Source organism: Homo sapiens, chromosome 1 (genome assembly GCF_000001405.40).
Source record: "Homo sapiens chromosome 1, GRCh38.p14 Primary Assembly".
In the NCBI taxonomy this organism is placed as follows: Eukaryota; Metazoa; Chordata; class Mammalia; order Primates; family Hominidae; genus Homo; species Homo sapiens.
In genome coordinates this window covers 56,221,801-56,349,291 of record NC_000001.11, presented here as the reverse complement: position 1 = coordinate 56,349,291, position 127,491 = coordinate 56,221,801, and the positions used below count along the sequence as shown (strand labels likewise).

General features: G+C 40.3%; 1 long non-coding RNA gene across 1 annotated transcript, besides 1 other annotated feature; it reads left to right on the top strand.

The window, feature by feature from the left end:
* Positions 16,820-16,879: an enhancer, noted in NCBI's record as "active region_1076". NCBI's record gives its function as "activates an Ori minimal core promoter by ATAC-STARR-seq in GM12878 lymphoblastoid cells {active_cell/tissue: GM12878}" and the evidence as "EXISTENCE:reporter gene assay evidence [ECO:0000049][PMID:35858748]".
* LOC124904186 (uncharacterized) lies at positions 16,976-115,800 on the top strand. Its single transcript, XR_007066107.1, has 4 exons — positions 16,976-30,906; positions 95,399-95,639; positions 100,092-100,262; positions 112,858-115,800. It is a non-coding gene; the product is annotated as an uncharacterized LOC124904186 (long non-coding RNA).
* The last annotated feature ends 11,691 nt before the right edge of the window (positions 115,801-127,491 follow it).

The window sequence follows — 127,491 nt, the reverse complement described above, 5'->3', positions numbered from 1 at the left end:
ATCAATCACGCTAGCAGGATTTTTATCAAGATTGACAAGCTGATTTTAAAGTACCTATAGAAATGCAAAGGACTTAGAATAGATTCATATTTTTTAAAAAAGGTGAGCAAAGCTGGAACATGTTACTCAATTATATATATATTTTTTCTAGATTCATGGGGTACATATGCAGGTTTGTACATGGGCATATTGTGTGATGCTGAGGTTAGTAGTAAACATGGTACCTGATAGGTAGTTTTTCAACCCTTGCCTTCCTCCTTTTCTCCCTCCTTTCAGAATACCCGATAGTTATTGTTCCCATATTTGTGTCCGTGTATACCCAATGTTTAGCTCCTACTTGTAAGTGAGAACATGTGGTATTTAGTTTTCTGTTTCTTCGTTAATATGCTTAGAATAATGGCCTCCAGCTCCATTCACATTGCTGCAAAAGACATGATTTTATTCTTTTTTATGGCTGCATAATATTTCACAGTGTATATATACCACATTTTAAAAAATTCAAATCTCTATTGATGAATACCTGGGTTGATTTCATGTCTTTGCTATTATGAATAGTGTTGTCTGTAATAAACATATGAATGCAGGTGCCTTTTTGGTAGACAATTTATTTCATTTGTGTATATACCCAATAATGGGATTGCTGGGGTGAATGGTAGTTATATATATATATATATATATATATATATATATATATATATATATATATTTTTTTTTTTTTTTTTTTTTTTTTTTTTTTTTTCCAAGATGGAGTCTCGCTCTGTCGCCCAGGCTGGAGTGCAGTGGTGCAGTCTCAGCTCACTGCAAGCTCCGCCTCCCGGGTTCATGCCATTCTCCTGCCTCAGCCTCCCTAGTAGCTGGGACTCCAGGTACCCACCACCATGCCCAGCTAATTTTTTGTATTTTTAGTACAGACAGAGTTTCACCATGTTAGCCAGGATGATCTCAATCTCCTGACCTCATGATCCTCCCACCTTGGCCTCCCAAAGTGCTAGGATTACAGGCATGAACCACCACGCCCGGCCGGTAGTAGTTCTATTTTTAGTTCTTTGAAAAATCTCCAAACTGCCCTCCATAGCAGCTGAACTAATTTGCATTCCCATCAACAGTGTATAACTTTTCCTTTCCTCTTCAACCTCACCAACATATGTTACTTTTTGGCTTTTTAATAATAGCCATTCTGTCTGGTGTGAGATGGTATCTCATTGTGGTTTTAATTTGCATCTTTCTGATGATCAGTTATGTTGAACATTTTTTCATGTGTTTTCTGTCCACTTGTATATCTTCTTTTGAGAAGTGTCTGTTCACTTTGCCCACCTTTTAATGGTGTTATTTGTTTTTTTCTTGTTGATTTGTTTAAGTTCCCTATAGATTCTGGATACTAGACCTTCGTCAGATGCACAGTTTGCGAATATTTTCTTTCATTCTGTAGGCTGTCTGTTTACTCTGTTGATAGTTTCTTTGGCTGTGCAGAAGCTCTCTCATTTAATTAGATCCCAATTGTGATTTTTTTTTTGTTGCAATTGATTTTGAGGACTTGGTCATAAATTTCTTGGCCTAGGCCAATCTCTAGAAGAGTATTTCCTATGTTTTCTTCTAGGATTTTTATAATTTGAAGTCTTACATTTAAGCCTTTAATCCAGCTTGAGTTAATTTTTGTATGTGGTAAGAGGTGGGATGGGGGTGGGGGTCCAGTTTCATTCTTCTGCATATGGTTAGCCATTTTTCCCAGCACTATTTATTTAATAGGATATCCTTTCCCTACTGTTTATTTTTGTTGACTTTGTTGGCGATCAGTTGGTTGTAAGTGTGCAGCTTTATTTCAGGAGTCTATGCTGTTCCATTGGTCTATGTGTCTTTTTTTTTTCTTTCTTTCTTTCTTTTTTTTTTTTTTTAACCACTACCATGCTGTTTTGGTTACTGTAGTCTTGTAGTATAGTTTGAGTCAGATAATGTGATGCTTCTGGCTTTATTATTTTTGCTTAGGATTGATTTAGCTATTCAGGCTCTTTTTTGATTCCATATAAATTTTAGAATAGTTTCCTTCTAGTTCTGTGAAAAATGATGAAAATTTTATAAAATAGCATTAAATCTATAGACTGCTTTGGGCAGTATAAACATCTTAATGGTATTAATTCCTCCAATCCCTGAGCATGGAATGCTTTTTTATTTGTTTGTGTCATCTATGATTTCTTTCAGTAGTGTTTTTTAGTTCCTCTTTTAGAGATCTTTCACCTCCTTGGTTACATGTATTACTAACTATTTTATTTTATCTTTGTGTGACTATTGCAAATGGCATTGTGGTTTTGATTTGACTCTCAGCTTGAATGTTATTGGTGTATAGAAATGCTACCAATTTTTGCATATTAATTTTGTATCCCAAGTATTTGGTGAAGTTGTTTATCAGGTGTAGGAGTCTTGGCAGAATCTTTAGAGTTTTCTAGGTATATAATCATATCATCAGTGAAGAGGGATAATTTGACCTCCTCTTTTCCTATTTGGATGTCTTTTATTTATTTCTCTTGCCTGATTCCTCTAGCTAGGACTTCCAGTACTATGTTGAATAGGAGTGCTGAGACTAGACATCCTTGTCTTGCTCCAATTCTTAAGGGGAATGTGTCCAACTTTTGCCAATTTGGTATGATGTTGGCTGTGGGTTTGTCATAGATGGCTTTCATTATTTTGACATATATTCCTTTGATGCCTAGTTTACTGAGGGTTTTTTTTAAATCATAAAGGGATATTGGATTTTATCAAATGCTTTTCTTCTGTATCAATGGAGATTATCATATATATCGCTTTTGTTTTTAATTATTTTTAAGTGGTAAATCACATGTATTGATTTGTATATGTTGAACCACCCTTGCATCCCAGAAATAAAGCCCCCTTGATTATGGTGAATCAACTTTTTTATGTGCTTCTGGATTTGATTTGCCAGTATTTTGTTGAGGATTTTTGCATCTATCTTCATGAGGGATATTGGCCTGTAGTTTTCTTTTATTGTGTCTTTGCCAGGTTTTGGTATCAGGATGATACTGGTTTTGTAGAATGAATCAGGGAGGAGCCCTTTCTCCTTGATTTTTTGGAATAGTTTCAGTAGAATTGATATGAGCTCTTCTTTATATGTCTGATAGAATTCAGCTGTGAATCCATCTGGTCCAGGGTTTTTTTGGACAGTAGCTTTTTTTTTTTTTACATTATGATGAAGATTCAATTTCATTACTCATTATTGGTATGTTCAGGATTTCTGTTTCTTCCTGTTTTAAACTGGGGAGATCCTGTGTTTCCAGGAACTTACCCATTTCCTCTAGATTTTCTACTTTGTATGCATAGAAATGTTCATACTAGTCTCTTTCAAAAATTCAACTTTTCATTGTGTTGATTCTTCATATAGTATTTAGGGTCTCAATTTCATTTAGTTCTGCTCTGATTTTAGTTATTTCTTTTCTTCTGCTAGCTTTGGGATTAGTTTGCTCTTATTTTTCTAGTTCCTTTAGGTATGAGGTTGGGTTGTTAATTTGAAATCTTTCTATCTTCTTGATGTATGTGTTTAGCAATATAAACTCTCCTCTTAACATTGCTTTTTCTACATGCCAGCAGTTTTGATAAATGGTGTCTCTATTTTCATTTGCTTCAAATAAGTTTTTTATTTCTGCTTTAATTTTATTGTTTTAGCCAAAAGCCATTCAGGAGAAGTTGTTTAGTTTCCATGTATTTTTGTGGGTTTGAGGGTTCCCCTTGGTATTGATTTCTATTTTTACTCCACCATGGTCCAAGAAATGCTTGCTTTTTTTTTTTTAATTTATTGAAACTTGCTTTATGACCAAACATGTGGCCAGTATTGGAGTATGTTCTATGTGTAGATAAGAAGAATGTATATTCTGTGGTTGTTGGGTGGAGTATTCTGTATTCTAGTAGATCTAATTGGTCAAGTGTCAAATTTAAGTCTAGAATTTCTTTTTTAGTTTTCTGCCTTGATGATCTAATATTGTCAGTGGGGTGTTGAAGCTCCCTACTATTATTATGTGACTGCCAAAGTCTTTTCTTAGGTCTAGAAGTAATTGTTTTATACATAGGCATGCTTTAATGTTGTGTGTTTATATATTTAGGATAGGTAAGTCTTCTTGTTGAATTAAACCCTTTGTGATTATTTAATAATAAAAATAAAATTGTTTGTCTTTTTTTGCTGTTGTTCATTTAAAGTTCATTTTATCTGATACAAGAAGAGTGACCTCTACTCTATTTCTGTTTTCCATTTGTATGATAGATCTTTCTCCATCCCTTTACTTTGAGCTCACAGGTGTTGCTATGTGTGAGATGGGTCTCTTGAAGACAGAAGAATGGATCTTGTTTTTTTTTTTTTGTTTTTTTTTAAGGTAATTGTCCACTCTATGTCTTTTAAGTGGAATATTTAGGCCACTTATGTTCAAGTTTAATATTGTTATGTGAGGTTTTGTAATGTTGTTAGCTAGTTGCTTTGCATTCTTGATTCTGTAGTTGCTTTATAGGATCTGTGGGTTGTACACTTGCATGTGCTTTTATGGTAGAAAGTATTGTTCTTTTGTTTCCATGTTTACAACTCCCATAAGCATCTCTTTTAGGGCCAGTCTGATGGTGATGAATTCCCTTAGTGATTGCTTGTCTGAGAAACAGTATTTTTCCTTAGTTTATGAAGTTTAGTTTGGTGAGATATGAAATTCTTGGCTGGCATCTCTTTTCTTTAAGAATGCTAAAATGGGCCCTCACTTCCTTCTGGCTTGTAAGGTCTCCAGTGAGAAGTCTGCTGTTAGTCTGATGGGTTTCTTTTTATAGGTAATGTGACCCTTTTTTTCTAGCTGCCTTTAAGATTTCTTCTTTCATATTGTCCTTGGATAATCTGATAACTGTGTGCCCTCGGGATGGTCATACTGTATAGTATCTCATAGGAGTTCTTCAGATTTCTTGTATCTTCATGTCGACCTCTTTAGCAAGGTTGGAGAAATTTTCCTGAATTATGTCTTTGAATATGTCTTCCAAGTTACTTACTTTCTCTTATTCTCTCTCAAGCATGCCAATAAGTCACAGCTTTGGTCACTTAACATAATCCTATATTTCTTGAAGGCTTTGTTCATTTTTAAAAATTATTATTATATGTTTATTTCTGATTGGGTCGATTTGAAGGACAGGCCTTTGAGCTCTGAAATTCTGGTTGCTTTAGTCTGTTATTAAGGCTTACAACTGTATTTAAAAATTTCTGTAGTAAATTTTTCAATTCCAGAAGTTCTGTTTGGTTCTTTCTTAATACAGCTATGTCATCTTTCAAATCTTGGATCTGTTTTTTGGCTTCTTTGTGTTGGATTTCAGCTTCCTTTTGGATCTTGTTTTCTTCATTATCCATATTCTGAATTCTATATCCGTCATTCCAGACGTTTTATTCTGGTTAGGATCCATTGCTTGGGAGCTACTGAGATCCTTTGGAGGCAATGACACACTCTGCCTTTTTGTATTGTTAAAGTTCTTGTGCTAGTTTCTTCTCATTTGAGAAAGCTGACACTTTTTAAAAATTTGATATTGTTTGGATGGGTCTTCTTTATTTTATTTTATTTATTTATTTTTTCATTTATGGCAGTATGGCTGTGGTATATATTTGCAAGATTGATTGGCTTCATTTATGGGTGATTTCAAGGTACCAATGCTCTGCACAGGTTCCTTAGTTGCAAATAAGTTGCAGTGGCTTTCTCTAATGCATACCCTCCCCCAGGTATGCGTTTGCCTTCAGTGGGGGTGGAGCCACTGGAGAAGCCCGAGAAGCAGTCTCCTTCAGCCTACACTCCCCAGGCCCTGACAGGAAGAGCCAATGCCAAGTCAGCAACAGTGTACTGAGGAGGGGGCTGGGATATGAGATATGACCCCTCTCCACATCTGCTCCTGGGCTTTGGTGGTGCTGCCTTCAGTAGCTGATGCCATGCTCACCTTTTCTTTGACCTAAGGAGGGCTTTGGTAGACTGTGTTCCCCTGTCCTTAGGGGCAGACTGCACTGAGGGTTGGATCTCCAGTGGAGTGGGGCCCCTCCTTCTTCTCAGAGCTGCTGGGGCCCTGTCCCTCAAAAGAGCTAGGGAGAAGGCTGAGGCCCCCAGCAATGACACCCACAGATGGGTTCCAGGTCATAAAGATGTCCCTGGCTGCAAGTCTTACTGCCCAGGAAAAACTCAGCTTCAGCAACTCTCCTCTTGCTCCAGTCCTGTGATGGGAGAGGACTTAATTTCAACAGCTACTGCTGGGCCACTCTCCACATTCCCTGCTAAATTCTGGCTATGGGGGCCTTTCCACCATTCCAGAGCAAGTTCTTCAATCTCTGGCCCAAGACTAAAATGTCTGTTGTGGCTGCTGCTGCCAGGTGGCCAAACAATATCTCTAAATTCTCAAAAGAGTGCCATATGTGGGCTTGTGACTGGAAAGAGTGGGACCCTTCTCAGGTGGAAACAGCATGGGCAAGAAACTGTGTGGAGTGTGATCTGTTAAAGTCTCAGTCTCACAGCAGCTTCTAGCAGGATGTTGGGCATTGTCCTATGTATGCATAGGAGAACTTGGCTTCCCTGTCCCTCCTTGGCTGGGTGGTGGTTGCAGCCATATCAGCCTAAACTCAGGCCAAGGGCTGTTCTCAAAGTAGTACCATGAGCCTGGGACTGGAGAGGGTGGGGCACCACACAGACAAGCAATGTGAACAAGAAGCTGTGGGGAGTGTGTTCCATTAATGTCTCATCCTCAACAGCAGGTCACAGCAGGGTGGCAGGGACCCTCCAAGGATTGTGTGGAAGTGCCTGTTCTCTTCTCTCTCTCCTTGGAGAAACACAGTGGCTGCAGCCATGTCTGTAGATCATTGGTATGTGGGGACTCTCCAAATGGCACCTGGCTGAGGCTGCCCTAGGCTTGAATACCTGTGGAATTTTGTGTGGGTTCTCTTTCTGAAGCAATGTCCCTGTGCAGTCTTTAGGTAGCTCCATATGTCGGAAACAAAGGCCTCTTGGGTTTAGGGTCTCTCCCAGAGTTCTGGGGATTCCTCTTTTACTGTTTTCCTGTGTCCAGGAATACATATCTACATGGTAGAATAATCCAATCTGGGTGGTTAGTGTATCCATCACTTCATGCATTTATCATTTCTTTGTGGTGAGAATATTCAAAAGCCTCTCTTCTAGCTATTTAATAATATACAATATTTTACTGTTAACCATATTCACCCTACTGTGCAATGGAACACCAGAATTTATTCATCCTACCTAATTGTAACTTTGTGCCCACTTACCAACCTCTCCCTATCCTCCCCGCCCCTCACCACTCCCCATCCTCTGGTAACTACTGTTCTACTCTGCTCCTATGATATCAACTTTTTTTTTTTTTTAACATTCCACATATGAGTGAGATTATGCAGTATTTGTCTTTCTGTGTCTAGATCATTTCACTTAACATGATGTCCTTGAGGTTCATAAGTGTTGTTGCAAATGACTGGATCTTATTATTTTTTATGGCTGAATAGTATTCCATTGGGTATATATATCACATTTTCTTTTTTGTTTTTTTTTGAGACAGAGTTTTGCTCTTGCCCGGGCTGGAGTGCAATGGCGCGATCTCGGCTCACCGCAACCTCCATCTCCCAGGTTCAAGTGATTCTCCTGCCTCAGCCTTCCCAAGTAGCTGGGATTACAGGCATGTGCCACCAAGCCTGGCTAATTTGTATTTTTAGTAGAGACAGGGTTTCTCCATGTGGGTGAGGCTGGTCTCGAACTCCTGACCTCAGGTGATCCGCCTACCTCGGCCTCCCAAAGTGGTGGGATTACAGGCGTGAGCCACCATGCCCAGCCCACATTTTCTTTATCCATTCATTTGTTGTTAGACACTTAGGTTGATTCCATATCTTAGCTATTGTGAATAGTGTTGCTTATAGACATGGTAGTGCAGGTATGTCTTTGACACACTGATTTGATTTCCTTTGGATATATACCCTTGACACACTGATTTGATTTCCTTTGGATATACACCCAGCAATGGGATTACTGGATCATATGGTAGTTCTATTTTTAATTTTTGAGGTAATCTCTATACTGTTTTCTGTAATGACTGTATTAGCCTGTATTAGCCTGTAACTCTATCTCTGTTTTCTGTAATGACTGTATTAGCCTACACTCCCACCAACAGTATCCTTTTTCTCCACATCCTTGCCAACACTTGTTTTCTTTTGTCTTTTTGGTAATAGCCATTCTAATTAGAGTGAGGTGGTATCTCACTGTGGTTTTGGTTTGCATTTTCCTGATTATTAGTGATAAGCATATTTTGTATACCTTTTGGCCATTTGTATGTCTTTTTTGAGAAATACCTATTGAAGACTTTTGTCTATTTCTTAATTGGGTTGTTTTTGGGTCTTTTTGCTATTGAGTTTAAATTTCTTGTCAAACTAGGCTTGGGTGCACAAGGGTACAGTCAGCCTGGCAGCTGTGGTGCTGTCTCTCTGGGGAGGCAGGGCTACCACTAAGCTGGATGTTGGGCCAGGTGGGTGTGCATGGGTGCATGATGCTGGATAGCCCAGTGGTGGTCTGTCAAGAAAGGCAAGGCTGCTGCTGACCAGCTGTTGTGCCATTGTGGTGTTGCAGGGCTAGGTGGCCCTGTGGCAGTCTTTCCCGAGGGTGAGGGTGATGGCTGGACTGGCATTCTAGCTAGTCATGGGCACACATGGACTGGGTGGGCTGCCTGCCTGTGGTGTGGGTGTGGGCAGGCAACAATGCTAGGTGGCTGTGTGTTGGCTTTTCCGCTGTGCAGGTCTGCCTTGTCCCTGGGGTGGTGGTGTGCTGCATCAGTTTAGACACCAGGGTCTTGGTCATTATATCTGGCCTAGGCTCTAGGCAGCCAGCAGTCAACCATGTGAATGTGATGGAATGACAGTGGGGCCTCAGGGATGGAGACAGTCAGTTGCTACTAATCCCCAGGGAAGGACTGATGCTAGTAGTGGTTCCAGTTTCAAGATGGTGCCAAGCTGTTTGTGGCAGCTTAGCTCACAGGGTGGGAGATGCTCAAGGCAGGCTCCTACTATGATGCAAGGCTGCTGCTTGAACTCCTGGCTACTCTCCAGATGGAATTCAGTGCCTGCAAGGACTGGAGGACTCTCCTGTAGTAAGGTTGGATGGCGTTGGTAGTGACAATGAAGACTACTGGGGATCTCCAGCTTACCATTTCCCTGTAAGAAGTCCCCTTAACCCTGAGCCTATCCCAGTGGAGGAGGCAGTGTGGGCAGAGGCAGAACGCCTTGCTCCCCTCTCCGTGACGCTGTCCTGGGTTTCCTGTGCTCCACAGTGATATCAACTTTCCCCTGGTGCTCTCCAGCATGCTTTCTCAGTCACTCCGGTGACTAAGAAAGCATGAAATATAGTTGTTTATTTGTTTTGGTCTTGTGAAGGGGACGAGCACCAGGTAACCCTAATTAGCTATCTTGCTGAAGTCTCTGTTCTCTATCTTGCTGAAGTCTCTGTTCTCCTTTCAATCAATTGATTTTTTATAAAGGTGCTAAGGTAATTCAATGGGAGAAAAGATAGTTTTTTCAATAAATGGTGTTGAAAAAATTTTTCCTCATGTATTACCTATATGAGGAAAAATTCACCTTGCTCTTTTCATTATACCATACATAATAACTAACTGAAATGGATAAAAACCTAAAGGTAAAACCTAAAACTACAAAACTTCTAGAAGAAAGGAGAATATTTTTTCAATAGGATTGGCAATGGTTTCTCAGGAAACAAAAAGCATGACACTTAAAAGGAGAAATTAGGCCAAGTGCAGTGACTCACGCCTATAATCTCAATACTTTGGGAGGCTGAGGCAGGAGAATCACTTGAGATGAGGAGTTCCAGACCAGCCTGGGCAACATAGGGAGACCCTGTCTCTACAAAAAAATTTAAAAAATCAGTTGGGCATGGTGGCAAGTACCTGTGATCCCAGCTACCAAGGAAGCTGAGGTGGGAGTATCACTTGAGCTTGGGAGGTCAAGGCCACAGTGAGCCATGATTGCACAACTGCACTCCAGCCTGGGTGACAGAGCAAGACTCCATCTCAAAAAATAAAAATAAAAAAGGAGAATTTAATTTCACTAAAACACTCAAAAACACTTAAGAGTATCTCCAAAAACACTGTTAAGAAATGAAAAGGCAAGCCATAGACTAAGAGAAAATTATTACAAAACATATATTTAACAGAGGCCTTGTAACCAGAACAAAGAACTTGTGCAATTCAATAATATTATTACCAATTTAATAAAAAAGGTGAGCAAAAGATTAGAGAAGATTTTTCATAAAACAAGGTGTACAAATGAGTAATAAGCACAGGAAAGGGTGGTCTGCTTCGGAATCACTTTTCACATCATCCTTCATGTGTTATTCCAAGATTTCTTTGCAAGTCCTCCCAAGTTTTCTAGTCTCTACCACAGTGTCTTGCAAAAACACAACATGAGTAAAGCAGTATCATGTGAGTGTTGAGCTATAGTCATGGATCTTACCTATTCAGTCAGTAAAAATTTTTTTCTCATGTAGTTGTTAAAACAGACAAACTCATTAGTAATTAGGAAAACGTAAAACAACAATTAGATACCACAACACACCAATTGGAATGATTGTAATTCAAAAGATTGATGATGCCTAATGTTTGTAAGGAAGTGGGGCACTGGAACTGTTGTCTATTAGTGGCTGGAATGTAAAATGGAACGCCCATGTTGAAAAACAATTTGACAGTTTCTTGTAATGTTAAACATATGTTGCCAACTAGGCAGTTCCACTCCTGAGTATTTACCTAAAAAAAAATGAAATCAGGAGGCTGAGGTGGGTGGATCACCTGAGGTCAAGAGTTCGAGACCAGCCTGACCAACATGGTAAAACCTCATCTCTACTAAATACAAAAAATTAGCTGGGCAGGTTGATGCATGCCTGTAATCCCAGCTACTTGGGAGGCTAAGGCAGGAGAATCACTTGAACCCAGGAGGCGGAGATTGCAGTGAGCTGAGATTGCACCATTGCACTCCAGTCCGGGCAACAAGAGTGAAACTTGATCTCGGGGAAAAAAAAAAAAAAAGAGAAAAGAAATCATAGCTCAAAGACTTGTATACAAATGTTCATAACGTCTCTATTCATAATACCCCAAACCTAGAAACAATCCGAATATCCATCAACAGATGAATGCATAAACAAATTTTGGTAAATTCATACAATGAAATACTAGTTAGCAATAAAAAGTAAGGGACTATTGAGGTATTCAACTCAACATGGAAGAATCTAAAAATCATGCTAAGCAAAAGATAATGTACACAAAGGACACATACCGTATTATTCCATTGATAGGGACAGAAGGAACATCGGTGGTCACATGGCATGTGGGAGTGGGGCACGTGCAGGGAACAGGGTAGGAAAGTTCCTCATCTTGAGGGCCTGGATTACAAGGGAAACTTGGAAAGGGCACAGGCCAACTGTTTGGGATTATGGAAATATTTTATACCTTGGTTGTGGTGATGGTTTTATGAGTTAATACATTTGTCAAAATTCATCAAATTGTGTTATTCAAATGGGTGTTTCATTGTATATAAATATCTCAGTGAAGTTGATTTTTTTTTTAAAGGTCAGAGTCTAGACTCCAGGGACTTCCATGATGGATATGTGACAAGGCAGATACTGAGAATTAAGTTCTCCTCCTTCCCTTCAGACCAGGTTCCTCTTCTTTCAGGACCCGTATTTTTCCAGGTGAAGGCAAGAGTACCCTAAAATTCTATGTGCCCCCCTGCCAGTACAGGGCTCATTGTAGGTGCTCAAGATGTATTAACAAATCCAGAGTGATGCTGAGAGGCTAGCCATTAGCTCCAATTTTGCTTTTTGGCAACTGTCTCTTGGTTTATTAAATAGCTTTAATTGTTAAAACTTCAAAAATTTCCCCTGTAACAGAATAATTTAACTTAGGATCCATCATGAATATCAATCAATTTTTAGAAGCACATTATGACTAGAGAATAAAACTATCTCAAATCAAAACATTGTGCATTCCTGAGTCTCTGTGTATATAATTATATCCTAAGATAATAAATAATAATCCACTTAGGTCAAGTAATTTAACTCCATGGCTTAAAACCCTTCTGTGGTTTCCTATTGTTTTTGAGATGAAGTCCAAACTCCATGGCCTGGCTCCTTAGATCCTTCATGATCCAACCCTTGCCGTTCTGTTCCATCTCATTACTTGCCACTTCTCTCATCAGGCTTTAAGCTTGTGGTTTTCTATGCACAGCACTCCGTCAGCTCTATTACTACTCCCTGGAATATCTCTTTCTCATTTGTTAACCTGGCAAAGGCATACTTGACTTTTAAGACTTAAGTCACATGAGAGCTCCTTCCAGAAGGCTTTCTGACCTCAACCTCCTACATTCCCACCTCCCTGGATCTGGGATACATAAGGCTTGTTCAGTGCCTCCATATACTCTGTGTCAGGGGTGTTCAATCTTTTTGTTCCCTGGGCCGCATTAGAAGAAGAATTATCTTGGGCCACACATAAAATACACTAACACTAACAATAGCTGATGAGTTAAAAAAATTGCAAAAAGAAATCTCATAATGTTTTAAGAAAGTTTACCAGTTTGTGCGGGGCTGCACTCAAAGCCTTCCTGGGCTACGTGTGGACCGTGGACCATCAACCACAGGTTGGACAAGTTTGCTCTTTATAGACCTTGATTGCTGCATTTCTTTAACCATGTGAAATGATTTCCTTCTAGTCTTTCTTCTTCATCTTGTGCACATGGATTATTCATCTCTGGATTTGCAAAAAGATAGTTATAATGGTATATTACCCAACTCCTGGACTCCTCATTTGAGTCCAAGAGTTGAAGGATGCAGTGAGCTATGAATACTCCGTTGTACTCCAGCTTGGGTGACAGAGTAGGACCCTGCCTCTGAAAAAAAAAAAAAAAAAAGAGTGACAGAACCAGAATTTCAACTCAAAGCTATGCAACTCTAAAGTGTATCAGTTCATGCCCTGCCCATTTTGCCTCTGCTCCAAGAATCAATGGCAAGAGTTGGTTTGGCCCATTGCTCACCAGTTGATACCATGTACATGTGTTTCACTGGTTAAGTTTTGAAGTGAATTGTTTCTCCCAGCAGTCTTGTTAAGTGACCAAGCTAAATTTGAAGTCAAGTGTCTTTGGTGTCATGAGAAGCTCCAGTCCAGCTGGTCTCTGTAAGAGTTCCTCCTAGAACCTCCTCCCAGACTGGTCTACTACAGGAGCCATCAAGCGCATTGGATGGCACCTTAGTGGATACCATTAAATACTTGTTGAATGAGCAGACCCAAGAATTACATACTTTGTAGCTTACAAAAGGAAACCTCTCCCCAAACTATTCTTCAATAGAGTGAAATACTCATCTATACCCTCATCTCGTTTCCAGTATTTCATGTAGAGTCTTGAACAGAGAAGGAATTTAATTAATGTTGGCATCTTTGTTGAAACATACATTTATGATAAGTTGTCTTTAATAATTCTTTTTTTCTTTTAAAGTTAAAAGACTTTAGTTTTAGCTTTGGTTCTGCTATCCTTGTGAACTTAAATAAGCACTTTCACCTTTCTTAGCTTCACTTTCCACATCTAAATAAAGGAAATGATAAAACTTACCACAGAGGACTATTTTGAGAATGAAATGATATATCATCTAGATCAAGAACTGTGGCATTTGAAATGGTCAGGGAGGTCTTTCCTGAAAGGTGATACTCACAATTATTCAGAGATGGTCAAATCTGGAGAGCCTGGGGATGCTGGCTCAGAAAGGCTGCATGAGATATTTAGTCAGTTTTGGGGCTGATGGCTGAAAGATAATCTTGAAAAATCGGAATGGATTGTGGTACAGCAGGGAGAGGCCATAATCTTTTCTCGCCCTCTTTCTTACCTCTGGAGACTTCTATCCACATCTGGCTTAGGTCATCAGGCAAAATTAATGTGTTGGTTTCACCCTGCTGACATCTGTTTCTGTCAGTGCAAGCCCTCAGCAGCTTGGGTGCAAATGAGCACAAGTGTCGGCCCTTTCCCCAGGGAGACCCAAACAATGTGCCTGAATTGGGAAGGAGATTTGGGCATGAGTGAGATACCATTTCATGATGCTGTCTGAAAATATATTGAGTCCACTAAAGGACAAAATTTGGGCAAGTGCTACTTCTGCATTTTATGGCAAGTGTCAAACCTCTTGCCTTGCAAATAGTAGCAAAACAAATCAAAGACAACTGCTTTGGTTCCTTTCTTATTCAAAGTGGAAAAAGTTGGATAAAAGATTATCAGTGATGGTCGGGTGCTGTGGCTCATGCCTGTAATCCCAGCACTTTGGGAAGCTGAGGTGGGCAGATCACCTGAGGTCAGGAGTTTGAGACCAGCCTAGCCAACATGGTAAAACCCATCTCTAAAATACAAAAATTAGCCAGGCATGGTGGCTCATGCCTGTAATCCTAGCTACTCAGGAGGCTGAGGCATGAGAATCACTTGAACCTAGGAGGCAGAGGTTGCAATGAGCTGAGATCACATTGCTGCATTCCAGCCTGGATGAAAGAGTGAGACTCTGTCTCAAAAACAAACAAACAAACAAACAAAAAAACTGTCAATGATAATAACTATCCTGTTACAAATGTACACACCCTTTTTCTCTGAAAGTAGCTATTCATTTTCTCATTTGATCCTCACAGCAAGTCCTGGGGGTAGATAGGGCAGGTATTAACCCTATTTCATAGCTAAGAAAAGAAATACTTAAGTTCACGAGGGTTAAATTCCTATCCAAGGTCACCAGCTAAGAAGTAGGAGATGTGGGTCTTGACCCTAGTCTTCTGATTCCAAATCCTCATTGAGTGACGCAAGCTGTTTTCTCCTCCACGTCTTTGCTCATGTTGTCCCTTCTGCCTGAAACAACTTAAAGCAAAGAAAGAACTTTCTAACAGCCACATTATCCAAAGAAGGAATGAGGTAATGAGCTCCTCATTGCTGGAGAAGGGTAAGCAGAGGGGAAACCAATTGGCAGGGATATTGCAGATGAGATCCAACTATTGAATTGTAGATTGGACCTGACAGTCCTAAAGTCCCTTCCAAACCTGTGATTCAGTATCATTAGCCTAAAAGTACTAAAGCTAGCATATAATCTCTGGACATGGAAGCCAGGCTGAGAGAGCAGAGTGTGGAATATGGATTCTGAACCAGAGGGAACCCTTCAATTCACATAATCTCAGAACATCATAGCCAGAGGGGGCCTTGGCCCAGGTCCCTGGGCCAACTGTCAAACTCCCCTCCCAACAATTACCATTGTGCTAATTAGGACAGCCCCAGCAATCTGAAAAAGAAGAATTTCAAGGACTGTTCTGGCTCTGAATATCTGGAAAAAGGTGCATCTTGGTGGCTCCTGGAGTAGACCAGTCGGGGAGGAAGTTCTAGGAGGGACTCTTACAGAGACCAGCTGGACTAGAGCTTCTCTTGACTCCAAAGACACTTGACCTCAAATTTAGCTTGGTCACTTAACAAGGCTGTTGGGAGAAACAATTCACTTCAAAACTTAACCAGTGAAACACATGTACATGCTATCAACTGGTGAGCAATGGGCCAAACCAACCCCTGCTACTGATTCTTGGAGCAGAGGCAAAAGGGGCAGGGCATGGACTGATACACTTTAGAGTTGCATAGCTTTGAGTTAAAATTCTGGTTCTGTCACTGTTTTTTTTTTTTTTTTTTTTTTTTTTCAGAGACAGGGTCCTTCTCTGTCACCGAAGCTGGAGTGCAATGGCGCATTCATAGCTCACTGCATCCTTCAACTCCTGGACTCAAGTGATCTTCCTGCATCAGCCTCCCAAGTAGCTGGGATTACAGACATCTGCCACCACACCTGGCTCATTTTTTAATTGTTATTTTTTGTAGAGATGGGGCCTTGGTGTTTCTCAGGCTGGTCTCAAATTTCTGGTCTCAACCAATCCTCCTGCCTGGGCCTCCCAAAATGCTGGGATTACAGGTGTGAGCCACTGTGTTCAGCCTCTGTCACTGTCTTGTAAAGTGACTCTGCAAATTAGTCACCTGTCTTTCCCTGTTTTCTTATCTATAATTTGGGAATTATGTAGGCACCCCTCTCAGAGAAATGAGTAAAATAACAGATATATATATATTCACATGGTACAAAATAGGTGTTTAATAAATCCCAATTTGTTGACCAAGTGCCGTGGCTCATGCCTGTAATCCCACCACTTTGGGAGTCCAAAGCAGATAAATCACTTGAGGTCAGGAGTTCAAGACCAGCCTGGCCAACATGACAAAACCCCGTCTCTACTTAAAATACAAAAATTAGCTGGGTGTGATGGTGCATGCCTGTAATCCCAGCTACTCAGGAGGCTGAGGCATGAGAATCTTTGAACCTGAGGGGTGGAGGTTGCAGTGAGCCGAGATCGCACCACTGTGCTCCAGCCTGGGTGACAGTGAGACTCTGTCTCAAAAAAAAAAAAAAAAAAAAGAAAAGAAAAGAAAAAAAAATCCCAATTGGCTGCTACCATCCCAGGTAGTATCAGCGTGTCCAATTACTGAAATATAAATGTTGTATAACATTTAAAGATACATGAAAACACTCGGAAAAAAAAATTTAAGAAATTGCCTACTGTTTTCTTAGATATTTGAGTGAGACCCAAGGGCTAACATTTATTATCCATCATTCAGTACAATTTGAAACAAAACAATGGGAGCCTGTGGGTCATTAATTTGGTTCAAGGGGTTATCGTGCCCAAGTCTAACTCAGTGTTCTTCACAGCTTTGCCCAACACTGGGTTTTCCCCTGCACTCTCCACCCCACGCCCCCTGTCAACATGACTGATGAATTCAATATCCCCCTCTTTCCAGCTGACGAGTCATTGAGCTGACTCCAATCAGCAGGATCCCCTGGTCGCCTGACTCAGGCCTCCCCAGTCAGAGGTAGAGTCTGCGGTGGACAGACAGACAGGTCTGGAGAGGCTGGTAAGTAAGAACTCCCCGAGTGCCTCCGCCAAGAACCGATTTGAAGAGGTTGCCATTCACTCTGTCAGGCTGCGTGTGGGATTCATCAGGACCCAGCCTCGCTTTCTTTCACCCCGCATCAATGTGCCCTAAAGGATTTTTCTTTAAACCTGATTGCTTGGAAGGCATTGTAAGTCCACTGCTTTGTGATTCATCAATCCATGACAGCTCATTATTCCAGAAGCATTTAGGCCCCAAACCAGGAGAGAGGGAAAGGTTTCTTGGTGCCATAACGGGACAAAGGTTCACTGGCTTATTGATTCATGTCACAAATATTTACTCAGCCTGCTATTTAACTATGGAGATGAACTAGGAGGTGGATATTTGCTGGTGGGCCTCACTGTAAAGAAATCCCACTCAACAAAGTAGAGTCCAGAAATTCTGACTTAAGTACTATTAATATTGAACTTCTGAGAAAAGCATTTTACATACATCACCTGACTGACTCTATGATGTCTCTGTATGTAATACAGTATCTTTATTTTACACATGAGAAAACGGAGGCTCACAGGGGCTCAGTGGCTTATTCAAGTTCCATAGCTAGAAGGCAGCAGAAATGGGATTCAACCTGTCTGACTCCAAATCCCATGCACGTAACCATTTTTTACTGCATTACTTGTTCCCACATTTTTTTTTAGTTGTTGATAGGTTAAAAGGAAAACAAAGCTGTTTATGGAAGCATTTGAAAAATATAATGCTCTCAGTTGTAAGAGAATACTGTAGTATTGAGTTATCTGGAATTGCATGGGATGTAACATTCAATGGACAATGGAGCATTTGGTGGCCTGACCTCTCTTCCAAGTTCAGGAGGCCTCTCAAGTTTCAGTCATCAAGGCTCCCCTGGAGCACTGGGATTCTGAACTATTTCCTTATGTACTTCTCCTGGGCTGAGGCTCCTGAGTGTGGCTGAACCTGGTGGCACTCTTCTGCCACATAGAGATGAGGTCAGCCTGGACACTGCCCTGGGGTTTTAATCTAAATAACCACTGGATTAGGCTGCATTCAAGCTGGCAAAAATGTTTATTTCTTATATCTACTTGAAGTAAGCTTCCTTTCCAACAGCCCCCACTAAAAGAGAAGGGATAGAGGGCTTGTCTGTGTTCAGAGAAATCTCTCTTGTATTCATTAGCTGTCGGTAATAGAGGCTGAGTTTTTCAGATCCAAAAGACATGGAGATAGGATATTAAGAGACAATATGGAGTAGCAGAAAATGTATTGAGCTGGGAGTCTTACTCTAGGTCAGAGTCCCTTGTATTCAATACTTCACTCACTGTGTCACTTTGGGCAAGTTGCTTAACTTCTCTGTTTTCATTTTTACATCTATAAAATGGAGATGATAATACTTCTTTATCTTACAGAGTTATTGTGCAGGTCATATATAATAATAATTTTATTCATTCATTCATTCATTCAGTGACTGCTAGAAACTTGATATAATGATGAATAAGACAGTCATAGTCTATGCTCATGAAGCTTACAGTCTAGTGGGAGAGATAGATATAAATCAATCTTGATGGAGAAGTAGTTGTTCAAACAAAAGTTATGAAAAAGTATTATAAGAAAGGAATATAGGGTGCTGTGAGGGCCTATGGCTGAAAGTGTCATTGAAAATGAAACTAGAGGGATGAGTCATAGGTGGTGGAATTAAAGGGGAGAGGAAGGGCATTTTGCTTAAGTAAAGCAGCATGCATGCAGTTGCAATGGAGTTTTGCACAAACCAAGAACGGAGAGAAAGTCAATGTGTAACATGACCATATGGTCCTGTTTTCTGTGGATAGTCCCTTTGTAAACCCAGTGTATTCATTATAGAGCTTTTTTGCATTCCCTAAAGCATCTCTACTGGATGGAGAAATAATAGTCATCTCATTAATGTGGCTGGTGTGTAGTGAGCAAAGTGGGATGTTAGGCTAAACAGGTTCACTTAGATAGATCCAAGCTTTGTAGATCATATTAAGGAGTTTGGTCTTTACTTCAAGAGCAGTAGGCACAAACTGGAGCTTAAAAATTAGATCAGAATACTAGTTAACATTTATTTAGTATTGCTACATGCCTGTATTATGCAATCTGCTTTAGAAGACAGAGGTGCCATTGCAATCTCCACTTTATATACAAGGAAACTGAGCCTTGTACAGATCAAGGGACTTGCCCAGGGCCACATGATGATTAGTGGCGGAGTGCTGATTTAAAGCCAGATGTCATTCCCAAGACTAGGTATTTAATCTCTCTGACACTGACTCCCAGTGTGGAAGCCTTTAGCTATAAATGCATTCTGTTCAAAAGCTACTTCTTTTCTGAGCACTTAGCCAACTTTCATATAGGCATGTTGAAGTAAAGTGAAGCCTTCACAGCAACATCTCCCTACTCTATGAAACAGTAGAACTGAGTGCTAGAACGGACGTCAAAATAGCAGCAATGAAACCCACTGTGGCATCAGTATTTAGGATTCAGGCCCTGGTCCTGCCAGCTGTGACCTGAGTAAAGCCACTTGACTTCTCAGAGTCCATTTGACAACTCTCTAACAGGACAAACCTAGTCCTTTACCAGGAAGAACACACCAAATGTGAAAGGGCCCTGCAAACTGGAAAATGCAATGGTGATAACAACAACCAAACCCAAGAAAAACCTTTGTTAGGAGCTTTCTTCTTACCAAAGGACTGTGTTAAGTGATTTATGGAAATTTTTTTCCATTTACCCTTCAAAATTACCCCACAAAATAGGCACTATTATCATCACCATTTAACACATGTGTAATCTGAGGCCCAGAGAATTAAGTAACTTTTTATTTATTTATTTATTTATTTATTTATTTATTTATTGGAGAGGTGGGGGTCTTGCTATGTTGTTCAGTCTGGTCTTGAACTCCTGGCCTCAAGTAGTCTTCCCACCACAGTACCCCAAAACATTGGGATTATAAGCATGAGCCACTGCGCCTGAAAATAATTAAGTGACTTGTCAAAGGTTACAGGGTTGGTACTAAGAGCCACCAAGCTAGGGTTCTTTGCCATTATATAAGTTATGAAACAGTTTTATGAAAAGTACTATAAGAAAGGAATATAGGGTGATGTGAGGGCCTGTGCCTGAAAGTGTCATTGAAAGTGAAATGGGATGAGTCATAGGTGGTGGAATTAAAGGGGAGAGGAAGGATGTCTTGCTTAAGTAAAGCAGCATGCATGAAGTTGCAAAGGAGTTTTGCACAAACCAAGAATGGAGAGAAGGTCTGTGAAGGTGGTCATATGAACAGGATATAGGCTGTTTTCTGGGGATAGTCCCATTTAAACCCAGAGTCCTTATTAATAGGGCTATTTTGCACTCCCTAAAGCATCTCTACTGGATGGAAAAATAATACAGTCATCTCATTAATGTGGCTGGTGTGTAGTGAGCAAAGTAGAATGTTAGGCTACAAGCTCTGTCCAAAGAGGACAGCATACCACAGATGGCTCTGAACCATTTATCCCGAGAGCTTAAGAGCCCCAAGGATGAGGATGTTCAAGAAGAGAAGTGGAAGGCAGAGAGGCACTGGCTTATGGGAGTCTGTCCAGGAAGAGAAAGTGACCTCAGGTTAAGGCTCACTCACAGGGTGTTGAGGGAGTCCTGAGATGGCCAGGAAGGGCCAGAGAGGAATTGATGATGAGAAGTAAATTTGTTAGGACACAAATGATGGGTTTTGTTTGGAAGATAGATCTCTTTTTTGCTCTGAATAGCATAGTAAATGAGAATATGACTACCATTTTGGTGAGTTCTCAAGTGGATTTTATTGAGGATGGTACAACATTGCTATGTGTTTTCTCTCATCAATCAATCAACAAATGCTGCACAAACCAAGACTCAACTAATGTGATAAGTGCCATATTTTGAGAATTTATTGCCTATCAACTATCATTCCATATTTTTTATACATATTACTCCATTAAACCTTTAAATCAGGCCCTGTTTTACAAATGAAGAAACAGCACAGGAAGTGAAATTCTAAGCCAAAGTTCCCATAGCTGGTGAATGGGTTTGAACCAAAGTTGTTCCACTTCAGAGTTTGCATTCTCAATCACTGGACAAGGTCACCTTCACCGACATATACCAAGTAGAGTGGTCTCAACTCATATTTATAAAGTGCCTGCTCTGTCCTGGGCCCTATGAGTTGCTTTTATATAACTTTATTTAATTTGGCTTTGCCATATAACCCTGGACATGGCACTTAACACTTTTGGTCTATTTCCTCATCTGTAAAACGAGGATAGTAATAGTACTTACCACAGAGGACTGATAAGAGAATTAAGTGAGATAAGTAATGCAAAGCACTTAGTAGAGAGCCTGGCAAGCAGAAAGCACTGGAAAAGTGTTTGCCAAATCAATATTCTGGACAACTGCCTTGTTCTATAGTTGCTTTATCTATTATTCTAATTTTAGCCTGGAGCTGAGAGCCATAAAGAAGGCAGAAGACACTATTTGCTTGCCTCTGGATGACGCAGAAGAGCGACTCTTAGCATCATAGCTACTATTGCTTCTTCTTCCTGATCCCCTGCTGCCTCCTCTTCCTTCTTCTTCATGTACAATAAACTGCACATATTGAAAGCATACAATATGATACGTGTATATACACACCTATGAAACTATCAAAAATAATTAAAATAGGGAGCATATCCATCACTCCCATATGCTTCCCTGTACCCCTTGATGGTCCTCTCCTGTCCTTCTCTACTTGCTTCCTCCAACCTCATTCCCATCCCCATCCACATCCCCGTTTTCATCTCCATTCCCATCCCCATCTACATTTCCACCCCATCCCCATTTGCATCTCCATTTGCATCCCCACTCCCATTCCCATCCCCACTCCCATTCACATCTCCATCCCCATCCCCTTCCCCAGCCTGTCCTCATTTTCACCCCCATCCCTGTCCCCAAATCCATCTCCATCCTCATCCCCATCCCCATCCCCATCTCCATCTTCAGGCAACCATGGATCTGCCTTCTGTTACTGTAGATTATTTTGTATTTCTAGCATTTTACATAAACAAAATCAAACAGTAAATATTCTTTTTAAATTTTGCTCTTTTTAATCAGCATAATTATTTTGAGGTTTACCATGTTATTCTATGTATGAATAGTTCCTTCTTTTTATTGGAATACTATTTCATTATATGGATATACCATATTCACGGATCCATTTACCTGCTGATGAACATTTTAGTTGTGTCTAACTTTTAGGCATTACAAATAAAGCTGTTAGGAACAATAGTGTTTGTATGGACATACGCTTTCAGTTCTCTTAGTTAAATCCCTAGGAGTAGAATGGCTGGGCCACATGACAGAGGTGTGTTTAACTTTACAAAGATGTCAAACTGTTTTCCAAACTGATAGTAACATTTTATGCTTCTCCCAACAATGTATGAGAGCTCTACTTGCTCCATATTTTCTCTGGCACTTGGTATGTTAGTCTTTAAACATTTAGATATTCTAGTAGGTGATTAGCATATCTTACTGTGCTTTCATTTGCATTTTCCTAATGACTAACGATGTTGAGCATCTTTGCATGTGCTTATTTGCCATTCGTATATCTTGTTTTTGGTAGAGTGTTCAAATATAATTTTATTTTTTATTTTTTGAGACAGGGTCTTTCTCTGTCACCCAGGCTAGAGTGCAATGGTGTGGTCATGGCTCACTGCAGCCTCGACGTGGGATCAAGCCATCCTCCCAGTTTCACCTCCCAAGTAGCTGGGACTACAGGCACATGCCACCACGCCGGCTAATTTGTGTATTTTTTGTAGAGGCAAGGTTTTGCCATGTTGCCCGGGCTGGTTCGAATCTTGGGCTGACCCACTTCGGCCTTCCAAAGTGCTGAGATTACAGGTGTGAGCCACCACACCTGGCCTGGTTTGATTTTTTTCATTACTGAGTTTTGAGAATTCTTTATAAATTATGAAAATATTTTCTCCTAGTCTGTGGTTTATTTTTCCATTCTCTAAATGGTCTTCTCACATAACTTAGTGATGATTCATTCTTTTTTTTTTTTGAGTTTTTTCTTCTCTCTATGTTTTGTTTTGGATAATCTGCATATTCACTGTCTTTTTCAGGGTTGGATTTGCCATTAAACCACACAGTTCGTTTTTCAGCTCAGATGTTATAGTTCAATTTGGGTCTTTTTACATCTTTCATGTCTCTACTTAACGTGTTTGACCTTTCCTCTGGCTTCTTGAGCATACAGAATACCCTTTCAATAGCTGTTTTAATGCCCTCGTCTGTTTATTCTGTCATCTGGGTTACTGTCATTTGATTGATTTTTTTTCTCATAATAGATTGAGGTCCCTTCCTCCTGTCTCAGGTAGTTTTCTTTACATGCACATGCTGCTTGTAAAGAAAAATTAAATTGTAGAGAATTTCATCACAAAAAAAGCTGTTATTTGTTTATGTTCTTCCTTGTTGGCAACATTTTATATAGGTTATTCTCATGGCCTAAGATGCAGTATCAACTGAATACTTAAGGGGAACTGAGAGCACATCTCAGGAGTTCCCTCTCTCATTGGCCTTTCTTTCTAGAATACTACCCCTCGAACCCTAGTCGCCTTGGTCTGCCTAGACTATCAGTTTTGTCTCCTCAAATCAGGGTGTCCGCTAGCCTCCATCTGGGTGCCGCATCCTATGCTGTGGCCTAGAAATTCACTCAAGGCTGTAAACTGGGGCAATCATAAGACGTACCTTCTTTTCCTGTTGATATAGTTTGGATGTTTACCCTACCCAAATCTCATATTGAAACGTAATCCCCAGTGTTGGAGGTGAGGCCTGGTGGGACTGATTGGATCTTGGGGGTAGATTTTTCATGGATGGTTTAGCACCGTCCCCTTGATGCTGTCCTCATGATAGTGAGTGAGTTCTCATGAGGTCTGGTCACTTAGAAGTGTGTGGCACCTTCCCCTCCACTCTCTCTCTCGCTCCTCCTCCTGCCAGGTAGTGGGGCTGCTCCCCCTTTGGTTTCCACTGTGACTGGAAGCTTCCCAAGGCCTCCTCAGAAGCAGATGCTGCTATGCTTCCTGTACAGTCTGCAGAATCATGAACCAATTTAACCTCTTTTCATATAAATTACCTAGTCTCAGGTATTTCTTTATATCAGTGCAAGAACAGCCTAATATAGCTGTCTTGCAGGAATCATTGACTTACGTTGCCGAAGTGTCCAATGTCTTGAGAACCATTGTTTTTGTTGTTGTTGTTGTTGTTGTTTGATTTCTCAGTTGTTTCAGGTAGGAGAATAAAGCTGGTCCCTCTTACTCCATTTTGGCCAGAAGTAGATATCCCCATAGTTTCTTTAGGACTCTTTTAGTCCTTTGTCAAACCTCTTATTTTTACAGATTAGGAAACTGAGGAACTATACATCTATTATCTACAGTAGATAATTTGGGATTTAAGGGGCAAAACATGCAATATTTGGTGCTGAGATTGGGGGGTGAATGTCACTAAGGCTGAAGGGGTAGGAAGAAGACAGAGAGTGAAGAATGTTGAATGCCATGTAAGTAGAAGGGATTTTATTTTGTGGTTGTTGAAGGAGGAACTGAGGAAACATTTAAGTCTAGAAACAGCAGAATAAGGCTTAATGGCCTAATTAATATTAACACATCCTTTTTTAAATGCGGTTGAACTGTAGTTACCTCTGATACTAGAAGGGAATTGATAGAGTGAGGAGCTGTGTTTGCTGAGCTCTGGACCATAATCTGATCCTATCTGTGTGACTCTGAGCATATCATTTTATCACTCTTAGGCCTCAGTTTCCATGTCTGTGAAAAATTAATTGATAAAACTGAGGGTCAATGAGGTTGTTTTGAATGTGGTAACAGAACAAGTAAGGAGCAGCACCGAGGCTCCAAATCAGCTCTCAGATAGTTTTCCATGCCTATGATCCTTGAAAGCAGGATTTCATCCAAGAGAGGTAGTAATGACTGGTTGAGGCAAATAGCCACAGGGCCATAAAGATATACATAGTGGTGGTGAAGAAGTCTCCTCTGCCCACCAGCATTCCTTGACCCAGCCGTTATATCCCAACCTGACATGATTTTCTGACAATGAATGTTGAAAGCTGTTGAATGTCAGACACAAAGAGTTACACTTAACCAGCTGTCTGCAAATAAAGAATCAGAGGTCGATTGTGGTGTGCGAAGGTTTATGGTCATATGTTTTAACATAATGTTTTGGGAAAAATTAAATTGTAAAGAACTTCAATACACACACACAAAAGCTTTTATTTGTTTATGTTCTCCCATGTTGGCAAGATTTTGTATAGGCCATTCTCATGGCCTAAGATGCATATCCAGTATCCACAGTATTCCTTATATGTCTGATTGGAGAACACACACTCTTCCTTCAATTCTCAGATCAGTTACTATTAAACTTTTCCTGACTTCCCCAGGCAGATTATATATTTTTTTCCTTTCTTGATTCCTCTGCATTTTGCAAATATTGTCATTTTCATAATTGACTATTTTTTTTTCATTCTGTTTGTCTGTGTCACCCACCAGACTGTGAACTCTATAATGATAGCTATTCCTCATTTGTTCACTGTAGTATCCCTAGAACCTAGGACAATTCCTAGAACTGTTAATGCTCAATAAATATTTTTAGGTAAATGAATGAATGAATGGACATTAGGAATAGAAGGTGAAGTGATATAAGTAAGAGCCCTGCACACGGGCGTTCCCCCTTTCTCATTTGCCTCCCTTGTGCCAGCCTGAGCTTTCATGGGGTATATATGATGTCTTGCTTATTTCTACATATTTACCCTGATAGGTTGTTGCAGAACATGGCAAGGGCTCATCAGATGCTGAATGAACAAACACACTGGACTGCAGCCTTAGTTGCTTTATCTGTTGCATGAAATGGTTGAATTAGATTTCAGTCACTCAACCAGTATCTCCTGAACCTCTACCATGTGTCAAGCACTGAGCCAGGCCGGGGACAGAGGCTCACACCTGTAATCCCAGCACTTTGGAAGGCTGAGGTGGGCGGATCACCTGAGGTCAGGAGTTCGAGACCAGCCTGGCCAACAGGGTGAAACCCCGTCTCTATTAAAAATAAAACATTAGCCGGGCATGGTGGTATGCATCTGTACTTCCAGCTACTCAGAACGCTGAGGCAGGAGAATCACTTGAACCCAGAAGGCGGAGATTACAGTCAGCCGAGATCGTGCCATTGCACTCCAGCCTGGGCAAAAAAGAACGAAACTCTGTCTCAAAACAAAACAAACAAAAAACACCGAGCCTGCATCAATCATGGACAGTGGCATCAAGACTACAGACTAGTAGAATTGAAACAGGGACTATAAAGCAAGGTAAAAAATGAGGGGTCGCATGTTGAGATGAAGCTGAGACTGACAAGGAGTGAATGAGACTTAAACCCAGGCCTTTCCTCTAGAATGGGCAGGTTCTTGGTAGATGGTACAGCTGCAATTATGGAAAAAAAAAAGGTTCGAATATCAACTCCTCTACACCACGCAGCCAGAAGTAACCTTTTTTCATTCAAAATGCTATAGGCCTCTCTCCGAATCCCTTTTAGAATACCAATTCCTTTCTTGGAGGTTGTGATGTTTTATGTGTCAACTTGACCAGACCGGATATTTGAACAGACATTATTCTGGGGGTGTCTGTGAGGGTGTTTCTGGATGAAATTAACTTTAGAATTGGTAGCCTGAGTAAAGTAGATGGCCCTCCCTAAAGCGGACAGAATGCATCCAATCAATTGAAGACCTGAACAGAACAGAAAGGCTGAATGAGGGAATGCCTCCTGCCTGGCACTTGAGCTGAGACACTGATCTTTTCCTGCCTTCAGGCTCCAGCTGAAAAGCTGGCTCTTCAGCTCTTGAGTCGTGAGTTGGCTTTCAGACTGGAACTTACGCCATTCACTCTCCTAGTTCTCAGGCCCTCAGACTCAGACTAGAACCACACTATTGAATTTCCTGGGAATCCAGCTCACTGACTTCAGATCTTGGGGCTTCTTGGCTTTCAAATCATGTGAGCCAATTTCTTATAAGTCTCTTTACACACTCATACACACTGTCTGTCTGTTTATCTATTATCTATCTATCCATCCATCTATCTCCTGTTGGTTTTGTTTCTCTGGAGAACCCAGACTAATATAGGTGGTAAAAAATAAAACAAACAAACAAAAAAAAAAAACTTACCCTTTTTTTTTTTTTTTTTTTGAGACAGAGTCTAGCTCTGTCACCCAGGCTGGAGGGCAGTGGCATGATCTCGGCTCACTGCAAACTCCGCCTCCCGGGTTCATGCCATTCTCCTGCCTCAGCCTCCCAGGTAGCTGGGACTACAGGCACCCGCCACCACGCCCGGCTAATTTTTTGTATTTTTAGTACAGACAGGATTTCACTGTGTTAGCCAGGATGGTCTCGATCTCCTGACCTCGTGATCCACCTGCCTCGGCCTCCCAAAGTGCTGGGATTACAGGCGTGAGCCACCGCACCCAGCAACCTACCCTTTCTTGAGCTAAAACATGACAGGTACTGGGCTAAGTGATTTATAGCCATAACCTTATTTAGTCCACATAACACTCCTCTGAGGGTGGATGTAATTTCTAGCTTATAGATGGAAACTTTGAGGCTCAGAGGAGAGACGCACCATATCCAAGGTCACACAACAAGCAAATGACTATTCAGGTTAAAACCCTGTTTCCTCTAGTTCAATACTCCATGCTATTTCTCCTCTACTCAACCACATCCTTCTGTGCATGTTTTGTTTCTCGATTAGGCAGTAAGTTATCTATGGGCAAAAATTAAGTATAATTATTATTATTTTTTTCTATTTGTTCACTTTTAATTCTTGTGCCGATCATGGTATTTGGCACATGAAGGTGAGGAGGGGGCGGTGGCCGCAGGAATTATTGTATGATCTACTTGGGTCATGGGACTTCTCTGCAGGGAAAGACTTTAGAAACCACCTAACCCTTTCCACCCCTCCCTTTGTTCTTGTTTCTAGACTGATTCCTTTCTTCTCCATGCTGTTAGTAATTAATACATGGCACGTATTCCCCAAGGAATTGCAGGACATCCTGAAGTTTGCACCAAAAGTTTGGGGAGCATACCTCCTCAGGGCACACTTCCACAAGCCCCTTTTGGCACCTTGGTTTTCCTGCCACCTGGGCCTGGAGCCAGATATGCAGTTGGGCTGGAGCAGGGAGTAGAGAGTGTGAGCTAAAGAGCACACAGAGACCCTGACAGGCTCCTGGGGCCCCCAGTGGTTGAACTCTGGTTATAAATAGAAGGAATATGAAGCAGAATGTCTTTTTAATATGCACATGGAATTCATTTATTTAATGAAGAATTTTCCTGGAACAGAGAGCTTGCCGTCAGAGCTGAGCTATTTTTGAGTAGGATGTGAAGGAAAAACTCTGGAGAATTATTTGCTGTTTGGATTTATGCTTTTAAAATGGGTTGTAATAAAAAAGCAAAACTATAGGAACAGAGTTAAGATCAGTGTTTGCCAAGGGTTGGAGGTAGGTGCAAGGGATTGACTGGAAAGAGGTGTGAAGTGACTTTCTGGGGTGATGGCAGCATTCTGTATCTACTGTGGTAGTGGTTACATGGCTGCATATGTTTGTCAAAACGTGTAGAACAGTTCACCTAAAATGTATGAATCTTACTACTATATGTAAATTATGCCTGACTTACAAACAGTGTGTCACCATGTTCTTTCTGAGGGAGAAAAAGGAGTGGGGAATGAATGCTTTCAAACATCTCCTTTGGGTGGGGTTCTTTGTAGCTTCTTTACGTTATTTATTCTATTTAATACCTGCCAAGGACTATGAGATAGAGATTATTATCCACATTTTACAGATGAAACACCTGAGGTTTTGAGAGCTTAAATTAATTGCCCAAGGTCACATATCAGCTTCTAGTGAGAAGTAGGTTTCCAAATTCCACAATGACCTCCCTCCATTACCTGATGTTCATGTAGATGGAGCTTAGAATTAAAGCCTTGAAAATAGAACTGAGTTTTTGCTCCTTGAAAAAATGCTTCAGACAGCTCCATGCTTTCTCTCCAAAATGTTCCCACATTCTATGTTCTTTGACTGTTTCTGGCTGCATCTGGGAAAGGGTCTTAATAAGGTGTTAATGGTCTTTAACAGCTTTATTTAGTGCCCTTAGATCTCCCTTTTTATCAAGCATGCTTGGCTTTGGGTATACTTTGAAATCTTAAAGGGATGGGAAGTCTTCTGTAGGACCTGGTGTCATTCCTGGATCCCATTCCCATGGCTGGCATCATTAATCAATCATGATGCTCTATGAACCCTGACTTGCCCTTGTGATGCTCCGTAACATGGTCCTCTGGGCAGTAATTACTAACAGATTTGAGTTGGCATTCAAGATATCAAAGCCTATTTTGCATACTACCTGTGTTGCTAGGCCTAACCTGGGTACATTTATAAATTGAGGGTGAAATCTTATCTTTTCACTCCTTAGACCTGGAACCCTGATAAGAGTTAATGTCTGGATCTAGAGGCAAAAGTCGAAAGAAAGAACAGGGATTGGAAAATTACAACTGGGTTTAGAGATCAGCTCTGTAACACTTTCCTCTATCTCACCCCAACACTCATTTTCTTCATCTGTAAAATGGGGATAATCATAATAATAGCTATCTAAAGGTGTTGAGGTGAAGCTCATATTGAATGAGATAGCACCCAGAAAACAGAAGCTCATTATCGCTAAGAACTTTCACATGCATTATCTTGTTCAACCTTACAATAAAGTTATGCATAGGAAATTTAAATCTACATTATACAGATATACTTAATTTGTTCATGTCGCACAGTAAAGCTTAAGTTGAGAACTGAACTCAGGCCTGACTCCAAAGCTCATATTGTTAATGACAAGCTACACTGCCTCTTGTTCCAGGCATGGAACAAACAGTATTTGGGATAGTCCCTCCTTTCTTCCAGGTCTGAGAGGATGGGCAAGGACTCAGATCAGGGGCTACCACCACATTAGGCTGGTGCAGGCACTGAAGAGGTGGAAGTAGTCCAGTGTGGCAAGAAAATCTGGGAGTGGTGGTAGGTACAGGTACCAGCACACACCTGTGTTAAGGACCTTATATCTGGAAATGGTTCTTTCAGGGTCCTGCTGGTCTATTTGGTGCCTTTGTATGAATTAGAAAAAAATGCTCCGTTTGGGCAGATGAATCGTATAAGTTTACTCCCTCTGGAAGAACACAGCTCAAAAGAATCAAGGCTGAGTGTTTGGATTCAAAAATTCTTCTGAGCAGAAGAATTAGTACAGTGTGGACTGGATCTCAGCAAGCATTCAGCTCCTCAGCTAATGTGTCTGTGCTGAACATAATTATACAGCAGTACAAAGTGGTCCTGGGTCTTGATGGGATGGAAAGGTGTAGTCTTAAGGAATCTAGGAACAGAAAAAAGATAAATGTCCAGGGAGCAATTTTGTTAGGGAGTTAACACCATTGGCCTGAACCAGAATTGGATCCAGCTCTAAACAATTTCAAAGCCAGTGTGACTGATCATGAGAATCACTTGGGGTGTTGGGGGAGTGCGTCCTGGTAAAAATGCAGATTATCTGCTCCTTCTCCTAAACAATCTAACTCAGTAAGTCTGAGGTGGCCAATTCGAATGATCAGAAAAGTTTAGGAAATACTGCTCTATCTCATGCTTATCACACTGTGCTGTAACTGTCTCTATTAGCAACCCTGGTTACCATCTGGTCGGCTGGACCATGAATGTTTCAAGGGCAAGGCCATGTCTGATTCAATTCCACATCCACAGCACGTAAAGCAACGTCTGGCAGAGCAAAGAACTCACCCATCAATTGAATGACATCATGGCCAATCTACGAGTTCTGGCTTACTTCTCATGCTATTATCACATCTGCCAAGGTAACTAAAACTATGTGTATTCCTTCCTGCCTCCTCACTTCTTCCTATTTCCCTAACCACCATCTATTACTCAACCTAACCCGAAAAAGGACAGGCCTGACACTATGGAAGACGCTTTCAGACTTAAATCTAGAACGTGGCATGTTTCCTGCTATTCACACCTATGTTTGGGTCTGGGCTCCATGATGGTGCATATTTGGGCCTCATTTCTCCCTCTATAAAATGAAACAGTTTTACAACATGATTTCTGAGATCTCTTCCAAGTCTGACATGCTAGAGTCCTCTGACAGGAATCTAGAGTTTCTAGTAAATTCTGTGAGATGTGAAGGCCTTCTTCGAGGCCTCCATATTGGCATCCTTCAGCTTGCTGGTTGGAGCCCAGGTGACGGACAGCTGCAGTCTGGGATTTTCCTGAGGTCGACTTCACTGGTGGGTAGGCTTCGATTACTGGGCATGTTCCAGCAGGCTCAGGGCACCCCTGTGGGCAGGTCAGTAAATACTGGCTGCTTGACGATGTCTTGGATGGGAAGCCAGTTGGATGAGGGATGTGTGCGAAGCCCTGGAAAACGCAGCAGTTCAAAGGCTGTGCTGAGTAGGTTTCCAAATGGACTTACCCTCTCAGACTTTGAATTCCAGCTCCATCGGAAAAACACAAGTGTTTGATTCCAACGGAATGGCTTCTAGTAATAATAATAATAATAAAAAGGGCTTTGATGACTTCTTGGAAATCAGTTTCTATAAAATGGTGTTTTGAGAATTTGAGTGCAAGTCAAGCAGAAACATGGATTGAAATTCTTCCCTTTCATACCCATTCTTTTAAAATATTTTATTTTTAAATATGAAAATAATGTGTGCATATTATTAAAGAATGCAAACACTACAGTAAAGTACAAAATAAAAAGAGCAAGTCTTTCTTCCTCCCTCCCTTCTCATCCTGTCTCATGGGATAATAATTTATTTATTTGTGTGTGTGATTAGTATGTGAGTTAAAATATATATTTTTTAATTTTATTGTGGTAAATATACATAACATAAAATTTACCATTTGCCACTTTTAAGTGTCCAGTTCAGTGGCATTAAGTATATTCACATTATTGTACCTATCACCACATTCATCTCCACAACTTTTTTCGTTTTCCCAAACTGAAACTTTGTATCCATGGGACAAAGCTTCCCATTCATCCCTGGTACTAGCCCCTGGTAGTCAGCACTCTACTTTCTGTCTCTATGAGTTTGACTGTTTTAGGTATGTCAGATAAATGGAATCATATAATATTTGTCTTTTTGTGACTGACTTATTTCACTTACCATAAACAAATTTTGACTATTTTTTATTTAGGTACTAACCTATATTTTCTTTATTTTTGACTATTTTTTTTATTTAGGTACTAAACTATTTTTACCATAACTCTAATTATATGCTTATATCATGTCACTTAACCTCTCAAACTTAAACAGTATTTGTTAATTCCTTGCAACGAAAGATTTAGCATAATTACCTCACATCCAAAATTCCTTTACACTCTTCATCTCTCATGCTATCATTTCTAGATCTTCAAGTAGGTGTTCCTTTCTTCTGAACTCCAGACTCATACCCAACTGCCTGTTTGCTATCTCTACCTGGCAGTCTAATAAACATCTCAAACTTAAAGTGTCCCCAGCTAACTAAATTCATGGTCTTTTGCCTTATCCCACTTACCCTCTCCAATCTGTCTCCATTTTAGTCTTCCCTGCTCAGTGAATGCCACTTCATCTGTGTAGTTGCTCAGCTCTCAAATCTTGTAATCATCTTCCAGTCCTTTTTGTCCTCTTCAAATCTCACATCCAAAGTGATGAAAACTCCTGCTGACTGTGCCTCAAAATATATCCAGACTCTGACCATTTCATACTAACTTGCCCTAGGTTAAATCATCGTCACCTCTCACATGGATTATCGAAATAGTCCAGCTTGTCTTCTGCATCCTCCTTTTCCCTCCTGTAGTCGAATTACAAAATAGTAACCCAAGTGGTTCTTCCAAAATGAAAGTCAGATCATGTCACTCCTCTGCTCAGAATCAGCCAATCACTTTCTATCTCATTCAAATAAAGGTCAAAGTCTTTATAATGGCCCAGGGGGCTCCATACCAGTGATTTTCAAACTTTAATGGGCATAGGATTCAACTAGGGATCTTGTTAAAGTGCAGATTCTGATCCCAAGGGATCTGATGTTGCTGGTTGGAGGACCACACTTGTATTGCAAGACTACACAATCTCCTGCTCAGACCTGCAATTGCAATCCTCCTGCAAAATCCAGCCTTGGGTCTGCCCCCCATTGCTCTCTTCCTCCCTCTTCTTGCTCCAGCCTCGTGGTTCCTTTGTTGCATGCTCCCACCTCAGTCTTTACACTTGCTGTTCTCTCTGCCCAGAACATTTTCCCCCCCAGACATGGGATCTAAGGCTCACTCCCTCCCCTTCTTCAGCTCCTTGTCCAAATATCTGTTTCTCCCATGGCCTTCTCTCATCTCCCTGTTTAAAATGGCAACCCTTCTCTTTATGGCTCTCCCTAGTCCTCATTCCTGCTTATTATTATTTTATTTTTTATAGCAATAGTGTGCAAACTATGACTCATGGGCTGTGGGTCAACTTGAGCCCACTGCTTGCTTTTGTAAGTAAAGTTTTATTAAAACAAAGTCACATACATTTGTTTATATATTGTTTATGACTGCTTTCCTGCTACAGTGGCAAAGTTGTGTGTGACAGAGATGACTTATGGCCTGAAAAATTTAAAATATTTACTATTTATTTGCTTTTTACAGAAAAAGCTTGCTGACCCCTGCTTTGTAGTATTGACCACCATTTGACTTACTATAAATAGATAAGTCAATCATTTATTTGTTTATTGTATGTTTCACCTCGCTAAATTGTAAACTCCACGATTAAAGGGGTTTTGTCTGTTTACTGTTATATTCCTAATACCTAGAAAGATGCCTAGCGTAGTCACTCAGTAAATATTTGTTAAATAAATAATTATTTTTACAAGTTAAAAAATATATATTTAAACTTCTTTTTTTTGTCAGCAGTTTAGACAGCATCAACTGACTTCCCACCAAGTGAGAGGACACTCTTGGACTGCACTTTCTTCCCCTCTCCTTCCACCTTTCTTGACTCCTGATGGCCAACATCATTTTTATATTTTCAGTGTTTATACCAATTACATCCTGTACTATCGTTATTACTAAACCTTAATTGTTTCGCCTATAGGTTGATTCTAAATATTCCAAAGAAGCATATCAAATATTGTAATTGGGCAAGCAATATTTACTACAGAATCTAAGTATGTGATTGAACCCATGGAGAAGAAATGATAACTCTAAGCCATGGGCATAAAGGGCAACATGTCTGTTATCAGGGGTAAATGGATTCGCTTTTCTAACTCTGTCAATTGCTTAAAATCATACATATTTGGGGCATGACTTTTGTATATGCCTTCTAATCTTTCCCAAAGTCCCTAATTAATCTTTTTTTAATTCATAGAAGATATAAATGTCTTCATCAAATATTTAAGATCCTGTGCTTCTCAAACCTATAATGTTTGAAATGGAATTTACTTTCTCCTTTAAGATTTTCACAAAACCTTTAGCTTTTTGTTTTAATTTTGGTGGAATGCTTGTTAGATCTGTTGCATAGCTGTCAACCCTGTCTTTACATTTACTTCTGGATTACTTCCATCGTATCTTGTATCAAGTATGTTTCTCCTTCTTAGCTTCTACTTTCATTTTGCTAGATTATATCCTTAAGTAATTGTTTTTTGAAGTGGAGTTTGGGAGGTAACTCTAGTTGCTCTAACACATTACCACAAATTTAGTGGCTTGAAACAACTCAGATTTATTATCTACAGTTCTGTAGGTTAGACGGCTGATATGCATCCCACTAGGCTAAAATCAAGGTATCCACAGGGATGAGCTCTTGTCTGAAGGCTCTTGGAGTAAGTCTGTTTCCTTGCCTTTTTCAGCTTCTAGAGGTCCACTGGCATCCCTTGGCTTGTGGCCCCTTCCTCCATCTACAACACCAGTAACATTACATGTCCCTGACCATGATTTTGTAGTAACATTTCCCTCTAACCACAGTGTTGAAGGTTTATTGGTTTTTAAAGAAGACGTTGATTCTTTTAATTGACTAATCAAAATGGTATATATTTGTGGTGTATAAAATGATGTATTGAAATATGTGTATACTGTGGAATGGCTAAATCAAGCTAATTAACAAAGGTATTAAAGTATCTTGCTTTTAATGACTCATGTCAAGGTCTTTAATTTGATTGCATCTGCAAAGTTTCTTCTGTAATGAAAGGTAACATATTCACAGTTTTCTGGAAATACAATGTGGATAACTTTATCCGTGGTGGAGGCTAAGAGGAGCCTTGTTTTTTCTACGACCTAACATTTCAGAATCCTCCCAAATACTGGAATTTCTTTAATTAAGCTTCACACTGCTTATAGAATTCTAGGTTCAAAAACATGTCTCCTCAGAACTTTGGAGACACTTGTCCTCTGTCATTTGGGGTCTAGTATTGTTGAAACAAGATCTGAGCGCAGTCTGATTTTTGTCCTTTGTAAGTACATTTACGCTCACATCCTTTGACAGCTTTTAGGACTGTCTCCTTGACATTTTATCAGACTATGACTGGGAGTGGGTTTTTGTTTTGTTTGTTTTTTACATCCATCACATGTCATATTGGAATAGCTCTTTCAACATGAAGAATTGCATCTCCATTTAAGATAAAAAATATTTTCTTCCTGTTTTTTCTTTGATAACATTGGAACTCTCACAGCCTTCACTAATTTCTCCACCTAGTTTTTTCATGTCTGAAACTCTTATTAAAGGAATGCTGATCCTTCTGGATTTATTCTCCATTTAGTTTAAGTTTTAATTTTCTTGTATTTTCCTTCTCCTCACCTTTTGCTGCATGTTCCAAGAGATATTTTTGACTTCATTTTTCAAATTACTAATTTGGTCTTTAACCATAACTAATCTATTACTTAGCACCTCCACTAAATTTCAAAAATGTTGACAAACATAGTTTACATTTCCAAGAACCCTTGACTCCCTCTTTCTCATAGCAACAATAACTTCAAATTTCTCAGAGATTACACATTAAATTTATTTTGAAAATTCTCTTCTGTTTCTTGCTTATTTCTATTCCTCCAGATTCTGTCGTTTGCATTTTCTTAATGTTTGTCTTTTTCTTTCTCATCAGTTTTCCTCAAAGGTGGACCCAGTTGACTTCCTTTTATTTGTGAATCTCTTGCTTGATAGCATACGTAGCTGGCATAGGTTCCCTTTGTAATCCTGCAATCCTGCAGGTTGTTTACCCAAAATGCCTTTTCTCTAGATTGGTGAGCTGATGGTGAGCTCGGTGCAGATGAGTGTGTCTTGCTGAGTGGCAGGCTTGTCTTTATTGTGCATGATGGGGAGCAGGCCAGTTTGCTTGCAGCCCCACAGTGTCCACGCTGAGTTGATCCTTGGGTTGGAGCACTGCAGCACATTTCCCTTCTTCACAGAAGCATCCTTCCTCTCTTTTTTCAGGTCAAGGAAAGGTTGGGGATTTATGCTGAACTCTTCTCTGCCTCCATCCATAGCCCCTGTCCAGACTATGGGCCATCTCCAGCCTAGGCTTGACTCCCTCACCATGGCCCATTCCATAGCCTTCTTGGCTATCCTGTTTTTTCTTCAATAAGATCAGCACACTCATGACCTTCCCTAGCTGACAGCATTCCAGGGATCCATCAGGTGACACAGCGCACACACCACAGTCCTCTGCTTGTGTCTTCCACTGAGTTCTTACGCTCCAGTTTAAGCCTCAGTGATCCCGTTTGCTTTCTGCCCTCCATGGAAACCCGAGTAAATCTCTGTTGTGTGGGTATCATGCTCTTTTTTTTTTGATTAGAACTAATAATGATTTATGTATTCTATTTTGTACAACTTTGTTTAATGGGCTCTTATATGAGTGGGTTGCCTTATCTGCTATCTTGAACCATAAACCTGAAATTCTAAAAGTCTAAACACTATTCAATTTGAAGGAAATAACATGTATCTCCTCCATTAAGGAGTTTTTTTCTCCCCTCCTCTCTACCCAGATTGGTCAAGACCCCTCGTTGGGGCTCCCATGGGAGCATCTTGTGCTTCTGTTTACCATGCCACATCACATTACTATTTGACTCTCTCTGTAGTCGCTGCACATCCAGGTTATAAGGCCTTTGAGTGTAGGTTACATGTTCATCTTTAGATCTCTGGAGCCGCACACATAGTAGATGTGCAATGAATATTTCCAGATTGAATGCATGCACACCTACTCAATAAACATGGGGAATTAAGGGTGGCATCATATAGCTTTAGCTTTCAAGGAATTCAAGGCATATGGAGGAAAACAGACATGACAACAAATAATCTTCAGACAGTGTAAATAGGGCAGGTACAAAGTGTATGGGCCCACAAGCAAGAGAACAGATAACTGTGCCTGGGGTGGGTATAGAGGTCAGTAAAGGCCCAAAGTTATGTTGTTAGTTTTGAAGGGCACATAGGAGCTGTCGAGAGTATTGGGTGTATTAGAGCCTTCCAGAAACAAAAGAGAAATTCAAAGTTAATTATGGCTGGGGTGTAAAGTATAATGGGGGCAGTGGCAGGGGAGGGATCCTAAGAAATAGGAAGGGGATAGAGCATACCAAGAGCATTGGCAGCCCAGGAAACACTTGTCTTTTATCCTGAGTCGAGACACCAGAAGGTTTTAATCAGAGAGTGGCATGCTCATATTGATATAAAGATTTCGACTGCAATATAGAGGATGGACTGGCAGAGTCCCGAAGATTTGGGACTTGAATGCAGTAGTACAGGGTAGATGTGATGAGGGATTGACCAGGGAAGTATGGGCTGGGATGCAGAGAGAGAGACAGATTTAAGTGATGGCAAGAGGCTAGAATGGGCAGGGTTTGGTGGCTGCTTGGTGTCAGGAGTTGCTGGAGAGGAAAGGGGGCAAGCATTCTGAGGGCCCTTCCAGTGCTGGGGTTCCAGGATCAAATGACTACAGAAAGAACATGAGCTATGTTGGTTTTTAGTCAATGTAAAGTGAATGGCAGAAAGGCTGTGGCTGGAGTAATTTATGAGATTCCATCGGGTTGTTTCCATCTTTTCTGAAGCTGCAGATTCTAGCTGAAATGAGAAAAAGGTGCATCTTCAGTTCTGTTTTGACAGCCTGTCTACCCACTTCGTTCCCAGGAGGATGTCCTGGTAACATACATAATATCAGCTTCTTGTCAATTTGGTTTAATTTTTAAAAATTGGATTAGCATCCAACTGAAATGGATGTCAACTGCTTGGAATGCATCTTTGGATCTGAGTGATTTTGATATGAAACAAATGTGATCGCCTAATAAAGGTTTTATTATGCAGAACCATCTTGATGTTTCAGCCACATCCCAAGGTTAACTCTTAAGAACCCAGCAAAGAAAGAAATATATTTCACTGTTTTGCCTTTGTGGATTATACTGTATCATGGTGATTATTTACTGTCCCTAACAATGACAACACCACACAAAAATGTTCATGAAAAGAAAGGGAATAGGTCTTACCATATACTAAGTGCCTTCTGTATGTTAGGCATGTCCACTTATATTATCGCATAGATTCTCATGAGTTAGGAGGCGGGACTCAACACCAGAAGTGTGTCTCAGACACCCAACCAGATTGAGGACTAGCTAAAACAGGGCCAGGGTGGAAGCAGCTTTGCAATCAGACATGCCCACCAGTGTGCCATGTCAATTTGTCTTTGCCATGGCAACACCTGGGAGTCACTGCCTCTCTCCATGGCATGACCCTATGACCCGAAAACTACTACCCCTTCCCTGGAAACATTTGCATAAACTGCCCCTTAATCTGCATGCAATTAAAAGTGGGTATAAATATGACTGCAAAACTGCCCTGAGCTGCTAACCTGTGTCTGTGGGGTAGCCCTGCTCTGCAGGGGCAGTCATGAAGCTGTAACACCACCAGAGATGTAACAGTGCCTCTTCAATAAAGCTGTTTTCTTCTACCTCTGGCTTGCCCTTGAATTCTTCCCTGGGCAAAGCCAAGAACCCTTGTAGGCTAAGCTCCACTTTTGGGCTCGTCTATCCTGCATCACTCACAACCACATTAAAGATAAGTATTATGTCCATCTGATGGATGTGGAAATTAGATCTCATAGGGGTCTCTAAGTTGGTAAATGGAAGAGGGGAATTCAAACTCAGAACCAAGTGATGTATGGAGCACCTATTATAGCCTGACATTATACTCACACTTCTTTATTTAACCCTGAAAGCAATGTAAAATATAAAGGCTTATAGAAGCTAAATAAAAAGAGGCTTAGCAAGATTAAATAACTCCCCCAAGGTCACTCATCAGAGACCTATGCTTTCTTTTTCCCTCTTTATTTGCACACCAAAGATAATTATTCTATACATAAAGGTGTGTTAACAAATACATGGGCAATATTATGTCATTGCTAGGAAAACTCCTTATGATGCTATTCAGATAAAGAGAAAGAAACCTTTTTCAGAAGCAAAAACTTCTGTTTGCTAGAGAGCTATTCACAGAGCCTTTAAAGAGGGGGCCAGGGACGGGGAGTAGGTTGCTCCAGGCCCTGTATTAGACTGCTCCACATGCCACATGTAATTCTAACACCCCAAACAAACCTTTGGGGTGGATGTAATTATTCCTGCTTCCCAGATAGAAAGAAACTGAAGTTCAGAAAGGTTATGTAAAGGTTAAGTAATTTGCCCAAGGTTCCTACCCAGGTCTCTCTGACCCAAAGCCACAGGTTTTCAGGATAGTGCTAACCTACTTTGAGGGCAGTTATTTAGAGAAATGTGAAAAGGAAGAAGGTGATCAGAATGCAAGCTCTGCCATTGGCATTTCATTTGGCCCCTGATGTTTCCCTGGGTAGGTGGTGAATAAATGCCCTTTGATGAAATTTGCAGATGATTCTAAATCAGGCCCTGGGTAAACATGAGCAGCACAGAAAAGCAATACAAATGATCCCAAATGAGGGAGGTTAGAAGTGCAGGCAGGAAATAACATGATGAGACTGATTACCACACGGGAAATTCTGAATTAAAACATCTGGGTAGGCCAATGTGAAACAGGCCACTAACATAAGCACCCTTCAGTAGCTCCAGCTCTGCAGTTGGAAGGGCCTGAGTCAATCCTCTCAAACCCTGTCAGTGCTTTATTAGCTGAGTTTATGTAATATTCTAGATCCTTTGTTTTCATGTCAATCATGTTCATGGGATGTTCACCAGAATTAGATTGTATCTTAATGAACTGCTTTCTTTGCTCATTCATAAGAAGCAACTTCTCATCTGTTCAAGTCTTAGCATGAGATTACAGCAATTTAGTCACATCCTCAGGTTCCACTTCTAATTCTAGTTCTTTTTCTATTTCCACCATATCTGCTATTACTTCCTCTACTGAAGTTTTGAATTCCTCAAATTCATCCATGAGGGTTGGAGTCAATTTCTTCCAAATTCCCATTAATTATTGACCTCTTCCCATGAATTGAAAATGTTCTTTATGGCATCTAGAATGGTGAGTCTTTTCCAGAAGGTTGTCAATTTTCTTTGCCCAGATCCATCAGAAGAATCACCATCAAGGGCAGCGATAACCTTATTAAATGTATTTTTTAAATAATAAGTCTTGAAAGTCAAAATTATTCCTTGATCCTTGGGCTACAGGATAGATGTTGTGTTAGCAGGCACGAAAACAATGTTAATCTTGTTGTACAGCTGTATTGGAGCCCCTGGGTGACTGGGTGTATTGTCAATGAACAGGAATATTTTGAAAGGAATCTTTTTATCTGAGCAGTAGGTCTCAACAGTGAGCTTAAAGTATTCAGTAAACTCTTCTGTGAATAAATTGTGCTGTCATCCAGGCTTTGTTGTTGCATTACTAGAACACAGGTAGAGTAGATTTAGCAGAGTTCTGAAGAGCCCTAGGATTTCCCTAATGGTCAATAAGCATTAGCATTAGGAAACGGTCATGCTCAACATAAGTCACCAGCTGCATTAGCCTCTAACAAGAGAGTCAGCCTGTACTTTGAAGCTTTAGAGCCAGGCATTGACTTCTCCTCTCTAGGTAAGAAATTCCTAGAGGGCATCTTCTTCCAACAGAAGATTGTTTACATTTACTTCTACATTGAAAATCTGTTGTTCAGTATAGCCACCTTCATCAATGATCTTAACTAGATCTTCTGAATTACTTTCTGCAGCTTCCACATCAACATTTGCTGCTTCACCTGGAGACAGCTTCTTTCCTTAAACCTCATGAACCAACCTCTGCTAGCTTCCAACTTTTCTTTTGCAGCTTCTTCACCTCTCTCATATAATTGAAGAGAATTAAGGCTTTGCTCTGGATTAGGCTTGGGCTTAAATGAATGTTGAGGCTGGTTTGATTATCTACCCAAACCACTGGAACTTTCTTCATGTGAGCAGTAAGGCTGTTTCTCTTTCTTATCACCTGTATGTTCACTGGAGTAGCATTTTTAGTTTTCTTTAAGAACTTTTCTTTTGCATTCACAACGTGGCTAACTCTTTGGCACAAGAGACCTAGACTTTGGCCCCATCTTGGTTTTTGACATTCTTACCTCACTAAGCTTAATCATTTCTAGTCTTTGATTTAAAGTGAGAGATGTGATGTGTGACTCTTCTTTTATTTGAACACTTAAGAGGCCATTGTAGAGTTATTAATTGGCCTAATTTTAATATTGTTGCATCTCAAGGAATAGGGAGGCCTGAGGAGAGGGAGAGAGAAGGGAGAATGGCCAGTGGTTGGAGTAGTCATAACATGCACATTTATCAATTAAGTTCACCATCTTGGATGTGGTTCGTGGCACCCCCAAATAACCACAGCAGTAACATCTGATCACAGAGCGTTGATCACAGATCACCATAAAACATATAATAATGTAAATGTTTGAAATATTGTGAGGATTACCAAAATGTGACATGGAGATATAAAGTGAGCACATGCTGTTGGAAAATGGTGCTGATAGATTTGCTTAAGGCAGTGTTGCCACAAACTTTCAATTTGTAAAGAATGTAACATCTGCAAAGTGCACTAAAGCAAAAGTGCAATAAAATGAGGTATGTCTGTAAATCATAATATATGATTCTCCCCTAAACGTTTGAATGTCTTAATTCACTCAATTCTTATAGCAGTACTGTGAGATAGGTACTGTTAAGTTTCAACAGGTACTTGGGGAATGGAATGTTACTAACCTATCAGTAAATCAAATCAAATGTGAAATGTCAAGTAAAAGTAATTTGTAAACTTCAAGCACCATAAAAATATAAGTTAGCATTTTAGTTCTATTTCTCCACTTTGATGTAGGGGGTACACTGCTCAGGCTTATAAAAAAGGGAGGAGAATAATTTATAGAGAATTCACAAACTTTGTCCTTCGTGAATGTGATTTCATTTAATCTTTACTACAGCTATTTGAGGAAGATATAACTAGCCCATTTTATAAATTTGGAAACTGAAGCTCAGGTAAATTAAGTAATTTAGTAGCTTGCTCAATAGCCACCCAACTATGAAGTGGCAAAGTTATGATCCCAACCCAAGTTGGCTGTCTCTAAAGCCCTGGTGCTTCCAGAAATGGCTAGGGAAGAAGAGGAGGCAGGGAAATGGGGAGCAGAAAAATAGGAGGATTCTGATGGGTTTGCAGGGCTCCACAAGTAGGGTTGGATTACAACAGGGATTAAAAATATCAAGGCAGGGAGAGGTGGCTCAAGCCTATCATCCCAGCTCTTTGGGAGGCCAAGGCAGGCAGATCAATTGAGTCCAGGAGTTCCAGACCAGCCTGGCCAACATGGTGAAACCTAAAAATACAAAAATTAGCCAGGTGTGATGGCGGGCACCTGTGATCCCAGCTACTCGGGAGGCTGAGGCAGGAGAATTGCTTGAACCCGGGAGGCAAAGGTTGTAGTGAGCTGAGATTGTGCCACCGCACTCCAGCCTGAGTGACAGAGCAAGACTCCATCTCAAAAAAACAAAACAAAACAAAACAAGACAAAACAAAACTGGAGCATTGTATCTACTCTGCTTTCAGCACTGTCTCAAATGTTTTTCTTATTCTGAGAGTCAGAAGCAGATGTCCTTGAAGTACCTCTGTTCTCAGGGAAAGGCTGATGAGCACTCTGAAGGGAAGAGCAAGGGTTGAGATGTGTGCCTGTGGGCTCTATGAACTGTGAACACAATGATTACTGTGCTTGGGTTTTACTTTTTTTTTTTTTTTTTTTTTTGCCCCCAAGCATCAGCAAGAAAGCATAGTGCAATTGGTGTGAATACTGAACCAGAACTTAGGTGATAGCACCTGGGAACCTTGCTAACTTGCTTTCTGCCCTTTGGCCCTCCCCAGTACCTGCCTCTAGAGGATCTCCTTCTTAACTGAGTAAGAGTGGACTGGACCAGCTGACATGTAAAGGCCCTTCCTGATCTATATCCTATGGTATTAATTTATTGTTTTATATTCTAACTTCCTACATCTTAAAGAGGGTAATTCAGGTCTAACTTTGAAAGAAGAGGTGGCATTCTGGTCTGGTATTTCTGAAGCATACCTTTATTAATGTCACATCTATGCTTAGCTCTCTTGTATGATACTTTTGCAGGTTTCTTACACTATGTGTTTCAGGCCCTGTACTCAATACTTTAAATGCTTATATTATTTAATTAGATGGTATGGGGTGGTAATGAGGGAAGTGGGGGAGAAATGCTTGAAAGGTAGATTCCCTGTTTGCAATCCCAGGTTCACTTAGTACTAACTGTAAACCTTAAACGAGTTACTAACCTCTCTAGGCTTCAGTTTATCCTCTGTAAAAGAGAGTAATAATAGTACCTACCTGATTGAGTTGTTGAGAGCAGTAAATAAGTCTGTTTTAGGAAAGCATGTAGAAGAGTGTCCGGCCCATAGTAAACACTCAACGATACATTATTTTTTAAATAAATTCTTACCAACACTCTCATTTACACATGAGAAAATGGACCTTCAGAAAGTTTAAGAAACTTACTCGAGGTCCTAGAGTAAGCAGATGCTAGGAATAGTGATGGCCGTTTTAGGATATTTTGATTGTATTTCAACCATGGTCTTGGAAGTGCTTATATCGTAACTGACACTCTCTTATCTATGATACTCTACAGGCAGAGATTTCTAAACCGCAAAGCAGGCCAGGCCATTCCCAGATTAAACCCTGAACTGGCTGTTCCTTGTGAAGAGGAAATAAATCTGAGCTCCTTAGTATTACACACAGACTTCTTTTTATTTATTTATTTACTATTTTTAATTTAAATAGGTTTTTGGGAAACAGGTGGTGTTTGTTTACATGAGTCAATTCTTTGGTGGTGATTTCTGTGATTTTGGTGCACCCATTTCCCAAGTGGTGTACCCTGTACCCAATGTGTCAGACTTCTTTCTACCTCCCCAACCTCACTGCAGCACCCCAACCCACCCAGACATCTTTGCTTTCAGGCCTTCACTTAGGACTTTCCCTGTGCTTAGAATGGTGTTTCTCCTTCTGTACTGACCAACTCCTTCTTGGCTTTCAGTTTTCACTTAGATGTTAGTGCTTCTAAGATGCTATAGCCCAAGAATCCCTTCCATTGTCCACTTGGAACCTTCTGTCTCATCACTTCCCCCCGTCTGCTTATTTGTCCTTATAACTTCTTTGCTGAATCCTATTCAGACTGATGTGCCATTTCATTGTGGGATGGATCAGTCTCCAATCTGGAACTTTTGGAAGGTGCCATTCTCATCTCTCTAGGCCATTCCTGCTTACCCAAGGAAGATGAGTGAACAGTCAGCACTCAGTTTATAATACGAGCATGATGAACTGATACATCTCCAGCCAAAAATGGTGGTAAGAAAAATTCTTTTCAGTTCTCTTAGCATGGTGGCCCTATTATGGGTATAATATGATTTCCTTGAAGTCTTGTAAAATTTTGACAGGATCCCCTAAGCTGTTCTTTGGGGAATTTTCTCTAGGACTTTGTTCACAAGGCTGAACCTCAAGGCTCTTAATTATGCCACAGGACAGCAGGGAAGCAGTTGAGGAGAAGAAATTAATGAAAAGGATTCTTATCATAAGCTCCCTCTCTAATTTGGGGAAACAGAAACCTCTGCATGTTTTCTCAATAAGCACTCTATCAGAAGCCTTCTTATCCTGACAGGCTTCACTCTTTCATAAACACAGCAAGAATAACCTCTGGACACTGGCCTGCCATAGTCAAGTATGAAAATGTGAATTCCATGGGTCACTGTTTTTGCAGCCGCCAGATGTGGATGAAAGAGGAAGGGTGTTTTATTGTGTTTTCTCAAGAAACAGAGAAAGGTCTGTCCTGAGATGGGCCTACTTTCCTCCCACACAAGTGGCCACCATGTGGCCAGAGGACAGCTAGCTAATTTGCAAGATTAAGCTTTTCCAAATATTTGGAATTGGTCTATTCTGTCTTCAGCTAATAAAATAGATTTTTGCTCCAAAATGGATTTAGGAAGCAGACAGAAGAGCTCCTAAGGGCTTGTTGGCAAGTTACCTGTTAACAGGTCTGTCAAATGGATACACAATGGGTAGGCTACATGTGGACTGTCTCCAACTTGACCTCTCTAGGATGCCTGCCTTCATGCAGCAGTTCTACCAATGGCAGATGGCATCCAGTGCCAACCGATGCTGAAATGCCCAGGATATAAGCTTCTGTTCTCTGTCATTCACTCATGCTTAAGAAGTGAATACATTGAAACAAGCATACATTAGAAAAACACATGCACAAGTGAGGAATCCACATTAATTGCAAATATCTGACCTAATGATTCATTCATTAGTTTAATATTGGGTGTCTACTATGTGCCAGAGACTTTGCCAGGTATTAGGGGAACAGATGAAATAAGACGTGGCCCCTGCCATAAAGGAGCTTATGGTTTATTTGGGGAGACAGAGTTATAAACATCTATAATATAAAGTGCTATAAGCTGCAAAAGAGCTTTGGAGAAGGAGCCCCAGGGTCTGTCTGGAAGAGGCAGGGGAAGTTTATAGTAGAAGTAGGCCTCGCATTGGGTCTTAAAGAATGAGTAGGCAGTTTCCAGTGGGGAAAGTATGTTCAGGACAGAAGCATAGACCCTTTAGAGAGCATTCTGTGTTTGGAGAATGACAGGTTGTTCATGTGGCTGGATTGTGAAGTGGGAGGGAAGGCAGAGGTGGCTTGGGGGAAGACAAGGGCCAAGTCCTCTGGGCATTAGTCATGCTAATTAATTTATATTTGGCTCTGTAGGCAATGAGGGGACACGGTGGAGCACTGAATCATATTAGTGGAAGAACAACATGGTCATGCTACAGTGTAGAAAGTGGTTTAGAGGTGAGTGGGGCAATAAATATTTAGTCCAGAGAGTGAAGTGCAGCTGCCAACAACTAACTATAATACAGGGTAATGAGCTTTAATACAGCGAGCTGGGGCTCTTCCTTTCGCTCCTCAAATCATTCTCTCCACCCTTCACCATGCTCTGTGCCCCAGGGGGGATGACCTGTATGGACTGTTCCGATGGGCTTCCTATCGCTCTGGGTCTAGTTGGGTTCTGCTCATAGAAGCACAAGAGGGAGATGGAAAGGAGAGAGGAGAGTGAAGTCAAGGTATTTATTCCCTTGGGTGCTTCCCTGAGGTGTTACCTTCGGCTGATTTTGTTCCTTGATGGAAGTCATAGCTTCTCTTAAGGTGGCCCTCTCCGCAAAACTCTTTCCTTCTGCATTCCAGTAACCCCTCCTGTCCTTACTCCTTCAGGTGTAGAGATGTTAAAAGCCTTGCTAGCATTTGAGTATGATGCTATTCCTTGTGGTTTCTCTACATTCTGCACACATCTTCCTAAATCATCCTTTATTAAATCCTGTTTGCATTGTCCAAATTTGAGTAGGTTGTCATTTCATGGTGGGGCCCTGACCACTCTGTACAAAGTGGCACAGGAGTAGGGGGCACAGAAAAGTTAGTTCTGCCTGGAGCAGGGAAGAAGGGATCAAGAAGAAGAAGAGGCGGCACTGGAGCTCTGTACTGCAAGATGAGATGGAGTTTCCTAGGCATCAAAAGTATGAAAGGCATCCTGGACTGAAGGAACAGTAAATAAGTGAATGGCAGAGTGAAGGAACAGGGCATTTGTAGGGAGCAGCGACTGAGAGGAGAGGAGGGGCCTGACAAGGGAGGTGAGGTACTACAGGAGATGAAGGGGCAAAGATGAAGTTGAGTCAGAGTGGAAGAGCTTTGAATGCCAGCTTAGGAGTTTGTGCTTTCTTCCAGAGGAAAAGGGGCAAGAATGGTGACCACACTGGGAAATGAGTCATATGAGGAGTGATAGGGGATATGTGCGTGTTTATCTTGGAGAAAAGACTTGGGAGTATGATCGTTGTCTTCAAATATGTGGAGGATCTGGATAACGATATGGCACTATGTATCATGAGTTCATAGTTTTTGGCCTGGGAATTCTATGTCTAGGAATTTAGCTGAAGGAAATAATCCGAAATGCAGACAAAACCTTCTGGCCAAAACCATCCATTGCTGCATTATTTATAATAACCAAGAATTGGAAACAACCTAAATGCCCAGTGACAAAAGAGTTGTTAAATTAATATGGCAGGTCTTTGCAATAGAATATTATGTGGTTGTTAACACAGAATATACAAAAAGTTTAAAGGTGCAGGAACATGCTTTTAATACGTTAAGTGAAAAAATAGGATATAAAATGTCTATATAAAATGATTCAATAATATATAACAATAATATGAACTAAACAAAGATGTCAAAATCTTATTCATAGCTATTGCTGTTGATGACATTGTGGGTGACCAATATTCTCAGGCTGTTCCAAAGATCATTTGTAAATAGGAGTTGGGAGCTCGTAATATCATTAAGATAAGTATACAACTTCCCAAGTGAAAATCATTGAATGGGACCCCTACCATTTAAACATATATTTTATGCTGTTTGTTTATCACCATCATCACCACCACCATTGAATTTATTGAATGGGTACCATCTATTAGGCATCTACTATTTTTTCCTACAGTGTATGTCTCTTTATCCTTTTGACTTTGTAAAGTTTTATTTTTACTTGCATTTATGAGACAAGAAAACCAAAGCTCAGAGAGGTCAAGCAGCTTGTCCAAGATTATTCTACAAGTAAATTTCATAGTTGAGATTTGAACCCAGGACATGTGACTCCAAATTATGAGGCTATACTGCCAGTGCATTACTTTTGTATACTCACATCATTGTCTCCAGTCATATGTCACCGGCTAGAAGTTTTTCACAATAATGAACTCCAGAGGTCAAAATGGTACATCTTCTTGGTAATACCTTATAGATGCTGACTGCATTTTAAGTAGGTGACTCAAGTGGGACAAAGTCCTAGGAGCAGGAGAAAGATTCATAGAAAATGCAGTAATAACTTGTTTAAGAAAAGTGATAAATAATATTGATGAGCTCTTATCATGTGTCAAGCAATATTCTAAGTTTTTTTACATTAACTTTTATAGCACTCTATAAGCTTAGTACTATTACAGTCTTCATTTTACATATGAGGACACTGTGCTTAAATAGTTTGTCCAAGATGACACAGCTAGACAACATATACAGCTCACTACGCTTTCTACCATGCAATACTGCCTCTGGATACTTGTGTAATGAAGTAAAAAAGGAATTTTTAATCTTAATGGCTAGACCCAGAATTTTTTTTTTTTTTTTTTTTTTTTTTTTTTGAGGCAGAGTCTCACGCTCTCTCAGGCTGGAGTGCAGTGGTGCGATCTCGGCTTACTGCAACCTTCACCTCCCAAGTTCAAGCGATTCTCCTGCCTCAGCCTCCTGAGTAGTGGGGATTACAGGCACGTGCCACCAAGCCCAGCCTTATCTTTCTTTATTAAAATACGTCGATAGGCCGGGAGTGGTGGCTCACACCTGTAATCCCAGCACTTTGGGAGGCCAAAGTGGGCGCATCACCTGAGGTCAGGAGTTTGAGACCAGCCTGACCAACATGGAGAAACCCCTTCTCTACTAAAAATACAAAATTAGCCGGGCGTGGTGGCGCATGCCTGTAATCCCAGCTACTGGGGTGGCTGAGGCAGGAGAATCGCGTGAACCCGGGAGGCTGAGGTTGCGGTGAGCTGAGATCGTGCCATTGAACTCCAGCCTGGGCAACAAGAGTGAAACTTCGTCTCAAAAAAACAAAACAAAACAAAACAAAACCCTCAATAAACTATTTTGGAATAAAAGTTTTAGCAAGAGCTTCAGCAACAAAAGAACAGTCAAGCTTCTCTGCCTGAGAAAGTGAGAGGAGTTTGTTTTTCTCTCTAGAAAAGGAGAAGGGAGGGAGAGGTGCAGAGATTGCAGCATGGGTGGGAAAGCCAGCAAGCAGGAGCAAGGGGCAGAAATGGAATGCAGGGAGGCAAAGGGCATGAGAGAGCAGGTTACACCTTCACTTCAATTTGAAGTTATTTGTGTCTTAAATGTAAATTTCTCCCTCCAAAATGTCAGTAAGTACTACTATGCTCGCAAACAATGTATGATTATGTTGTTGTTTTTGTTATTGGAAATTGAAGAAGGGCCTGAATTTTATATCTGGCTCAACACCGTGTGAAACAAGGTCCACAAATTTAAACTGGGATCCTAGAACCATATACATACTATCAAGAAATGCCCCTGGAATTTGCAGAAACGTGTGTGTCTATGTGTGTGTGTGTATGTGTGTGTATGTGTGTGTGTGTTTGTGTAGGGGTGTGTTTAGACTTTCAGTGTCTGGAACTGGGGGCTCCAGGAAATCTTTTTTAGATGTCTCAAGGAACAGAGGCCACAGCCAACACCTGAGTTACCTACTTCATCTGGTTTAAATCTCCTGACCATCCTGTAATCTCTCACTCCGGTCATTCTTTTTTCAAAAGAAATAAACTGTGTTCAGAGAAAGTACAGAACTTCTTCAGGTCCACAAGGAAAAGGAAGTGCTGGGATTCAAAGCTAGGCTGGTCCAATGGATTACAAAGCCCGTGGCTTCCCGGGACCCTGGCTGCCTCCTCTGTCTTGGTTTTGCTTTACTGTTGAACCTCTCGAGGAGACACTGCAACTTCAGTGGCGGGCATTCTGTATCTCTGGGTATTGGGATGGTCCAGGTCTTAGTCCATAGGCCAGGCCTTAACACTAAGTCAGCAACCAGGGGTGGACCTCCTCATTTGGTTATACAGAAGAGCAGATGACCCTAGGCCCCTGTGAGGGCTAATTTGGGAGAGCAACAGGTTATTGGTAAAGATTTTTAAAGTAATAGTTTCCCAGTCTTACAAATGTAAAAGACACATTTTCCCAGTTTTAGACCTGCAAATTCTTATTAAGAGGTGCTCAGCCTTATAACTGAATTTTCATAATTTTCAAATATTTTTAAAATTGAAAATGAATACTTGTTGAACATTTGAGAAATACAAAAAGGAATAAAAGAGACAAAATCTTAGGAATTTTAGCATGACATTAGCAGTAAAAAAATACCTTTGACAATTTGGTTCATAAAAACCATCACTTATTGTTTTAATTTGCATTGCCTTGAATACTCAGGGAGACTCCCACACCTTACCATACATCAATTGACAATTTGTTTCTTCTTTCATAAATTGCTTTTTTATTCCTTTGGCCCCTCTTTTTCTGGATAAAATTTTTGTTTATATTGAAAATAGAGTTCTCTTACAAGCCATGAAAAGAGGCGATTGTCCAAATATCTTAGCACTTCACCTATATAATAACTGTCTTTCTTTGGCTTCCCCATGTATAAAGATGAGGGGGAAGTGAGTTAGCATAATCATGATAGAGAGCAGTATTTCCCAAATTGTGTTTTCTGGAACAATAATTCAAGGGCAAGTTAGTGGGTGTAATGGGGAAAAGGGCTCAAATGAGTTGGAAAATGCTTTATTAAATAAAAATAAATTGTTTCCCAATTGCAGTAAAACTATAGAATATGCTACAGGCTTTTATTGTTCATAGGGACCAAGACTTCTCTAGAAAGGGGTAGAAGATAACATTTCCCACTCAGCGTCTCAGGCACTTTGGACAGCCCTGGTATGGAGGAAAGAATGTAGGAGAGGATGGTGGCCAAAGGCCTGTTTTTCTCTAGGTTTGACACTGATATGTTTTATGACTGTAGGCAAATTCCAACATCCAATCACTGGTAAAATAAACAAGGATATGTTTGAGATGAGGCTTGAAGTATGCACAGGGTTTTGATAGGAGAAAAGAGGTTTCAGGTGGAGGCAATTGAATGGGCAAAGTCCAAGATGCTTTTCTACCCAGAGTGATACCAAACCAAATACTGTAATTCTGGCCCCTGTTTTGTAACGACTCCACCCTTTGAGTAGAAAACAGATGTTTTTTCTTCTGAGACACAGTTTCACCAAGTCCCAAGTTTTTTTCAGTTCTGTTTCAATGCTCAGAAACCCACCTGCCTTTCCCGAAGTGTTCCTGCCCACCTAGATAGACCACATCATAAAAATTCATATTTGAAATAAGAAACCTCACTGCTTCAGTCACTTTGACAGCCAGACTTTGGGCTTATGGAGAAATTACAGATGAATGTCTTTAAAATCCAGTGAAAGACTTTTATGATCCATTACTTGAATAGCAGGTCTAGAATTTTTATACATGGTTTATTTATACAAATTGTATAAAATGTCCATGCAAACTCATTAGAAAAGTATCTGTTTTATTAAGGTGGGGTGGGGGGAAGCATGAACCAGAAGATTATTTGGATTGCTAATTGTGAAATAAGTTACTCATTTTTAGAAAAATTTTGAATTTGCAGTCATTGTATTACATGTATAATGTAATACATTTCAATTCACTCAAATTTCCCGAACATCTCTTTTGCATCTGGCACAGTGCTGGAGCATTCTTGCTATCCAGGAGCTCACAGTTTGTGGGAAGATAGACTAGAACACAGCTAAAAATAAACATGCAGTGCCCCCAAAGCTATGTTAGTGTTCACAACAAAAAAATCCTACAGATCCCAGAGAAAAGAGTGACTGTCTTGCTTGGGGAGATACAGACAATTCCACAGAGAAAATATTTAAGCTGCCTCATAAAGCTGAATAGGATTTTCTCGTTAAAAGGAAGGACATAAAGGTATTCCTTACTTCAGGAAGCCTTCCCTGATCTCCATAACCAAGTCAACTTTTTCTACCATTACTCTCATAAACAATGTTCCTCCCCAGTGAAGCATGTACCATCTCTGAAGTTCCCATTTCTTTGTACCATTTCCTAGTTCATGTCTGTTTAGTTTATCCAGTTAATGTTAGACCTTACGTCCAATGAGGGCAGGGGCCATATCCTTCTTTTTACCCTAACCAGAACTCAGGTCAGAGAAGGAGCTCAGCAAATGTTGAATGGACAAACAGCATGAAAAAGACAAAGAAACAGGAGATAAGGGCACTTTAGGGGAACACAGAGCAAGTTATTCAACACATCTGGAGTAGGATGCAGAATGGGACCTGGAATTGGCAAAAATTTGAGCAAAAATGTGCTAGCTCTTAGCTACCAATTTTGAACCAGAGGGAAGTGAAAGTTAGCTAAGCAGCATTTCTAAATGGCCAGGTTGACTCTTTCCGACACCCTGAGTCCATCTGTGGTTTCCTACGTCCTGTCTTGCGGTTGAAGTCCTTGTCTACTCTAAGTCTGCAGGTGGACAGACCTTTGAGCATTTTTGGTTTTTTAAATAACTCCTTTTAGTTCAAAGACATTTTATTCTGTCTACTCATTCAAAGTAAAGAGGAGCTTTGGGGATAACAAAATCCTTCTGAACCTTCCAAGTGAGGTTCATGTTCTGCCTCATGGAGTTCTTGAGCCTCAGAGCTAGAAGGGACACTAGGAAGCTGAAGAAATTGAGGCTCAGATTGAGGAAGGGACTTGTTGAGAGCCACACAGCTAGGAAGGAGCCAAGCTAGGTTTAGACCCCAGGTGTGTCTGACTCCACTCCATCTCATCATCCACCACTTTTCTGAAACTGCTTGTCTTTCATTCAGCAAACTTCTGCATTTCCAGGCTTCCTGCCCCAGAAATGTTTCCTGTTTCACCTCCAAAGCCATTAGCAGGCCTTAGGCCCCTGCTTAACATCTGGCACTTGACAAGGATGTTCCCTGCTTCCCCATCTCTGCAGGGTGCTGAAGGGGTGGGTCATGAGTTGTGCCTTGATTCCATACAGCCAAGCAGAGTGCAAATAAACAAGAAGGGAGAGCACATGTGTGAATGGAGAGTGGATGGCATGTCCTTCTCTTTGCGTGGCTGTCTGCAAGACAGCCTTCAGTGGCTTCTTTCTGTAGCTGCCTCAGACTTTTGCCTTAGCAGGGGTTCCTTGAGACTAGGCCACTATCTGTGCCTTAAATATGGACCCCTCCTAAATCCTGTCTCTCCTCTCCTATAATACAGAACTGTGTGTGCTTCCCATAGTGTGCCATGTTCCATCATACTGCCAGGTTTTCCATTTCGTCATCTCTCTTGTTAGGAATTCTCTCTACTGATTTTTGGGCCTTTAAGAAAGTTCAGTTTAAGAGTTACTTCCTCTGAGAAGCAGCCTTAATTCCTCCAAACTTGAGGGCTTCTTTACCCATTTTTATTCTGCACTTTCAACTCTTTGTAATTCCATCATTGCATCTATCTTTTTGGATTATACTATACATCTCCCCCATCAAAAATATAATAGCTACCATTAATAACTATAATTTGTTAAGCACTGACAATGTGCTGGGAAATGCATGAAGAATTTCACTCATGTTATCATAGTTAATCTTTGCCATAACCTTGTAAATTTGATGCCTTAATTTGAATTTCCCTCAAATTGAAGGTTGATACAAGGATTTAGGAACCGGTACAGGGGATCTCAAGAAGCAGGAGTGAGGGACAGGGAGAGGGAGACGGGGGAGAAGGAAAAGATAAAATAAGTTTGTTTTGTTTTTGAGGTCACTGCTGTAGGCAATGGGTGTTAAATTCTGTCTCCTAGGAGAGTGGGAGGCTGGTGCATTCACTCATCAGCCACCATGCCCTGTTGATCAGGAGCTGTCCTGAGGGCTGGGAGTTGTTAATGCCCCTGCACTTCTGGGCTGAACTTACCTACACAAGTCAAGCAGATTATGGCAACACTGGAGAAAGTCCTGGGACAGAATGCTGAAAGATGGGAGCTACTTGCTTGATATGGGAAGCTGATAGTACAAGGTGATTCTGAGCTGGCATGGAAATATCTATCACAGCTGCGGCTGGAACAAGGTGTAGGTCAACAGGATGTGATGAAGGTGCCATAGCAGATAGCCTCTGCCATAACAGATAGCCGCATTTTACACGTGAGGGAACCAATGTCTCTGACTCTGAAGCTTGGGCTCTTTAGTAGTACAGTAGATTCTAAGTGCCCAGAGGGTGAGAATCATGTCTCCTTAGTCTCTGCAGCTTTAATGACTAGCAAAGCCCTGGCACATTCTGGGTCCTTAGAAGATGATGGCTGAATAAATGAATGAGTTGCCAAAGTGGTAATTTGAGGCTTTTTAGGGTTGATTCTTACCTTAAACATTCATCCAACTTATGATAAGCAACCTAAGAAGCTTGTAGCCAATCAGGAAAGGCAGATAGTAAATGAGTATGTTTTAAAAATCTGATGAGTGTTTTAAAAGTAGAACTCTGTGTTATGGGAGCATGAGGTTGGAGGGCTTATCTAGTTTGTGGCTCAGGAAGGCCTTTTTGAGGAAATGAAATTTAAGCCAATACTTGAAGAATAAATAAGAAATGGAGGATGGGTGGGAGGAGGAAAAGCACATTGAGAATGCCTGGTGGCGTGGAGAGGTTGTGGAGCTAAGAGGAGATCAATAGAGCTCTTGTATGGTGGGGAGGGCCTAGTTGTGATAACTAAGGCTGGAGAAGTAGATGGGGCTAGATGACGGAGGACTTCTTTGTAAGCCAAGTTAGAAAAGAGCATTCTGGCTATGGTAAGAAAAAGGTATTGGAGGGAAGTGAGCATGGAAGTGGGAAGACCAGTTAGGAGATGGTAGCTGATGTCCAGAGGAAAAATGATGGCAGCTTAGTTTCATGTCTAGGGGTGGTAAGGATTGGAGAGGTTGGTGAATTCTGGAGATATGTATGGAGTTGAGTGATTAGGAATTGTGATCCACTGGAGGGAGGGGAAGAGACAGTCATGTCAAAGATGAGTTCTAGGATTCTGGCTGGAGCAAACAGATAGGTGGTAAGTGGTGGTGTCATTCCCTGTGATCGGGAGTATAAGAGGACAAGGTTGTCAGTGGAAGGTGGTAGGATCCATTGTAATCGTGATGAACTTGAGAGGCCTATGGATCAATGGCCAATACACAGGCCTGAGGGTTAAGTGTCAGGACTAGAGTTAGGCAAGCAGGCACACAGGGACCAAAATTTAAGGAGGCACTCACTCTCAGGGTCCTGTAAGCACAGGTTAGCATGTGAGAATGAGTGTCTCCCTAAATATTGTACCCTGGGGGCCTTGCTTACCTCACTGTAGTCCCAGCTCCATAGGAGGTAAAGGAGAGAGGTTCTGGTTGGAATTATAAGTTGGGACGATAGCAGCATCAGTGATGGAGTGGACATTTGCCATTGTTTAGCTTCCCAGCATTGATTTCTACTTCCTAACAGCACTCAATTTCATTGGGGAAATTTCATTAGCTTACACCATTGTGTGTCTTGGTAGGACATTGTGTGGGAAATAGGTGCCTTGCCTCCCGCAGTAGAAACCTGAGAGGGCCCTGGAAGGACACACTGAATATCAGAGCTTGAATCTAAAGTCCATTGTTGTACTCAGTGTAAATTTTGATATAATGGTTCTAGCTCAACAGTTAATCAAGACATTCAAAGAAGAAAATGAACAACTATGGGCCATTTCAGTTTGCTGGCCATCATTCTGTCTTCTGGTCTCCCTACTGCCATTTTTAAATGCAATATTTCAATATATTTTTCAATAGAAGAAAATGTCACCCTTTTCTAAGAGTGTGATATGTGAGGATTTGAGGTCTGTACCCACTACAGCAATTTTTCTTACTATCAGTGAAGCCCCTGAAGCAATTTTTGGTCTGGGATTATGGTAGGCTGGGGCCATACAGAGCAGTTGGGGGACGAGAACATGCAGAGTCTTGGAATAAGGCAGACACCATAGAAGGCAGACCAGAGACAATGAAAGAAATTGCATCTTTGGTGGCATTGTTGGAAACTTCTGGATCAAGTCCACTGGAAAGAATTGTGTTAGTAAGTTAGAGACTATGCTGCTATAACAGACTCCTCAATAAAGGGACTTAAATGTGATAGAAGTTCATGTCTTTGTTAACATAACAGTCCAGAAGTCTGCCATCTGCAACACATGGCTTGGCATCTGTAGGTTCATAGTGATTGTCCCAGCTGACCCATTTCTCAGCCAATGGGAAGAGCAAAAGAAGAACTGGAAAGCTATCAGCTTCCCTCTTAAAGACAGTGGCTTGAGAATTGCACTTATCTCTTTAATTTAAATTCCACAGCATGGTCACACCTAGATGCAGGGCAGGCTAGGAAAGGTAGACTCTGGAGTGTGTATGAAAGAGATGAGTACAGCATTTGGGTCTTTGGAGACATGAGGATCTATTACAAAAGGAAAGAAAAGGAGTCAAGCTTTTGAGGGTATTGATCAGTTTTTGTCAAACCAATAAATTATTTTTTTCTTCCTTCAATCCAGCTGGAGTTTGGGTTTCTGTTCTTAGCAATGAAAATTCCCCCAATATGAGACAGGATTTGTTACTGAGCCTTTGCTCTTCCTATCATACTGCCTCTCTATCATCGCTAAGGGACAGTCCAATGCTGTGCTTATTTGAATGCAATCAAATTTAATTTGTTAAGGAAAAAAGAAGGAGGGAAATAGCCTGGGATTATACTACATGCCAGCTACTATTCTACAATGTTTATATATGTGATATCCTTTAATTGTCAACATAACTCTTTGCTTTATTTATCTCTGGGTTGCAGGTGAGAAAAATGAGGTGGAGAAGGGTTTATACAGGTGGTACAATAGTTAATAGAGCTGTGATTCAATCCCTGTCTGTCTGATTTTATAGCCCCTTTTTGTGTACTCCATCCCCACTGTGTCATTGTGGTATTGAGGTGCGTGATGGCATAAGAATTAATGGGGACATGGAGGGAAAGATTGGCAGTAGGGAGATAATGATAAGAGCACAGGGAACCGTAGGGCTAGGTGTCACATGTGTGTGTATGTGTATGTCTCTGTGTGGTCATCCACAGAGGTGAGAAGGCAATCAGGAGCCAGATATGTGCTGATGGGACTGGTGAGAGATCATCCCACAGTCATCACTATTCCAAGTCCCCTTCTTTGTCAATGGCACTCTCAACTCTTCCTTGACAGGAATTTACTTGATTGGGTGTTTACTTGAATGAGGTGGACTGCAGACCTAGAGCCTTCTTTGCTCTGGCAAGCTTGGGGAGGCTGGTTGCAAAATGACTGCATTACACAAAGGTCTGGGATTTAGTGCAGAAAGTCATTTGAGGCCCATCCTGGCTGAAAGTGCCATTGGGAAGCTGTTACATAAGCAGAGAAAGCAGCAGCTGGAAGTGCAGGGCATTGAGCAGGGGCGGAAGAAGGGTGGGGAGGCAGTTTGTTAGTGAGATGAATTTCCAGGAAGGAAAGCCCACCCTCCACCACCCAGGCTGCATTAGGGCTGCCGCAGGACGGCTCATTCCTGAGAAAACCCTCTCTTAAGAATTCTATTGTCTGATCTTCAGGAATGCAAGGAAACTTGTTCCTTAGTGGGCACAATGAGAACACCAGCAGCCAAGGGAGGAAGCGAGGAGTCCTTGAATTCTCTAAGAACCTACTGCAGACTGCCTTTTGGCAAGTGTTCATGGAGCTGTGCTCTAGGAGGAGTTCCTGGTCGAGCAGTCTGGCCTGGGAATGGTGGTGAAGCACCAGCCCTGTCTTCTTGCATCCTGACTTATAACTGGGAGTCTCCAGTCTTCCTTCTGCCACAGCCCAGTGTGCCTTGTTTCGAGCCAGGCAAAATGGCTCACCATCCCTGAAGAAACAGCCCACTTACACTGTCCCAGGTTCACTGTCACACCCTTTCTTTCTCTACATATCTGCGCATCCTTCAAAGGCCTGATCAAATGTCACTTCTTTGGGGAAGCCTGCCATCATGGATACCTACTTTTTGCTGAGCTCATATTACTTTTACCTGCATACCTTCACACCTAACTTATCATCATACGTTTTATAGGTGCCCAGTAAATATATGTTGGTAAAATGAATAGTCCTGATGTACTTTAATGTTATTTTGGATAAAAGTCATACATTAAATAAACAAATAGGATTTCGCTGTATAGGTTTCTGGATGAAATTCACAAGAACTTTGTTGAACTTTGTGTTTTATTTTTTTAGTTCATGGTGTATGGGTTAACCTGCATTCAAATGACATGGTAAATGAATCACATGTCACTCACTCATTTCTGACTGTGTGTTCCTCAGGACGGCCACTCTCTTGATTTCCATCTCTAAATACGGGTTTGGAAACAGGTGACGCTAAAGCTTCTTCTAGCTGAAAAATGTTATGTCCCAGGTCTGAAATATTTAAACTGTGACCTCCCAGAAACATTTGCATTTTAAAGGGCTCACTTAATTAGAGGCAAGAAGCCTTAGGGGTGGGACTTTAGTGGAGGATGACATAGCAAGCAGAGTTCCAAAGGCAAAGATTCAAAGAACTTTCTCCAGAATGACAAGGTAAAGATCTTCTATTCAGCTTCCCTCGAGTATCCTTATTTGACTTGGTATGAATGTACCTATCCTTTTAAAAATGTAACCAAGGAAAAGACATGGAGACTACTTAAATGCATGTTACTAAGTGAAAGAAGCCAGCCTGAAAAGATTACACCTGGTACAATTCCAACTATATGATTTTCTAGTAAAGGCAAAACTGTAGGGACAATAAAGAGATCAGTGGTTGCCAGGGATTCAAGGAGAGGGAGGGATGATTAGGCAGAGCACAGGATTTTAAGGACAGTGAAACTACTCTGTAGAGTATCATAATGGTGGGTACATATCATTATACATTTGTCCAAGCCCATAGAATGCACAACACTAAGAGTGAACCCTAATGTAAACTACAGATTTTAGTTAATAGCAATGTGTCAATATTAGCTCACCAATTATAACAAACCCACTACAATAATGCAAGATGCTAATAAAAGGGCAAATTATGTGTGAAAGGAAAGAGGTCTGCAGTAATTCTTTGTAGTTTTTGCTATATTTTTCAGTAAACCTAAAACTCCTCAAAAAATAAAGTTTATTAATAAAAAATGAACCACACATCTTCTTAGTCATAGCTAACATTTATATAGCACTTACCACATACCATTCACTGTTCTAAGCACTTTGCACATATTAATTCATTGGAAAAAATTCTCACATCAAACTTGTGAACTATGTATTATTGTCGTCTTATTTTATAGAGGAGAAAATGGAAGCACAGTGGGGTTAAGTGAGTTTGCACCATGCTACACTACACTCTTTCAATCTGTACCATACCATATGCCATATGGTGTACTTTATATGCCCAGGTGTCACCTCTTCCAGGAAGCCTTTCAGACCTGCCACAGGCAGGGGTAGGTAACACCTCTCTATGCTTTTATAACATCCTGGCCCAACTCTGCAGACATATTCCATTTAGCATCTATTTGTTGAATGTGTATTAAGGGATTTCTAAAGAAGTGTTTGGCACATGTTTTGTTGAATCCCAGAGAAGCTAAGAACTTCCACTAAACTGACAACCCATAACTGTTCACAGAAAGGCAGCAGGTGAGTGAGTTTGCTGTGGCATGCTCTGTGCACATTTATGCCATCTCCTGGTCACTTCTGCTTCCTTCTCTGATATCCTCAGACCTCCCCTTTGATCACCTCATCTGCATCATTGCTTGGTCCCAATGTCAAAGCCACTGTTGAAGTTTGCTGTGTCTACTACTTTTTTCTCATTTTTGGAAATGAAAATAATGTTGGTTAAGTTCCTATCCTTTCGTGATGTTCTCACTCTTTGTGTGTCCTCAAAGCCCCGTTTTTGGGATGGAGTTCAATACCAGCCAAGGAATGAGAACTCAATTAGAAAAATGAAGCGTTCACTTATAGTACCCCAATCTCCCGGAGACGATTTTCCTGGCCAGAGAAGAAAAAGCAGTGGGGCGATTCAATTTCCCCTCACCATTTCCTAAGCATTACACCATTGGTCCCAATCAGTAGGCCACCTTCATATTCCCAATTCACCCTGATTCTTCTATTCACAATAATTGGACTGTGGAGATATGGGTAAGTGTGGTCTGAATTATTCAACTTGACAAATAGGTTCCTGGGAAGAAGCTGTGGTTTGACTGGGACTCTGGAAGGTGGGTTAGGGCTAGGGTCTCACTGAGGACTGTACATTGCAAAGCATGGAGCCGAAGGACGTCTGAAAACTGTGCGGTGTAGAAAGTTGGAAGTGAGTGGAACAGCCAGCCCTCCCCACATAACCTGGCTCTGCTGCAGTCACGTCTCACCCCACTCACTCCACATCCTCTGGGACCCAGTTACCTTGAGCTCCCTTTATGCCCCTTGCTCCCTGCTCTCCCTTCCCTTGGCTAACTCAGCTTCTGTCCAGTCTCAGCTGAAAGGCCAGTGTCTCCAAAGATCCTCTTCAAAGATTCTCTAAAATTCCTCTTACAGGTTAGAGTGCTGGCTATATTTCCTCATGGGGTCCTGCCTTCCCCTAGCAATGCACTTGTTACACTTAGTAGTCATGAGTATAAGCCATGGTTTGACTTCCTTATTAGTTTATAAGCTGCATAAAGGAGAGAGAATGGCTGTGTCTTGCTTGTCATTTTATCCTTCACTGTAGTGCCTGAAACAGGAGAAGCACTCATTAAATATCTGTTGAATAAATGAATGAACTCTAGAGCACCACTCTAAAGTGAGTGTAAACAAAGATAGCCACTCCATACAAAGTCACAGGCCAGAAGACACTGTCAGTAGGGCAGCAGCAATAGCCTATGCATTTGTTAGTTTCTATGCCCCGAAATGTGTGTTTAATAAATGAAAGAGTATTGATTTCACTGTGCTTGGCGTTTGAACCACCATATCCCCCCAAATTAAGTAAACCTCTAATGGAGTAAAACACTTTCTCCCCAAGAATCAGAATGGCCTCTGCTAATAAATTTTGGCAAGTGCTGGATCACAGATAAAAAATTAGAGTTTTCCCCGCTTCAAAGCACTTCCTTGAGGATGCACTGAATCACAGTGAATGGTCAATTGAACCACTAGCAGGCCCATTAGAAAGTGGGTTGTCAGAGACTCGTATTACGTAGGATTAATATTAGGCATCTCTGTCTCAGCCCAGTGAAAGGCCTCAAGTGTCCTTGGAATTTCAGCGACCTTTTCCCATCAATGATGACATTGTTCTCCAGGCTCGATGGCTTAATTCATAGGAAATGCAACACACTCCTCATCATGATTGCCCACCACATCTGGGATGGGGTCTGGGGGCCTGGGAATACTGAGCTTCAGACACAAAAATGTTACATTTCCCTTGCATAAACTTCCCAGGCTTTGGGAGCTCCTGAGTGTTTTTTTTCTGAATATCTCGACAATCTTCCCAGGGGTCTTAGCTGAGAATTAGGAGGCAATTGCACAAGTTCTAGGAGCCTAGCAGGTCTTAAACCTGTCATCAGCAGGCTCCTCTGATCCAACAGGGTGTAGCTGCAGTTGACAAAATCACCTAGAAGTTAGGCAATATTAGTAGGATCCAAAGCCCATAGATACCATTTTCATTTGGGGAAATCACAATATCACTAATGGGTTGTTGGCATGTTTGTTTCTAAATCTTCTTTATACCCTTAAGAGTTGGCTATTGGTTAGCTTTCATTTTACAGATGAGGGGGCTGGGGTTCAGGATGCACAGCAATTAAATGGATTGCTGGGATTCAAATGTAGGTCTGCCTGATTTCAAACAGCAGAGTGAGTGGTGATGGTACCTATTGAACGCCTAGTTGTATTACACAATGTACTAGGGGTTTTAGATTCTTTTTCTTGTGTATTTCTCATTGCAACCTTGTGATGCAGAAACTGAAGCTAAGACAAGTTTGTTACTTTTGTTATGGTGCAATGCAGCATTACTAGGCAAAATTGGCAGCCAAAGCAGGGAAAATGAGTGACTGGGTGGTGCAGAATGAGTGATCTGTAGGCTGGTGAGAGGAAGGCCTAGGTTGGAGAGGGAGTGAGGGCAGTCTGTAAAAGCAAGGATGGGTCTTATTTAAGGTGAGTCTTCTGCCTGGAGAGTGACTGGCACTCAGAATATGTCTTCTGAATAGATGTGTGAATGCTAGCAGGAGGCTGGTGGGCAGGGAAGGTCCTGGAGGATCCAGTGGGGTCTAACAGAGAGTCTTCATTTGGCCACACTTTAATCAGTCTTCTAAACCTTCTCCTAGGCCTATCTGTGCTCTTTGTTATAAAATCTAGTTTTAGCAAGAATGCTACTAAGTCAGTTTTGAAAGAACTCCCTGCCCTCAATACCTGATCCCTCTTGATATCTGGTAGGTTCCTCATCCTGCACCACCAGGTGATGACTAACCACTGTAGTCTATCTTCAGCAAGAATCCTGTTAGGTCAGTTTTGCCAGAAATCCCCCTTACCCTTGATGTTTCTGCTTAGCAATTTTCCATCTTAGCAATTTTCCATCAGGTGGCATGACTGCCACCCTGCTTTCTGGCTATAAATTCCCACTTGCCCCTGCTGTATTAGGAGTTGAGCCCAATCTCTCTACCCTACTGCAACCTCCCATTGCAGTGGTCCCTCTATGCGTATGGTAATTGTCCTGGATAAAGTCTGCCTTACCAATCTTTAACAAGTATCACTGAATAACTTTTCTTTAACAGGCCTTAAAGCATTAGTTTTGAGAGTGAGCTGCTAGGAATTGAGATCCTAGAGTGGAATGGTGGACTTTAAGGGTCTTAGAGGGGGAGACATTTGCAATGATGACAAGAACCAATGTGGGGTCATGAGCCGGGCAGCTGCAGAGACATGTGGCAATGGCCCCTGGCACTGAGGAGCAAGAGGCTAAAGAGGGCATAGCCTGGGGTGACTCCTTCCACTCATTTCCTGAGTATTTCACACTCTTCTGGGTGGTTGGTGTACACAGGGGTAGGATGGATGTGAATCCTCACTTTAAAGAGCCAAGTGTCAGGTTTCTCCAAAGCTCAGTTTCCAAAAGGGAGACAAGGCTGTAAACATCTTTATATCAAGGTCCGCTTTGCTCCTGTAATGTTAGTGCTGCCTGTGGTGTGTAACCAGGAAGCTCAGATGTGGGTGGTGGTGCCTCCCACTGTGGCTTTCTCTGGATTCAGTGGAAGGTAAAGACAGAGTTAGTTCATAAGTACATTTTCTTTTTCATCCAGGCTCTGCCTTTACCCAATCAGCTCTGGCTTCCTGCAGCACAGATCTGGGCTGTAATAGATCTGGCCTTATTTTATTTTTTATTAAGTTCATGAACTTTAGAGGAAGGAACTTGAAAAAAATGGTCTCATTACCTCAGGAATGAAGGCTCAAACTTCTTTTAATGCCAGACGTTGGCGTGGTCTTGCTTGTTATAGCCACAAATAATCCTGGTGGAAAATTGCAACAGAGTGGCCAGGCACAAACAGGATGGCTTCTTGGGGTGAAGCAGGTGGGGTGGAGGAAGTGGAGGTCAGTGAAGGGTCAACCTAAAATGGAAAAGATCCTGAAGTTGAGGCTTGTAGATTTCAACTATGGCTAGCCATTCGTATAGATTGGCTGTGGGAGGGCCAAATCTACCATTGACCCTTCCAGATGCTAGGATTCTGGGAAGAGCTTGGGCCTGGATTCAGATGGACCTGATTCAAATTCCCATGCGGCTACTTATTATAAGGTACATGACAGTTTACAATTTTTCCGAACCCCTTGTGCTTCAGTTTTCCATGTCTGTAAAATGCAGAAACTATCTACCTTGCAGGATTGTTAAGGGGATTAGAGGAGAACATAGGAAAGTTGTCAGGCTCTGGGTCTATAGACGAAAATGTGGTACAAGCAACATTCTTTAGTAAAAGATCTCCTTGCATAACCCAGGGCAACAGTTCCCACGGTTTAATTGTTAACTGACCAGGAGGCTGACCACGGTGCTGGAATCTCCCTCCTCTGCAAAGGGTTGTTGGAGGAGTGCTGAACATCAGGGCCCAAAGATCATTGTTTGCCAAAATTCTCTGATGATGAGAATCTCCTGAGGGTGTTTGTTAAATATTACAAGTTTCTGGCTTCATCCCAGACCCATTGAATAAGAAGCTCTAGGAGGACCAGGAACCTGTGTTTTTAATAAGAGGCCCTGATAATTCCTATCATCAGGGAATTTGGGGAAACACAGTTATTGCTTACTGCACTTCTGAATGATTGGTGTTAGGAAGCTAGTTTTTGTCTCTGTGTGAGTAAAATACATATTTTTGACACAGATGACCTCCAAGGTTTGGATTTATTAAATTTCTTAAACCTTGTATTTGACTGAATTTAGGGGAAGAATGCATCATGTTTTTAGGGGAAAGACACTCTGTCATTGCTCCCTGCCTTTGCCGTTGCTGTTCTTCCTGCTTGAAATTCTCCACCTGTCTCGTCTACCTGGCAGTTCTTGCTCCTTCTTCAACAGCCGGATCAAGACATTTCCTCTGCAAACCTTTCATGATTCTTGCTTCTTCCTCTATGTTCCCTTTGTGACTTTGTGATATGACAAGTGATTATAAGATGAACCATTTCATATTATGTGTTTGTTTTTGTGTTTCTTCCCACACTAGCTTATACTTATAGGGGTCAAAAAGAGTCACAGTACCTATATTTGAATCTTATGAGTCAGGTCCGGCAAAACACTTGAATAGAGAGTTGAAAGAGTAAGCGTCGTCCGGATTAAAATAAAAAAGGTGATTCCCAGTGAACAGCAGGTGCAAAAGTGTGGATGTCAAAGAAAAACAGTTTCTTTTCCCCCATCTTGAACCATTTTTAATGAGAAAAATCTTTTTTTTTTTTTGAGATGGGATCTCGCTCTATCACCCAGGCTAGAGTGTAGTGGCATAATTATAGCTCACTGCAGCCTCAACCTCCTGGGGTCAAGCAATCCTCCCACCTCAGTCTCTGAAGTAGCTTGGACCACAGGTGTGTGCCACTACGCCTGGCTAATTTTTTAATTTTTTGTAGAGATGGGGTTTTGCCATGTTGCCCAGGCTGGTCTCAAACTCCTGGGCTCAAGTAATCCTCTTGCCTTGGCCTCTCAAAATGCTGGGATTACAGGCATGAGTCACTGCACCTGACTTGAGAAAATCATTTTTGCAATGATAACTTTTGAGGTCTTGAACATTTTTTAGTAAGGCCATGATTGGTAGTTTTTCATTACGATTTAGTTACAAAGGCCAGAAAAGGGACTATTCTAATTCTGAAAATAATGTTTTTAATTGTTAAAATTAAAAACAGCCCAAATTAGTCCTTAAATAACCCATACACTGGATGGCTTTGCAAAGTGTGATATGATTCTGAAAGTGTGTGAAAGGCTTTGGCTTCGGACATACCTGGTCACATCATGTCTTTTCTCCCTCTCACTGGGTGGCCTTGAGCAAGTTACTTAGATTCGTTATGCCTCAGTTTTCCATGTGTAAAATAGAAAATGAACATCCTTCTGCTTTCCTTCTATCCTTTCAAAATTGAAAGAGGAAATTAAAAAATAAAAATAATAAAGATTTTTAAATAACCCTGATAGGCTGGAGCACTGGACTAACACTACTTAGATAAAATTTTAAAAAGATAAATATTGGCTGGGCGTGGTGGCTCATGCCTGTAATCCTAGAACTTTGGGAGGCCGAGGCAGGCGGATCATGAGGTCAGGAGATCGAGACCAGCCTGGCTAACATGGTGAAACCCCGTCTCTACTAAAAATATAAAAATTAGCTGGGTGTGGTAGTGCGGGCCTGTAATCCCAGCTACCTGGGAGGCTGAGGCAGGAGAATGGCTTGAACTCAGGAGGTAGAGATTGCAGTGAGCCGAGATCGCGCCACTGTACTCTAGCCTGGGTGACAGAGTGAGACTCTGTCTCAAAAAATAATAATGATAAAATAAATATATAAATATTAAGTCTGGAATTCACATACATAATAGAAATACTGGCTTGAAGTGAATTAATTTGGTAGCAGCTCATGTCAGAAGCACTCTCCAAAATTATTAGAAATTAAGTTCAATCACTCCAATGGGTTAATGGGACACTAAAAAGGTACTTTTTCCTCTGGCATTATAACTAGATTGGTAAGAAATTTGATGTGTGATGTGATGTGTTATCAGGGAAAGGCAGGTGGGAACCCTCATGCACTGCTGTGGGGAGTAGTGCAGTCGTTCTGGAGAACGGTCTGGTACTACTAAACAGGTGAATTTGTGTATGCCCATCACTCATCAGTCTCACCCTTGGTTTGTGGCAAATTTTACAAATTAGTTCACCCAACTTCCTTCTCCCTCACCATAGAACATGGTTTCCTGCACACTAGGGGACGCAAAGGTAAAAATCAATATTTTCCAGATGTCTTTATTGCTCAGGGTCCATTTATTGAATTTTACCCTTTTATCCCCTAGTGTGCAGGAAACCGTGTTCTAAGGTTGTACAAAGCATGCATGTGATGTTTGGAAAGTGCAAGTGATTATCATGAGGCGGAGACCTTGCCTTTGCTGCTTCTGCTGTTTTTGCTAGTATGCGTAATCACAAAGACTTTAAATTGCTGCAATTTATTTTTTGGAAGATGTAGCAAAGGTTCTAGTGTCCGTTTCTAACATGGTGGCATTGAGAAGCTGGACATTGGACATCCCTTTTACTAGTTGTGATGGCAGTAGAGGTGGTGTTGATTTCCAAGCCCCATAGCCCTCCAATGGTGGCAGAAGCCATTGCTTCTTGGTGTACCAGTTTAGTTGTGTATTTCTGGGGGTTATTCTTGGAAGCTCAGTCAAGATATTACTTTGTTTTGGCCACTTAAAAATGAATAATTCTTTTACACAACATGGTAACTATAGTCAATAATAATGTATTGTATATAGACATACCTCATTTTATTGCACTTCGCTTTAGTGTACTTTGCAGATTTTGTATTTTGTACAAATCACAGATTTATGGCAACCAAGTCTAATGGTTCCATTTCTCCAGTAGCATGTGCTCACTTCATGTCTGTGTCACATTTTGGTAATTCTCAAAATATTTCAAACTTGTTTATTATTATTATATCTCTTAGGGTAATCTGTGCTCAGTGATTTTTGCTGTTACTGTTCTGGTTATTTTGGGGCACCATGAACCTCATCCATATAAAATGGTGAATGTAATCAATAAATGTGTGCGTTCTCCATTGCTTCAAAGAGAATAAAATACCTAGGAATTCAACTTACAAGGGATGTGAAGGACCTCTTCAAGGAGAACTACAAACCACTGCTCAACGAAATAAAAGAGGATACAAACAAATGGAAGAACATTCCATGCTCATGGATAGGAAGAATCAATATCGTGAAAATGGCCATACTGCCCAAGGTAATTTATAGATTCAATGCATCCCCATCAAGCTACCAATGACTTTCTTCACAGAATTGGAAAAAACTTCTTTAAAGTTCATATGGAACCAAAAAAGAGCCCGCATTGCCAAGTCAATCCTAAGCCAAAAGAAAAAAGCTGGAGGCATCATGCTACCTGACTTCAAACTATACTACAAGGCTGCAGTAACCAAAACAGCATCATACTGGTACCAAAACAGAGATGTAGACCAATGGAACAGAACAGAGCCCTCAGAAATAATACCATGCATCTACAATCATCTGATCTTTGACAAACCTGACAAAAACAAGAAATGGGGAAAGGATTCCTTATTTAACAAATGGTGCTGGGAAAACTGGCTAGCCATATGTAGAAAGCTGAAACTAGATCCCTTCCTTACACCTTATACAAAAATTAATTCAAGATGGATCAAAGACTTAAATGTTAGACCTAAAACCATAAAAACCCTAGAAGAAAACCTAGGCAATACCATTCAGGACATAGGCATGGGCAAGGACTTCATGTCTCAAACACCAAAAGCAATGGCAACAAAAGCCAAAATTGACAAATGGGATCTAATTAAACTAAAGAGCTTCTGCACAGCAAAAGAAACTACCATCAGAGTGAACAGGCAACCTACAGAATGGGAGAAAACTTTTGCAATCTACTCACCCGACAAAGGGCTAATATCCAGAATCTACAAAGAACTCAAACAAATTTACAAGAAAAGAACAAACAACCCCATCAACAAGTGGGTGAAGGATATGAACAGACACTTCTCAAAAGAAGACATTTATGCAGCCAACAGACACATGAAAAAATGCTCACCATCACTGGCCATCAGAGAAATGCAAATCAAAACCACAATGAGATATCATCTCACACCAGTTAGAATGGCGATCATTAAAAAGTCAGGAAATGACAGGTACTGGAGAGGATGTGGAGAAATAGGAACACTTTTACACTGTTGGTGGGACTGTAAACTAGTTCAACCATTGCGGAACACAGTGTGGCGATTCCTCAGGGATCTAGAAGTAGAAATACCATTTGACCCAGCAATCCCATTACTGGGTATACACCCAAAGGATTATAAGTCATGCTGCTATAAAGACACATGCACACGTATGTTTGTTGCGGCACTATTCACAATAGCAAAGACTTGGAACCAACCCAAATGTCCATCAATGATAGACTGGATTAAGAAAATGTGGCACATATACACCATGGAATACTATGCAGCCATAAAAAGGATGAGTTCATGTCCTTTGTAGGGACATGGATGAAGCTGGAAACCATCATTCTCAGCAAACTGTCGCAAGGCCTAAAAACCAAACACCACGTGTTCTCACTCATAGGTGGGAACTGAACAATGAGAACACTCGGACACAGGAAGGGGAGCATCACACACCAGGGCCTGTTGTGGGGTGGGGGGAGTGGGGAGGGATAGCATTAGGAGATATACCTAAAGTAAATGATGAGTTAATGGGTGCAGCACACCAACATGGCACATGTATACATATGTAACTAACCTGCACGTTGTGCACATGTACCCTAGAACTTAAAATATAATAGAAAAAATATATTAAAATAAATAAATAAATAAATAAATTTGTGTGTTCTGACTGCTCCCCTGACCCCGTGTTTTCCCATCTCTTTCCCTCTCCCCAGGCTGCCCTCTTCTTTGAGATGCAACAATATTGAAATTAGGCCAATTAATAATTCTACAATGGCCTCTAAGTGTTCAAGTGAAAGGAAGAGTCACACATCTCTCATGTTAAATCAAAGGCTAGAAATGATTAAGCTTAGTAAGGAAGAAATGTCAAAAACCAAGATGGGCCAAAACCTAGGCCTCTCATGCCAAGCAGTTAACCAAGTTTTGAATGCAAAGGAAAAGTTCTTGAATGAAATTAAAAGTGCTACCCCCGTGAACACATAAATGATAAGAAAAGGAAACAGCTATATTGCTAATATGGAGAATGTTTTAGTCGTCTCGATAAATGATCAAACCAGCCTCAACATTCCTTTCAGCCCAAGCCTAATCCAGAGCAAAGCCCTAACTCTTTTCAATTCTATGAAGGCTGAGAGAGGTGATGAAGCTGCAGAAGAAAAGTTGGAAGGTAACAGAGGTTGGTTCATGAGGTTTAAAGAAGGGAGCTATCTCCATACATAAAAGTGCAAGGTGAAGCAGCAATGCTGATGTAGAAGCTGCAGGAAGTTATATAGAAGACCTAGCTAAGATCATTGATGAAGGTGTCTACACTAAACACTGTATTTCCAATGTAAAAGAAACAGCCTTCTATTGGAAGAAGAAGCCACCTGGAATATTCAAGCTAGAGAGGAGAAGTCAGTGTCTAGCTTCAAAGTTTTAAAGGACAGGGTGATTCTCTTATTAGGGGATAATACAGCTGATGACTTTGAGTTGAAGCCACCCATTTACCATTGTGAGAATCCTAAGGCCCCTCAGAATTATGTTAAATCTACTCTGTTTGTATTCTATAAATGCAACAGAAAAGCTTGGAAGATAGCACATCTGTTTACAGCATGGTTTATTGAATGTTATAAGCTCACTATTGAGATCTCCTGCTCAGATGAAAAGATTCCTTTCAAAATATTCTTGCTTATCGACAATACACCTAGTCACACAGGAGCTCTGATGAAGATGTACAAGGAGATGTATGTTGTTGTCATGCCTGCTAACACAGTATCCATTCTGCAGTCCATGGATGAAGGAGTAATTTTGATTTTCAAGTCTTATTATTTAAGAAATACATTTCATAAGGCTTTAGCTGCCATAAATAGTGATTCTTCTCATGGATCTGGGCAATGTAAATTGAAAACTTTTGGGGAGGATTTACCATTTTAGGATACCCTTCAGAATATTCATGGTTCATGGAAGGAGGTCAAAATAGCAACATTAGAAGGAGTTTTGAAGAAATTGACTCCAATCCTCATGGATGACTTTGAGGGGTTCAAGGCTTCAGTGGAGGAAGGAACTGCCAATGTGGTGGAAGAATCAAGAGAACTAGAATTATAAGTGGAGCTGGAAGACGAGGCTAAATTGCTGAAATCTCATGATAAACTTGAATGGATGAGGAATTGCTTCTTACGGACAAGCAAAGAAATACAATGTACTCATGATGAAGCTGCTATAAACATTGTTGAAATGACAACAAAGGATTTAGAATGTTACATAAACTTAGTTGATAAAGTAGCATCTGGATTTGAAAGGACTGGCTACAGTTTTGAAAGAAGTTTTATTGTGGGTAAAATGCTATCAAACCCCATTGCGTGCTATATAGAAATCTTTTATTAAAGGAAGAATCAATTGATGCAGCAAACTTCATTGTTCTTATTTTAAGAAATTACCACAGACATAAAAAGGAATGAAATCATGTCATTTGCAGTAACATGAATGCAGCTGGAGGCCATCAGCCTAAGGAAATTAACACAGGAACAGAAACCAAATACGGCATGTTCTCACTTATAAGTGGGAGCTAAACAATGAGTTCTTATAGACATAAAGATGAAAACAATAGACACTGCAGATTTCTAGAGGGGAAGCGTGGCTAGGGGACTAAGGTTTGAAAAACTATTGGGTACTCTGCTTAGTATCTGGGTGATGGGATCAATCATACCCCAAACCTTAGCATCATGAAATATACTCAGGTAACAATCCTGCACATATACCCCTTGAATCTACAATAAAAGTTGAAACTATTTTAAAAGAATCTGAAAAAATGCACTGTCTAATAGGAATACTATGTGAGCTGTGTATTTTATTTAAACTTTTCTAGCAGCTACATTTTAAAAAGCAAAAAAGAAACAGTTAAAATGAATTACAGCAATATATTTTAGTTTACCCAATATATCTAAAATGTTATCATTTCAATGTGTATCAATATAGACAATTATTAATGAAAAACAAGGAATTAACACAGCCGCCCCAACCTTTAGCAACCACCACCCTAATCAGTCAGCAGCCATCAATGTCAAGGGAAGACCCTCCACCAGCAAAACTATTACCACTCGTTGAAGGCTCAGATCATTGTCAGCATTTGTTCACAATAAAGCAATTTTAAATTAAGAGATATACATTGTTTTCTAAGACATAATGCTATTGCACTCTGCTATAAACATAACTTTCATATGCACTAGGAAACCAAAAAATTTGTGACTCATCTTATTGTGATTTTATTTATTATTATTTTTTTTTACAATGGTCTGGTACCAAAGCTAGTATCTCTGAAGTATACCTGTGTTTCAAAAAAAACAAAGACAGTAAATTTCTTTTTTTTTTTCTTTTTTTGAGATGGAGTCTCACTCTGTTGCCCAGGCTGGAGTGCATTGGGGTGATCTCTGCTCACTGCAACCTCCGCCTCCCACGTTCAAGTGATTCTCCTGCCTCAGCCTCTCAAATAGCTGGGACTACAGGCCTAGGCCACCATGCCTGGCTAATTTTTCTATTTTTAGTAGAGATGGGGTTTCTCCATGTTGGCCAGGCTGGTCTCGAACTTCTGACCTCAAGTGATCCACCCATCTCAGCTGCCCAAAGTGCTGGAATTACAGGTGTGAGCCACTGCACCCTGCCAAAGACAGTAAATATCTAACGCATCATTAAATCAAGCTAACGAACATATCTATTATCTCATTTAGCAATCTTTTTTATGATTGGTAAATGAGATAATAGATATGTTTGTTAGCTTGATTAAATCATTCCACATTGTATACATATATCAAAACATCACATTGTACACCAAAAATGTATATAAAGATTTGTCAATCAAAAATAATAGTAATTAAAAAATAATGAATTCTCTAAATTAGATATCTTTTTGGTTATACTAGGTGGAGGAGATTCTGACAACTTCAAATGATTAAGGAGAACCTCTTTTAAAGGAGATATGAATGAGGATGTCTATTACAATGTTACATGCAGTAGCTGGGAGTTAGAGGCCATTGTTTACCAGCATTGAGGGGATGAATTTATAAAATGAGATGGGTGGACACTCAAGAATACTATGCAACAATTAGAAGCAAGGAGCCACATTTCCACATAGTAACATGGACAGATCTTAATAGCACTTAGTTAAAAAAAAAAAAAGATGATGCTATAGCATAATGCCATTTATTCAAATTGAGAAACACAGGCGTAAAAGACAATGATATGATTGAAAATGACATACATCCTTATTTGATCTTTCCTGCAATAGAATGAGTGACTAATTGGGGAAGAAAAACAAAAGCAGTGAATGCAGAAACAAAGAATAAATAAAGAAGAAGCCCTTTCACATACTCTTGAGGAATTTAGGAGAATGATTTATAAAAATCTTTGCACCTAGGATGGGGGAGGGAAAGAGAACCAATGTAATATATCACAAGATAAAATACTTCTAAGTATCTCTAACACCACATCATAATGCAGTATAAACTTTTTCTGTGCAATAAAAAAGGAACGACATTGACAAAAAATAATGCCCATGAGGAAAGAGAGTAGGATGATGAGAGGGCTATGAAATATGTCATGAAACAAAGTTTTAAGACCTTGAGGATCTTCAGCCTGGAGACGAACAGAGAGGAGGGTGGGTGACCAACTCTCCTGGTTGTCCTGGAACTTTCTCAATCTTAGCATTGAAAGTCCTTTCTCCTAGGAAATCCTTTTAGTCCAGGGCAAACCACGGATGGTTGGTCAACCTAGCGAGGCATAATTTCTATCTTCAACTATGTAAAGAACTTTCATAGAGAAAGAGGAATTAAACTGGCTCTATGCAACTTCAGAGGGCAGGTTTTAGACCACTGAAAGGAACCATGTTAGAGAAAAAAAAAGTTTGGCCTAATACATGGAGTATTTTTTATTTTATTTTTTATATATAATGGACTTTGGTTTTTTTTTTTTTATTTTACTTTAAGTTCTGGGATACATGTGCAGAACATGCAGATTTGTTACAGAGGTATACATGTGTCATGGTGGTTTGCTGCACCTATTAACTTGTCATGTAGTTTTTAAGCCCCACATGCATCAGCTATTTGTCCTAATGCTCTTCCACCCCTTGCTCCCCACCCGCAACAGGCCCTAGTGTGTGTTGTTCTCCTCCCTATGTCCATGTGTTCTCATTGTTCAACTCCCACTTACAAGTGAGAACTACATGGAGCATTTTCTAATGACAAATTGTGAATCAGTGAGCAGGCTATCTTTGTCTACAACAATTAGTAATGTTAAATGTCGTAAAAATTGGAGTTTACCAATTATACAACAAAATAATGTAATGTATGTGACCTGGTTTAATAGATCTGTTAAAGAAAGACACATCCACATACTCTCCCACTTACCATCTTTATGATGGTAGTAGATAAAAACAGATCATGACAGTAGCTGTCATACTACTGACCACTGCTATTCAGTGAGTACCTGCCAGGTACATAATCTCATTAGAGCTTCACCGTACTGCATTTAATTTATGACAAAACAAAATAACATTCCCAAGGTCAGGCAATTAGGGATTTGAACATAGTGCTGTCTGACTCCAAAAAGTCAATGCTCTTAACCACTATCTTTTAAGACAATTTAAAACTTTCAACACCAAGATGGTAAAATTAAGTGCTACATTGTATGTTATAGACTAACAATGCTCAGAAACTCAGAGGTAAAGAATTTCAATGAAATTCAATGTGCTTTCAGAGAGAAATTGTGACTTGATGTTGAAAATACTCGATTCTCCTAAGAAGTCTAGTAGCAGACACAATCCTGAAAGTCTGTCTCTGGATGGAAAGCTCAATGACAATTGATAAGGAAAGAGCTTTGAAGAGCTTCACTATGTGCTAACTACAGTAGCCCATGATAGACTCTCCTATTGTTGAGCCTTGAAAAGCAAATGCAGTTTGTTTGTTTATTTATTTATTTATTCATTATACTTTACATTCTAGGGTACATGTGTAGAACGTGCAGATTTGTTACATAGGTGTGCACGTGTCATGCTGGTTTGCTGCAACCATTAACTCGTCATTTACATTAGGTATTTCTTCTAATGCTATCCCTCCCCCAGTACCCCACCCCCTGACCGGCCCTGGTGTGTGATGTTCCCCACCCTGTGTCCATGTGTTCTCATTGTTCAACTCCCACCTATCAATGAGAACATGCAGTGTTTGGTTTTCTGTCCTTGTGATAGTTTGCTTAGAATGATGGTTTCCAGCTTCATCCATGTCCCTGCAAAGGACATGAACTCATCCTTTTTTATGGCTGCATAGTATCCCATGGTGTATATTTGCCACATTTTCTTAATCCAGTGTATCATTGATGGACATTTGGGTTGGTTCCAAGTCTTTGCTATTGTTGATATTGCTGCAATAAACATACATGTGCATGTGTCTTTATCACAGAATGATTCACAATACTTTGGGTATATGCCCAGTAATGGGATTGCTGGGTCAAATGGTATTTCTAGTTCTAGATCCTTGAGGAATCGCCACCCTGTCTTCCACAATGGTTGAACTAATTTACACTCCCACCAACAGTGTAAAAGCGTTTCTATTTCTCCACATCCTCTCCAGCGTCTGTTGTTTCCTGACTTTTTAATGATCGCCATTCTAACTGATGTGAGATGGTACCTCATTGTAGTTTTGATTTGCATTTCTCTGATGGCCAGTGATAATGAGCATTTTTTCATGTGTCTGTTGGCTGCATAAATGTCTTCTTTTGAGAAGTGTCTGGTCATATCCTTTGCCCACTTTTTGATGGGTCATTTGTTTTTTTCTTGTAAATTTGTTTAAGTTCTTTGTAGATTCTGGATATTAGCCCTTTGTCAAATGAGTAGATTGGAAATATTTTCTCCCATTCTGTAGGTTGCTTGTTCACTCTGATGATGGTTTCTTTTGCTGTGCAGAAGTTCTTTAGTTTAATTAGATCCCATTTGTCAATTTTGGCTTTTGTTGCTATTGCTTTTGGTGTTTTAGTCATGAAGTCCTTGCCCATGCCTATGTCCTGAATGGTATTGCCTAGGTTTTCTTCTAGGGTTTTTATTGTGTTAGGTCTTACATTTAAGTCTTTAATCCATCTTGAGTTAATTTTTGTATATGGTGTAAGGAAGGGATCCAGTTTCAGCTTTCTACAAATGGCTAGCCAGTTTTCCCAGCACCATTTATTAAATAGGGAATCCTTTCCCACTTGCTTGTTTTTGTCAGGTTTGTCAAAGATCAGATGGTTGTAGATGTGTGGTGTTATTTCTGAGGGCTCTGTTCTGTTCCATTGGTCTATATCTCTGTTTTGGTACCAGTACCATGTTGTTTTGGTTGCTGTAGCCTTGTGGTATAGTTTGAAGTCAGGTAGCATGATGCCTCCAGCTTTGTTCTTTTTGCTTAGGATTGTCTTGGCAATGCGGGCTCCTTTTTGGTTCCATATGAACTTTAAAGTAATTTTTGCCAATTCTGTGAAGAAAGTCAGTGGTAGCTTGATGGGGATAGCATTGAATCTATAAATTACTTTGGGGAGTATGTCCATTTTCACGATATTGATTCTTCCCATCCATGAGCATGGAATGTTCTTCCATTTGTTTGTGTCCTATTTTATTTCATTGAGCAGTGGTTTTAGTTCTCCTTGAAGAGGTCCTTCACATCCCTTGTAAGTTGGGTTTCTAGGTATTTTATTTTCTTTGTAGTAATTGTGAATGGAAGTTCACTCATGATTTGGCTCTCTGTCTATTATTGATGTATAGGAATGCTTGTGATTTTTGCACATTGATTCTGTATCCTGAGACTTTGCTGAAGTTGCTTGTCAGCTTAAGGAGATTTGGGGCTGAGATGATGGGGTTTTCTAAATATACAATCATGTAATCTGCAAACAGACAATTTGACTTTCTCTTTTCCTAACTTAGTACCCTTGATTTCTTTCTTTTGCCTGATTGCCCTACCCAGAACCTCCAAAACTATGTTGAATAAGAGTGGTGAGAGAGGGCATCCCTGTCTTGTGCCAGTTTTCAAAGGGAATGCTTCCAGTTTTTGCCCATTCACTATGATATTGTCTATGGGTTTGTCATAAATAGCTCTTATTATTTTGAGATACATTCCATCAATACCTAGTTTATTGAGAGTTTTTAGCATGAAGTGCTGTTGAATTTTGTCAAAGGCATTTTCTGCATCTATTGAGATAATCATGTGGTTTTTGTCGTTAGTTCTGTTTATGTGATAGATTACATTTATTGATTTGTGTATGTTGAACCAACCTTGCATCCCAGAGATGAAGCCAACTGGATCGTGGTGGATAAGCTTTTTGATGTGCTGCTGGATTCAGTTTGCCAGTATTTTACTGAGGATTTTCGCATCGATGTTCATCAGGGATATTGGCCTAAAATTCTCTCTCTCTCTCTTTTTTTTGTTGTATCTTTACCAGGCTTTGGTATCAGGATGATACTAGCCTCATAACATGAGTTAGGGAGGATTCCCTCTTTTTCTATTGATTGAAATACTTTCAGAAGGAATGGTACCAGCTCCTCTTTGTACCTGTGGTAGAATTCGGCTGTGAATCCATCTGGTCCTGGACTCTTTTTGGTTGGTAGGCTATTAACTATTGCCTCAATTTCAGAACCTATTATTGGTCTAGTCAGAGATTCAACTTCTTCCTGGTTTAGTCTTGGGAGGGTGTATGTGTCCAGGAATTTATCCATTTCTTCTACATTTTCTAGTTTATTTGTGTAGAGGTGTTTATAGTATTCTCTGATGGTAGTTTGTATATCTGTGGGATCGATGGTGATATCCCCTTTAACATTTTTTATTGCGTCTATTTAATTCTTCTCTCTTTTCTTCTTTATTAGTCTTGCTAGAGGTCTATCTATTTTGATGATCTTTTCAAGAAACAAGCTCCTGGATTCATTGATTTTTTGAAGGGTTTTTTTTTTTGTCTCTATCTCCTTCAGTTCTGCTCCGATCTTAGTTATTTCTTGCCTTCTGCTAGCTTTTGAATGTGTTTGCTCTTGCTTCTCTAGTTCTTTTAACTGTGATGTTAGGGCGTCAACTTTAGATCTTTCCTGCTTTCTCTTGTGGGCATTTAGTGCTATAAATTTCCCTCTAAGCACTGCTTTAAATGTGTCCCAGAAATTCTGGTATGTTGTGTCTTTTTTCTCATTGGTTTCAAAGAACATCTTTATTTCTGCCTTCATTTCGTTATGTATCCAGTAGTCATTCAGGAGCAGGTTGTTCAGTTTCCATGTAGTTGAGCAGTTTTGAGTGAGTTTCTTAATCCTCAGTTCTAATTCGTTTGCACTGTGGTCTGAGAGACAGTTTGTTGTGATTTCTGTTCTTTTACATTTGCTGAGGAGTGTTTTTACTACCAATTATGTGGTCAATTTTAGAATAAGTGTAATGTGGTGCTGAGAAGAATATATATTCTGTTGATTCGGGGAGGAGAGTTCTGTAGATGTCTATTAGGTCTGCTTGGTCCAGAGCTAAGTTCAAGTCCTAGATCTCCTTGTTAACCTTCTGTCTCGTTGATCTGTCTAATATTGACAGTGGGATGTTAAAGTCTCCCATTATTATTGTGTGGGAGCCTAAGTTTCGTTGTAGTTCTCTAAGGACTTGCTTTATGAATCTGGGTGCTTCTGTGTTGGGTGCGTATATATTTAGGATAATTAGCTCTTCTTGTTGAATTGATACCTTTACCATTATGTAGTGTCCTTCTTTGTATCTTTTGATCTTTGTTGGTTTAAAGTCTGTTTTATCAGAGACTAGGATTGCAACCCCTGGAAAAGCAGATGCAGTTTCTGTCTCTAAAGACAGAGTGGATAACTAGAGTAGTTACAACTGCATTTAATAATAATAATAATTAATAGTAACAATGGCTATCTTTCTTTATGCATATACTATGTGCTAAGCATGGTGCAAAGTGCTTTGCATGCATTCAGAGCCAATCACAGGGATGCAATAGACTGTCCATAAATATTTGATGAGCAAGTAATCTCATTTAGTTTTCTGCTGCATAGCCATACCTGGAGACCCTACACAACTCTAAATAGCAGGTCCTATTATTATGCAGTCACTGAAGATCAGAAAAGAATTTTATTGCTACTGTCATCTTCTGTTTTTCCCTACTACCATTGTAAAAATGGTAAGTGGGAGAGTATATGGATATACCTTCCTTTAACAGATTTATTGAACTAGGTCACATACATTATTTTCTTGTATAATTGGTAAACCCTAATTTTTGCAACATTTTAATATTACTAATCATCACACTTCTTCTTTTAGGTTTTTAACCCATTTGTCTTCCCAGTGGAGATATTTTACATTTTTGCTCTGAATTTATTTTCATTAGTTTTATTCATTTTTTGGATGGAGATATTTTAAACTTTATTTTGTCATCTATCATGGTTTCCAAAATCATGTCTGATGACAAGGATTACCCGGGGTTCTTATTTACAATGATTTGTAGGCATGCCTCTGGAGATTCTATCTCAGAATCTGTTTATAGCTCCATCTCATTGTATTGTGTTATAATTAGTTATTTACTATGCAGTGACTTTCTCAAGGCACACAATTCTCAACAGTAGTTTGTTGAATGAATAAATGTATCATATAGACTTACCATGTAAATCCTCACCAAGTAATTTGTACAGTTGTTAAAGAGAAAAGGCAAAGAAGTGATGATGATGCTTTTGTTCCAGAATAATTTTAATTTATTCATTAATACTATCATTCATTGACAAATTTAATCAACTACAAATGTGTCTAAATGGCATTATCTTCCTGCTAATTTTTTCTATCTTTTTCACGTGAATGTTATGCGAGATTTGTCAAATGCTTGAGCAGGAGAGAGAGTTTGGCAGCATCTGTGATTTGAATCATTTATATCCCAAAATGACTTTATTTTTAAAATGCTCCTAAATTTTGCTAGTAATCAGTGAGTCTGCCCATAGTCTTTTAAATTCATCCTTAGTTGTCTTTTAGAAGACAAACACTTTCCATCTCCTGTCTTGTGGCATTTCTCTAGCCCTTCAATATTTTAAAAATTCCTGAAAGTGTTTCTAATATCTCAACTCAGGGACAGATTTCACTTGAACTGGATTAGTTGAATAACTTTAATCTTCTAGTTAAGCATTCATCCATTCATTCAGTTTATTGCCTTTGTTGAGTATCTACAATATGTCAGATTTTGTGCAAGATACTTGGGAAACAGCAATGAATAATGATGTGGTCCTCACAGTTTAGGCAGGGATAACAAAACTAAACAGTTGATTATATTATGATGAAGGTAAGCTGGAGCTGCTTACAAGAGAACAGTGAAGGGGCCTTCTACATTAGCTTGGCATCAGAGAAACCTACGAGAGCTGATTCTTGGGCTCTGGCTTAATGGATTCTCAGGCAGAGACATGGGAAAGGACATTTTAGGCAGAAGCAGAACATTTGCCAAGCATAGAGGCAGGGTAGGACTTAGAGGAAACTGAGGAAGAGAACTAGCAGGAATTAGGGCCCTTTCTCTCCAAGACCCAATGCAAGATCTCTTAGGAAGCATAGTCATTAAAGAATCCTCTCCTTGTCCTCTACTTGAACTCCTCTAGTTGTGGGCAATTCTCAGCTCACAAGGTAACCACTCAATAACAATGTATTGGCATATGATGAGGAATTGTATGGAAACAATATTGCCCCAACCAATGATCTGAAAGACTCAAACAGATTCCAGTGGGGCTGATGGGAAAGAATGAGAGATTTTATAAAGTGGATTCTGAAGAAGCCCATATGCGTTTAAGTCTTATTGCAAGCACATACCTTGTATAATCGTTTTAGTTAGTGCCGTGTGCTCCTTATCCCACTCACAAAGCCGCCTGGAAAGCTAGGATTTATATTTATCCATGGTTGCACCGTCTGCAATCCAGAAGCTTTGCCTTTGACTCTTGCAGCAGTTTTCATTTAAATAAAAATAAAATTGAAATCAAATGCTGCATTTCGAGCTGCTCTGCTTTCTTTGTCATTTACTAATCAGCCCTTCTCATTATTTAACCTCAGAAACCAGAGCCACTGAAACTGATGCGTGGAACTGCATACCTGCCATCCATTTGTTTATTAACTTTACTTATTCTCTAGTTTCCCTATGAAACTCTCCCACATGTTAGTTTCATGTAGTCCAGCTAAACAAGTGTTTCTCAAGGTGTGGACTCCAACACATACACACATCAGAATCACTGGAAAGTTTACTCAAAATGATGATTCCCCAGACCCCACACAGACTTTCTGCATCAGAATTTCTGGATTTAATGCCCAAGTATCAGCGTATTAATCTCTGGTTGATTCTTATTAATATTCACCTATTATGTGCATCTACTCTGAGTACTGTGAGTACCAGTGCTTGGGGTTCAAAGTTGAATGAGACACAGTTAGTTCTGGCTCCCAAGCCGCAGTCTTGTTGGTGACAGATGAACACACTCATTTTATCCAAACTGATAAGTGTAGGGGTGAAGCACACTCATTAGATTAATAAGCACTATGTCAAGACATGATGGTGAGTGATGGAACAGGAACTTTGCTGCTATTGATTAAAAACATCAAAGTTCATTAATTATTTTAAATAAAATATACATTAAGTCAGATTCAAGGTTTCTTATGGTAGCATATTTTTATTATGAAAACTTTCAGACATACACAAAAGCAGTATGACTGTAACAACAACAGTAGAAAGAATAACTACAGTATGATAATAGTAGTGTTGTGTAATAGTGTAATGAACTCCATACACCCGATACATACATAAGAACTTTTTCTCCCTTGCTTCATCAACCCCTCCACCCCCAGTTCTGCCCAATTATTTGCCTTTTCGAATCCCAGATCTCATGTCCTTTCATCATACAGAGTCCAGGATATATCACTTAGGAATATGGACATTGTCTTAGCTAACCATAGGATCATGATCACATCTAAAGAAACTCACTATAATGCCTGGTGCAATATTCAAATTCCTCCAGTTATCTCAAGAATGTGATGTTACTGTTGACTTATTCAAATCAGGATCAAACAAGATCCACATATATTGCATTTAGTTGTATTTCTTAAGTCTCTTGGAATCTAAAACAGCCTGTCCTCCTTGCCCTCTTTCCCCGACCCCTCCATTTTTATTCTATTTTTTATTGACAAAACCATGTCTTATAGAAAGACTCACATTCTGAATTTTCTGTTTGTCTCTTTGGGGTTTCATTTAACTGATTTCTCTAACTCTCCTATTTATAGCAAACTTTAGAAGTTCATTCTAAAGTCTTGATTTGTTTTAAGTCCGAGGTCTATTTCCTAGAATATTTAATTGTCAGGGCCGTGTACTTCCTTGTTGCATCATATTAGAGAGCACATAAAGTCTGGTTGTCCCATTTTTCAGGATGCTAATTTAATCAAGCGTTCAGGTGGTGACAGTCTGGTATCTCTATTCTAAAATTTCCCTTTAATCTTTCATCAGATGGTTTCATCTATGGGTAATCTTTGCTTGAGTCAATTATTTCATTAGGGATTGAAAAGTGACAATCTCTCTAATTCTAATTCCTTTTACATTTATTGCCTATAATTCTTCTGTAAAGAGCCATTATGCTCACAGCTATGAATGTCTGATTACCCTCAAACATATTTTATAAAGCAAAAATAGGATACATTTTTTTCGCCTTTAATCGGCAATTAAATGCCTATATTCACAGAGTTTGTGCTTAGTTAAAACTAATGATGGTTGAGTGTGGTGGCTCATGCCTGTAATCCCAGCACGTTGGGAGGCCAAGACAATAGGATCGCTTGAGCCCAGGAGTTTGAGACCAGCCTGGGCAACATGATGAAACCCTGTCTCTACAAATAATATGAAAATTAGCTGGGTGTGGTGGCACATGCCTGTAGTCTCAGCTACTGGGGAGGGTGAGGCAGAAGGATCACTTGAGCCTAGTGGGATCCCACTACTGCACTCCAGCCTGGGTAACGGAGAGAGGCCCTGTCTTAAAAACAACAACCAACAACAAAAGAACTAAAACTAATGATAAACACTGAGAACATGGAGGTTATTTTATTTTCCTATTATCATTAAGAGTGCCTGGGTCTTATATGCAGTGTTTCAATACACTTCAGTCATCATTATTTTGGCCCTGAGTTCTTTTATTACATCCTTGCTAGTCTTTGATAACTTCCCTATCTTCTGGTAAAAGAAGTTCCTGGAACTTTCTCTTTCCAGACCTTAATCATCATTGAGTCGTGGAGAAGTTCCTGTTTCTTTTGGACAGGAATAGCATTTAAAAGTCACAATTTGGGTGCTAGTTATGCTCACTGCCATGCGGTTGTAATTGCTTTTAGGCCCTTTTAGTAGGCAGAGCTAGAAAATATCTATTTTTAAAAATTCACGAGTTTAAACTAATAATTTTCAACTCAAATATAGCAATATATGGTTTAACTTGTTTATTGAATTTACATTTGGATCTCTCTTCTCCCATACTGAAAATCTTGGTTCTTGATAAAATTCGCATAAGTACTTACATGTTATGTCCATAATATATTCTTATTCTCTTTTCACTCTCACTTGCATTCCAATATAATTTCTTAACTGGGAGTCAAAGGGGGAAAGTTCCAGCTGGCATAATGCTTGCTAATATTTCTCAGGTGCGTATTAAGCGATGGGAAAATTTTAACTGGCCCATGTTTAAGTTGTTAAGTCATTTAATCCTCACACCAATCCCTGGAGATGGGTACTGTAATTATTCCCATGTTAGAATTGGGGAAACCAATGAACCAAGAGGTATAATACGTGGCTCAAGTTTACACAAATGGTAAGTGGTAGAGCTGGACTTTGGATAGACTAATCAGGCTGTAGAGCTTCTACTCTCAACCATGAAGAAACAGTGCCTGTATGAAGCCATCTGCTCTAGGTCATAGAAAAAGAGGTTGAGAAATCTAATATCCAAGACTCTTCAGTCCACACCTACCACTTCTTTCTCCTTCAGTACTGACTAAATCTAATCCATTTTGTTCTCTATGCTTTGCTATTGAAGATTGTAGAAATTTAATAAATACTTTCAGATCTACTTGTAATCATTTATTCAGTAAACCAGTAACTGAAGACAATCTGATTTATATGTAGGCTAAACTGGAAAGAAGGTTTATTTTTGTTGTATTTTTAGGAAACAAGTGTACTAAATATAAACTTTGTTTTTTAAGAACAAGCCCAACTACTATTCCACTACTGTACCAATCTCCTTTGATTTCATTAACTGTTAGAATTGAGTCTGGGTGGTTTAGGGGAAGTGCATAGAAGACTTGGGCCCTCATCATTTTAGTTTTCACATATGAGAAGTTGGGGGAAGCACATCAGAGGCTCTGACCACAGGAGTGCTTTGAGGTTAGAAGATTCTGGGCCCAAGTTGTGGAGCAAGGGTATTTACTTAAAACTTGAAGCAGCATAGCTTAAGTGATACTGAGACTGTCCAGGGTAGCCAAGAAATATATTAGCCAAAAAGAAGAATGAAGCATTAAGGCAACCTGTTAAGGCAAAGAATGCAAAGAGAAAATAATAAGTCAGTAGTAGTAGCAGGATAGAATCAGGGACAAGTGTTGGACAAGAACAATTCTGAACTATGGTGGTGGATGAAAGAGAGAAGTGTGCTGGAGTCTCATTTACATGATGTTTAGTGTGGATTTCCCAGTGGCTATGGCAGTTTAAAGCCTTGCTGCACTATCTCTGTTTCATCTCAGGCCAACTGGATCAGAATCTCCATTTTAGCAAGATTGTGGGAGATTGAGGAACACATTAGAGTTTAAGGAGCACAGATCTAAGGGACTTTTCCAATGGCAACTGGGTGATTCAGGGAGGTCCGTTTCCCACCGTGGGCCTTCAATTCCTCATTTGTAAGATGCAAGAGACACATTTAAGCTTCCAAAGTACTTCTTAACATTGGAATCTCTCTTGGACTATGCTATGGATGCTGTCTCCTCCTTAGCACCAGGATAGAACACAGTATGAAGGAGCTGGAGCATTTGGGTCCAGCCATGTTGGCAGAGCTCTCTGAGCCATCTTAGGTCACGAATCCCAGGCCTGCCTTGCCCAGATGGCCCACAAGCTGGGCTGAGCCACATGGAGGCACCTCTCCATTGAGAGAGATGAAATGCTCCCTGATCAGGTCTAGGGGCTAAGTGACACAACCCAGATATGTGGGGAGTTAGCTCCCTACCGGGTGAACTTGACCAATGGGAAAAAAGAGACCAGGATGAGCAAGGCAGATGCATTTCTTTCCTTTATCCCTTCTGCGGAGTGCTCTGAGTTGTGGTGTCTGCTTGAAAACCTTCTGGAAATTCATATCTGCTGAAGAACTGAACAAACCTTTGTAGAATGAGCATCTCTTTGCAGCTGATCGTGAAGAGCTGCATCACATTCATGCACACCTCACGTTCATCCAAACATTTCCCCCTCACTTCTGCTTTCTTTCTCACACTGGCCTTGCCTGGCTTGAACCTACAAAATGAATTAGCAGCACTTTGATCCCTAACTCAGACCACTTTTAGAGGGCAAAGTCTAAATTAAATGCCAAATATACCATGTTGTTTAATTGGGGGAAGTGCCGTCATCCCATTTTATAGAATATAGACAAATCATGAGTGTGAGTTGTTCAAGGTCACGTGATCAGCATGTGCCAGAACAGGATTTTTATCCTAAGTCTATTGGCTCCGAATCCATGTACTTCTTTACTCAGATGTAATAACATGACAGTTTTCCCACTCAATCCTTACAACCACCCCAGAGGATAGGGATTATTGCCCTCAACTTACAGATGAAGAAACCAAGGCTCAGAAAGTTATCAGGTTTGCCCAAGATCACACAGAAATTAAGTGGTAGAACTCAGCCCCATTCAGAGGTCTGCATCATTACATAGCAGTTAACAAATGATTTATGATACCCATGAGCCTGTACAAGGGTTTTGTCCCCATATTACTATGACTTGCTCACAATCAAGCCTGATTAAATGATATGAAAATCACTGTGACAGAAAGCATTCTAATACACAAATCTTAGAAAAGAGGCTCAAAGTAGTTTTTAAACGAGCTTTTCTTGTGATTATTACTCTCATTTCACCAAAATGTTTCCTATGGAGTTCTTCATGGTAACATCCTGTAGCAGTCTTGAGTTGTCCCCACACTCACTTCTACCCCACATACAAAGATAAACAATTGGAATTGTCAAAATACAATAGATCAAGATCCATGGAATATATTTTGATATCATGACTTCAAATAAATACCAATCTATCTGCACAGTCTTCCCTATCCACCCCTGTCTCTGATCCCCTTTCTGTAGATGGTACAGAATTATTCCAACAATCACTGGCTTTTATTCTTTGTCTCTTCTTTAGCCACATCATTTGTGGGGAAAAATTATAGGAGGAAAAAATCTCCACCCCATCTGGGATGCTTGAAAATCTGCAGGTTTTGAAGTCTGGCCTGGGCTGGAAAAAAAATAAGAGGAAAATGACCTTGAAAATGGATTCAGAATACTTCATGAGAGCCATGCTATCTACCATGGTGGACCTGTGGAATAATTCCTTGTAGCCAACAGCTACAAATGAAACTGAAGCCACCGCAGATTGTAGGAGGCCATGCTGATGGTCCCCTCACACTGATCACAAAAGTCCCCTTCTTATGCAGGTTGATGGGGAAGTGCATGTCAGCCTTTCTACTTGAGCTTTCCTCCATCTTTGTACTCAGCCTTATTGCCTAGACCAGTCCCCTGTTTATTTTCTCTGCTTCCAGTATGGCCCCTCAAAATCTGACCATGTCATAAAATCCATTACCATTCCTTCAGGATAAAATCCAAATGCTTGAGTGTCTCATAAAAGGCTAGCACTGACTCCTGCTTCACTCTGCAGGCTCCCTTGGTTTGCTTTATATTTTAGAAACATCAGGTGTGTGCAGGTTGGGAGGAGTTAAGCTGCAATAACAAACATAAGTTCAGTGGATTATGTCTTGCTTATGCTACATGTTCACTGGGTGTTGGCTGGGGTCCCTGCTCCATGTGTCTTTCATTCATGTGCCCAAGGTAGCAGGATCTCTACCTGCTATTCTTGTGCTGTCCAACACAGTAGCTCCCAGATACATATGGCAACTGAGCACTTGAAATGGGGCTAGTCCAAACTAAGATGCTCTGTAAGTGTAAATTACACACAGCATCTCACAACGACTCAGTACAAAAAAAAGCTCATTGATAATTTATATATTGATTACATATTAAAATACTTTGAATATATTGAGTTAATATATTTTCTATATTATTAAAATTAATTTCACCTATTTCTCTTTACCTTTTATTTTAATATGGCTACTGGAAAATTTCAAATTAAATGTATGGATTACATTATATTTCCAATGGACAGTGCTAGTATCTCTAGTCACATACTGGGTGGGTACTGACTCTAAAAGCCTTCCTTGCGTAAATGACAGCTGTCACTTCTATTCACATTTCATCAGCCAAAGCCAGTCCCAGGCTCTACCTAACTTTAAAACAGCCGGATAGTGCTGTCTTAACATGTGCTTGAAAGGAGAGGAGATGAGGTGTATTCATGACCATCCCTAATGGTTACCCATTAACTCAGTGGATTTCTGAACAGGGCATAGATGACTTTGACAGGCTATTGCTTTTGGCTAAAAGATCCTCCCTTCCCACATACATTTGGCCAACTCCTATCCCTCTTTTAGAAGGTGGCTCAAATGTAACTTTTACTGGAAGGTCCTTCTGGATCCCATCTACCTACCCACCCCAGCAACATACATACCTTGTGAAGGGTTGGTCATACTACTCTCCTGACTGAATAGGACCTTGAACACCTCATCTAGTTCCTGAGGCTTTAAACTGCCACAGCTACCTAGGAAATGCACACGAAGCACCATGTAGATTAGACTTTAGCACACTTCCTTCTTTCATCCATCACCTTGGTTCAGAATTGTCTTCCTTGTCCAGCATGTATTCCTTAGTGACGTGTTTCTGCATCTGTTGCCATGACAAGCTCCCTGCTTCACCCATTGCTGTATCCCCAGCACCTCTCTCACTGCCTGGCAAGGGAAAGCACTCAGAAGACGCTGAATGACCAAGTAGGGTGATGGGTTGTACAGCACTGTTACTCCTTTTCCATCTCTGTGTCCCATGTGAACCTTATGGCACCCATGAGAAGGAGCTTGTACCAGGTTTATACTTTCTAGTTTACAGATGAGAAAACAGGATCAGAGTGGTACAGATATTGGTCTAAGTCACAGAGAAAGTGAATTGTAAAAGCAGAAACAGAGCACAGGCTGCCTGACTTCTAGTCCAGTGCTTTTTGCTCAAATTGCCTCTTATTTCTCAGGTTATTCTTGAAATGGCAGATGGGGATTCTGTTTAATGAAACAAAAGTGACAATTCTTTCTTTCTTGGAGAGAAGGTGGAGACAGGGTCTCACTCTATCACGCAGGCTGGAGTGCAGTGGCTCAATCATGGCTCACTGCAGCCTCAATCTCCTGGGCTCAAGTGATTCTTCCACCTTAGCCTCCTTGACTCACTGGGACTACAGGTGCACACCACCATACCTGGCTAATTTTTAAAGTTTTTTGTAGAGACAGGGTCTCACTATATTGTGCATTCTGGTCTTGAACTCCTGGTCCCAAGTGATCTTCCTGCCTCGGCTTTCCAAAGTGCTGGAATTACAGGCATCACCCACCATGCCTAGCCTGAAAATTCTTTCTATGTCCTTAACATCTTCTTTCCCAGTATTTCTCCATCCATCCATCTATTCACCCATTTATTTCACAAATATTTATTGAACACTTCCTATGAGCCTCCATCGACTGTCTTCTGGAACAAAGGCTCTTGAGTCAGAATGGATCAAGAAGCTCTCCCAGTTACTAGCTGTAAGGTCATGGTGAATTTAACCATTCTTTGTCTTAGTTTTTCAGTAAAATGGGAATTCTAATGATTCTTTGTTCACAGGGCTGTGTCGAGGATTTTCTATGTTCTACTGCTGCTCTAACAAATAACACAGACTTAGTACCTTAAAAATAACACCCATGTATTATCTCATAGCTCTGTGGCTTAGCCGTGTCTCTGCCCTGGGCTTTACAAGGCTAAAATTGAGGTGTCAGTAGTCCTGTGCTCCATTTTGGAAGCTCTGGGGATGAATCTACCTCCAGGCTCATTTAAGTTGTTGACAGAATTTAGTTCCTTGTGGGTATAGGGCTGAAGCTGCTGTTTCCTTTCTGACTGTTGGCCAGGAGTTATTCTCAGCCTCTAGGGGCCACTTGCATTCCTTGGCTTGTGGCCTCTTCCTCCATCTTTAAAGCCAGCAACATGTCAAGTCCTTCCCACACTTCGACTCTCTCTGACTTCCCCCTCTGCCTCTTCTCTCCTACTTCCAATTAGAGGAAAGTTCTCTACTTTCAAGGTCTTGTGTGATCAGATTAAGCCCATCCAGATAACCCCCCACCTCAAAATCTTTAACTTAATCACATCTGCAAAGTCTCTTTTGCCGTGTAAAGTAATATTTACAGGTTCTAAGGATCAAGATATGAACATCTTTGGGGGTCATTATTCTGCCTGCCATAAAGATTAAATGAAATAATGCATGTAATACACTTGGTAACATGCCTGGGCACACTGTAATTACTCAATAAGTGTTAGGTATTATGATTGCTATTGTTGTATTGTTATTACTTTTATCGTTGGTAAGGCAGGGAAGGGAGTGTTACCCTACATTATGAATAAGGAAATAGAAAGGCAGAGATGTGACTTAACTAGTTCGCTCTGATGGTACAGTGCATCACTGGGTGTTCATCTTTGCATTCCCAGTGCCTAGCATGGCATCTGGTAAACCATAAGAATCACTACTTTTTGAGCACTTGCTGTGTTTCAGGTGCTTTGCAAAAGTGTCTTTTCACCGGCATAACAACCCTGGAAGGCAGGCATTCTTAACCCATTTTGTAGTGGGGAAATGGAGGGTCAGATGTGTTAAGTAAAATCTCAAGGCCTGGAGCTCACAGGTAGTGAAACTGAGACTTGAACCCTAGTCAGTTTAATTGTAAGCACTGCCTCTTTCTGCCTCTGCATACTGACCCTCGGTTTGCCTTACTCCAACAGGAGATATTCCTTGATCAGCCCCATCCTTTCAGCATTGCTATTTTTACTTTTTGATACAGATATGAGGTTCAAAGAGGGTAGATGACTCACTCAAGGTCATAGAGGCACTAGATAGCAGAGATGGGATTTGAACGCAGGTTTAGCCTAATTCTGATGTCCTTGCTCCTTCTACCACTGTGCTGCTCAGGATATTTGCTGAGCTGGGGCTCAGCACCTAAGTGTTAAATGAATTAACAGCCCATTCCAGCCCTATTCCTGTCTTCGTATTTCACAGGAAAACAGCCAACAGGTGCTGTTGCTCTAGAGGACTTCAAGACTTGGGACAGTAGCCGGTTTTTTGAGGGCTGAAAGTGATGGACATTTTCCTCTGGGAATGAGAATTCTGTGAGGGACCCACACTGCCGGTGGTCTCAGCCTGCTTTTTCTTAGGACTTGACAGTGGGTCATTGTGGAGTTGCCCGTCATGGGTGCTGGCAAGACAATTACTACATTATTTTCCACTGTTTGGGATTATTTTTAGAAGGCCAGCTAAAGACCAGCGGAAAAGGAGTATGCGAGGTGGTGAAGCCCTGGTGTTACTCACAGCTTGCCACCTTTTCTGTCTTATTTCTGTTTATGGAAATTCAGTCAGGCTAAGGCCTCTGGTGCTTGCATGCAGGACAATGGTTTCAGGGGACTTCAGCCATCAAGAGGGCAAGAACAATTTTGTGTCAGTAACTGCTGATTGACCTAAAAACATATTGGAGGGTTTGTTTGGGCAACATAAAAACATGAAGTCATAAATATTTCTGACAATGATAATTGACACTTATCTTGGGTAACCCCGTTTGCTCCTCTGATCCTCGGTTTTTCTCATCCTTAAATATGGATAATAATATCAAATGACTAGGGCTACTTGGGCATCAAATGAAAAAATGTTAAGAACAGTGCATAAAACTGGGGCTAGCAGGGAGTAGAGGCTCAAAGTGGCGCTGTGATCCTTGCACAGGCACATCACCTGCTGCTGTGGGAGAACATGTGATGTGGGCAGCTCACCAAGCAAATGAGAGGCAAAACAGGTGCTGGCTGTCTTAATTCCAGAGGCTCTAACGCAGTCTCCTGCTGACTGAATCCTCTTCTCTGAGCCCGTTCATTCACTGTCTCTGCCAGCTGTTTCCAAGTGTGAACCCAGTGGAGACCTTTTCAAACTGTAGCCATGAAGCAGGTTGCATGAGGCAGTTCCATCTCCTGGCAACTGTCTCCATAGACACAGCCTGGTTTCGGTCCGCATCCCTTACCTAGGTAAGTACAACCCTTTCCTAACTGCTTTCCCCATTTCATTTTGGTCATACACTACTGCTGGAGCAACATTGGTAAAAATATTTACTTTAAAACCCTTAACCATCACTCAAGACCTCATCCACTCCAGGCTCACACTGGGGAGCAGGGTTTTCATTTCTCTCCACCTATCCTTACCTCACAGTACTGGCTGAGGGATGTGGTCTTTCCAAAGGATCTTGGAAGGTAAACAGTCCATTCGCCCCTCTGGATGCTTGAGGTTCCCTTTTGGAATCAAACGGAGCCATCCGAAGATCAGTGAACTGTGCAGAATCAAGCTGCGTTGTGTCTTCATGGCCTCTGTCCCTCATTGGGACACCATTGTGAATATTGTTGACTATATCACACAGTGCCTCCTGTGTGAAGCCCATGGAAGAAATTCTTTTAGAATTATCCTGGGGAAATAATTATGGATTGGCTCTCCTTTGTGCTTTGGCTGCCAGGAAACTGGAAGTCACACTTGAAACTGTACCATCGCAGCAAGTGAGACTTTATGGTCTGGGCTTTTGGGCTCTGTGTTCTTTCCCCACGTTAATCAATGATTCTTATGTATATTTTCTCTCATTCTCACTCTTTATGCTAATGAACCCAGTCATAGGATATAATTGAAATAAGAAATAAAGTGTCCGGTATTATAGAAGTTAATTTGTGAAGTAATAACACTTATTGAGTAATTGCTATGTGTGAGGCATTGTTCTAAGTCCCTTACATGCATTTTTCCATTTAATTTTCACACAAACCTTAAGTGGTAGGTGATATTATTGTCCCATTTTTACAGATGAGGAAACTGAGGCATGAAACAATAAGTGATTTGCCCAGTGTTATGCAGCAAGTAATTGCCAAGGTCAGACTTTGATGATGGGATAGTTTGACTCCAGAACCTAACACCTGAACCATTAGGCATTAAGCTTCCCAAGAAACAAGAGAAATGGGCATAGCCTAATTAAACCTTAGGTATCTTGTCTTTGCTTATAAGAGAAATGAGATGTGGTGTAGGTAAGAGGTTGCTAAGGTTGATGTACACATAGGAGCAACTAGAAAAGTGACTAGATCTGAGTGAGGCATCAGGCTCTGGAAGACCCCACTATGTTTCAGTGTGTTCTGGAATGGGGACATCTGTGAGCAGAGCCAGGGATTATTTCAGGTCAGGTAACTTTATCATATATATCCTACCTGCCTCTATAACTTAAGTTTCAGTCAGGCCAATTATTTTCAGTTCCACAGCCCTGCCAGCCAGCACACCCTCTTGCCCTGGGTGTGAATACGCTGCTCCTCTTTCACGTCCAGGCTTAGCCTTGTAACCCAGTCCATTTTTCAGGAAACAGCTCAGAAATCCCAGGGGTGCTTTCTTGGGTTAGATGTCCTGTCACAGTCCCCAAAGTTGCAAGTTGCTGTGTTTTTCTTTTCAACAGCGCTGAATGTACTATTAAAAAGGCCTGTTTATTGCTCTGTTTTCTCTTGTAGAATCTGAGATTCTTGAGGCCATGCAGCATGTTTTATTCTGCATTGCATGTTGGAGTCATTATGTTTGTTTGTGTGCATAGACTCTGCATGAAGATTTGTGAGGCAGAAAATCGTATCTGCTCTGTACTTCTATTTGCATGAATATTCAAATTATCATACAGTGTTATTTTACCGTGTGTGGTCTCACTCAGGCCTCATTGTGAAATAAAATAGTGTATAAACAAGCAAGCAAGCAAATAAACAAATACATGCAACTCAAATTTGCATAGTGCTTTATAGTTGAAATCATTTAATATCAATTATCTCATTGGTTATAACACTCTCATTTTGCATGTGAGGAAAGAGACTGCTCAGGATTGCTCAGCTTATAAGATAATTCAGGGCAGGCTCAAATCCAGAACAGGGGCTTTGGATAACACAGGTCCTGGGCATAAAGCCTGACCTGACCACTTGAGGGCCTCTTTGAAGTTTAATTTTCTCATTTCTAAAATGGGAATAATAATAGAACCTAGGGTAGCAGTGCAGATCCAGAGAGTTATGCTAAGCACAAAAGCTGCATAAATGATTGGTGAATACATTAACATACAATTTAACTCTGTAGAAAACTTCGCAACAAATGCCAGGTTGTAAGAAAGCACTGCAATTCCTTGTGTGTTCCTGACCACTCTCATTCTTCCTCCCAACTTTCTGCTCATTCACTTCCCTCTAGATCTTGCAGTTACTAAAGAGCCTTAGTTTTTGCCACGTGTACATTATTTCATAATTCTTGGCCTTGTTTTCGATTCCCACTCTCCCTGAGCTTGGTCTCCAAGACTTGTTCTTTTGCTGAGTTGGAAAACTTCCTTCTCCTCTTGCACAACTTCTCTGATTCCACAGCTGTGACACTCCACCTGGCAGGGAGCTCTGCTGTGGACACGGAGCTCACTTGGGGGCCTCAGTCAGGAACACAGAGGCCTCACTGCCTTGACGCAGCAGAGAACACCTTCCTCTGATTCTAGGAAATGCATGAGAAGACCTGCATTGTTTCAAAGCCAACATTTTTCAGGCATTGGACAATTTGATGGTGGAGTTCATTTCCCGCTTCCATCTGGCCTGGTTCAATTTGATCTGTCAAGTATCCTTGGGGCCAGACAGATTGCCAGATTGGGTAATTTTCTCAGAAAAGAGCTATAAAGATGAGGGTTTCAGATGTGCTTTCAGCATGAATCACAAGCTGCAGGCACCAAGGCCAATATGGAGCATATGTCCATCAATGAGGATGGGGGCAAAGCAAAGTGGGAAATACATGTGACATCCTTGGGGCTGCCACAGTTTAAAGAAGAGGTCTGCACCTGTGAATTTTTAGTACTTTTAAAAGGTATTTCCATAACCCTTTAGATTGAATTCACCTTGTTGTTCATTCAACAAAGAATTATTGAGCCTTGAAACAGATAGATATGGCCCTGACAGTCTAGTTGGAAACATTGGCCTGTAAAGTGACAAGTAAAATATAGTGTGATGAGGGCTGTAGTGAGGGAAGCCCAGAGAGTTATGAGATGCTGTGTGAAAGGCCCTCCATCCAGACTTGGTGGGGGTCGTGAAGATGGAGGTGACAGGTGGCAGGGAAGACTTGTCAGAGAAGTTTATCACTTAGCTAAGATCTAAAGAATGAAAGGAAATTAGCTAGTTGAAGAATAATCCAGGAAGAGTAATTCAGGGACAAGAAATAATATGTGTAAAACCCTGGAGGTGAGGGAGCATAACATGTTTGAGAAACAAACACAGTTTCTGAGTGGGACTGGGGTGTAGGCAAAGATGAGGTGAAGACAAGAGAGAGATGTGGGCACTCACTCCCAACTTTTTCCCTCTTTTCCCTTTACTAAAATATTTGCCTGAGCAAAATATGCTCAGGAATATACGTGTTAAAAGAGAAATTCCTTACACTCATAGATTTAGAAATTCTTAAAGTTCGAATGGGACTTTAAAAGCTACCCATTCAGAAAGGAGGCTATCTTAAAGGTGAAACATCCATAAATAAAGAGGCAGCTCAGAACGTTCCTGGGTATGGCAGGATTTTGCAGGATTTGGATCCCAGGATTTGGGCTTATTACTAAGCCATTGTATGAGGCCCTAGCAGAGCCAGAGCATGAACTGCTAGGAGGGGTTTGCACGTAATAAACCATACCTGCTGTTCTTATATTAACAATCAGGGTTAGCTGAACTGCAAGTTCAAAAGATTTACCAACAGGCTATCTGGCTACATAATTTCAATAACCCCAACTACTCAAGCCATTTGGGACTCCATCAAAGGGTACCTACCAAGTGTAACATGGTTCCTAACTTCCTGGGACCTTTAATAGCTATCTTATTCCTACTAATCTTTGGTCCTTGTTTGTTTAGCTTCCTTGTAGTTTGTGTCTTCTAGGTCGCAACAGTTCCATGTCAAAATGATGGTCATGCAAGGATTCCAATTAACTGCTGCCTTGGATTCAGACTCTTTTGATGACCCCTGCTGGGAACACATAAACCAGGCAGACAGAGATTTCCATGCCCTCACTAGGCAGGGCCATCACCCCTAATCAGCAGGAAGTAGATACAGAAGACTAACATTCTCCCTCATTGACCCTTAAGAATAAAGGGATGGAAATCTCTGCAGTGGGGAAAATGAGACAGGAATAATACAGGGTGGTCGCAGGAGAATAGAAAATTCCAGGCAGCAGTTTCACATGACTAGCAAAAGGAAACTGTTAAAATAGCTGCAGAAGCTACAGGCTGATAAGACTGTGAAAAACCAGGGTGTGGACCAAGCTGGCTAAGACCGACTGGACAAAACATGGCACTGGAATTGATCTAGTTTTCACCTAGGACCTCATTATATGCTCATTAACACATTAAATCACACACCCACCTAGCACCATATCAGTACGGGAACACCTATAATTGGTATAAAAATGGATATCATCACAGTTCTGAGATATCCTCACCTTTTTTTCCAGGATTCTTCCTGGCTAAAGAAACCCATAAAAGTGGAAAACTCAAACTCCACAGTGCAAATATCTCTTGAGTCTGCCTGCACTACCCTTTCTTGAATGTGTATTGATAAGACTGCAGTTGACATTTTAAGAAATTTAAATTTCAACCTGAAGTCAATAAGGACACCTCAGAAGTTTTCAAAGGAAGGATGGAGTCTGTTGAAAAGAACCGGTTGGTAAAATGAGAAAAAATGGATTGAAGGAGGTGAGTCCAGGGGCAGAGATACTATTTGAAGTGCAATTTCAATAGTCCAAGGTAGAGGAAATGACCGTATGAACCAGAGCATTGACAATGGGGATGGACAGGGAGGAAAATTCCGAAGAGACTGCTAAAGTGAGATCTATAATAACCTCCACCAGACTGACCTGTTGCTTTTTCATGAATTAGGGCAGTGGTCTTATCCCTGGCTAAACATTAGAATTTCCAGGAGGAGAAGCAGGCCTAGACTGTACCTCGGACCAACTGAATCAAAATCATTAAGGGCAGGGTCCTGATTCTCAGGTGATTCTCTTTGTTTAGCTCTGGTTGAGAACAGATCATCCTAGGGAGAGTTTCCCAGGCCTTTGCTCTCTGGGCTGGGAGAGATTTGGCATTTACTTACATCAGGAAAGCTAGAAATGGAAAAGTGAAAAGTGTACTGTTGCATGGATGAAAGCGTGCAGTATTTAATGTATATCTAGACAGAGCTATCTAGACTTAGAACTGTTATGTAATGTATCACCCAGGCAGAGAAACTATTAACTGCATGGAACACTGGACTATGGGTGAAAACTGAGATTGCCATGGGTGAACCAAAATAAATGGCAACCTTATATTTTGTCACCAATTCTACTGCTCCCATTCTTTCTAGAGCCTTCCCCAATGAGGTTTTCACCCCATTGTTCATAAGAACTTTTATCTTCCAGGTCACCAATTTTTACATGGTTGAACATAATGGTCAATTGTCTGCTCACTTTTTATTTGGTCCAATAGTTGATTTCATTGATTCTTTCTTCACTTAGCTATATACCACACTCCTCTGGTTTTCCTCTCAGCTTACTGGCTAGTTTTCCTTTGTGCTGGCTCCTTATAACTCCCTGACCTTTTAATATCAAAGTGTACCTGGGTTCAGTCCCAGGCCCCATCTTCTTTGTCTCTCTCCACCCTTTTGACAATGTCATCCAGTTTCATTGATTGGAATGTTATTGTTATGCTGACAAGTTCCAAATTTATGTTTCTAGCCCTGGACCTCTTCTGTGAATTCTAGACTCTTCTTCCAAATGCCAATTTGACACCTCATCTGGGTGATAAAAGAACCTGACTTCAGCTTTCCGGCAACTGAACTCCAGCATCCCCCTGCCCCTGCACAAGATCTGTTTTTCTCACAGTCCTCCTCATTTTAATAAACACTAACCCCTTTCATCTAGCTGCTCAGACCAGAAAACTTATTGCCTTTCCCATGTCCTCTCTTTTTCCTAATCCCCACATTTAATCTGTCAGCAAGTGCCTTCATAATACACCCAGCATTTGCCCACCTCTTATCCCACAACTGCCTTCATTCTGTGCTAAGCCGCCATTGTTTAGTGCCTAAATGATTTCATCAATAGGTCTCTGTGCTTCTGTTCTGCTTCCCCTGCTGACTCTTCTCAACTCCACAACCAAATTAATGCTTTTAAAATACATGCCGGTTGATCTCACTTTGCTGTTCAAAATCTCCAATGGCCTCCCATCCCATACAGAGAAGAGGTCAATCTTTACAATGACCTTCAATGCTCTGTACTCTCACCTCCCATCTCTGGCCTCATCTGCTCCCACCATCTCCTTCACTTACACTGCTCTACCTACACTTGCATCAGACTTGATTCTAAAATACACCACTCTGGGTGACTTAGACACTTTGGGCTGCGATCAATAAATTTCTCAGGAGTTCTGGAGGCTGGAAGTCCGGGATCAAGGTGGCAGTTTGATCAGTTTCTGGTAGGTGCCTTCTTCCGGGGTGTGGACAGCCAACTTCTTATATACTCCTATGGAGTAAGAGAGCTCTCTGGGGGTCACTTTTATAAGGACACTAATCCCATTTTTGAAGGCTCCCCCCATGATCTAATCACCATCCAAAGGCCCCACCTCCTGATACCATCACATTGGGGGTTAGGGTTTCAACATATGAATTTGGGGAGGACACATTCAGGCCATTGACTGTAGCAGATGATCATTTTTCTAACTTGGACCCTTAATATTACTGCCACCTCTCGGCCTTCGATGTTTCTTCTGCTTTAATGCCTTACACCAGGTATCCCTCTAGTCACTCTTTTATTTCCTTTGAGTCTTTACTGCAAAGGCAACTTCCGTAAGAGGTCTTGGAGGAACACTCCTTAAGGTATCACCTTCCTTCTCCCCCAGCACAAAATGTATACTCTATCTCCTTTTATGCTATTTCCCTATAGTATTTTTCATAACTTGATGCACTTCATATTATACTAACTTATTTATTATTTGTCTTTCACCCATTTAAATATAAGTAAACATAGGAGCAAAGATTTATTTTCTGCATCCCTAGTGCTTAGAAGAGTGTCTAAAATATGACAGGTGCTCAATAACTATTTTATGAATAAGTAAATTGAATTAGAGGAGTTGGAGTGAAGGCTGAAGTCTGGTTTTCAAGAGGATGGCATCATGATGCTTTTGTAGGGGCCCACTGTGGGAAGCTAAGGGCAACAGAAGTGGATCTCCTGTGTGGATGGATCAGGGGTCATTCAATTCAGCAAACATTTATTGAGGGCTTATTCTACATTAGGAGAGTTTCAGAGCTGCTTCTGACCTGGAGAAGCTCACATGCTACCGAAAGACAGGAATATAAACCATGATGTTAAGCAGAATCATGTGTGCACAAAAAGGAAGGATAAACATGGGGAGTAGAAGCAGAAAGGGAGGAGAGATTTGTTCAGAGGAGGAAGGGAGACTTACCAGGGAAACTTCCAAAGAGAAGGTGTCATGGCATTGCTTTTGTATCAGATGAAGAGAACTTCAATAGAGGGAGGGTGGAGTACAGTGCACAGCATGGAAATAGAAACGAATAGGATGTGTTTGGTCAGTGGGGAAGAGATCATCATGAGTGCCTCATGAAGTAAATGGGCAGAGTTAGTGAGATACAGACAGGTAGGTGAAAGCCAGACCATTTGGGTGAGGGGAGCAGTGCCGTGTTGGAGAATTTGGCTGTTATTCAGTAGAGAGCTGATTACATTTTGGAGACCTTAAGTGATGTGATGTAACTGACTTCGTAACATAATAACTCAGTCTGAAGCAATGGAAGAGACCAGAAATTTCAAAATCAGTTAGGAGGCCATTTTTCAGATGAAAGGTTATGAACTTAAGGTGAGTAATGGACATCTACTTGCCCATTGTCTTCATTCTTCACCTACCTAAATCCTTACCACCTTTTAGATTGAACACTTCTTCTCGGAGGCCTTCCTGAGTTCCCCAAGATCCCTTTTTGTGCCTTTAATCTGTTAATTTGTTCATTCATTTAGTCTACAAATATTGAGTAAACATCTCTTTGCTACAACTGTGACAAGTGTAGTAATGCAATAATAACAAAATAGATATGGATTATACTAAGGGCTAGAAAGGAAAAGAATAAAGGGGGATATAAGGAAATAAATAACAGGAAAACTTAATTTAAGGTCAGGAAACTCCTCTCTAAGGAAGCCACATTTAGATTCTTTGACTGAAAAGCAGATGCTGACCAAGTGAAGATAGGAGAGGAAAACCAAACCAGGCAGAAGAGATACATGTGCCAAGGCACCACAATGGTGGGAAGAGTCTGTTTCCCTTTCTAGAATATAAGTACTATATCTTTAGCACTCAGTAGAGTAGCTGGGGCATAATAAGTGCTTAGAAAATATTAGTTTAGTGAATGATTCTAGCCATGAGTCAAGTCTAAATGTGATTGGCTATTTAGCAGACACCTTGGAGCCTGTCTCTCCAAATACAATATGATTTCATTCCACTGTGGCTTGTATTTAATTCAATTATTGATATGGGCAATAACAGTGATCACCCCTATTCTTGGATACAACCTGGAAATAAACAGAAGAAACCTGGTGTGTGTGTGTGTGTGTGTGTGTGTGTGTGTGTGTGTGTAACCGAATTGTAGAGTTACTTGGTTGATTATAACACTAGCTCTCATAAATGATTTTTATTGCAAAATTTTTTTTGGTGAGGAATCAGCTTAGGAGGGTTTCAGAGCTGAAAACAGCTCTGGAAATCAGGTTTCCTAACCCTTTGTTATAAATTGAGACCTAAAAACGCTTACTGTCTTGTTTGTGGTTGGACATATGGTTATGCAAAAATAGTAAGGCAGGGATATTGGAGGTAAGAGGAAGTTTTCAAAGCCTGAACAATAGTTCCTCAATGCTCAAAAGGCTGAGAAAGAATTCTAATGGGTAGTGGGGCGGGAAGTGGGTGGGGAGCAGGATTGTTGGTAAATGATAAAAAAAAAAAAAAAAGTTCTGAATTTGCTCCTAAAAAGAAGGAACTAAAAAGGGACTGTTTTTTTTTTTTTCCAGATATGGCCTTTAAGACTGTGAAATAACAGAAAACCCCAATGAATCTAGTTTACTTCAGAGAGCTGTAAAGATTTTACAGAGCAATTTTCATTAGTCTTTGCTTTTTCTCCAGACCCAAGTGACCACCTGGTAATTACTTCAACAGCAGAGCGACTCATACAGCCGGCAGTCCACTTTGTTCTTCTATAGATCCTGCCTGTGGTGTTGGATCTAACAGCTTCTTCCCTGACCCAAGATTATGAAGGATTTCTCCTGTGTTCTCTTCTAAAAATTTTACATTTAGGTACATAATCCATTTTGAGCTAATTCTTTTAAATAGTGCAAAGTATGGATTGAAGTTCTTTTTTTTTTTTTTTTTTGCAGATACATATTTAATTTTTCCAGCACCATTTGTTGAAAAGACTAATGTTCTTGCCTGAATAGCCTTTGCATTGTTGTTGAAAATCATGTTCACACATGTACACATTCCACTGATCTATTTGCCTCTTTGTGAAAATACTACTATTTTGATTAATATATATTTATAGGGAGTCTTAAAATCATATCTTAAAAAGATAGTGGAAGTTATTTAACCTTACTCTTGCTTTTAGAAATTGTTTTGGATATTCTAGATCTTTTGTGTTTCCATATAAATTTTATAATCAGTTTGGCAATTTATTTAAAATATTCTTCTGGGATTTTGATGGACATTACACTGAATCGATGGATCGCTTTGGGGACAACTGACATCTTAACAATATTGAGTCATCTAACATATGATCATGGAAATTGCTCCATTTATTTAGATCTTCTTTCACATCTTGAAGCAGTGTTTTGCGTTTTCAGTGTATAGGTATTTAATAGATTTAAAAATATGATCCCTAAATATTCAATGTTTTTGATGCTATTGGAATTTTAAAAAATTAATTTCTGTTCTGAGGAAGGAAAATAATAAAAGATTAAACAAGAAAAATAAAAATAATCAAAATAAAAGATAAATCATTGACAAATATAATAAAAAATAAAATAATAACAAAAAATATAAAAAATTAATTTCTTATTTTTTTGCTAGCATATGGATATGTAATTGATCTTTGGATTATTGATTTTGTATCCTGCAGGCTGGTTAAACTCATTTACTTCTAATACCTTTTTTTGGGAAGAATCAATTGGATTTTCTACATAGATGATCATGTCATCTGTGAATAAAGTCAGTTTATTTTTTTATTTTTATTTTTTTTCTTTCAGCACTTTTTTTCTTTCTTTTTTCTTTTTATTATACTTTAAGGGGGAATTGAACAATGAGTACACGTGTACACAGGAAGGGGAACATCACACACCGGGGCCTGTTGTGGGGTGAGGGGAGGGGGGAAGGATAGCATTAGGAGATATACCTAATGTTAAATGACGAGTTAATGGGTGCAGCACACCAACATGGCACATGTATACATATGTAACAAACCTGCACGTTGTGCACATGTACCATAAAGTCAGTTTAACATCTTCCTTCCCAATCTTGATGTCTTTTATTTCTTTTTGTTGTCTGAAAACTCTCTTAAGAAGTACACCAGGGCAATCATGGGATTCAGCTTTTTTGTTTCTCATGTCTTAATGATTACTCTCTGCTTTTGCCTGATGTTCACTGCTTTGAAGACCATTATTTCACATACATAGTCTGGTTTTTGATTATATATGGCAGGAGGGTAAATCCAGTGTCTTTTACTCCATCTTGACCAGAAGCAGAAGTTTTCCCAATCTGCATTTAAGATAAAGGCAAAAGATGAGATTTTAAAAATATTCTTCAGATCTTTTGGCAAATTCATATCCACTGCCTGCAGAGCTTCTTGAGTCCATGTGTTTAATTTCTCATGGGAGCAGACCAAGCATGGAGAGATGCTCTTCCTAGGGGAGCCACAGGGGCCAAAAGATCTGAATTATTTTCTAGGTCATAGTGATAGTAACAAAGCAGTTCCTTTCATATGTGTAGTCTTTCATGGTGTATAGAATGCTTTTGCATTCATGAGCTCAGCTGAGCTTCACAGCATCATTAGACAATAATGGCTATGAGGGGGTGGGTGAGTATTGACAAAGAATTGGATGCTTGGAGAAATGAAATGAATTTCCTAAGAATATACAGCTAAGGAGAGGAGCTAGGGGAGCTGCTACGCGAGTCCTGGGTTGTCTGACTCCTTATCCAACTCTTTTGTTTTTGAAGACAATTCTTTTTTTTTTTTTTTTTAAACCACATTTTGTTTATTCACCAGTTGCTGGACATGCAAAAAACACTCTTTTAGCTATTTTGAAATTTCCACTTTATGCATATTATAAACACTACTGCCATGAACATTCACATATAGGTTTTTGTGTGGACATCTGTTTTCAGTTCTCTTGGGTATATGCCTGAGTAGAATTGTTGGGTCGTATGGTAACTCTGTTTAAATTTTTGAGGAACTGCCAAACTTCCAAAGTGACTCCACCATTTTACAATCCTAGGAGCAATGTGTGATGGTTCCAATTTCTTTACATCTTCACCACTTGTACTGTGTCTGTGAGTCAGTCTAGTAGGTATGAACTATCTTTTCGTGTGTTCATTAGCCATGTTGGAGAACCGTGTTCAGATTCTGACCATCTTTTTTCTTTTTATTATTGAATTTTAAGAGTTCTTTATAATTCTGGATATAGGTCCCTTATCAGATACAAATGCTTGTCAATTTAGGATGGGTTACGTCCTGGTAAACCCATTGTAAAGTTAAAAAAATCTCAAGTTGAGACCAGGTGCGGTGGCTCAGGTGTGTAATCCCAGCACCTTGGGAGGCCAAGGCAGGCAGACCACGAGGTCAAGAGATCGAGACCATCCTGGCCAACATGGTAAAACCCCGTTTCCACCAAAAATACAAAAATTAGCTGGGCGTGGTGGCGTGCACCTGTAGTCCCAGTTATTCGGGAGGCTGAGGCAGGAGAAGCACTTGAACCCAGGAGGCAGAGGTTGCAGTGAGCTGAGATTGAGCCACTGCATTGCGTTCCAGCCTGGCAACAGAGCGAGACTCCGTCTCAAAAAAAAACAAAAAAAGGAAAAAGGAATCTCAAGTTAAACCATCATAAGTTGGAGGCCATTTGTATATGATTTGCAAATATTTTCTCCCATTCGGAGGCTGACTTTTCACTTTCTTGATGGTGTCCTTTGAACAGAGCATACACGTCTCTAATTTTGATGAAGTCCAGTTTATCTGTATATTTTTCTTATTGTTGCTTGTGCTTTTGGTGTCATATCTAAGAAACCACTGCATAATTCAGGGTTATGAAGATTTACTCCTGTATCTTCTTCTAAAGGTTTTACAGTTTTATCTCCACCCTTCGGTTTTCAAGTATTCTCTTTAGAAATGCCCAAAGACCTTTCTGCCAAACAGAAAAGTCAAGAATCCATGGTGTCCCTCACTTGCAAATGAAGTAATATGAACAACTTCCCACCCAAGAGTCCCTGTATTTACTACTTTTTATCTACTTTTTGATCATGTGCTCAGAAAGGACCTTAGTTCTTAGTGTGGAACAAACAGAATTCATTAAATGTAGTAGTCTAGGAATATTTGCAGAGCTTGTGCTATGTGCTGGGCAACAAACTAGGCGCTGGGGATACAAGTGAGACCACTCAAGTCTGCAAAGAGCTCACAGGCAGTTGGTAATGATCAGAAACAAGAAACTACAGGGGCACCAGAACTGTGATTAAAAAAAAAGTGGCCCCTCATGGTACCATTCCTTCTGAAACTATTCCAATCAATAGAAAAAGAGGGAATCCTCCCTAACTCATTTTATGAGGCCAGCATCATCCTGATACCAAAGCCTGGCAGAGACACAACCAAAAAAAGAGAATTTTAGACCAATATCCTTGATGAATATTGATGCAAAAATCCTCAATAAAATACTCTAAACTGAATCCAGCAGTACATCAAAAAGCTTATCCACCATGATCAAGTGGGCTTCATCCCTGGGATGCAAGGCTGGTTCAACATATGCAAATCAATAAACATAATCCAGCATATAAACAGAACCAAAGACAAAAACCACATGATTATCTCAATAGATGCAGAAAAGGCCTTTGACAAAATTCAACAACCTTTCACAACCCTTCATGCTAAAAACTCTCAATAAATTAGGTATTGATGGGACGTATCTCAAAATAGTAAGAACTATTTATGACAAACCCACAGCCAGTATAATACTGAATGGACAAAAACTGGAAGCATTCCCTTTGAAAACTGGCACAAGACAGGGATGCCCTCTCTCACCACTCCCATTCAACATAGTGTTGGAAGTTCTGGCCAGGGCAATCAGGCGGGAGAGGGAAATAAAGGGTATTCAATTAGGAAAAGAGGAAGTCAAATTGTCCCTGTTTGCAGATGACATGATTGTGTATCTAGAAAACCCCATCGTCTCAGCCCAAAATCTCCTTAAGCTGATAGGCAACTTCAGTAAAGTCTCAGGATACAAAATCAATGTGCAAAAATCACAAGCATTCTTATACACCAATAACAGACAAACAGCCAAATCATGAGTAAACTCCCATTCACAATTGCTTCAAAGAGAATAAAATACCTAGGAATCCAACTTACAAGGGATGTGAAGGACCTCTTCAAGGAGAACTACAAACCACTGCTCAATGAAATAAAAGAGGATACAAACAAATGGAAGAACATTCCATTCTCATGGGTAGGAAGAATCAATATCATGAAAATGGCCATACTGCCCAAGGTAATTTATAGATTCAATGCCATCCCCATCAAGCTACCACTGACTTTCTTCACAGAATTGGCAAAAACTACTTTAAAGTTCATATGGAACCAAAAAAGAGCCCGCATTGCCAAGTCAATCCTAAGCCAAAAGAAAAAAGCTGGAGGCATCATGCTACCTGACTTCAAACTATATTACAAGGCTACAGGAATCAAAACAGCATGGTACTGGTACCAAAACAAAGATATAGACCAATGGAACAGAACAGAGCCCCCAGAAATAATGCCGCATATCTACAACCATCTGATCTTTGACAAACCTGACAAAAAGAAGCAATGGGGAAAGGATTCCCTGTTTAATAAATGGTGCTGGGAAAACTGGCTAGCCATATGTAGAAAGCTGAAACTGGATCCCTTCCTTACACCTTATACAAAAATTAATTCAAGATGGATTAAAGACTTAAATGTTAGACATAAAACCATAAAAACCCTAGAAGAAAACCTAGGCAATACCATTCAGGACATAGGCATGGGCAAGGACTTCATGTCTCAAACACCAAAAGCAATGGCAACAAAAGCCAAAATTGACAAATGGGATCTAATTAAACTAAAGAGCTTCTGCACAGCAAAAGAAACTACCATCAGAGTGAACAGGCAACCTACAGAATGGGAGAAAATTTTTGCAATCTACTTATCTGACAAAGGGCTAATATCTAGAATCTACAATGAACTCCAACAAATTTACAAGAAAAGAACAAACAACCCCATCAACAAGTGGGCGAAGGATATGAACAGACACTTCTCAAAAGAAGACATTTATGCAGCCAAAAGACACATGAAAAAATGCTCATAATCACTGGCCATCAGAGAAATGCAAATCAAAACCACCATGAGATACCATCTCACACCAGTTAGAATGGCAATCATTCAAAAGTCAGGAAAAAACAGGTGCTGGAGAGGATGTGGAGAAATAGGAACACTTTTACACTGTTGGTGGGACTGTAAACTAGTTCAACCATTGTGGAAGTCAGTGTGGCGATTCCTTAGGGATCTAGAACTAGAAATACCATTTGACTCAGCAATCCCATTACTGGGTATATATCCAAAGGATTATAAATCATGCTTCTCTAAAGACACCTGCACACGTATGTTTCTTGTGGCATTATTCACAATAGCAAAGACTTGGAACCAACCCAAATGTCCAACAATGATAGACTGGATTAAGAAAATGTGGCACATATACACCATGGAATACTATGCAGCCATAAAAAATGATGAGTTCATGTCCTTTGTAGGGACATGGATGAAGCTGGAAGCCATCATTCTCAGCAAACTATCGCAAGGACAAAAAACCAAACACCGCATGTTCTCACTCATAGGTGGGAATTGAACAATGAGAACACCTGGACACAGGAAGGGGAACATCACACACTGGGGCTTGTTGTGGGGTGGGGAGACGGGGGAGGGATAGCATTTGGAGATATACCTAATGTTAAATGATGAGTTACTGGGTGCAGCACACCAACATGGCACATGTATACATATGTAACTAACCTGCACGTTGCGCACATGTACCCTAAAACTTGAAGTACAATAAAAAAAAAGTGGCCCGTCATAATGCAGTGGGGGTTGGGGTGGAGGGCATTCTCCAAAGTGAGTCCTAAAGGAAAAAGCACATGCAAAGGCCTGAAGCTGACAAGTACATGGTATGTATTGAGAACTGCAAAGAGCTTATTATGACAGGGTGATCAGGAGCAAGAAGAGTTCAAGAGAAACAGACATTCTAGAGAGAAGTTAGCCAGAAAGGTAAAGCAGCTACCATGACCATTGTGTTGTGCTAGATGTTGTGGATACACAGTGAACACCTGGCCTTTTGGTGCTGGCACCAGTTAGCACAATTTCATTTCATGCAACTATAAGACCAAATGGTTAACCTTGGCCTTTGAATATTTTTAATTGACAAATAATAATTGTAGGCTGGGCGTGGTGGCTCACACCTGTAATCTCAGCACTTTGGGAGGCCAAGGCAGGCAAATCATGAGGTGAGGAGTTTGAGACTAGCCTGGCCAACATGGTGAAACCCCGTCTCCACTAAAAATACAAAAAATTAGCTGGGCATAGTGACGGGTGCCTGTAATCCCAGCTACTCAGGAGGCTGAGGCAGGAGAATCGCTTGAACCCAGGAGGTGGAGGTTGCAGTGAGCTGAGATCATACCACTGTACTCCAGCCCAGGCAACAGAGCGAGACTCCGTCTCAAAAAAAAAAAAAAAGACAAATAATAATTGCATATATTTATGGGACACTATGTGATGTTTCATTACGTGTATACACTGTGGTATAATCCAATCAGGCTAATTAATAGATCCATGACCTCAAATATTTATCATTTCTTTGTGGTGAGAACAATTAAAAAACCCTTTCTCTTGGCTGGGCACTGTGGCTCACACCTGTAATCGTAGCACTTTGGGAGGATGAGTTGGGAGGATTGCTTGAAGCCAGGAATTCAAGACCAGCCTGGGCAACATAGTAAGATCCTGCCTCTACAAAAAATAAAAAAAATATTGTGAAGACAATTTTTTAGAGAAGTTTTAGGTTCATAGCAAAATTGAGAGGAGAGTGCAAAGATTTCCCATATAGTCCCTGAACCAACACATGCATAGCCTCCCCCATTATCAACATCTGTCATTATAGTGGTACATTTGTTACAATTAATTTATATGAGGAAAGCTATAAAATCCACATTTCATTAGATTTATACCTAAGTATTTCATTTTTAGGAGTGCTAATGAAAGTGGTATTGTGTTTTTAATTTCAAATTCCACTTGTTCATTGCTGGTCTATAGGAAAGCAATTGGCTTTTGCATATCAACCTTGTATCCTGCAAACTTGTTATAATTTTTTATTAGTTCCGGTTTATTTTGCCAGTTCTTTCAGGTTTTTTATATAGACAATTATGTTATCTGCCAACAAAACCAGTTTTATTTCTTCCATCCAATCTGCCTTTTATTTCCTTTTCTTGTCTTATTGCATTAGCTAGGGCTCTCATTATGATGTTAAAAGGAGTGGTGAGAGGGGACATTCTTGCCTCATTTCTGATCTTAGTGGAAAAATTTCTACATTCTCACTATTAAGTATGATATTAGCTATAGTTTATTTTAATAGATATTATTTATCAAGTTGAGGAGGTTCTTCTCTATTCCTAGCTTACTGAGAGTTTTTGTCATGAATGGGTATTGGGTTTTATCAAATGCTTTTCTGCATCTATTGATTTGGTCAAGTAATTTTTCTATTGGGCCTGTTGATGTGATGATTACATTAATTTTTTTTTTTTTTGAGACACGGTCTCACTTTGTCACCCAATATGGAGTGCAGTGGCTCAATCATAAATCACTGCAGCCTTGACCTCCTCTGCTCAAGTGACCCTCCTGCCTCCGTCCCCTGAGTAGCTAGGACTACAGGCACATACCACCACACCTAGCTAATTAAAAAGATTTTTTGTAGATACTGGGTCTCACTTTGTTGTGCAGGTTGATTTGGGCTCAGGTAATCCTCCTCCCTCAGCTTCCCAATGTGTTGGGATTACAGGCATGAGTCACCATGCCTGGCCAATATTAATTGAATTTTGAATGTTGAATCAGGCTTGCATTCCTGGGGAAGAAAAATCTCACGTGGTTACAGTGTATAACTCTTTTTATACATTGTTGTATTCCATTTGCTAATATTTTGTTGAGGACTTATACATCTATATTCATGAAAGATATTGGTCTGTAGTTTTCTCATAATAGGTTGTTTTCCTGTAGTGTTTCCCAGTCTGGATTTCACTGATTATACCTCTGTGGTACAGTTAAAATGTTCTTCTGTCTTCTGTAGTTCCTAAAAATTAGTTTGGTATTTCACTCTTTTTTGAAAAATAAAAACTTATTATGGAGAATTTCAAACATACCAAAGCAGCTAAAATTGTATAATGAATTCCCACATATTCATCATGTGGCTTTAATAGTTACCAGCTCCTGGGCACTCTTTCTCTATCTATACCCCCATCTACTTACTGCCACTTCATACTAATAAATCTCAGCTGTAATATAATTACACAGGTAAATATTTCAATACGTACACTAAAAGATAAGGGGTATGTAAAAATATATACTCATAATACCATTTTATGTCTAACATTAGCAATGATTCTTTAATATCATCAAGGATGCAGGACATCTAAAAATTTATAGTGGTCTCAGAATGTCATAATTTTTTAAATAGTTCATTTGAATCAGGATCCAGTAAGTTCCCCACATCGTAATTTTAATGTATATGTTTCTTCTCCAACTTGTTTTCTTCCTTTTGTAATTTATTTGTTGGAAAAAAAAACAAAACAGGTTGTTTGCCTGTAGTGTTTGCCATTCTGGGTTTTGCTGATTGTACCTCTGTGGTACAGTTTAACATGTTCTTCTGTTTTCTGTAGTTCCTGAAAATTACTAGTTGTAACTAGAGGTTTGATCAGATTCAGGTTTAATTTTTTTATTTTAACAAGACAACTTTATAGGTGGCACTGTGTTCCTCCTCAGTAGGTACATAATCTCTACTTGTTTTTCGTGATGTTAGCAGCCATTGATGCTTAAAGCCTTAATTCATTGTGGGCTGCAAAATGGTAATATTCTAATTCTATCACTTGTCTGGAATTTTTTTCCTTTATATTCTCATATATTCTACAAAGTGACTTTAAACATATTAGCTTATCTGCTTGTAAATAACCCTTAAGGTAGGACAGATGTGTATTAGGCTGCTACAAAATGGCCCTCCAGAGAATCATGTTTCTCTGTGACCATGTTCCTTTTTGCAGTTTGATTTTGCCTTCCTCCCATCAAACGGTTGGGGTGGATTCTCTTTTCCTTGTCCTTGATTCTGGGCTGGCTGTGTAACTTGTTTTGACCAATAGAATATGGAAGAATTGATACTGTGTGAGGCTATGGTACAAGAGACTATATATTTTCTGGTTTCCCCCTCTTGGAACATCACTGTCATGTAAAAAGGCCCAGTCTCACTCCTTGAGTATAGAAGACACTATACAAATATAGATGCTCAGAATCTTAGCTGTGTCCCTTGAGCCTAGATCTCAAATGACCCACCAGTTAAGTGCTGCTCCATGAATGGGCCCAGGCAAAATCACCAGAACCGCCCAACCAACACAGAACTGTAAGACATAAACTCCTGATATTTCAAGTTACTAAGATTTGGGGTGATTTGGTGTGCAGTAAAGGCTAATGAAATGGAAGGATGTTATCTACATTTTACGGATGAGAAAAATAAGGCCCAGATAGGGGATACATCCAACCTACAGGGCTGTAGGACAAGATAAGAGTTTAGGAATTTTAACTCCTAATTCAGTGTTCTTGCCATTTATATTTTCCTTTCTCTTTCCCAAATTTACTGGCCATCTTAATCTAAACTCTGTTATCTCACAGCAACCTCTGAGGCTTCCCAGCACATCAAGAAACCCTATGAACTGAGCTGCATTTAATAACTAGCTATTAGCTGGGGCTCTAAAAACTTTGTTAAGGAAAATAGAAACTGAACATCTTTAGTAAAGTTTCAACCTGGGCTCTACTTTTAACTCCTATCATCATTCAATCTTTGGAAACAAAAACTTGAAAATTACCAAATTGGGGGTGAATATGAGGAAAGGCTTGCAATGTGCATAGTGTTAAGGGCTTAAAAAAATACCCAAGCATAACAACAACTCTCTGTGTAAATCAAGTAAGTGTTGACTGATTCTATCAATTTGTAAGTCCAAACAACTTCCAGATGGTTCAAATAATAATAAAAGTATCTTATATTTGATTAGTGCCTTTCAGTTTACAACGCGGTTTCACATCTGTGTCTTCATTCCAACCTCACAATGGAGCCTGTCAGGAAGGTAGGCTAGGGGTCATCACTTCCGTTTTTCTAGATGAGGAAACTGAGTCCTATAAGAAAAAGTGACTTGCACAAAGCCAGTGACTAAGCAACTAGAAGAGGCAAGATTAAACCAAATCTTCTGATTTCACGGTCAACAATTTTTCCACTACCTTGCCTTTATTCTTGCCTATAAAGTCTCCTGAGAAAATCCTCTATCCATTTCCATTTTAATAACATGAAAGACATAAGCAAAAATCATAAGAACACAAAATGGAGGAGCTCACAGCCTGGCAGAGCAATAGATATGGAGACACATCCTTAGGACAACAACAACAACAATAATAATAGTAATAGTTAACATTAATTGAATGCTGTATGTCTAATCCTGTTCTGAAAGTCTTACATATCTGATTGAATTATCAAGACAATTGTATAAGGCCTGCACTGCTAGTATCCTCATTTTATAGATGAGACAACTGAAGCATAAACGTATTTTAAGTAAGGAACTTCTTACACACAACTTGTATGTGATAGAGCTGAGATAGTAAGTTTGATAGTAAAATCTTGTAGAAGGTGAACAGGAACACAAAGAAGAGGATTCCTAGTTTCTCAGGAAAAGTCTGGAAAGGCTTCATTGAAGATAGTTTACATGGATTAGGACATGAAGGATCTTGGGTTTGTCAGGAGCCATGGGCAGTGTGATGGGCAGGTGGCATGTTAGAGAATGGCACGGTCGTGGAATCAGGAACAGTTCAATATGCTGAAACTTACTAGCAAAGTGTTACTACACAGAGAGATACATAAACAGACAACCACAAGGACAATTGCAACTCATGTGCTTGTACAATAATGGGTGGTTTTGGTATTTATTAATCTTTTTCACCTCAGCACAGCAGAACTCTCAGACCAGGAAAGCAAGGCTAATGTGTTTCTCTTGTTCAGTTTCAGCTAGGTTCATTAGCTTGCTTCTGTATCTTTCGGCCAACTTTCATTTGGGATGTTTACTCTACAGTTTCACGCTAGTCCATGCTTGGCAGACCACTTCTCAGTATCAGTGCTAATTATCATTATTATCAAGAATTTTAATTAGTATAATTACCACCAACATACATTTTGATTAATGCTAATTAACAGTAATTTCTAAGTTTCATTATTATAACTGAGATTTAATAATTTAATTAATATACCAATTAATAACATATTTATATGGGACTTAATTTGCAAAGTGGTTTCAGATATAAAATCCCACTTGATCCACCCCGAAACTCCAGATAGTTGGCAGGGTGTGGGTTATTAACCCCATTTTATAGACGAGGAGGCTTAGGTAAGAGAAATACCAAAACCCATTCAGTTTCCTGCCTCCCGGTCTAGTTCTATTTCTTCCTCAATCTCTCCATCTACAATTACTTTGAGTTTCACCCCAAGGTGAAGACTTTCCGCCACCATGGCATGTCTCATTCATTGTCCTACCTACAGGAAGATAGCAAGAGATTTAAAAGGAGTGCAGGCTACAGATCCAACTTGGGTATCAATTCTGCTGTGCTGTATGTGAGCTGGGCGACTTTGAGAAAAATCACTTAATCTCTCTGAGTCACAGTTGTCCTTTCTGTAAAAAGATGATCGTGTTGTCTACCATATGTAGAGGTAATATATTTAAAGCAGTAGTCAATAAATGGCAGCCATTATTATTGTCTCTTTTGGGTCCTAACTGCTGGTGCCCATGAGGAGCATCTCTCCTATAACTAACTGCCTTCAATTTAATGCTCACAAATGCAATAGGCGAGCCTTCGTGATATTAAGTGAGAGAACAGACCATCTTCTGGGCTAACAGCCACTTTGGAGCCTGACTCCCAATTTTCTCAAATACCTACCCGCTTTGGCCAATTTTTTTTGTATCTCACAGACTGTAGTTCTCTCTCTCAGGCATTCGTGGTCTGGGAAAAATAGCTAAGACCATGAAGATCTTTATAACTGAGTGGGCTTTGGTGTGTAATTGGCCCTACAAAAGGAAACAAAACCACCATGTATTGATATCTACGTGGATGATTCAAGCATTTTGCATATCTTATTTAATTCTCAAAAAAACATGTAAAGAAAAAAATTATTGTTTGTCCCATTTTCATATGGAGAAACAGGCTGAGAGTAAGCGATTTCCCCCCTAACACAAAAAGTCCCATGAGTGACATCACTAAAGTTTGAATACAGGTTTTTCTGGCTCAAAAAGCTGGTGCTCTTTTTACATACCACCTGATAAAACTTTCTCTCTAACCATCTTTCTGCAGGTCCTGGGCTTTCTCTGCTAGAAGAGGCTGAATTCCTGGAGTACCTAGAGTACAGAGCTGGTGAATGACCTCTTATCTCCCTGCTCTAGCCTGTCCTATGTAACTTGGTCCCAGCCACCTCTCCTGTGGACTTTTCCTTCTTCTGAGCTTTTCCAGATGCTGGGCTGAGCACAGATTCTGGTTTGATGGCATCTAGTCTGCAGGAAAACATAGTTTGGCTTTGACCAGCACCTGATAGACTCTTCTGCTCTTTTGGACTAGTCTTCTAGACACTAATGGCAGTGGAATTTGACCTTCTGGTCTTCCTTTTATGTTTGCTAAAATAAATGAAGCCAGTAATCCCAACAGATAACCCAGTATTCCCACCACATGGCTCAGGACTGCCCCCATTCGAGGTCTGTGATCCTGAGCATCTTTCACCAACAAATATACCACTACTAATCATTAAGGTGACGGTTTACTGAAATCCTGCTGAATACTAAGCCAGGTGCTGGTTGTTTCACATAACTTATCTCCAATCCTTTCATCATTCTGCAAGATAGTAATTAGTATTGCAATTTAACATTTAAATGGAGGCCCAGAGAAGTTAAGTAACTTCTCAAGGTAACACAGCACAACACATCATTAGCTTCCTTTCATACCTTTTCTTTATTTCTTCCTGATTCTTTTCTCCAAATGTATCTCTAAGGAGCTCTCCTTAGCCCTGTCCTCCTCTCTCTTGATGATTTCCCCTGTATTATACTTTCTTCTGGCTTCTGCTCTTATATCTATGTGGATGACTTCTAAAATGGCAGTTCCAACAGTGGCCCATCTACGTTGTCCAAGAAAGGCCTTTAGAAGTCCCATTAATGTCTTAACATATCTTAACCTATCACTTGTCTTTACCCTTAAACCTGCTCTTTCTCTGTCTTTGAGAACATGTCCACTCTCTGGCACTCAAGTTCACAGTCTTGGTATTCTTATGGGCAGATTCTCCTTTTCACTCACCTACTCTGACACTCAGTCACTAAGTCTGGCCCTTCTCCTCCATTCTCTTGATGGTGAGTCCTATTCAGTATCTCATTATCTCCCACCTGGCTGATTGCAATAGCTTTCTTCAAATCTCTCTGCTGTTATTCTCCTTGTCCTCCTCCTTCTTAGACCCTGTGGCAAGATTTTGTCTTGGAAACACCTCCTTGCCTCAGGAGCCGCTGGTAGACCAGCAGCCTCCATGATCCAGCCCAAGCTACTTTCCCAACCTAGTTCCCCATGATTCCCCTGCATGTCCCATTTGTACCAGCAAACCAAGCAACTCACTTTCCCAGAGTATGTACTCAATTCTATTCCCTGAGTGCGCGCACACACACACACACACACACACACACACACACACACACACAGAGTGCAGTTTTGCTTATGATGTCATGGAATGTTCACAAAGGAGGTGACATAGGAGCCAAATCCTTGGGAAAGGAGCAGTTAGGCAGCTGTCTAAGAAGGGGCAGGGTATTAAAAGCAGAGAAAAGCACTTGCCAAGACAATGGTGAAGTAAAAAGAGCACGGCTCATTCAGGAAACTACCAGGATTTCAGAATGTCCATGTGGCAGAGCAAAGTTTGGGAGTCAAATAGACCTGGGTTTGGGTCTTAACTCTGTCACCTTTGTGGTCAGCTCTGTGATCCTGAACAGGTTTCTTAACTTTCTGAATCTCAGTATAATAAAGGTAAAAATATCTCATAGGAAGTTTCTGAGAACTTGTGAAAAACTTTTATGTAGGAGGTATGTAGAGGGTCCTCCCTAAAATTTGGCTATGATGTTAGTATCATGGTTATGATGATAGAGGAGGATGGATCCTGGTGGTAAGATGGGTGAAAGTGGCAATGTCATATTAGAAGGATATGCAGAAGCTAAATTACAGAGAGTACCAGTAAGTAACTGGGACTCTATTGTCTAGCAGATAGCAGCCACAGAGATTTTATAAGCATGGCTGACATGGTTATATCAGTGTTTTAAGATAATCATCCTGAAAACAGTATGGAGGTGAAGGACTGTTAAGAGGCTGTTTAAACTCTCCTGGAGGCCTGGGCTAAGGCTATGACATATTGATGGAGACGAAGACACAGGCTGGAGACATTCCAAGGAAGTCCATCACCCGGTCTACTGCCTGATTGCATGTGTGGTTTAGAAAGACGATGCCACAGTTCCTAGTTTGGGCAAATTTGTAGCTGATGGGCTATAAACAAAATGTTGGCTGACAGAGACTTTTCATGACCCTTGCAGTTATTTCCTAAGGATGGAGATTATTCCACAGAACCTTAATTTCTTTAAAAAGTGCTATCTGAGACATGGCAGTAGGGTAGAACTTGGCCAAATGAAAGAAAAACTTTATTTTCTTTGTTAATCAGTACTTCACAGCATGAGAAAGTTCAGCATAAACCAATTATAATTCAGTATCACTGAACTGGGTGAAATGAAAAAATAAGCAGAGACCAGGTGGTGTCAGCACAAAATGAATTCAGAAGAACAATGTTTATGTCTGTTTTAAAAAACCAAGAAGAGCCCAATACTGGAATCCAGGATAAATTAACTCTGTTCCTGTTTCCTCAGTTAAATTCTGTCAATCTGAGTTCTAAAAAAATAGCCTAAAGTATTTGTCTGTCTGCCTTATTGGCTCTTCCAAACATATTATTTCAAAGGACAGATTTTATTTAAATATAGAAAGTCTCAAAATCATGGCACGCTAGAATTATATGAGAGAAAATAATAATAGCTCACCTTTGTTTTGCATGGAGTTTTTCTTAAAGCACTTTTACTTGTCTTAATCTCATTATCAGAAAAGTAGACAAGGCAGAAGGTATTTTTCTCACTTTGCACACAGTAAAACTGATGCACACACTTTGGGAGGCTGAGGTAGGTGGATCACCTAAGGTCAGGAGTTTGAGACCAGCCTGGACAACATGGCGAAACCCCCTTTCTACTAAAAATACAAAAATTAGCTGGGTATGGTGGCATGTTCGGGAGACTGAGACAGGAGAATTGCTTGAACCCGGGAGGTGGAGGTTGCAGTGTACCGAGATTGCACCACTGCACTCCAGCCTGGGCGACAGAGCGAGACTCCATCTCAAAAACAAAACAAAACAAAACAAAAAACCAAAAACACCAATGCACAGAGAGATTAGGGGTCTTGTCCAAGGCCACACAGCTTACCAGTGTCAGAGGTAGATCCCAGGACTTCCAGGTTATAGCCACTGTTACTTTGCTTCTCATGGAGGCTGAGGCCTAAGGCGGCAGTCACAGGAAGTAGAGAATAGTTAAGTATGGGAATTAAGCACAAGGCTTTGGAATCAGTGTCCAGGATTTACATCTGCATCTACCACTTACTTACTGTGGGACCTTGAGCAAATTAATTGGGTTTTATGAGTCTCAGTTTCCGTATCTATGAACTGGAGATGAGCACTACCTCTCGTGCTTGTTGAGAAAATCAAATGAGGCAGTGATAGAACTAACACGCTTTCTCAGTTCAGGGTCTGGGGCATTTGTAATCTCCCACAAATGGTGACTACTGTTATTAATTAAGTGGATACCCTCTGGAGTGGCTTTTGACTCACAAAGAATTTTGGAGACTGACCCTCAATATGCACGGATGGGGTGAGCCCCCCAGTAGCTTGTGTTCCTACTCATAGCTGATGCAGTGATGGGTAAACACGTGACCCACACTGAGCTAATCAGAGGTTTTCCCTTGGATTTCAAGCCCAAAGGAGAGAATGGGTCTCTCTGTAGCTGTGAAGCATAAGGCTCCAGAACTGAGGGCAACCAAGCTCCCACCACATGGAACAAGAAAGAGTCCATGGGCAGAGAGTTAGACAAGAAGGGCAGAGGGTCTTAGCAGGCATCGTTCCTGAGGGCCAGGTGGATTCCTGCCTTTCTTATGCCTGAGTGCTCAAGATTTCCTTCATTATATTGGTCAATTCTGACATATCTACCATAAGCTCTCCCTTTGACCTCTTCATTTTTTCCTGAACCTCAACAAGAAGTTGAGCTCTTGTCATTTACAGATAAGAGTCTGGATTAATGCAATTATTGTTTGCCAGTCTTGATTATTTACTTCTGGTGGGACTAGAAAGTCCTTGGAAATAGAGGCACAAGATGATTCCAGAAATCAGGCAGAAAGAATAGAGTTTGGATGCTGGCACACTGCTTACTAGATGTGTGACCTCAGACAGATTCCTTCACCTTCTGGTACCATAGTTTCTTCCTCTGTAGAATGGAGTTCTACCTGAAAATATCTGGCACCCAGATATTTTCAACAAATATTAGCGCCTTTTCCCTCTCCTTTTCACTTCTCTTCCCTTCTGTGACAACGTAGTCACATCAGAACAAATCTTCCACTCTGACCTACATGAGGGTTTGTCATCAGAATAATGTTCCTCAGTAGTATTATTTTTTATTACCAATTCCACTCCCTTTAACATTCCCACTTTGTCTTGGTCTTTCCTTTACCCCCTAGTCCCCATAACACATACAAGTGCTTGCAGTTTCCCAAACATATCATGTTCTCTCTCATCTCTGGATCTTTGCATGTTTAATTTCTTCTCTGTGCACTAGTCAATCCTTCATCCATCAAATTCTTTTGCATCCCTCTGTTGTCCGCTCAAATATTCTTCTTCTAGAAAGTGTTCTCTGACCACCTTCCACCCTCAGGCTAGGTAAGCCGCCCTTTCTCTCTTCTTCCATTGCAGTGTTTTACCCTATCATGCCACTGAACCATACTCTATGATTAGTTACCTGCTTTACTTCTGTCTTTCTCTCCTATTTTTCCCCAGCTTATCTCCCACAGTTGCCTAGTTAATACTTCTTCAGGAAACTTTCTTTGACTTCAATGAAAATACCAGCACCCCTCTCCACCACCCATTTTACCCACTAATGGTTAAAACTCATTACTGTGTGAGGGTCTCTCACGAAGGTCAGTCTCTGGTTTTCGCTCACCCCTTTGGCATCAGCACCTTGCACATAGTTGGTCCTTGAACATATTCATTGACTGACTAACCTATAGAACAAAGGAATCTCTGAATTCTGTAGAACTAGCATAGGGCCTGTGGCACAGAAGGTACTTGCCACTGCCCCATGCTGCCTGCCAAAATGTGGGCAAAACAAAAAACAATAGGCTTTTGTGGAACACAAGACAAAATGGTGGCAAAAATAAGGTAATTCTTTTTTTTTTTTTTTTTTTTTGATGGATTCTCGCTCTGTTGTCAGGCTGGAGTGCAGTGGCATGATCTTGGCTCACTGCAACCTCCGCCTCCCAAATTATGGTAATTCTAACTGACCATTGGATTGACAGTTTTGAGGTGATGGGGAAAGAATGGAGGTTTGAGGATCAGAGAGTCTGGGTAGGAATTCTGGCTTGACCACTTATTCTTGGTATGATAGGAAAGCAATGTAACTTTTCTGATCTGAAATTCAGTTTTGTCTCTGTACAATGGTAAAGAGAAATGGTAGTGAAGTTATGACATACTATATGTAACACGTTGCCTGTAGAACAAGCATTCAACTATGACTGCTGTAACCCAGATAGTTTTTACCCATACATAGCCAACTGGGCCTTGGCATCTAGATGATCTTCTTCATTTTTCACTCTGTTTGGAACTGTTGTAGCCTCCTAATAAGCAGGCAAATTTTCCACCAACTCCAACCATGGATTTGTCATGAAAGACTGTTTACTGAACTGGAACCACTTTGGCTATATGCACCAATGACCAACATGTCTCTGTGGAAAGAAGCTGAGACTTAAATTCTTTATACTCTAAGTGTTCAGAATGAAAAGAGATCCAAATGATTAAAGGCTCCAGAAACCCAGAGACTGTAAAAGTGAGCTGTAAAAGAAAGAATGGTTCATCATGGATTTTACTACTCCAGGTTCCATGGAGGATGTAGTTGGTCCAGGCCACCAAATGTGTGAGGGATTTTATCACTGGGCAAGCTGCACATTGTCTCTCTCTGGACAGAGCCAGGTTCTTAGGATTCAGAAGGAGTGCCGAGGCTTGTCTCCCACAGATTAGGCTATGGGAGATTAGGAAGGCCACTAAGCATTGATAGATGGAGACAGCATACATTGTATAGCTGTGCATTTGCCTGTGCTGTTTTTTTCTGCCCAGAACACTGTTCCCAACTTCACCCCACATACGAAGCTCTTGCACATTTTATGGAAGGCAGCAGACCAATAGTCAATAAAGAGCATGGGCTTAGGAATCAAACTGTCTTGGGTTTGAATCCTGACCTTGCCGTCTCCTAGCTGTGTGGAAAGTGACTCATCTCTCTACACCTATTTCTCTGTCTTATAAACAAAAAAAACCAATGGGTAGTGGTATTCTACTTATCTGAGAAGGTGTTGTGAAGATTAAATGAGACAATGCATATAAAGTGTTTAACACATTGTAATGCTAATAAATGATAGCAACGTTTACTCATTCTTGATTCTCAGCTCAGCTCTCTCTCTTCTTCGTAACTGGTGGCCTCAAACACTCCTCTTTAATGTTCTCACTGCTTTTTGTCCAACCCTCCATCATAGCACTTTCCACATTCTATTGTAACAGCCAGATTTTACAATTCAAGCCTTATTAATCAGGAGCTTAGGATATGTTTTCATATCAACCACCTCAATCTATGACTTCAGCTTATCTTCTCCACCCCCTCTCCTCTTCCTATGAATTATTTATCAATTTATAAAATGAGGCTATTGGGCAACTCTTTATGGTTTCTTGCAACTTCAAGCTTTCTAAAAACTTGAACCAAATTATGACGGGAGGCTAATGACCCCCCCCTTCCCAAATCACAATATCTTTCCTTCTGGAACATTTATTATTTATACACCAGTAAGCCTAGATCAGCCATTTTTCAAAAGAGTGGCACAAAGTGAATTCTCCATCGGGGAAACAAACGACCAATTGAAAGAGATTTCACGCCTGAATGCTCTCATTCTGCTCATGCCTGGACATCATGGCTGCTACCTTTCTGTACATTATCAAGGGAACTGGGGTTTGTCACTTGCACCAGACTCTGGCCTCTCCCAGAGAACCTCCAGAGAAGGCCTCAGCGGTTACCGTAGAAACGTCTTCCTTCCTGGATGCAGACCCACGAAGGCTCAGGCAGCCACGACCCAAGAGGGGCCTTGTTTAAACAGGAAAGAGCAGACAGTTTAATGGGTAGCTTTGCAGCTCAGATTCCTACACAGTTTACAGTAGTTGGAGTAATAAATTCATAATGAATGTTTCTTTATTTTACAGCTAACTTTTTATGTTTGTTTTCTTCTTCTTTTTCTTTCTTTTGTTGTTTTTTCTGAACATTATCCAACTGATGGTAGGCAGTGATGGTTTTTATTTTTTCATTTTTAATTGCTAGAAAAATAATATAGAGAAAGATTGTGCTTTATGGACATTTATCTCATTAATTCTTCATGATATTTCTATGACATTTGTAATTATTGTTAATACTTGATAAAATTGAGAAAATTAAGAGTCAAATAGTTTAATTTACCAACCCAGGGACACATGGCTATTTGTACAAAGTGGAACTTTCAAACGGATAACCACAAAAATCCATTTTGGCTTCATTAATAAGTTAGGAATTAAAAGTGGAATTTTCCATAAGTAAAGACCATTTGTAATTTGAGCCACAAAAAGTGTAACATCTAGCTGTCAGGTACATTAATTAGTTACTATTTCAAGGAAATAGTCAAAGAAGCCAATTATTACATTTTCTTTTGGAGAATTTTGTCCTCGGTTGCCTTTGGAAACTTGAGACCTCACAATTTCTCAGAAAGTATACAGTGCACGGTTGAAACCAAAGTAAGATCTAGAATAGTCGCTGACCACCTGTCATGTATCAGGTACTTTACCCATGCTACCTTCTTTAACTACTAATAACCCTATGGAGTAGATACTACTATATCCGTTTTACTGATACTGTAAATAGAGCTTCGGAAAGGTAAAAGATAAGTTATTCAATGTCAGGGTTAATTTTTTTTTTTATTTTCAAGCTCAGTGCTTTGCTGGAACATCATATTTTGTCTTCCCAAAGGAAATTCTTATGAGAAAAATGAAGAGCTATTGTCTCAAGATAGATGTGATTTCTTTAAATGTAGGAAGCCTTAGCTTCTTACACCTCAGGCCCAATTCCTTAGTAGATGACCTGCCTTTGAGACTTAAAGGCGGGTATACTGACTGCCTTTAAATGCCTCTGGTATACTGCAGTATCCAGTGGGCACTGTGGATAGGGACTGAACTCACTCTCACATTCATGGAGTAGGAAAATAGCAGTTATTACCCTGGAAAGGTCCCAGGAAAGAGCAGGCAGCTGCGGGGAGTTATGAACTGTGAGAACTGCCTGGAGCCAGGATGGCAGGTCATTTTAAAAGCCAATGGAGAGTTTTATCAGGCCATGGAGAGTTTTAATTGGTGGAGACACTCTTATACTCAGGATAGTTAACTGTCCTCTACTGTGCTCAGTAAACCAAGAACAAGAAAATTTGTGTGTGTGTGTGTGCGTGTGTGTGCCTCTGTGTGTGTGTGTGTGTGTGTGTGTGTGTGTGTGTAGAAGAGAAGAGTAGAGATTTGGGGGCAGGTTTTATTGAAAACGACCTGTGGATTTATCCCACATGTCCAGAACCCATACTAAATATGAATCAGCATTTGCCGAATAAATGATGAGTAAATGGGTGAATTATAGTAAATAAAGATAGGAAGGGAAGTGGCAGATCACAAAGTTTAAGAGCACCATAAACCTTCCTCTCTGCACTCAGTTGCCCTGAAGCAAGGCATATTGGAAAATCTCCAAGCTCCCCATTCTGTCCCAAGACTTTGTGCCTTCACACAGTCCTGATCTTTCCAGGATGTCTTCATCAATCCTCCACCCCAGACCTTATTCACATGGTAGATGCCTTCCTTTTTCTTCTAGAATCTTTCTCTTCTAGGAGGTCTCCTTTTCCTTCCCCATTTTCCTACTTTGTTGTACATACCTCCCTGAGAGCAAAGCAAGATTGTGTTGTCTATTTGATATTTGTGTACCTTAATTTGCACTACAATATGGACTCCTGAAAGGGAGAGATAAGAGCTTTTTTGTCTTTAACACTTAGTATATTTTCTTTCACACAAGAAGTGCTCAATGAGTATTTGTAAATGAATGAAAGAATCAATGAATGAACACACTAGGCAAATCCTCTTACTTCAATCAGTAGCCTAATCTGAAAATAGAAAAGGTACTGTGCTTGCACAGAGAATATTGACATGGGGTTCAGGGGATGGGGTTGAAATCGGACATTGCCCACCAACTTACTGGCTGATTTTGGGAAAGTAACTTACCATCTCTCAGCCTCACATTACCTGTGGGTAATATGAAAGAGTTGGATTACATGATGGTTAGTGCCCTACAACCACCAGCATTCTAGAACTTACAGTTTTAGCAAGAGTCTAGGTAGATTAGAAGCCATCTCCATGTCCTAGTTGTTACTATGAAGGCCACACCACTGAACTTGTGTTTTGCAGTGCATTGGTCCCACAAAATATTTTTAGGTCTTCTGCAAAAGGGAACTATAGTCAGTACCTGGAAATGGTAGACAGAACAAAATTAAGGATGTGCTCTGCTGCAGGTGTTCTTGGTTCACTTAATATGCAGATGGACATTGGGTCACTTTAAAATGGACATATTATATTTGGTATTGACTAGTGAATACTCTGTGGAATGAGTATTATGTAGAAGTGTTGGAAAAGCCCTGTGCTAATGTGTAAGAAGATCTCACCACTGCCAAGATTCTAGAAACTCCAGATTTTGACACAGACTGAGTTAGAATAAGGAAGCTGTTAGTAATGAACAAAGTTATGGTTTTTGTGTGGTATCAGAGTGGGCAGGAAGGCAGAGTTAGGGCTCTGGGATGGTTGGACTATGTATCTGACTGATTCATTCTTCTCCCTAATGCTTGAGTTAACATGGGGATCTAGATTTGATATAGACCCTAGAAAACCTTCACTTGCAAGTAGAGTGAAAGAACCATGGAATATGGTGAGTAAGCAGAAAAGGACTAATCATTATTGAACATCCACTGAATACTACATCTCATTTAATTCTCACAACAAATTCAAGAGATAGGTGTTACTGTGCCATTTTACAGCTGAGGTGATTGAAGCAAAAATAAGTTCAAAAATATGCCCAAGGTCATACATACAATAGACGGCAGACCTACAATTTGAACTTTGGTCTTTTGGGTTCCAAGGCCTGAACTCTTCCATTACAACATGACTACATGGCTATCATAGAAGAGCACTTTTTAAAAAAATGTGTTTGTTTTGGCCATGCTTTTGTTGACCATTGCTCATTTATCCTCCTCTGTTGCCTATGAGCCTCATACTTCTCCTATGTAAAATGAGAATAGTAATTTCTCTATTTCATGGAAGTTGTAGTGAGGATAGAATGAACATATTTTCTTCCTTCCTCATATTTTCCTTCCTCATTCAATTCTTTAAACAGAGGCACACTTAAAGTTGAGCATATCATTTGTTTTTATGCAATAGGGTCAATACTAAGCAAGTTGATGTTTAATGTAACTTACAGTTCCCATAATTTCCCATGAATATTTGGAAAATATGCTCACATTGCTTGTTTTAATAAAGTACATAAGTCAAGTAGATGGTCATCAAATGTAAAAATCACTCTCCTCTCTCTGAGTGGGTTATAGGCACAAGTAACAAACTTTGTCTTATTTATGTTATAAATAAAATTTATGAGGGAAAAAAAGAGCTCAGAGAGACTGATGCTATATACATTCATTTTTTAGCTGTCCTTGTCAGTGAAGCTTGTGAATGAGAGAAACTCTTGTCTGTCGTCCTCAGGATGCAATAAGCCTTGTGATTAATTCAGGTGAAATAACTCTTGTATTTCCTGAGTGAAACTCAGTAATCCAATTGACTTAACACTTTTTTGTTTTGCTTTTTGTGGGGGCAAACTTGGTGGCTGGGTTTCACCTGACTTTGGAGTTACACTATCGTTGGGCTTTTAGAGCATTGCCTTTAAGTGGATGTTAAGAAGCTGACTGAGCCGGGCGCAGTGGCTCAGGCCTGTAATCCCAGCACTTTGGGAGGCCAAGGCGGGCGGATCATGAGGTCAGGAGATCGAGATCATCCTGGCTAAGACGGTGAAACCCCGTCTCTCCTAAAAATACAAAAAATTAGCCGAGTGCCGCGGCGGGCGCCTATAGTCCCAGCTAGTTGGGAGGCTGAAGCAGGAGAATGGCCTGAACCTGGGAGGCGGAGCTTGCAATGAGCCAAGATAGAGCCACTGCACTCAAGCCTGGGCGACAGAGTGAGACTCTGCCTCAAAAACAAACAAACAAACAAAAAGCTGACCGAAAGAGAATGGAAGTAGAAATCCTTCACGTGTCGTTGGGACAGTAATGTGGGTTGTTATTAGTGTCTACCATTATTGAGGGTAGAAGATGAGGTAGGTTGACTATCATGGCCTGACTCTAATCTCATTTCAAACCTCTGCTCAATCTTTGTGCAGTTACATGGGAGTCACCTTCTTTATGAAGTAGTCCCTGGCTAGCTCTTCCCATATGTGTCCTAACATCAGGAGGATTTTGTATCCTGATTTCGGAATTTCAAATAACATAACTCTCTCTACAATCATAGCATCTCTTTCTCATTGACACACACATTTCCCATGGTACTTACTCCTTCATGGGCAAGGGCCATACCTGATTTTACTCTGTGTTCCCAGGGTGTGGCGCAGGGCCTAGCATGCTGTAATGTTGGAAATAATAACACCTAACATTTCCTGAATGCTTAATGATCCCAGGCACTCTTTTAAGTGTTTAATATGGATTAATTCACTTGATCTTCACAACTTTATGGGGTACAGATTAATGTCATTTCCATTTTATAGGTGAAGAAACCAAGGCAACATATGACTAAGTGACACATTTGAGAGAGCCCAGGGAGTGGAGGTCAGAATTCAGAGTTGGGCACAGAGGATCCAGAGCCACCTTCTTGGTTATCGCACGGTACTGTCAAAAGTTGGGTTCTCTGAAGAAGAGATGGAGATAAAGTTTGTGATGGGATGTGTTTACTAGAGATTGACAACATCTGTGAGGAAGCAAGATCAGGCAGAGGGAGTGCTGCAGTAGATATTATTAATGAGAGTTGATCTGACTTAGGCTTAGATGACTGGAGCTTTACACCCTTGCTTTGCTTAGTCGTCATACATGGGCTGCTCTAAGGAAGGGTGTGACCTTGGGCAAAGCCGCTCCTTCTAGCTAACTCACAGTCCCAGATGTTGCTGGCAGCTGGAGGCTGTGTGTTCATCACACTCTTCATAGCTGGTCAAGTCCTTCCTTGAAAGGAATATGAACAGCTCATACCCTTGTCAACCATATATCATAGTCTGTCAGAGGAAATATAATAACCATTTGTTAAATTAACAGAATGTTTATTAGTTATAATAACTATAATAATGACTGTAACTTCTTGGGTAGTTACTAGGTACCATATAAATATGGCTACAATTTATTGAGTCATTAATCATCATTAGAATACACTGAGATTAACACTATGTTACATAACCTCATTTTACTACTTATAAAATAGAGATCTACTGAAGTTAACATGTCCAAGATTCTATAATGAATAAGTGGGAGAGCTGTGATTCTCTCCGAGTCCATCTGACACTGGAGTCCACACTCCTAACCTCTAGGTATGTATTTCCTCAAATTGATTGTTGTGAGCTTCTCTGGAGCAGAGACCATCAGTTTCGTGATGAATAGCAATACTAATGCCTGACACATAGTATGGACTGAGTATATTTTTGTCGAATGAATGATTAGTTGGTCTTCCATTAAAAATAATTTAATAATTTAGCAACTTTTATTGAAAACAATCAAGCATTTTATCAGGCATATAAAGCCATTAAAGTTATAAATCTTTATTTAACAAGTCTAGTCAAAGCTAAGAATCATTGGTGAAAAGAACAGGAAGAACACATGCAAGCACACACACACAGAGACACAAAGTGTGCAGAGGTGGCTAGCTGGCACATTGAGCAAATCAATCAAGGTAAATGAGAGGCTGCATGCTCTTATAGAAAGAGCATTGGCCTAGAATTAGAGAAGTTTTAATTGCAGGCATTTCACTCAAGTGAGTTTGTCATTGACAAGTCACTTCACTATTCTTATTTTTGAAATGAGGAATTAAGTGTGGGAGATGATCCTCAAGTTTCCTTTATTACTGACATGCTGTAATTCTTAGAACTTATTTGGAAGTGACAGCAGGCATTTTGTGAAGGAACAGAGAGTGGAACTAGAACTGGTGGGTGTAGATACATGAAGAAAATTTCAGTTTCATATGATCAAGTATATTCTAAAGAACAGCATTGTGAGGAAGTGATTCCTCCTTAATTAAAAGTGTTTAAGCAGAAGCTGACCTCTGCTTAACACCATGCTGAGGAGCTCTGGGTGGGCTCTCTGTGTTGGGTCAAAGGCTGGATGAGATTCTCATAAAGGTCAATGAAATCTAGGAGCCTGTGGCTGTAAAAGGCAACAAATAATCTCAGACATCATCAAAGTGTCAAAGAGAGCAGAGTGACAGATTATAGCCTGGGACATAGTAGCTGCTCAATAAATATCTTGAAAGAATGAATATTTAAAATCGTTTAATAATAAATGAGTACTTAAGAGTAGGGTTGAATATAATTGATATATACAACCTCAGATAGCTTGAAGTTAAAATGATAATATTGATGTGAATGTGTTTTGCAAATTGGAAATGTCATAGTTTGGGTTTCCCCAAAAAAACAAAAACAAAAACAAAACAACAACAACAACAACAACAACAACTGTGCCTGAGACAAAGATTAAGGTGCACTTAATATTGTTGCATTCCCAGTAATTAAAAAAGTTAATAAAAATTGCTGAGTACCTATAATAGGTCCTAAATAGATAGTATCCATAGCAACTATTCCTACTAAAGAGTGAGGATTTTCCTGAGGATAAAGGAGCTCTAGGCAGAGGAAAAAGTATTTCAAAAGGACTGAATGTAACAGAGTAATTGGCATTCTCTAGGAAAGAAAGATATTTTTATTTCCAGCCTAGTCATGGGGAAATTGAGTAAGCCTAGAAAACTAGGCAAGTGAAGATTATAAAGGTTTTGTGAGCCATATCTGAGATTGGACAAATTTAAATATATTGAACTAATGCAAAATATCCTTAAAACTGTGTAGAAAATGACAAAACTGAAGTCAATAAAAGATCAAGAGAGTAAAAAGAGTTAAATTCAAATGATAAAAGTGCCCATGAAGAGCAGAAACTCAGGCATGAATAATATTTAAGCTTGAAAGACATTTTTTACACAAAATGCAGGGAAAGTTAATCTAAAAAGAATTGTGCCTTGTCTTTCATTTTCTTCATCTTTTTTTTTTTTTTTTTTTTTTTTTTTGAGATGGAGTTTTCTCTTGTTGCCCAGGCTGGAGTGCAATGGCGTGATCTTGGCTCACCGCAACCCCTGCCTCCTGGGTTCAAGCGATTCTCCTGCCTCAGCCTCCCGAGTAGCTAGAATTACAGGCATACGCCACCATGCACAGCTAATTTTGTATTTTTTAGTAGAGATGGGGTTTCTCC